The sequence below is a fragment of the Lithobates pipiens genome, unplaced genomic scaffold (assembly GCF_037356315.1).
Source record: "Lithobates pipiens isolate NorthernLeopardFrog02 unplaced genomic scaffold, aLitPip1_a1.2 Scaffold_10, whole genome shotgun sequence".
Taxonomy (NCBI): Eukaryota; Metazoa; Chordata; class Amphibia; order Anura; family Ranidae; genus Lithobates; species Lithobates pipiens.
The window spans coordinates 33188547-33332725 of NW_027507686.1; the positions used below are offsets into that span (position 1 = coordinate 33188547).

Here is a 144179-nt window from a genome sequence, read left to right on the forward strand (position 1 = left end):
GGGCTGTGTCCGAGGGACACACCTCATCCACGATCGCCGTGCTGCGGGCCCCTGGGGGCCTGCTGGAGCGGCGAAATACTGAGGCCGTCATATGACGTCCACCCGGGATGGGAGATCCCATGACCTGGTATTGAAGTGGTTAAGCATTATTAAAATCACGGCTCCCGAAAAAACGGCCGTTTTTAAAACTTTTTTTGCATTGATCCATGTCCCCTGGGGCAGGACCCGGGTCCCCAAACACTTTTTATGACAATAACTTGCATATTAGCCTTTAAAATTTGCACATTCAATTTCTCCCATAGACTTGTATAGGGTGTTCCGGCTTTTCGAATTTGCCGCAAACACCCCAAATTGTTCACTGTTCGCCGAACAGGCAATGTTCAAGTCGAACATGAGTTCAACTCAAACTCCAAGCTCGTCCCTAATGAGGACACTGAACATTGAAGCCCGGGGATAAGGGTGAGGACACTGAACATTGAAGCCTGGGGATAAGGATGAGGACACTGAACATTGAAGCCCGGGAATAGGGATGAGGACACTGAACATTGAAGCCCCGGGGATATGGATGAGGACACTGAACATTGACTGGGGATAGGGATGAGGACACTGAACATCGAAGCCCGGGGATAGGGATGAGGACACTGAACATTGAAGCCCCGGGGATATGGATGAGGACACTGAACATTGAAGCCCGGGGATAGAGATGAGGACACTGAACATTGAAGCCCCGGGGATATGGATGAGGACACTGAACATTGAAGCCCGGGGATAGGAATGAGGACACTGAATATTGAAGCCTGGGGATAGGGATGAAGCGGTTCTGCGTTCTGTTGTGTAAGCAGATACATCGTAGCCCCTCCCACCTACCACACATAGGTCCGCACCCTGCTCATGTAGTAAAAACAGTTTTTACCCAGCGAGTGACAAGAGCTTTGTCCAATCAGATATCTAAGAATTTCACCCGGAAGCGGATGTTGCTATGGAGATCAGATCTTGCCCCGGGAGTACTGGCAGAGTGACCGACCAATAGAGGCTGGGCTCGGTGAGTGGGCGGCGTTCCGGCTGTTGGCGGGGAGAATGATCTGAAGTGACTGGAGGTTGTGCGGGCCGAAGTCTATCCGTGTCTGGGCTGAGGAGAGGTCAGTGAGTGACTGGAGACCCGCTTAGATCCCGGGGGAGGGAAAGTCCTGTACGGATCTTCGATCCCGCTCTATATCACCCCTATTTCATGCAGCAATGGTCTGTCCTGGGATTCAGTAACGGGGCCTGGGCTGTTCTATATGAAAATAATAGGGGGTGCAATTGTGCCCTCTGTTCTGTTATGGAATGTTCGGGACTCCCAGTGATGTGAAATGGGGATGGGATGTACCATGCCCGAAGAGTAGGGGTGCTAGATGTTATCACTGTGTAGAGGTGAGAATAGTGTGTTGGCAGTATGTCCCCCGTTCTGTTATGGAATGTTCGGGGCTCCCAGTGATATGAGATAGGGGTGTACCATGTCCCAAGGCGGGGGTTACCAGTATATCCCCAATCCGGGTACGGAATGTTAGTGATGAGAGGTTTGAATGGGGTGTACCATGTCCGAAGAGTAGGGATGCGAGATGTCATCGCTGTGTGTAGTGGTGAGAATATGTGGGTTACAAGTTTTCCCTGTTATGAAATGACCACACTTTGCAGTGATGAGAGAAAGGGGTGCTAGGTGTTATTGCCATGTGCAGTGATGAGAATAGGGGGTTACCGGTGTGTGTGTGTGTGTGTGTGTGTGTGTGTGTGTGTGTGTGTGTGTGTGTGTCCCCCGTCCTGTTATGGAATGTTCAGAGCCCCCAGTGATGAGAGATGGGGATGGGGTGTACCATGTCCCAGGGTGGGGGTGTCAATATTTCTGTGTGTAGTGATGAGAATAGGAGGGGTTACCAATGTGTCCCCCGTTCTGTTATGGAATGTTCGGGGCTCCCAGTGATGAGAGATGGGGATGGGGTGTACCATGTTTCAGGGGCGGGGATATTATTGATGGCGGATAGGTGATTGGGCTTCCCAGGGAAGGTTGAGGCCCCCCACTAACTAGACTTTGGGGGGAGCTGTCATTTCTTTAGGGACAGTTACTTGGTTTGTTTTCCTGGTATTGTTTCAGGGGTGACCACCTAAAACCCCTTTTCCTGCTTGTACTGTCCATGTTTGGAGACCTATATTGCGGCCTTCAGTATAACCAGCCTGCCCAGATACAGTAAAGGTAGATCAGCAGCTTCTCCTTTAGAAATGGCATAAACATGTTGCCAGTCCAAACCACCCCGGGAATTTTGTAAGTTATGTTGTGTTTGTGTCCCCTAATAAAACATTTTAGTGTGTGGTTTTGTAACATTATCATTCTATTGAATTTGGAGGAGGGACCTGCCAGGTAGGCTTTATGGTTCCCATCACTTCTAAGAGCAGTCCTACTTGTACAGCTAACACCACACACACACACACACACACACACACACACACACCACCATCCTAGCCATTCCACCATGGTGCAGCACACCACCCACCAGGTTCACCCCATAATCCCGCCTGTAAACTCATCCATGACTCCAGCAGTCTCGTATCTGGGGTGACTGGTCAGTAGGCATATGTGAGATATAATGTCTGGATGGAGTGGGAAAGAATTTGCCCCCATGTTAGGTTTTTATTGCTGTCCATGAGAGTCACCCGCTCTGTCCTGGTGGCACTGGAACTGAAGGATATCTTTGAATTGTCACCAGAGTAGTAATAGAGAGGAGATCTTCCAAATCTCATTCTCGTTACAAAGTGCAGAATTCAACGTGCTTTGGAGAGCTTTCTGTGTCTCTGGGACAGTAAGTATAACCCTAAAATGAGACGTGGGAGCTAAAGAACCTGAGAGGAGTTCTAAGCATTCCCTCCTCTACCCAACAAGCAATTTTTTGGAGACACTTTACATCAGTGGTTTTGAACTGTCCCCTGATATCGCCAAATACTAATAATGGTCAGTACATGTAATGCAGAGAGGGCCATCAGACTGCAAATTACTATAGGAAATGATTGTATAGGCCTGGGAACATGCAACAGGTTGTGTTAAAGGCATGCTGCAGCGGGCAGTAAGGGACTGGGGGTTGTGCTGCAGGGGGCAGTAAGGGACGGGGCTGCGGTTCACTGGGCAGTGGGGGGGGGGTACTCTGCTCTGGGCTGTAAGGGACTAGGGGTGGGGGGAGCTGCAGTAGGGGACTGGGGGGTGCGCTGCAGCGGGCAGTAGGGGACTGCGGGGGCACTGCAGGAGGGGACTGCGGGGGGTGCTGCAATGGTCAGTAGGGGACTGGGGGGCGCGCTGCAGCAGACAGTAAGGAACTGGAGGGGGTGCTGCACTGGGCTGTAAAGGACCGGGGGGGGGGGCATGCTGCACTGGGCAGTAAGGGACTGGGGGGGTCGCTGCTCTGGAAAGTCAGGGAATGTGTGCTGTGTGGGGGGGCGAGTTGCTCTGGAAAGTAAGGGACTGCAGGGGGGGGGCCTCTGCTATGGGAAGTAAGGGATTGCAGGGGGGTGGGGATGGCGTGCACTGGGCAGTAATGGACTGCAGGGGGTGGCGTGCACTGGGCAGTAAGGGACTGCAGGGGGGGGGGGGGCGCTGCACTGGGCAGTAAGGGACTGCAGGGGGTGGAGCGCTGCACTGGGCAGTAAGGGACTGCAGGGGGGGGGAGCGCTGCACTGGGCAGTAAGGGACTGCAGGGGGGGGAGCGCTGCACTGGGCAGTAAGATACTGGGGATATGCTATAGAAGACCGTAAGACTGGGGACGCGCTGCAGAAGACAGTTTGGGGACAATGGGGAGCATGCCAAGGTCAGTTGCTACCTGAAGAGGCCTTTTTGTCAGAGGATCTTGGGGATCACAATAACCACTCACTGGCTCTGGGGCAGCTCCTGAAAAGAAGGGTTTGCCTCAATGGGTACCTGAAAGTAACTCGGACTATAACAATGTAATAAGTGGCACCAGACCGAAAAGGATGAGAGTCTGAGATGCTCTAATTGTTCATAATTGTACATCATCCCAGCATTTTTTGGGGGCCAAAACACCCCCTTTTCCTTGTCTTGCAGCCTGGTGGTGGTGCAGTTCTTAGGACCCTGAAACATATTTAATGTTTTAGATCTTCCACCCTTTTTGTCTGATGCCTATATTCTGATGGCTTTAGAGGACCTTGGAGATGTGACATTTGGGCAAGCCGGTCACCTGATGCCAGCATTTCTGAGATCTTCTGGAAGAAATCGCATGACCATTGCCTTGGGTTGCTGTAGTATAGCTAATAATAGTCTTGCACTTGTATGTAGTCTTTTTAACTCACTTGGATGTTCTCTCATTCCAGGCCCAAGAATGTCACATGAGGAAATGGACGTCGACCTGTTTGGTGCGCACGCTCCAGCAGACGACGCAACGTCCAGACAGCTGCCCGGAGGAGACTCCGTATTCATCCTGCCGCCTCCAATGATGTTTGCGGAGCTTGTGAGGGAGCGGATCTCTGCTCCAGAGCTTAACAATGAGGTGATCGTGCTTGAGGGGGGTGAGGACCAGACGACGCATGGTCCATCACCTGTTGAGTCGCATACCTCTAATGCGCTACAGATGCTTCAGGGGGCGCTAGAGCAACTGCGGCAGGCTGCTGAGCTGAACTCTTCAACGCATCAAACACGGACTCGGAGGAGGAACACCAGGAGGCAGCAGAGAGGGGGCTCCCAGCGTACCTCCGGTACCAGGTGAGAAGCCGTTCAATGTTTCCATAATGTCTACTCTGACTGACAGTATGAGACTTCTTTATATTCTGTGTTTTTAGCTCACGGACTGGACTCATGAACTTCTTCCAACTGAGAGGAGGCCAGGGACCCGCAGTGCTGGGGGAGGGGAGCAGAAGTATCAGCCAGGTTGCCTCGGTGCCCACTGAGGAGTCTGAAGAAGACAGTTCTGATGATACGGTGTTGCTAGGGGATGAAGAAGGGGGCAGCTCCACCGAAGTGGAAGAGGAGGACGCCACATCTGCCCAGCCTGCAGAGCCAGGTATGTCTGAGGTCACCGTATGCTCATATGATGAGGAGGTCATGGTTTTAAGTTTATAAACAAGTTGTGTGGGGGAGCTTGTGCAAATAGGATGTCTCTGGGTTTCCCAGAAGGGGTGACACAGGGATATGGGGTATTATTTTATGTGCTACAGCCTATAATAACCCAGTTATTGTGTTTTTAAAAACAAAATTTAATCCATAGAAAAAGATATTCCCTGACACGTTTCGCCCAAATTTGGCTTCTTCATGATCCACTTGAGGTTCACGTAATATTTTAACTGGTATAGTAAACAATACATAGTTATTGTGCAATATACCCTCAGAGCCTTCATCATATATAATAAACATTAAAAACAAAAAACCGCAAAATTACACATCAACATCAGAAGATCAGCACCCGCCAGCAGGAACGGCACAAAAAAAGACTTTTATGTTGATGTATAATTTTTCCCTTTTTATTTTTTATTTTTTTTATATATTATTTATTTTATATGATGAAGTTTATGAATATATATTGTGCAATAACTGTATTGTTTACTTACAAGTTAAAATATTATGTGAACCTCAGGTGGTTCCTGAAGAAGCCCAATTTGGTTGAAACGTGTGGATCCCACCATCACTCTGTAGACTGGCAAATTTGGCAGCACTGTATACATGATTTTAGAATATCTTTTTCTGGTTAATAATGTTTTAAATTTTTTTTTTTTTAAAACCTATTATTTGCTTTACCATATACTGTGGCACGCAAAATAATCCCCCATACCCCTGTTTTGCTCTTTAAACAGTGTTAGGTTTAGTCAGGTGTAAACTGGAATTTCACCATAATGAATGAATCATTCATCAGCTCCTGAGCACTGTAAAGATCATGCAGCAGCAATTACATTTTGAAACCTTGGCTATTAAGGGTTTTTCATTAATGTTGCATGAAGGAGTTATTGTCAGTCAAGCTATCGCAGCACTGAGAAATGGCCTGGACAGTTAGGAAGTATTACAGGTGGCCAAGCAAGTGTAGAAATGCAGTGTCTATTCCATTGCAAATTATATTATTGTATGTAAAGGATGGCCTGTTTCTGCTTTGGGTTCTCATTGGGGACTTTGCAATGTCTCTTGGGAGATGCTGCCAAGGTATCTTTCTCAGCCTTCAGGAGGTCCGGACTTGCTGTGCTGTAGACTTCTCTTCGGTTACTTTCCTCCAGTTGTCACATTGACCTTGTTATGTTTTTGATTTGTAGCTCCAGAGGAACTCCATATAAACCTGGTAGAAGCGGGTACAGAAGCCCCCGTGACCTCAGCGCCAGAGGTTATTGTGGTGGAGGACTTTTCGTCATCGGAACCCCCAGCCAAAATCAAACAGGTGACTGAGAGTCCTCAGTGGGACAGAGATGGCCCCATTCACAAACGTCATACTGCCTGAGGCCTCATTCACACTTGTTTATTGTAACTGATGGGAGAAAATCAGCGTTACAAATTCACCTAAGCTGCATTTTATTTTATTTTTTATTTTTTTAACAAGTTTAGGTGAGTTTAGCAGCGCTTGTTCTTTTGGTGTTTGTTTCATTGGCCAGAATTTTCATTTATTCTGGCCACTGAAATGAATAAAAAAAATGCTGAATGTGCCTAGCGTTTACCCGCTTGTGGCGTTTTTATGCCCGAAAGCTTCTCTAATGAAAGTGATTCTTCTGCATTCAGGAAAAGTATCTTTGACTGTTCTAAACTCTACTGCTCTGTTTATGAAACCAAAATGAGCTGCAATCCTCATTAGAGGTCGACCAATATGGGTTTTTCTCTGGCCGATGCTGATGTTTAGAAATCGCGGCGGCCAATATATGATGCTGATTTCCCCCCCCCCCCCATCTCATAAAATCTAACAGTTAGACACCTCTCCCACTGGGGTGTTTTTCAGGCGCTTTTGGGCTAAAAATGGCACCTGTAAAGTGCCTGAAAAACGGCTCCCCTGCTGTCTGTGAGAAAGCCCGAGTGCTTTTACACTGAGGAGATGCGCTGGCAGGACGTTTAAAAAAAAAAAAAAAAAAAAAAGTCCTGCAAGCAGCACCTTTTGGAGTGGTGTATACCGCTCCTCCACCACTCCTGGGCACCGCTGTCGAAGCGCCTGCAATGTGATTTGGCAGCGGCGCTTCACGGGCGCATTTAACCCCTTCCCCGACCACTAGTTGGGTTATAAGTGCCCCTCTAGCAGCCGAAAAGTGCCACTAAAATGATGGTAAAGCGCCGCTAAAACAAGCAGCGTTTTACTGTCAATGCCTGCCCGCGCTAGTGTGAAAGCAGCCTTAAGCAATAAGTGATACAGGAAATTTCTTACATTTAAACATTTATTAAACAAAACAAACCTCCAATCAGTTCACTTGTATGTATAATTTAGATTTAAAAAAAATAAAAATAAAACTATATATTAATTGCACAGAAACGTGTACTCCAAAACTTTTGGTTGAAAAAAAAAAATGGGCTCACTTTCATGTTTTTAGTTTAGCGACACAATGGGAGATGGATACCGTTGGATGTTTACTTTTAAGCAACAAGTGTCAGAAAAGATTTAGGCCCTTTCACACTGGGGCGGTTTTCAGGAGCTACAGCGCTAAAAATAGCGCCTGAAAAGACCGGCCCCTTTCACTCTAGTGTGAAAGCCCTCCGGCTTTCACACTGGAGCGATGCACTAGCAGGACGGTGAAAAGTCCTGCTAGCTGCATCGTTGGAGTAGTGTATTCACCGCTCCTACACATTGAAATCAATGGGGCAGCACGGCTATACCGCCGGCAAAGCACCGCTGCAGCAGCGCTTTGTTGGTGGTTTTAACCCTTTTTCGTCTGCTAGTGGGGGTGAAAACCGCCCTGCTAGTGGCCGCATACTGCCGCTAAAACGACGGTAAAGCACCGCTAAAAAAATAGTGGCGCGTTACCGCAGACACACGCACTGCCCCAGTGTGGAAGGGGCCTTCGTCTTTAAATTGTTAAACAGAACTCTACCCAGGGAGTTCAGTTCATTGAAGAAGAAACATTGTATCTCTTTGATCTTTTCTTGGCAGACTGCCCAGAGAGGAGACAAGTTGCTCCACAGACTTCAGGCAACTGTCATTGACTTCTATTAAAGAAGTCATTTGCAAGTCGCGCTGAAGATATAATCTGCCTTTTTTATCATCACAATCGGCGATGCTGATTAATTAAAAAACGCTAAATATCGGCCGATATATCGTATTGTATTTTAACAAATGCACATGTATTTAGCAGCCCCCCCACCCCCAAGTCCTGCTGTACCTGAAGCAGGCGATCACCCACTAGGACACATCAGGTCGCCGCTTCATTGGTCCATGGATTTGAAATCTCCTAAACATATCTCGTAAAGATACTTATAGAAGGCATATTCAATGGTCGGTGCCGACCAATCAGAACCTGCGTAGCCCGTCCTGTCAGTGGGGGAGAAGAGAGAAAGCCAGGATTTCAAATCCTTGGACCGATGATGTGGAGACCTGATGTCTCCTAGCGGGTGATCGTAGGCTTCAGATGCAGTGGGACCAGGGTGGTGGGGAGGGGGTCCAGTGTAAGTTCACCTTACAGAATTTCAGTAAAGGTGAACTTACACTTTAATAAATGGACACCTCTGTGTTTCTGTGATTTTTCTGTTTCTGTAATCTTGTGATGTCTCACGAAATTACAGTAATGGGAGGTGTTTTTGTAGATCCATTCACTTCTCAAAAGGAGAAGCTATCTACACCGCTTCATAAACAGGCACTTGGAGCGATCTTCTCTGAGAATGGTGGACACACACACACACACACACGTGTTTTGCATTTTATATGCTTGTTGTTGTTGTGTTGTGTTTTTTTTTTTTTTTAAAGGGAAATGTATTTGTTGGGCAGATTCAAAAATGCACTACATGCGTTTCCGCAGCATGTCTGTTGAAGTCTATTGAACCAAAAACACACCGCGTGGCATTTATAAAAGGTCCCTGACCCTTTTTAAAAATGCGGCAGTTGAAACGCATAGCTGTGAACGTGTCCCATAGGAAACCCTGTTAAATGGACTGTAGTGCGTTTCAGCAAAATGCACTAAAAACGCATAGGTGTCAACCAGGTGTTAAAGGGATCGTAAAGTCTTGTTTAAAAAAAAAAAAAAATAACAAACACATCATACTTGCCTGCTTGGCACAGAGTAGCTCAGATCCTCCTCTTCCGCAACAACCAGCTTGATAGGGGGGCACCCAAGCCGAGCTGCAGCTCAGTGTGTTCATTCAGACACAGAGCTGTGTTTGGCCCCGCCCCCTCTCTCTCCTGATTGGCTAACTGACTTTGACAGCAGCGGGAGCCAGTGGCAGTAGAGTGATGGCGTCACTGCTATGTTTGTAAGGTAATATCTTGGTTTACAGAGGCATTGGTGAATTTTTATCCTTTTTGAATATCCAGGAATATATTTAAGAAGCCAGTTTTGTTTTGTTTTCAAACTAGAAGGCAAGAAATAAAGGTGAGCTGCTTTGAGGCATTGGATTTCCCCTCTTATAAGCCAATAAAGTTCTGGAGTTCTCAGTAGTTCACAGATTAAGTTTGATGCATTTCGGGACCCGTTAATGACAGTTCCTGTCCTCAGTGTTTCCATGATGTTCCCTCAAACAGAAAATTAATGTTCTGTGTCCTCAGCAGCGGACACCTGTAAAGCATACATGGGGCGCTCCAGCAATAGAAGAGGAAGAAGGGGACACTTGCACCATCTGCTTTGAGCCGTGGACCAACGCCGGCCAGCACCGCCTATCTGCGCTGCGATGTGGACATCTCTTTGGCTTTACATGCATCGATCGGTGGCTCAAGGGAGGAGCAAACAAGTGTCCACAGGTAAATGCTCACTATGTGGGCCAGATTTATCCACTGGGGTCCCGTCTCCTTGTTGCTGGAAATGAAATGTCCCTGGCAGCTCTTCAGCTTATCCTGCAACCGCATTGTAACGTCGAACATCATCTAGCCCTTTCTTCCCCAGCCTTACTGTCCATGGCCCCGCTTTTTCTTTTGTTTTCAGTTTTCTATCATTGAGACTCAGCATCACATGTTACTTAGGGGAGTCTGCATGGAAATGCAGCCTGCCTAACAATGCCCACTTCTCCAGACTTACGTCCACCCATCAAGGCTTTTTACATTTGCATAACTCCTCCCAAGAGCCCGCCCACTGCTTACATCAAAGTTTATGGGAGGAGTACTGAGGCAGGGTGTTGTGATGTTTTAAGGAAGGTATGTACCCTGCTGGCCCCTCCCACCAGACGAGACCAGCAACAACACAAGCCTGAATTGCATAGAGAAGCACAGGGACCCAATGATGGCATTGCTGGGCCTAAAATAAGGTCTGAAGTGGAAATGGAAAGGTTTTATTTAACTACTTCATTACTGGACACTTTCACACCCTTCCTGCAAAAGGCATACCCCAATTTTAAGTACACAATGGGGTTAATTTACTAAAGCTGGAGAGTGCAAAATCAGGCTCACTTCTGCATAGAAACCAATCAACTTTTAACCTCAGCTTGTTCAATTAAGCTTTGGTAATAAAACCAGGAAGCGGTTTCTATGCAGAAGTGAGCCTGATTTTTCACTCTCCAGCTTTAGTAAGAGCTTTCTTTCAGTAGTATTTAATCACCACTTTGTTTCTTAAATGAACGGGAAAAAAGGGCAAAAATTTTGAAGAAAAACCCACTTTTTTTCTTTTGTTTCTGTTTATAGCATTTTGCAAATAAATACTTTTTCTTCTTTAATTTTAGTCCAAAATGTATTCTGCTACATTTCTTTGGTGAAAATAACCCAATACAGTGTATATTTAGTCTGTAGAAAAATGATAGAGTCCGCAAACTATGGGATATATCTAAAAATTTAGCAACCCCGATGTACTGATGGCCTATCTCATTTCTTGAGGCCCGAAAACACCAGGACAGTACAAATAGGCCCATTTATTTATTTTCTTTCTTTATATCCGTTTATTATAAATTTTCCAAATAATTCAAAAACGCTTAAAACAAACAAATGACACAATCTGCTTTGCTACATACATATCAAAATGAAAAGTCTATAGTTCTTCATCACTAAATCTTAAATCGGATATTATACAAAGAAACTAAAATCGAATATATAGCGATGCACCAATGTAGAAACCTTTAACGACTCTTAAACAGAACAAAAAACACCCACAAAGCAGAACATAACTAAACAAAACAAAAAAAATATTCAATAAAAAAAAAAAAGGTAAGAATAGGAGTTTTCCCTTCATTATTCGCAAGTTCTGTTAGTGATATTTGAACTTAAGCCTCAATGAAGCTCAGCCAAGAAATCCACTAGCTTTTAAGAGTGTTTAAGTGTTAATCATGTCAACCAAACCCTTTTAAACTTCTCCATAGTATCATTACTTTCAGTTACCAGTTCTTCCATACGCATAACACTGTTTAGAGTCTCAATCTACTCAATAAATGAAGGGATGGTAGGTGATTTCCAATTGCCAGGGATTAATTGTCTTAATGTGTGGTTTGTTTTTTGTTTTTTTGAATGTAGACAGTCCAAGGTACTTAGTAAGAGGCATGGCAAGTTTTTTGAAGTTGTCATTTTTTGGAAAATTAAGAAATGTAAAAAAGTCTTTCACCCTCTTTTTAAATATTTTGTACATACTGTCACCAGTGCGGTACAGCGTCATCATATAACTGGTGTAGCAGTGATCAGGGACACTGGTAAAAAAAATTTGTGTACATACCTTTTCTGTAGGCGATCCGGTCCCGTCTCCAGCGGCAGTATCTCTGCAGAAGACCCAGCCGACAACGGCTGTGAAAATTAATGGGAAGTGACATCACCCATAGAGTTACTATGAGGCTTCCGTTGTCGGATGTGTCCTCTGCACTCGCCCCCACAGCAAAGCTGCAGCTGACTGCTCATGCCAACTTTTTGGCGGGCTTTGCACCTGCAGATTGAAAACACGCCTCAGCTCGTCCTTATTCCCAAGCTACAGAGATGTGAACCTAGACTAAGAAAAGGGGGGGGCTGATGTGAAAGATCCGAGTCATCACACAAACGTGTGATTTGGACATCTGCTGGACGAATTTTACCAACAGGACCTCAATAAATTTTTAATTCAGTACCTCTGGGCTATAAGAAGCCTTAATGTTTGGAAATACCTATACATATGTGACGGGCATATTGCATATGCATTCTCTGCTTCCTGCTAAGTACTGTTCGCCAGCTGCCATCCCTCCTGTAAAACTTTCTGGACCTTCTGTGTCATTGACTGGTTTTATCTCGTTTGTTCTTTCCTTCATTTCCCCCCATTTGTTTTTGTTCCCACTTTCCTCACACTGGGTTCTGCACAATTGGGATACTCACTAATTCAGCAGATCCATCATTGCCCTGCTGAGATCCTGTTCTCTGCAGCAACCACTCTGATCCCACGCCACCCTCATTGTGGGGTTGGGTTGGTTTGCCTGCAGTAAAGCTGTGTGTAGCATTTTTTTTTTTTTTTCTTAATACAGGGCTAGATATGTTTGGTGTTAGAATGCTGGTGGCTATAGATGCAGGGATTTTAGTTTTAGCATGGACTTCACTTGAAGTGGCTAATGACTTTTCCTAGCATAACTTTTTGTTCCCATGTATAGTTTGTATTAATTTACAGTATGCACATGTGTGGAGAGTGATCGTTGTTTATTACAGACTTGGGCACTGCTTCCTTTTTAGTAGCACCATGAACACCCTGTAGTACACTGGATTTTCCTGCGGTGGGTGTCACCTGGTTCACATGCTCTTCTGTGCACCAAACGACCACCGCCATGTATAAATTGTGCACTCACCACAATGCCATGAGCTCTAAATTAAATAAAGGTCATGCTAAGCTGATTAGTCAACCAGATGAGACATCTGTCACGGTCCAAGTGTTTCCCAATAACACTGTTCCTCCTTACTCCACTCAGATTCCCTTCTATAAGGTCCCCAAAATCAAAGAGAATAGCTCATGCATTATTTATTGGTTTACATAAAGCCATAAAAGATATAAATTTGCCACTCACATATTTCTGTGCCCAGAATAGGCACCAATGTGAACAGCGGTAGATGTAAATCCCATCGCTCCACTCCTGGTGTGCGTTCCATGGACCGGATCCTCACCGGGAAATTACGTCATCGGGAACTAGAAATGACAGCATTGAGTTCCGGCAAGTCGGCACCTTCAGGAAGCTGCATAAGCTATATTCGTTATAGGAATGAATTTCAATCACTGCATGATGTATTGAGCGCCTACTTTTGATATTGTTCATTACAATCAGGTGTAGTTTCCACGTTTTAAAGGGGCAGCTTCACAATTTTTAATTTATTTTTGGCTATTTTCATATTGATAAAGTAGGGTAGGAGCTTTTCTATCACCTGTTGTCACTTCTGCTTTTTCTGTTCTGCAGTGCAACAAGAAAGCTAAGCGGTCAGATGTTGTGGTCCTCTACGCCCGGACGCTGAAGGCGCTGGACACCAGCGAGCAGGAACGCATGAAGAGGTAATTCTGTGGGTGTTGGATATGAAATGGACCCACGGGGGGGAGTTTTGCTTGGACTGACAAAGCATGGAAACTGTGTTGCAGTTCTTTAGAGTTGGAGCATTCTCTGCGGAAGAAGGCGGAGCTTGAATCGGCGCAGTGTCGACTTCAGGTCCAGGTATTGACGGACGAATGTGGGAAACTCCGCAAGCAGATCCAGGTGAGGAGCTTTGTGTGAAATATTTGGATGGAGTGGAGGGAAGGGTAACGCCCAAATAAAGGAAGGCCGCCTCATCCAGTGTTTACAGGCTGGCAGGCGCCATGCAGATAAGGGAAGCTTTGTGGTGCTTGTCGTTAGGAAATATTTTCCCTTGTTTTGTGTTCCTTCTGCACTGACTGGTGCCCATGTCACTCACACCAGAGTTTTTTTTTTTTTCTGCATAAGGAATTGAAGAAGTTGATTGCCCAGCATGGTACCAGCTCCTCCCAGATGCCATCCTCTTCCTGGGCAGCATCTAGTTCTTTGTCCTCCAGCCAAGGTCAGCACAAGTACAACTTTGAGAAGGCTATCCTCATCAATCAGCCTGGGAACTGCCGTGTCATGTCTTACTGTGAGTGGTTGGGCTGCCTCGTGGTTTCACAGCCATCCTCCCACGCCACCCTCATCCCTGGTAAGTTATCAAAGTCTGTTTTTAAACATGCCTTCCCCTTCACATACCCTCAAACACTGGGCTGAGGGCTTCCAACCAAGCAATGTAACTAGCAATGCAAATTATTTGGGCTGTAACAGGCATCACTAAAGGACAGACTGCGGTCCGCATCCGGACCCCTGCAGTCCCACCATTTAGGAGCCATTCTCCCTAGTGCCATCGCCTCTGCCATTCTCACAGAGGCAATAGCAGGAGATGGAAAAGCTCTGGATGGGGGCGGGGGATGCCCAAGTTAACAACCAAATGATTGGTTTCTAGGATGGAGGGGCTCTGTCTGTGTAGGGTAGTAAAGGAAGACTTGAAGATCGGGACAGCAATGGGGAGGCTCAGGATAGTTGAAGGGGAGCTTAGACCAATTATGGGGTGGTCAGTAGAATTAAGGGGGAAATCTTGGGACAGTAATGAAGATGGTGGGGGGGGGGGGGTCAGGACTGTAGTGGGCTGTGGAGGAATGGGGGGGGGGGGGGTGTGTGAGGCTGAGGACAGAGTGAAAGGGAGTGACTGAGATAATTGGTGCAAGAAAGGGGTTGTGATATGTGATACTATTCAGGTGTGCATGTTTTATTGCATGCACGTGTCAGTTAGGGCATCCCATTCTTTTTAATGGGCTGCCCTACCCTTGAGAAATGTAGGGAAATAGTCCCAACCATTTTTTTTTTTTTCGCACTGCATCAAGCAGCATGGTGCTGCAGCACCATGTGGTTTGGTGTGCACCAAAATGTGCCGTACGTGCCGATTTGTGGGGGGGGGGGGAGACCATTTGAGAATTGCACCCCCGCACATCTGCTAATGTGCAATGCATTACTCTGTGGGTCAGGAAGGAATTTCAAACATATTCCCCCAGTAAGTATGAGCTCAGGCGTGTTCGCAACCTGCACTTGCAGAGACCACCAGGAAGTCGGCACTGCACATCGCAAATCGCAGGCAGTGAGACATTTCTCGATCTCTGCAGCCACAGATTGGGAAAATGTCTCACTGCTTGCGATTAGCACTGTGCAGTGCCGACTTTCTGGCGGGCTCTGCACCTGCGGATTGCAAACACGCCTGAGCTCATCCCTATTCCCCCAGCCACAGAGATGTGAACTTAGACTAAGAAAAAGGAGGGGCTGATCTGAAAGATCTGAGTCATTGCACAAACGTGTGATTCAGACATCTGGACTAAAATGTTACCAACGGTACATCCAATGAATTTTAATTCAATACCTCTGGGCTATAAGAAGCCTTAATGTTTGGAAATACATATAAATATGTCACAGCCATATTGGCATATTACATATGCATCCTCTGCTACCTGCTAAGTACTATTTGCCAGCTGCCGTCCCTCCTGTAAAGACTTTCTGGACCTTCTGTGTCATTGACTGACTGGTTTATCTCGCTTGTTCTTTCCTTCATTTACCCCCATTTGTTTATTTTTGTTCCCATCTCACGCTGGGTTCTGCACAGTTAGGATACTTATTCATTCAGTAGATCCATCATTGCCCTGCTGAGATCCTCTTCTCTGCAGCAACCACTCAGGTCCCACGCCACCCTCTTTCCATCTGTAATCAGGAGGTTGCACCTCAACCTGAAGAGCTGGAAACCTCCCAATGATGTGCAGCTCCTTGCTCTCATTGATCCCATGTAAATCTCCTGGCTCTCTCTCCAGGGTGTGGTGTGAAGAAGATAAGTGCGGCCAATATGAAGAGCAGCCAATACATTCCCATCCATTCCAAACAGATCCGTGGCCTGGCCTTCAATGCCCGCTCTGATGGCCTCCTCCTCTCCGCTGCTCTGGATAACACTGTGAAATTGACCAGGTAAGTGATGCTGGGACAGCTGTACTGCCCTGCTGCTCTCATTCTTTCCTTCTCCAGCAAAGTTATTGATCTACTTTTTGCTGTTTCCTGTGAGCTCTGGGAATGAAGAGTTTCTGTTCCTCGCATAGGCTCCTTCCTGATTGTTGGATAACGTTGTCTTATCCTGCAGGATGAAGGTTTTCATGCTATTGCTCACATTTTGTGAGCTCATTGCTATGTGTACATGTTCCTGCATGTAAGTGAGCAGACATCCCAGCAGAGTAGAGCCTCTGCTGTCTTTGTTCCAAAGAGTTTAGTAGCCAATTTGTCTCATTGACATTCGTTTACTTTTTATCTTTGATCTGTGACACTTGTTTAAGCTGCTGCTGCTGCTGGTGGTGGATGACCAGGCTGCTGTTAATGAAAGAGCACTTTAAAGTGATTGTAAACCCTCGCTTTTAAAAAACAAAACAAAAAAAAACATGCCTATACTTGCCTGCTCTGCCGTTAGTATCCTATTTACCCCATATTCTTAAAATTGAATGACCCCCCCCCCCCCCCCCCTTTTTTTTTTTATTTTTTTTTTTTCTTTTTTTTCCCCCCAAATAGATCTGTCCGATATTCTAGGATAAACAATCGGTATCTTTTCCAGTCGAATATTCTTAGCCTTGGAACCAAGGAAGCAGTGTACATGCTATAGCTGTAATCGTTGCTTGTCTATACTTAAAGCGGAGTTCCGCCCAAAATTTTTTTTTTAAAAAGTCAGCAGCTACAAATGCTGAGGCTGCTGACTTTTTTAAAATATGGACACTTTCCTGTCTAGGGTGCCCACGATGTCCTCCCTGAAGCCGATCTGGCTCTAGGGTGGAGGTGCCACCATCTTTGGTAAGGAAATCGGGGAGTAAAGCCTTGCTCTGGTCCATGCTGTCTTCTGGGACATGCGTGTCTTGCAGAAGACAGCGGGGGGACAGAGGAGGGGCCAGCTATGGTGTAGACCACCACGGAGTCTTCGGTGTTCTATGCCCAGAAGTGGGAGCAAATATCTGTATTATACAGGTATATGCTAAACCGCCCCCCCCCCCCTTACCTGAGCCCCTTCATCTCTTCGGCAGGGACGCACTGTCCCTCTCTCCGCGGGTTCCCGGCTCCTGATTGGATAGATTGATAGCAGCGCAACCATTGGATCCCGCTGCTGTCAATCAAATCCAATGATGCAGGGGGCGGGCCGAGTCCGGCATTCGTGTCTGTGGATGCAAATGCTGGACTCAGGAGCGCGCCCGCAAGGTAACCACCCTCAGGAAAGTGCTTCTACTAGGGGGTTATCTGATGCAGGGAGGAGCCGCCAGGGGACTCCAGAAGAGGATGTTTGGGGCCACTCTGCAAAAGAGCTACACAGTGGAGGTAGGTATGACTATGACATGGTGTTTGTTATTTAAAAAAAGATCCTTTACAATCACTTTAACAATTACTTAGTGGTAGTAGTGGGGCAAATGTATTGTTTGAGAAGTGAATCCCTGACATTGTCTGTCCCTCTTGCAGCTTGCTAACGAATACTGTGGTGCAGACCTACAATACTGGACGGCCGGTTTGGAGCTGCTGCTGGTGCTCTGATGACACCAACTATGTTTACGCCGGCCTCATTAATGGCTCGGTGCTGGTGTATGACCTGAGGGATACGAGCCAGTATGTAAAGGAACTGACCCCGCAGGCCTCTCGGTGAGTGCATCAAAGAGAACCTGTATTACAGCAGTAGATGTAAGGCAGGAGGAAGATGAACAAGTAGACTGTCATTACTGAAGGAGACATGTATAAGTGCAAAGCGAAACCTGTAACATATGAGATATGTTTATGAAACTCATGTAGACACAATCCATCAGAGGTGGTCATAAGCCATTTAGTCTTCTACCCCAATGTGTAGAACAGGGTTTGCTTGCTTTTCCTCCAATCCATAAATGTTACACGCATCTCTCTAGTTTGAAATAACAATTTAATCATTTTTTTTAACTGTATAAAATTTAAAAAATGTCTTCTCTTAAAGAATTTGACATGAAGATGATCTTGTTCAGAGTCTTGACTTTCCGGTTCTGCCATACCTGTAATCTCATATCTGTCTTGTCTCCCTCTAGCTGTCCCGTAGTTTCTCTCTCCTACGTGCCTCGCGCCGCCTCGGAGGTCTTCCCCTGTGGGGGGGTGCTGGTGGGGACCCTGGAAGGAGCATGTTTTTGGGAGATGAAGGATGCCCACTACAAGCCACACTTGCTGCCCCTGGAGCTTGGGGGTTGTACTGACATCCAGATGGAGAGCAGCACACGGCACTGCCTGGTCACTTACCGGCCAGGTGAGTACATAAATTTCTGAAAAGCCACACCGACTGACATTTCTCTCCCGCTAAAGCTGGGACACTTTGTCAATCACTGAACTAGCTGTCGGTTTCATTCAAAAAATTCATATTGACCTGCAAATCCCGAGTGAGGAATTTCCATATGGCATTTTGTGCCCTAAAGTTGTAATTTCTTCTTCTTTTTTTTTTTTTTTTTTTTATTTTTTTTTTTACTGTACCGCTTATTGAGTGCATATAAACCCATTAAAACGATTAACTGACTTTAACCCTCTTGGCGCCCACGCCTCCCGGCCTGTTAAGGGGTTTCAGATGTTGGGAGGGGAGGCAGAGTTTATGATCATGTGACCGCTGTGATTAGCTGTCATGGCAGCCACATGATTAGAAAGCTTTCCGTTAGCCGCTGGGAACACTGGATTAACACTAATGCACACAAATTTGCAGCCACTTGGCGCCAATGCCCTCCCGCCAAGAGGCCGCATATTTAAGTGCGGCTGGCGCCAAGAGGGTTATATCGATTTTAGGGCCAATTCATGAGCTTAACCTCTTGGTGGTCACATGATCGAAAAGCTCCCAATCACAAGCAGCGATCGGGAGCTTTCTGTTAGCCACCGGTAACCGTACCGGTAGTGAGCAGGGCGCTCACTCTCGGAACAGCTGGTTTTGCGATATTGCACGGAAATATGTAGCTGTTCGGGTGCCAAGGTCCACCAGCCAAGAGACCACATATTTGCATTGCATGCTGTAAGCAAAAACAGGCTAAAGTTGCATAATTTCACTAAGCTCAGTTACTTTTTTTTTTTTTGACTGTCTTATCTTGTGGTCACCTGATGTAACCTCACCCTGATAGTGGGGTGGAGGTTAGGTTTTGCGTGTGATGACGCTCTGAGTCTTTTTGACCCCAGATCTCGCCATAAACAGGACCTGTCCATTTTTTTTTCAATTACTTGCTTATATTCCTTGTAATAGGAATAAGTGTGATTAAAAAAAAAAAATTGAAAGGGACCGTGCAAAAATGTAAAAGTAAAATTAAGTAAAGCGCCCCAATCCATCCGTTCTCTCCTGCAGAAGCGAACGCATACGTGACGTGTAAACGGTTTTCACACCACATGTGTGAGGTATCACCGCAAACGGCGCAAGAGCAATAATTCTAGCGCTAAACATCTATAACTCTAAACTGATAACCTGTAAAGGCTTTTAAAACATTGCCTATGGAGATGTTAGTAAGCTATGCTTGCGCAGTTTTAAAGCGTGACATGTTTGGTATCTATTTTCACATTTACAAGACAAAATTGGGGTAACTATTGTTTTTTGTTTAAAGTGTACTTTTTACACACAAAATTGAGTTTGCAAAACTGATACGCAAATACTGTGTGATCTAAAAAAATTGCAACATTCACCATTTTATTCCCTAGGGCAGTGATGGCGAACCTTGGCACTCCAGATGTTTTGGAACTACATTTCCCATGATGCTCAACTACACTGCAGAGTGCCTGAGCATCATGGGAAATGTAGTTCCAAAACATCTGGAGTGCCAAGGTTCGCCATCACTGCCCTAGGGTCTCTACTAAAAAAATGTTTAAATGATAAGGTTTAGGGGTTAGAAGTAATTTTCTAGCAAAAAATACTGACTTGTAAACCGAAAGTGCTAGAAAAAGCTTGGTTGGCAAGTGGTTAAACTTACCAGATGTATGTAATATGTAGACCTACCAAAACCATGCGCTACATTTCAAGACAATCGGACAGGACTTTGTACAACTTTCTTTAGAGCTACCAACAAGAAATACAATCAGATTGTAGAGTGTGTGGCTAGCTTAGGAAAAGGAGAGTAAATGACGGAGTATGATTGGGAAAAAGGAAAGGTGTGTGGGTTTTTGTTTTTGTTTTTTTTTCTGTTTAAACTTCTTATCCTCCATAACCTGTACATGTTGCATTGACAGGGAAGACCCATAACTACATGCGCTGTGTGATGATGGAACTCACCACTAACCGCCTGGCGGACTCTGCAGATGAGTACAGTTGTTCCTGTTATCCAGTACAGACCTTCAACGCGGGACCTACCTGCAAACTCCTTACCAAGAATGCCATATTCCAGAGTCCAGACCGTGACGGCAGTGTACTTGTGTGTGCTGGAGACGAGTCCTCCAACTCTGCCATGGTAAGAAATGCTGTGTAGTCCTTCTCCTAGTTTCATAATACTAGATATAGGAAACCCCAAAAGGGGCCCCTGAAATTACCAAAGGGCCACAGTTCATATCTGTGTACGTAACAATAGAGAAGACTGTCAGATATTGTGGACATGTTGCGGATGTGCTGTGGGTGTAGGTGGAGGTTGCGGATGTGCTGTGGGTGTAGGTGGAGGCTGCGGATGTGCTGTGGGTGTGGTGCTCGTGGAGGCTGCGGATATGCTGCAGGTGGAGGCTGCGAATGTGGTGCGCGTGTGGGTGGAGGCTGTAAGTAGGGGTTGTAGGTGTGGGTGTAGGCTGCAGATGTGCTGTGGGCGGAGGCTGTAGATGTGTTGCAGATGACTACTAGAGATCACTGCCATTGCACCTCTTTCTAGATCAGTGGCCCCACTTTTGTGCCTCCCTATGGGAAAACCTGTAGCTGTTCTTGTGATGCACATATGGTGCACCAGCAAGCATTTTCTTTGACCTCCCTATTGGTAGAGAACAGGCTGAAGTTTTCAAGGCTTTCATTAAGTCGCCTGATGCAGATCCATAGTCCAGGAACACTTCTCTTTATGCATGCAGTAGGTAGACGTAATACTCAGGGTGGACTCAAACCACCAACTCCACCTGCAGGTGTCAATGCCACAGAGGGGTCCGTCCTTACCAATAAAAAATAAAATTTCTTCATTAATTTAGGTCAATATGTACTCTGCTACAATAAGCCTGGTTTATATAAGCTGATTGCAGTTTTGTCTCTGTCGCTGATGATTGGCGGGTGCTGGCAAATATCGAGTCCATGGTACCCGCTGACCGGCTCCCACTGTGTAATCACAGCTGGAGTAAGCCGTTGGCATATGTGCATTCGCACCCCCTACCTGGAAGTGCAGGATCATGTATGTGTGTGTGTGTGTGTGTAAAATATATATACCGTATTTTTCGGACTATAAGGCGCACCGGATTATAAGGCGCACTAGCAACGACCGGCTGATAAAATGGATATTTCCATATATAAGGCGCATCGGACTATAAGGCGCACCGGATTATAAGGCGCACTAGCAACGACCGGCTGATAAAATGGATATTTCCATATATATAAGGCGCATCGGACTATAAGGCGCACGGTCGATTTTGTGAGAAAATTTAGGCTTTTACGTGCGCCTTATAGTCCGAAGGTTAACGTCAAGAGACTTGATCTGTGACTCCATGCGCGCCCATCTGACAGATACTGTTAACAAAGCACTCCAGCGATGTCAACAGGTCATATATAAGGCGCACCGGATTATAAGGCGCACGGTCGTTTTTGGGAGAAAATTTAGGCTTTTACGTGCGCCTTATAGTCCGAAAAATACGGTATGTGTGTGTATGTAAATGTGTGTATATATATATATATATATATATGTATATGTGTGTGTGTATATGTGTGTGTATATATATATATATATATATATATATATATATGTATATGTATATAACATAATCTGGTGCACAGGGGCCATCCAGTAGCAGTAAAACTGCTATAGAGGATGAACCGGTTAAGCCTGTCTGTGTTGGAGAGGCAGGGACTGGTGGATGAAAATTTTTCTATTGAATGGTTCCCTATGGAATAATGCTTGAGGCAAGCAAGGATTAGGCGGTGGTGTGGCTTCTTTCACTTTGGGTTTGTACAATTCTCTTCATATTATTCAGGTCATATCATGCTCAATTTTGAGTAGACCCCAAGGTGGGGAACACATGGGCATCTGCCTGTTGCGGTGAGAAGGCCACAGGATGGAAACCAGGGGTCAATGCTGTAGAGTTGGGTTAGGCAGACTATGTTCAGAATGACTGATAAATCTGTGAGCTCCACGTGCGTAGAGCAGTCTTAGCCCTTGTACACACGGTCGGAGATTCCGACAACCAAATCCGTTGGAGTAATTCCGACGGATTAATTCCGGAAGAGGTCCGGAAGCGATGTTTCATACACACGGTCGGACAATCCGATTGTACATAACGTGATGACGTTATTTCGTTAGGACGGGACTACGTTCAGACTAGTAGCCAATAGCTTTGGTCTAAGAATTTGATCTGAGCATGCGTGGCACTTTGTCCGTCGGAGTAGGCTACACATGATCGGAGTATGTCCGATAGGAGCATTTTGTCGGAAAATTTTACTGGCAAGTTGGAAAAGTTGGTCCGTTGGATATTCCGACGGAAACAGTCCGATGCAGACCACACACAGTCAGAATATCCGACAAAGCGGTCCGATAGGACACATTCCGTCTGAATCTCTGACCGTGTGTACAAGGGCTTAGGAGATGATCTGTACCAGAGGGTTCTCTGTGTCATATAAAGCAAATATCGGCATTGTGCAAGTCCCATATTTGTTAAACAGTTAGAAATCTCAACCCTTTCTCTTCTCCATTCCAGCTCTGGCACTCCGGGAGCGGTGGCCTCGTCCAGAAGCTACAAGCTGACCAGCCAGTGTTGGACATCTGCCCCATGGAGGTCAACCAGACCAGCCTGCTGGCCACCCTGACAGAGAAGATGGTGAAAATATACAGATGGGAATGAGGAGGAAGATCTGCCATGGAGATGCCTGACCACAATGAGCCATGTTCACTGATCTGAAAATGTTCTCTTTCCTCCCAGGATCCCATTGGATTTCTAGAGGGGGGGGGGATGTAAATATGGCTGCTAAGAGCAACAAGAGCTGTTGTTCTTCAGATAGTTGATGGATAAGGGCTTGGCCTTATTGTAGTTGTCCTTATAGCCACCTTGCCCAAGGCCCAGTTCTGCTCATCTTTTTAGATCTCCTCTACTGTTCTTCTGTCACTGCTGAAAAATACTCCATATTTATGGGTGTGAGGAAGCATGTGACCACCTCCCATGACATGGCGTTTGGACCCCCAAATAGGAGGGGGTAAGCTGCAACACCAGGTCATTTTTCAGCAGATGCAATGGAGGAAGGAGCAGCAAAAGCATGATGTAAATGTGAGTAGAAGGAAGGGGGAGCCTGAATGAGCGAGGTGACAGGTTCTCTTTGAGGAAGGATCACAGAGAACTGAACCCCAAACTCTTCCCATGTTTAGTATGAAGACCCTTCTGTACGCCTGACAGGGCGCCGATTATGACCGCTGCATATGACATGTCGGGTTTGTCCGAGGGGAAGTGGTAGGTATCCCCACACCCTGTCTTCCTCCATGCCACAGAACAGTGTCAGAATCCTTAGGAATGTCACTGCTGCCCCAGAAAAGTTTGTTTGTTGGATGTTTATGTATAGTGTGTATTGTCATTGTAAATATTCTAATTGTATATTGTAACATTCCTCTTTTGTCAATAAAGAAGTACTTGTTTTAGTGCATTGGATGCACAGTAAGTTTTACCCAAGTGGCCGGTCTTCCGTCATTTTTATTTTTATTTGAAAGCAATATTAAAACTAAAAGCAAATGATTATTATGTTGGAGCTTACCAATTCTTAGAGTGATGGCTGCATTCCTTTTCTTTTTCTTCTGTTCTCTTTAGTTACTTTATGTTGATCTGGCCAGTAAGTCTGTTTTTTTTTTTTTTTTTTTTTTTTTTCTTTGTAAGGCTAGGCTCTCTCACATATGAAACAGTTGCAGGGATAAGACAAACCATTTACCACTGACGGGTGCTTACAACGATCAACTTTTTATTTATCTAAAACTTTTATCGCAAAAGAAAAAAAAAAGTGCTTCATGTAACTCTTTATAAAGTGTGATCTGGATTTCAGCTTCAGTTTGTTAGTGTATCTATGCCTCCTGGTTGATAATACTTCTGTTCAAATGTGCTCCTTCATCCAGAGTGGGGGCACTGGAGTACAAGAAATGTTACTTGCCAGATCACCAGGTGAAAACGAGGGGGCCTAAAAAAAAAAAAAAATCTCATGCAGCCGCCACATCTGATTGGTAAGCTGCAATATTTTACATTTTTGGATTTGGGTCTAACCTCTTCACGCCGTGCTATAGCTAAATGGTGGCTACAGTGTGGTTGCACATTTCCAGGCAGATGTCTATTAACGTCCTCCTGTGATCACATGCCTCCCTGCAGTGCGCATCGGCAGTGATCTGTGATCGAGGTAAAGAACCAATCAAAGCGGCTCTTTACCATGTGATCATCTGTGTCCAATCACAGCTGATTAGTGTAATCCAGATTTGCCGTTCATCGGCAGACCTCTCCTCACACGGACAGCTGGTAAGTAGCAATTCACACAGGCGGCATCTACACTGATAATCAGGGCACCAACAGTGCCGCCTCATCAATTTTATAACCGAAACAAAGAAAATCCTTTTTTTTTTATTTTATTTATTTTTTTATACTAAAAAATTCATTGCCAATGACCATCAAAAGAGATAAAAATATCATTGGAGTACAGTGTTTTATGACCGCGCAATTGTCATTCAAGGTGCGACAACGCCGAACGCTGAAAATCATGTTCACGCACAAAAAGTTCAGTTCGTTTTATATCTACAAAAGTGGCGGGTGCTCATGCTCATGCTAGCGTTGCCCCGCTAATCCATGCATCTGCCCCCTAATCTGCATGCTGGAAGAATGGATTCCAATGGGGGTTTTTATTTTTAGAAGCACATGATTACATCCAGAGGGAGCCCACCCAGTTGTGTGACAACTCCCGGCCAATCAGGAAGCAGGTCCTAAGATCCAATTGGCCGTGGGTCCTAAGTCGTCCTAATTTGCGGGGAGGTGAAGCGACCACTGGGGCTCTGAGGGTGTCGGGGGTGGGGGGGGAGCCGCAAAACCTTCAGGGGCAGCTATGAGGTGATTGAGCGGGGGGGGAGCGGCGATTGAGAGCCGAGGGGGTGGTGGGTTGCTGGCTGGCTGGGGAGGCTGTGGGTCGCCCCTCCAAGAAAATTGAGCACCAGCCGCCACTGATCTACAATATTTAGAGTTCTGTAGTTTTGAAGAGGCAACAGCATGCAGCCAAGAAAGCCTGTGCAGACTTGTCGGAAGGAAATGTAGAAAATGAGGGGTACAGATGTGGGGGGGGGGGGGATCTGCAGTCAGGGATTACTCTTAGTCCTGATTTACATCTGCCATGGGTAGAGCAGACAAATAATTTGAGGCTAGGTTTCCACTATTGCAACCTGAAAGTTGTGCAATTTTACTGCAATTTTTTTCTGCGATTTTTGATATAACTTGAAGCAATGCCTGTGTGGTGTGTGGGTTTTTTTTTTTTCTTTCTTTCTCCTTCTTAAGGTCTAGTATGCACCGCATACTAGCTCATTCTTAAATACTTACTTAGAAAGAGGTATCGGTAACTCACCTGGTCCATACCAAGGGAGCTGACATGTTGCCTTGGCGCGTCTTCCAGGTATCAAATCGCTGGAGCCGTGATGTCACTCCCACGCACGCGCGCCAGAGACTTCTTTCCGGCATCTGCCGGGCTTTCAGCAGAGAATCCCCTGTGTGCATGCACCGCTGAAGTCAGTGGCTCATTGCAGGAGGAATAATCTCTTAAACCGTACAGGTTTAGGGGATATTCTTTTTACCTACAGGTAAGCCTTATTATAGGCTTACCTGTAGGTAAAAGTTATACAAGTGACTCTACAACCGCTTTAAGACTAATGATGTGTATAGGGTAAGGTAATGGGGTATATACACTCACAGGCCACTTTATTAGGTACACCTGTTCAATTGCTTGGCAACACAAATGGCTAATCAGCCAATCACATGGCAGCAACTCAATGCATTTGGGCATCTAGATGTGAAGATGACTTGCTGAGGTTCAAACAGAGTTTTAGGATGGGGAAGAAAGGGGCTTTAAGTGACTTTGAACGTGGCATGGTTGTTGGTGGCAGACGGACTGGTCTGAGTATTTCAAAAACTGCTGATCTACTGGGATTTTCTCACACAACCATCTCTCAGGTTTACAGAGAATGGTCCAAAAAAGAGAAAATTATCCAGTGAGCGGCAGTTGTGTGGAGAAAAATGCCTTGTTGATCCCAGAGGAGAATGGGCAGAGGTTTGAAATGATAGAAAGAAGAGTGACTCAAATAACCACAACCAAGGTATGCAGCATACCATCTCTGAATGCACAACACATCAAACTATGAAGCAGATGAGCTACAGCAGCAGGAGACCACACAGGGTGCCACTTATGTGAGCTAAGAAGAGGAAACTGAGGCTACAATTCGCACAGGCTCACCAAAATTGGACAATAGAAGATTGGAAAAACATTGCCTGGTCTGATGAGTCTGAATTTCAGTTGAGACATTCAGATGTTCGGGTCAAAATTTGGTGTAAACAACATGAAAGCATGGATCCATCCTGCCTTGTATCAATGGTTTAGGCTGGTGGTGGTGTAATGGTGTGGGGGATATTTTCTTGGTACGCTTTGGGACCCTTGGTACCGTTTACACCTCACGGCCTACCTGAGTATTGTTGCTGACCCTGGCCATCCCTTTATGACTACAGCAGGGATATGTAATTAGTAGACCTCCAGCTGTTGCAGAACTACAAGTCCCATGAGGCATAGCAAGACTGACAGCCACAAGCATGACACCCAGAGGCATGATGGGATTTGTAGTTTTGCAACAGCTGGAGGTCTGCTAATTGCATATCCCTGGACTACAGTGCACAAAGCTCAAATCATCTCACCACTGGACAATGAGGTCACTGCACTCCAATGGCCTCCACACTCGCCAGACGACAAATCTGGAGCAACTGCGTGAAGCTATCATGTCTCTATGGACCAAAATCTCTGAGGAATGTTTCCAACACCTTGTTGAATCTATGCCATAAAGAAAGTGGTTCTAAAGCCTTACAGTTATTCACCTTAAAGTGGTTGTTAATCCACTCTAATCTGTATAAACATTCAGCACTGCCTCCTATGGTAGTGTCCCCCTCTGTGTGTGTGATTTATAAAATAAATCCTGCAAATAACTAATTTCACTGCCAAGATTACGATCACATGACTGGCCAGCTTTCTCCTTTCCTCCTCTGAGAGATGCAGTGGGTGGGGCTGAGAGTCCTCTGCTGATGTCAGTCTGGAAGGGAGGAGGAGAGCCCTGATTGGTCATGTGATTGCACTCTTGGCTCTTAAATGAGGTATTTACAGCATTTATATCTATAAATCATTCATAGAGGGGGAAACTGCAATAGGAGGCAGTGCTGATGGTGTATACAGGTTAGTGTTATGAGAGCAGCGGGAGGGGAGGAGGGGGCGGCTCACACACAGACAGAGAGGGGAGGGGGGGCGGCTCACACACAGATGGGGGAAGGGGGACACTGAAGAAGAGAGGAGAGAAAATAGCAGGTTGCTGATGACAGAGGCACATAAACTGACCACGATGTCTGGTCTCAGGAGCCATGATAAACCGTGGTCAGTTTACAGAGGGGTGGGGAGAAACTGGCAGGATCAGCCAGGTTTTTTAGGTGTGACAGGGGGCCAAATGACACAGGACAAGCAATGTGTCATATAAAATGCTTTAAAAGAGCAGGATCAATTTTTTTTTTTGGGGTTAAACGCTAGGGATTCTGTGCATTAAGGTGAAAATCCTTCTGTGCTGCAGGCCCCCCCCCCCCCCCATGCACCCCTTTTTACTTACCTGAGCCAGATCCAAGCCAGCGATTAGACATGTGCAAAAGGAAAAAATTTGTTTAGATTCGTTTCGTTTTAATTTGTTAATTAATTAATTTAGTTTAGTTATATTCGTTAAATTCGTTTTCGGATTTCGTTTCGTTTTCTACCGAATTCTAAAAATCGGTCGCATTTGAAAATATTTCAACCAAATTCGAAAATATTTCTACCGGATTCAAAATGATTTCAACATGATTCAAAATTATTTCAACCACATTTGAAACTATTTCAACCGGATTTGAAAATATTTTGCGACCCGACTTTAGGGCCATATATCTCGGGGTCACTTGGTGCTAGAAACCCAAAATGGAGATGTTGTAGTGCTAGGTCTACTGTGTTTGTATACCTAATTTGGGGTTTCTAGCTATAAGGGGCCCTGAGATACGTGGCCCCAAAGTCGGGTCGCAAAATGTCATTCTCTGCTGCAGAAAAGTACTTGGCATATTGCCCATATCTGTGTCACTTGGCGGCAGGTGATGTGGCAAGTGGACAATCCACAACTTGGTCACGTGGCACTCGTGTCAGGTCACGTGGCACTCGTGGCAGGTGACGTGGCAAGTGGACAAATACAATACACAACTTGTGGCAAGTGGACAATGACATACAGCATATGCACTTGCCTTGCGATCGACATCCATGACTTCTTCAATAGTGATGGCCGAACGGTTCGCCCGGCGGTCGTTTCGCGGCGAATTTCCGACATTCGCGGTCCGCACGTTCGAACGCCTTTTTCCGTCGTTCGCCGCGGCGGACTTACGTGTTTAATGTATACAAGAGCTTTAACCTTTGGTGACACGTTTATCATGTGATACAGGACAGCCAATTGAGACATGACAGCACATGGACACTTGTACATTCCCCCTAACCTATAAATACACCCGATCCGGTGGCCATTTTACATTCTTTCTTCTGTTAAGATAGGGACAGGTTCCTGTGTGGAGTAGGGAGAGATAAACCACTAGCTATTTGGTACACAAAAGTTCTTTTCAGGACTGGTATAGGTGTTAGGTGTTGATAGGTTTGCTGTGCTGCTGATTCTTGCAGCAGCCTGAGTGTCTTTTGTTAGTTTAGAGAAAGAGAAAGGACGGTGTATGCTACAGGGACAGCCAGATTAGTCTTTCATCATCATCATCATCATCATCATCATTAGCTGTTACTATCAAGGTCCACAAAAGAGCTGTTCCAGTAACCACTAATCGTTCTCTTTTTTTGCCAATTTGTATAGGGACAGGAAGGAAGCAGTGTTGTCAGGCAGTGAGGGTAATTTTAAAGACTTGCTGTTATTATTAGTTCCACAAAGGTTCTTTTCAGGACTGGTATCAGTGGTACAGTAATAGGCTTGTACATGTATAATATTCTTTCTTCCAAATATAGAAAGGATATTATACTTGACTGCTGCCCTTCTGCTGCAGTCTGCTAAACATTCACAACTCACTTGTTCCACAAAAGTTCTTATAAGGACTGGTAACTTGGTATAGGGTGCTACGGTACATAGGCTTGAGTGCGGTACAGTCTGCTGTTCTGTAAGGACCGCTATCGGTCCACAATAGATAGGGTTGACGTGCACCACTGCTGACCGCTGCCCTATACTGCAGCAGTCCTTCAGCGGTATAGGGACTGACGTACAGTCTGCTAATCACTAACACACAACCTGCTTGTTCCACAAAAGTTCTTATAAGGACTGGTAACTTGGTATAGGGTGCTACGGTACATAGGCTTGAGTGCGGTACAGTCTGCTGTTCTGTAAGGACCGCTATCGGTCCACAATAGATAGGGTTGACGTGCACCACTGCTGACCGCTGCCCTATACTGCAGCAGTCCTTCAGCGGTATAGGGACTGACGTACAGTCTGCTAAACACTAATACACAACCTGCTTGGTCCACAAAAGTTCTTATAAGGACTGGTAACTTGGTATAGGGTGCTACGGTACATAGGCTTGAGTGCGGTACAGTCTGCTGTTCTGTAAGGACCGCTATCGGTCCACAATAGATAGGGTTGACGTGCACCACTGCTGACCGCTGCCCTATACTGCAGCAGTCCTTCAGCGGTATAGGGACTGACGTACAGTCTGCTAAACACTAATACACAACCTGCTTGGTCCACAAAAGTTCTTATAAGGACTAGTAACTTGGTATAGGGTGCTACGGTACATAGGCTTGAGTGCGGTACAGTCTGCTGTTCTGTAAGGACCGCTATCGGTCCACAATAGATAGGGTTGACGTGCACCACTGCTGACCGCTCACCTATACTGCAGCAGTCCTTCAGCGGTATAGGGACTGACGTACAGTCTGCTAATCACTAACACACAACCTGCTTGTTCCACAAAAGTTCTTATAAGGACTGGTAACTTGGTATAGGGTGCTACGGTACATAGGCTTGAGTGCGGTACAGTCTGCTGTTCTGTAAGGACCGCTATCGGTCCACAATAGATAGGGTTGACGTGCACCACTGCTGACCGCTGCCCTATACTGCAGCAGTCCTTCAGCGGTATAGGGACTGACGTACAGTCTGCTAAACACTAATACACAACCTGCTTGGTCCACAAAAGTTCTTATAAGGACTGGTAACTTGGTATAGGGTGCTACGGTACATAGGCTTGAGTGCGGTACAGTCTGCTGTTCTGTAAGGACCGCTATCGGTCCACAATAGATAGGGTTGACGTGCACCACTGCTGACCGCTGCCCTATACTGCAGCAGTCCTTCAGCGGTATAGGGACTGACGTACAGTCTGCTAAACACTAATACACAACCTGCTTGGTCCACAAAAGTTCTTATAAGGACTGGTAACTTGGTATAGGGTGCTACGGTACATAGGCTTGAGTGCGATACAGTCTGCTGTTCTGTAAGGACCGCTATCGGTCCACAATAGATAGGGTTGACGTGCACCACTGCTGACCGCTCACCTATACTGCAGCAGTCCTTCAGCGGTATAGGGACTGACGTACAGTCTGCTAAACACTAATACACAACCTGCTTGGTCCACAAAAGTTCTTATAAGGACTGGTAACTTGGTATAGGGTGCTACGGTACATAGGCTTGAGTGCGGTACAGTCTGCTGTTCTGTAAGGACCGCTATAGGTCCACAATAGATAGGGTTGACGTGCACCACTGCTGACCGCTCACCTATACTGCAGCAGTCCTTCAGCGGTATAGGGACTAAGAGTTTTGTCACAGGGTCATTTAAAAAATGACATGCAGAGGAAGAGGCAGGCCCTTCCGCAGGGGTGGTAGGGGTAGGGCAGGAGCAACAGGCTTGAGCCAAAGTGGGAAGTTGCAGAAGGTGCGTTCAATTACTTTAAAGGATGCACCAGACTTGGTTGAGTGGCTCGCTCAGCCTTACTCTTCTGCACCCTCCTCATCCTCTCGATCTGCACCCTCTTCTTCACTCTCTGCTATGTGCACCCCCAAAGACACTACCACCAACAACACGACCACCACCACCACCACCACATACCTTCCGCTTGAGTCACTGGAATTATATTCCGATCCATATCAAGAGGACATTTCTGATGCGCAGCCACTCTTGGTATTGGATCAGGAAGAGGAGGTAGCAACAAGCGCTACTCAGCAGTCTGACGCCAGTACCCAGATCAGCCCAAGGAGGAGGTTGGTCCCCGGTGTTGCTGCCTACTCCGAGATCTCTACTTATAGCGGTGGGGAAGGTGACGTTGATGATGACGTGTCTAGTGATGTCACGTGGGTGCCCACAAGAGAGGAAGAGGAGGGGAGTTCAGAGGGAGATATGGACCAGCAGATAGGGAGGAGAAGCAGCAATGACTTACATTGCACAGCAGGGACAAAGCAGACTGCAAATGTATCAGGAGCGAGTCATCGACCATGTACGGTCACATCTGGCGCTCCCAGGACACCGGCACATGGCTCCGCAGTGTGGGCTTTTTTTAACGTGTCCGCTGCTGACAATAGCGTTGCCATCTGCAATCTTTGCAGTCAACGCGTTAGTCGCGGTAAGCCCAATACTCACCTAGGGACGACCGCCTTAAGAAGGCACATGAGCAGCCATCACCGAGCCCAGTGGGAGCAACGGAACACACAAAGCCACACTGCAGGCTCTCACCGTCCAGCCTCGTCTTCTACTTCTCCTTCTCCTCTCTCCTCACAATTGTCCTCCACTCCACCTTCCATCACGCCAAGCTCACATTTTTCTGCAAAAAGGCAGGCTTCCGTGGGCCTAATGTTTGAGCGTAAAAAAATGATGATGCCGGATAACCCTCTTGCCCAACGGTTGGCGGCTGGCTTGTCAGAACTCATAGCCCGCCAACTACTGCCATATAAACTGGTGGACTCGGAGGCCTTTCGCAAATTTGTGGCCATTGGAACACCACAATGGAAGGTCCCAGGAAGGAAGTATTTCTCAGAGAAGGGCATCCCAGAGCTATATGGCCATGTTCAGCGGCAAGTGAATGTATCTCTGGCACACAGTGTCGGTGCCAAGATACATCTGACCACAGACACGTGGTCTAGCAAACACGGGCAGGGAAGGTATATCAGTTTTACTGCCCACTGGGTGAACCTTCTGACGGCCGTCAAGCATGTAACCCGTGGCACCCGTGTAGATTTGGTTTTACCGCCACGGATTGCATGCAGGCCTGACTCTTCTTCTCCTCCTCCTACTCCATCCTCCTCCCTCTCCTCCTCAGCTGCCTCCTCCTTTTCCGCTGCTAGCGTCTCTTCCACTGCACCGCCCAAGCTCCCCAGAACCTATTCCACATGCCAGGTGAGACGTTGCCATGCCGTGCTGCGTCTGTTGTGCCTGGAAGCAAAGAGCCACACTGGCCCGGCACTCCTTTCAGCTTTGCGTTCACAGGCAGATGAGTGGCTAACACCGCTCAATTTGACAGTTGGTAAAGTGGTGTGTGACAACGGTGCCAATCTGCTTAGCGCATTGAAACAGGGCAAAATCACGCACGTGCCGTGCATGGCACACGTCTTAAACTTGGTCGTGCAGCGATTCCTTGTCAAATACCCTGGGGTCCAGGACATCTTGCGGCAGGCAAGGAAAATCTCGGCCCATTTCAGAAGATCTTACACGGCCATGGCTCGCCTTGCTGACATTCAGCGGCGACACCATCTGCCGGTCAGACGTCTTATTTGCGATTGCCCGACGCGATGGAACTCAACCTTCTATATGCTTGATAGGCTGCTCCAGCAGAAACGTGCAGTTAACGTCTACCTGTATGAACTCTGCGAAAGAAACGGTTCTGGGGAGCTGGGTTTTTTTTCACCGCGCCAGTGGCTGCTCATGCGCGACACATGCAGACTTCTGCGGCCATTTGAGGAGATCACCAAACTGGTCAGTCGCAGCCATGGCGCCATCAGTGACATGGTACCTTATGCCTTCTTTCTGGAGCGTGCATTGCGTCGTGTCATTGATCAGGCTGTGGAGGAGCAGGAGCGGGAAGATGAGGAAGTCGCAATGCTGGATGAATTCCCAGGGGGGGCTACTCTATCTGAGACAAGTCAACAACAGGAGTCTGATGAGGAGTCAGAGGAGGATGGTGCCGGGGCGGATGAGCAGGAGCAAGAAGAGCATGCTTTAAACCTTTCTGGGATCCCTGTTGTGCGAGGATGGGGAGAGGAGAATGAAGAGGACGACATTATCCTGGATGATGAGCAGGAGCCAGGCCACCACACCGCTTCCACTTTAGTGCAAATGGGGGCCTTCATGCTCCAGTGTTTTAATAGGGACCCCCGTATAAAAAGCATGAGGGTCAAGGACCAGTACTGGGTGGCAACGTACTTAGACCCCCGGTACAAACACAAAATGGCGGAAATGTTACCGCCGTCGCAGAGGGCTGTCAGAATGCAGCACTTCCAGGCCTTGCTTCGAGAAATGCTGCATTCTGCTTTTGCGTGCGCTGGCAGAGGAGCAATTCCCACTCCCAGAGAAGGATTTGCGGGTACCAATCCAACAGCGCCTGCAAGAAGAGGCCGGTTTGAAGATGTGTTGGTGACTTCGGATATGAGGTCATTCTTTCAGCCGACCCATCGACAGGTGTCATCCGGATCCAGCATCAGGGAACGCCTAGACCGTCAGGTGTCCGACTACATTGGGTTAACGGCCGATGTGGACGCTCTGAGGAGTGATGAACCCCTAGACTACTGGGTGGGCAGGCTTGACCTCTGGCCAGAGCTTGCCCAATTTGCAATCGAACTGTTGGCTTGCCCCTCATCCAGTGTCCTGTCCGAAAGGACGTTCAGCGCAGCAGGGGGGATTGTGACCGATAAGCGTACTCGCCTAGCTCACCACAGTGTTAACTACCTCACATTTCTAAAAATGAATGAGGCATGGATCTCGGAGGAATTCAACACATGTGACCAGTAGACCATGTATATGTCTATAAACTATTTTTTTAATCAAGCACACAGACCTTCTTAATTCATTTGGCTCACTTCCTTGACCCAAAAAAGCACACCGTACTATATGCCCCTACCCTCCTCTTTGAAGAGGTTGAGCGGTGTCATATTTCTACTGGGGCTGCTTATGATATCCCTGTGCTGTGCTGACTTCCTCCTGGGGGTTCTTATTATGAAGGGATCACACTATCCCTGTGCTGTGCTGACTTCCTCCTGGGGGTTCTTATTATGAGGGGATCACACCATCCCTGTGCTGTGCTGACTTCCTCCTGGGGCTGCTTACGGTGCTGCTGTCAGTGCTGTATGTCACGGTGCTGCTGTCAGCGCTGTATGTCACGGTGCTGCTGTCAGCGCTGTATGTCACGGTGCTGCTGTCAGCGCTGTATGTCACGGTGCTGCTGTCAGCGCTGTATGTCACGGTGCTGCTGTCAGCGCTGTATGTCACGGTGCTGCTGTCAGCGCTGTATGTCACGGTGCTGCTGTCAGCGCTGTATGTCACGGTGCTGCTGTCAGCGCTGTATGTCACGGTGCTGCTGTCAGCGCTGTATGTCACGGTGCTGCTGTCAGCGCTGTATGTCACGGTGCTGCTGTCAGTGCTCTGTATTACGGTGCTGCTGTCAGATGCCTCTATCACGGTGCATGTGTCATTCCGGTATGTCACGCTGCTGGTGATCATCTCCTGCACCCTCTTCTTTGCCTACCCTGGTCCCTGACCTTCCCTCTCCTCCATTGCCTTCATTAACTCCATAGTCCTGAATTGTTAGAACAATTTCCCAAATAAAATAAAAATGCTTGTAGTTATCGATCCCAAATTCACCTCATACATGTATTATGTCATTGTCCAGATGGTGGGACTACGTTTTACCCCCTAATAATTACCACGTGGCCGCAAATTCGACATGAAGGTTTGCAAAGTTCGCCTCCCATTGAAGTCAATGGGGCCCGCGGCGAACGGTCGGTTTCGCGAACGTTTGGGTCCGTTCGCATTTCGCGTTCGCGAAACGTCCCGTCGGAAGTTCGTCCATCACTATTCTTCAATCAGGCATGCTGGCAACTTCATTGATACCATAAATATAAATGAATTAAGATGTGTGTGGGTTTTTTTTTCCACTGGTACACTGCAAGTATGAAAAGTTGATGTGACAGATATATATAGGTATAAGTAACTAACCATCTTCCAAAATGTCTAATTCAAATGTCGGTTGTCGATCACAAGGCAAGTGCATATGCTGTATGTCGTTGTCCGCTTGCCACAAGTTGTGTGTTGTATTTGTCCACTTGCCACGTCACCTGCCACAAGTTGTGTATTGTCCACTTGCCACGTCACCTGCCACAAGTTGTGTATTGTCCACTTGCCACGTCACCTGTCACAAGTTGTGTATTGTCCACTTGCCACATCACCTGCCACAAGTTGTGTATTGTCCACTTGCCATGACACCTGCCACGAGACCTGCCACGGGTGCCACGTGACCGGCCATAATTGCCACGTGACCTGACACGAGTGCCATGTGACCGGCCACGAGTGCCACGGGACCAAGTTGTGAATTGTCCACTTGCCACGTCACCTGCCACCAAGTGACCCCAGATATGGGCAATATGCCAAGTACTTCAGCAGAGAATGACATTTTGTGACCCGAATTTGGGGCCACGTATCTCGGGGCCACTTATAGCTAGAAACCCCAAATTAGGTATGCAAACACAGTAGACCTAGCACTACAACATCTCCAAATTTGGGGTTTCTAGCACCAAGTGACCCCGAGATATGGACAATATGTCAAGTACTTTTCTGCAGAAGAGAATGACATTTTGCAACCCGACTTTGGGGCCCCATAACTAGAAACCCCAAATGTAGATGTTCTAGTACTAGTTCTACTGTGTTTGCATCCCAAATTTGGGTTTTCTAGCTACAAGTGGCCCCAAATTTGGGTCATTTTTCGAATTTGATTCGAATTTCGTCTGAATTCGGTTGAATTCGTTAGCATTGTAATTCGGATGCATCCGAATGTCCGAATAATGAAAATTCATCCGAATTTCGATTCGGAACGAAACTTAATGCACATGTCTACCAGCAATGTGCTTTTACATTTTGGCATGGGGTTCCCCTTAAAATCTGTACCAGGAAATATAGGTCTGGTATGCATTCGGGGGAACCCCAACGCAGTTTTTACATTTTTATTTTTTTTTCATAATTCTTAATTGCCGGCATGTTTTTTTTTTTTTTTTACATTCAGCTGAGTCATCCGTTGTTAAGGATGCGGTGGACGGCTTCCTGGCCTACTCCTTAGCAACCAGCTATTGGGGGGGCCCAAGCTGTTTCTGACAAATATTGACGGTGATGCCACCAGCACAACCCTGGTGATGAATATTGCATCTTTTTTCACTCTATTCCGTTTGTGAATTGGACTTTTTTTTCTTTACTATAGTTACCTGCACATTTTTCATTTTGCGTTAAATACTACATAATCTTTATATTTTTTTTTTTTTGTGTGAATTGGACTTTATTTACCGCATGCAATCATTTATGCAAATGAGTCACACAAGGGTGTTATCGCATGCAGTAAATGTTAGTGAATTGACCCCAGTGGCAGTTGGCACCGGTATGCATGAAGCCTAATAGATTTATTAAATTAATTTCAATCCAAACAGCGGGAAGAGGCCAGGGCCTGTCCACAGGGGCCGAACACCTCATTTTCTTGTTCTCATGACTCTGGTGACACCTGTCTGAGATTTCCCTCTCACTTCCTATTTCATTTATAGGTCAGGCTGTGTGGTGAAATCACCCTAATGGCACACATTCATGAAATAAAAATAAACTATGGTTAGGACACGCCCCTGCTCTTTACAAAACAATGAAAGCTTTATTCTTCAAAGACATTCTGGCACTGTGTGGGGTGAATTCACACAGGACGCCGCGCCCGCCATGTTGGATGAGGGCAGTGACCGGCCGCCGTCATGGCGTAGTGGGTCGGCGTGGTGACGCGCACGCTCCAGTTTTCCCCGGTGCCGCGCCTGAGCTCCGTGACTGGCTCTCTCCAAGATGGCGGCCTGCGGACGTGTCTGGGTCTTGTGCTGCTTGCTGGCTGGCCTGACCGCTGTGCTATGCGACCCGGGGCCCCGAGCCGAGGATCCCCCCGCTCCCGCCGCCGCTGCTGTAGGCGCCCCCGCCTCTCCGGCCCGCCGACTGCCCGGCATCCGCCTGATCGAGGAGGAGGCCTGCCGGGAGGACATCAGCCGCCTGTGCCCGAAGAGCGCCTGGACCAACAACCTGGCCGTGCTGGAGTGTCTGCAGGATGTCCGGGAGGTAATACAGCCCATAATGTGTCCTATAATACACATCCTATATACTGTGCATCCCATAATACAAACCCTATATACTGTGCATCCCATAATGCACACCCTATATACTGTGCATCCCATAATGCACACCCTCTATACTTGTGCATCCCATAATGCACACCCTCTATACTTGTGCATCCCATAATGCACACCCTCTATACTTGTGCATCGCATAGTGCACACCCTCTATACTTGTGCATCGCATAGTGCACACCCTCTATACTTGTGCATCGCATAGTGCACACCCTCTATACTTGTGCATCGCATAGTGCTCACCCTGTGTACCTCATAATATCCACGCTATGCATCCCATAATATGCACTTGCACATAATTTACACACTCCAACGATCAGTGGGGTAACTGAAGCGGTCCTGTCACCTCATATGTGGCGCAGAGAGGCGGAGCCAGTAGCAGAGTAGGTGGGCCTATGCAGGCGTGTATTAATTCCACCCATGACTCTTCACGCCATTGGCTGTGAGAAGTACAGGAGGGCGGTGGCGGGACCAGTCCCTGCACAGATAAGGATCGGGCAGACATGACTGGTCCCTGGGACAGGAAGTGTCAGTGCCGTGCCTTGTAGCGGGGGATGTCACCAGAATGCACACAGGGATAAGGCACAACGCTGACAATACGCTGATAGAGTTGGCTGTTCTTATTTTTATGAAGAATGAACTTAGTAGAATATTTGGGAATTTTGTGCTGCTTGTGGTTCATGTCTGATGGAGCTGGCCGGATTTCCCTGCCCACTCTGATAATTCGGTGGTGCCATCCACAGTGCATACCATTCCGCCTGCAGGGAAGACTTCCTGCGACTATTGTGTACATTGGTGTTGCTGGCGTTCACACAGGTCATGGCACCTTTGCTGTGTTAGTCCTGCTTTGTCTTCAGCACAACCACGTCTCACTATGCTGTGTGCAGAGCCTCATCCACACTGCACCATTGAGACCAATGGAAAACCTGGCCTGTCTACGCAACACAACGCTGACATTGGTGAGCTGAGACATTGGATTAGCAGTCCGTCTCTTGTATTCGGAGGAAATAGACTTCCTATGAGGTGTCGTCATCCCCCTCCCCCTCTGCTGCCCCAACCCCCCCCCCCCCCCCCCCCCCCCCCGGGTATTGTTGGTCGGCATCTGGTTAAAGTTTTATTTTCTAAACTGAGGAGTCTGCAGGCCAGTCATGGCACAGACAGTCTGATATGGTGTGCGAGGAGGAAGTCAGCTTTATGTAATCATTGTTGGCTTTATAAACAGACCTATTAATGTGCAACTTCACCTTATTTATATTGGATTTATTATAGAAGCTCTGCTCTGGGAAATGTTCTCTCCTTATTTCCTTATGGCTCTGTTTACAATATGTGGGTAATGTGTTTGTTACTGGATATAAAGAGGTGATGACTCCCAGAAATCTGTAGAGGCGCTCTGCTCTGTATATCTGTGGATTGGTAATGTAGAGTTCTGTACAGGGTTATATCTGTGGATTGTATAATTCTCTTCATGTACGGAATGAGTATGGAGGTTTCCACTTCTCTGGCTGCATTGTTCCTGGGTAGTGACTCTGTATTGAATCAACGATCAAGATGACCCCGGAGTCTGCACATTTAAAGCCCAACTCCAGGATAATGGAATGGAGGGTTGGGGAGTAATGGAGAGGTGTGGGGGGACTGGGTTGGGACGGGGGGACGGGGGGTGGAGGGACTAGAAGCTCCTCCTACTTATGTTTCCCTGCAGACAGGCTGGGAGAGAGCGGAGTCGTGACAGCTGTAAATCAATTACGATAAAGGTACTTGGACATTTGTTTTTAACCCCTTCCCACCTGGCCTATAGCAGATTGACAGCCAGACAGGGGCTTTATCGTTCAAACTGGACATCATATGACGTCCTTTAGAATAAGCCACTCCTGCGCACCCCCAGGGGCATGTAGCGTGGTGCAGTGTGGCTACACCGCAGTGCCGATCGTGGTAAACAGCTGGTGACTTAGGCATTTTACTATGTAATCAGCTGTGTCCAATCACAGCTGATCAGTGTGTAAATAGGAAATGCTGCTTATTGGCATTCCTCTCCTCACACTGACGGCAAGTAAGGAGAGACGACTTATAAAATTTTACAACAAACTTAAACTTTTTCAACTTTTTTTTTTTTTTTTTTTTTTGCAATAAGCAAGCCCAGTGGTGATTTCAATAACGCCAAAAGAAGCTCTGTATGTCTCAAATTGATAAAAATTTTAGTGCATTGTTGCATGACTGCGCAATTTATCATTCAAAGTGCAACAGCGCTGAATGCTGAAAATTGGCCTGTGCAGGAAGGGCCTGCTGTTGAAATGGTTAAAATGGTGCCATCATCCATATACTGAAAGAAGAGACATGGTAAATTTTAAGTGTGTGTTTTAGTATCACTTTGTTTGCGTCCTGCAGTTATGGTGGAACACGCAGTACACTATTGTCGTCATAAATCCTTGGCCTTGGAGGACTTTCACCTTACTGAATGTAGAAGCAGCAGTTCTCAATCGCATACATTGATTATCAGTAGCTAGTCTGATCAATGAATTTCCTTCCAGCAGTGTTAGAGCTTCAGAGTCTACTAAATGTTTAGCACAGGAAGTGATGGGCATCTGATAGTCATTCTGTCCCATCATTCTTGGTGAGATGAGTAGGTTCTCCTGGGGTTGTGATTTGCTTTCTGATACGTCTGGAACTCGGGGTGTCTGTTTTTTTTTTTTTTTTGTCCCACGATCTTGAAACTTGCACAGTTGGTCGTCCATATATCTGGACATTTCTACAATGATTTCTGATGATCTCTGGCTGTTCTGATGTCCCCACATCTAAGCACCATCTGTGACCAGTGTCTGAATGAGGAAAACTCCTCTACATGGTTTATGGTAGTTTGTGTCTTGACCGGCGAGGATCGCCCCAGGGGCTGAGGGAATTGCTCATTTTCCAGAAGCAGCATCCTCCTGTGACATTCCTGACACCAGGAATGATGAGTGTTCTGGTATTAATGGATGGAGTTGCTTGTCTCAGATTGTTTCTGCTTAAAACACGACCCACTTCTGATAGAACAAGCTTTGCAATTCTTCTGATCCATGATCTGATCAAGAATATTGCTTGATTCTGATATAAAACCCTACCACACATCATGAAGTGATCTTTTGAGCCTATAGTGTAGGTGGCTTTGCCCAGTGAAGGTCTGTGTATTGTGCATCAGGGAAGAATATTTATTGGACAAATAATATCAAATGCAGTCACCATGGTTTGGTGGATTATAGTAGATGTAACCCCCATCAGTGGAATATCAATCTTTTTAAAGCTGTAACATTATTATAAAATATCTCTGATCCTGCCATGAAGGTCCTTTTTCAGGCTCTTCCTGTTATAGGATGACAGCGCTCTGCCCCTGTCTTCCAATTGTGCTTCCGAGTTGTCACCCTCTCACATGAGCTTCCGATGAAGACTACAAGTTTCAACACACACCACGGTTGTCACGATCAGGAAACCCACCCTGAGAAATGTCATGCAGTTGTTGCGGGGGGTGTATGTGGACAGGAATTGGAGGCTGCAGGAGATCAGCAACACTGAGCTGTCACAAGGGATGAAGAAAGGTGACCCAAGATTTTATAAGTAAATAAATCGGGGCTTGACAAATTTTCTATCATTTTTTTTTTTTTTTTTTTTTTTTTTTTTCACACAAATAGTGTTTTCTTGGTGCCATTTGATCACCTCCTGGGGCTTTTTATTTTTTTGGCTACAAATAAAAACAACTTTGTTACAAAACTTTGTAAATAAGTATTTTTTTCTCCTTCGCTGATGAGCACTGATCAGGAGGCACTGGCAGGCACCATTGATTGGCATCCCTTGTGATCCTGGGTGGGCACCCTTGGGGGAACTACACTGATAATCGGCACATATCAACCCCCTGCCCCCCCCCCCCCCCTCCCCAAATTGCAGTTGTCAGAGATACGGTACAGGAAAATGTCCTGTTCAGATTTATTGCCTACTTTTAAACAAAACTGTTGACTTAAAATTGTCAGCATAACGGAGGCAATACATGCTGGCATTTGTAGTTCCTCATTCCAGAAGTTGCCCGACATGCCCCATATTATTGATACTCCGGGGGCTACAGTCCCTTGTCAAACCCGTGTGTCCCCTCTGGGATCTCCACCATCTTCTGGGAAATGAGACTTTTATGACTTAAGGGAAATGTTGTCATCATACGGCTTTTATGTCCTGTTCTAACCTGCATTCTGCCTACTCATCTGTGCTGCCTCCAGCCGTGTGGGGGTCAGAGGCACCCTGTTGTCCCACGTTACATGTCTGAGTTATGTAATATCTGCATGTCGTGGCAGAGGAAATCTGGTGTGCAAGGAACCACGTAGATGCAGGTTTACTTCAGTGTGTGTCTCAGGTTATCATCTAACATTGACCTGACATTTGTGTAATAAAACTGAAGTTGCACTCTAAGGCCGCGTACACACGGGCGGATTGTCTGCCCAACTTAGTCCGCTGAACCGTGTTTCAGCGGACAATCCGCTCGTGTGTGGGCTTCAGCGGACAGTCTGACGGACTAAGTCTTTCGGAATTTCCATAATTTTGTCCGTCCAAACTTGGTTTCAGCGGACAGTCCGCTCGTGTGTAGGCAAGTTGGACGGACTAAGTATGGCGCATGCTCAGGATTTACACGGCCAAAGGTTGCATTGCAGTGTATTGGACGTCGTATTTCTAGTCCCGTTGTACGTGCTGTATACGTAATCGCGCAAGCTTTCAGCGGACTGTCTGTTCATCGTGTGTGGTCAAGTCTGTTCATTCAAAAGTTGAATGGACTGTCTGTCGGATTGTCTGACGAACTTAGTTGGGCAGACAATCTGCCCGTGTGTACGCGGCCTTAGGGTTGTCCCAATACCACTTTTTTAAGTACAAGTACCGATACTTTATTTTTATTTTATTTTTTTACTACAATGCGACTGCTTTTTTGTTTATTGCAATACTTTATATATATATATATATATATATATATATATATATATATATATATATATATATATATATATATATATATATATATATAAATTATTAGCCCTGTTGGGCTTTGGTGAGAGATCAGGGGTCTTAACAGACCCCTGATATCTCCCCTTTAAACGGAGACCGAGGATAGAGATTTCCCAGTCCCTTTCTCTGCAGCCTCAGCTGCACTGAAAATGAATGGACAGAAGACAGCGGCTCCTCTCCATTGAAAGCTGCGGGGGGAGAAGCGTGTAACTCCCCCACGCCCCGATCACTGCTGACTGTCCAGGTATCGGGTGGAGCATTTGCCCGAGTACAAGTACTTGGGCAAATGATTGGTATTGGTGCCGATACTAGTATTGTTATCAGGACAACCCTAGTATATATCACACAGAAAGGGCCATAATGGAAATGAACACTATGAATACAAACTTGAATGAATTACAAAGCCAGTGGTGCAGGTAGTAAAGGTAAATGAGCCCAGAACAGTCAATAGTGCTGGTAATGAAGGAAAATGAACCTGGAACAGTCAGTAGCAATAATATTCAGCATGATAATAATGCTGCAACACCCTGTGATGAATATTCATAAATCGGAAAGCAATGTGAATCCACCACCTGAAGGAATGCAGGCCTACCAGATCTGACTGCAAAGGCTCGTCACTCACTACAGGGCGGCACAGGACCCCCTGCTGCTGGAAGCGGCTGCTATAAGCGATCCGCAGGCCCGGAACGTCCCGAAGCTCAAACCCAGACAGTCCAAAAAAAATTCTGATATGTTGCTCTCAGCTGATACTAGTCATTTCCCCTGCGTAGTCGTGGTCCGGAGTCACACCAATTATCTTCATCAATAAACATGTGAAAAAGTTTAGCTAGCTGGAGTTTGGCTTCAATTTGTTAGCTGGATTAGCAGATTTAAATACATTAACACTTTAGAAGCCGTTTCAGGAAGTGTGTTTTTTTTTTTTTTTTTGTTAGGATAGATACATTTTTTTTTTTCATAAAAGCTGATCATTGTAAGCACCCCCTGCCAGTTGTAAGTAGTTTGTCTGAAACCTCTAACTGCTACATCTGCATGACTGCTTGTTCTGTGGAAAGACAGTTACTGGTAGGATTACCGGATTAAAATAAAAGAAAAAAACAAAACAAATGCAGCTACCACATCTAAGAATTGGAAAGCTGCTTTTTTTTTTTTCCCTAACAGATTCTAGTAGGGAAAATGGTGCATATTTTGAGCATATGTTCATACGCGGAGTCCTAATACTTTCCAATACTCAGCGGAGGTTTGCTGTGTATTCCCCTGTGAACCGTTTCAGCCTTTTAATACAAATCCCATATGGTGCTGTGTGTGATTGTTCTGTCCGTCTGTCCTGTATTTGTGTGTTGTGTCGTTTTGTCTTCAGGGAGAGATCACACACCTGCCCGGGGCTTCTGTGACAAGCGGTGGAAGGTTTCAGTGTATCCAAATGTAAACATGGAAAGCAAATATGTTTCACGTGTTCCTGTGAAGGATTAGGGCCTCTCACACAAGGGGAATCTGTAAAAGCCCTTTGAACACCAGAACTCCTGGCAAGATAATGCTGCATATTGCACATGTCTTTAGGTCCAGCCAGTATTTTGAGTGTTGTTGCATTCTATTGGCCAGAATATTGGGTTATTCTGGCCATTGGAATGCATTGCTGCCCAGCGCTAGATGCATGTTTAGCCGCATTCTGAATTTTTCTGCTCTTCGGTGCCTCTCCAGAACGCACTTTTGTGCTCCTTCTTTTTTTTTTTTTTTTTTTTTTTTTCTTCTGCTGATCTAGTATGCCTGTCAAGGCCTGTGCGCGCATGGACACAGGATTACATAGAGGTGCTTTTACAGGCTATAAAAGAAAAAGATTAATGCTTTTATAAGCAGCATTTTTGTTAAAGTGGAGTTCTAGTTGTTGTGTTTATTAAGTCAGCAGCTACAAGTGTATCTGCTGACTTTTTATAAACGCACTCACCTGTCCCATGATCCAGAGATGAAGCTGCCCGGGCCGTCAGTTCTCGCGTCTTCTCGGCATTACAAGTGTGGGCACCCGGTTGTGACAGCTTCACAGCCACAGCCACAGCCACGTGCGCAAGTCATGCTGCACCTTCTCAGTGGCCGGCAATCTTCTGGGACTTGTGACTTGTCCCTTGTCCCAGTGTATTGCAGGGTGGGGTGGAGGCAGGGGAACATCTGTTTGAGTCGCATAGGTGGCCCAAGTGGAGGTGGGAGTCAAAACTAGGTACCTGCTCCCCCTCCTCCCCCACCACCAGGCAGCTGTCCACCAGGTTTAGGAGTGTGTCTATGGGAATGTTTGCTCTGTGTGTCTCAGGACTCTGTGCAGGCCAGTCAAGTTCCTCCACCCTAAACTCGCTCATCCATGTCTTTTATGGACCTTGCTTTGTACACTGGTCCAAATCATTTGGGGGGGGGATTGTGTGGAGTTGTTTTCCATGGGTGGGCTTGGCCCCTTTGTTCCAGTGAAGGGAACTCTTCAGGCATCGGCATACCAAGACATTTTGGACAATTTCATGCTCCCAACTTTGTTGGAACAGTTTGGAGATGGCCCCTTCCTGTGCCAACATGACTGCACACCAGTGCACAAAGCAAGGTCCATAAAGACATGGATGAGCGAGTTTGGGGTGGAGGAACTTGACTGGTCTCCTCAACCCAATAGAACACCTTTTTGGGATGAATTCCATAGGAGACTGTGAGCCAGGCCTTCTCGTCCAACATCAGTGCCTGACCTCACAAATGCTCTTCTGGAAGAATGGTCAAACATTCCCATAGACACACTCCTAAACCTTGTGGACAGCCTTCCCAGAAGAGTTGAAGCTGTTATAGCTGCAAAGGGTGGGCCAACTCAATATTGAACCCTACGGACTAAGACTGGGATGCCATTAAAATTAGTGTGTGTATATAAAGGCAGGTGTCCCAATACTTTTGAAAATATAGTGTACTTGCCTACCTGTTGCTGTGTCAGTGTGATGTTGCAGCCGCCCCCCACAAGGTCTAAGCCAGAGAACTGAGCAATCGCATGACAGATCACTCGGTTCTCAGGTCTGCTTTGAGCAGAGAGAGGTGACTGTCGGTGACCGCACTCTGCACCTCCAGCCCGTGTGCTGTGTGACGTGCCTTCAGTTTGGCCTTCTAGAGTATGAAGTATTGGAGGATGTTTAATTTCTTCTCGTCTCTTCATACTGTCCGGAGTGCGGTCTCCTCTGTCTGCATCTCGTCTGGGAATAGCCCAGCTGTATAATTATCTGCTCCGTGTCCTTTTCCTGTGTCTGACATTTCAACCTGCTGCCACGTCTGGCCTGCTCTGAATCTGATCAGTTTCAGTGTTGGGTGGATACTGGAGCAATAGACACATAATGATTTCGGGGGGATTTGGTGGGGTGTGTATTATCAGCTCTGCCATGGCCTTTGTGAGAGATTGGCTAGATGTAAGTTGGGTGGGGCAGAAGCAGATTGCTGTGATCTCACCACTGGATTACCCGAGAGATAAGAAATCCGTGTATGTCACGGCCCAACCAATCCACCTACTACTGGTGTGCCTGGCAATACAGGTTTTTTTTTTTTTGTAACAGTGGCTGAGGTTTGTCACCCCTGTGTGTGATCCCTTGTCTAGCATGATTGTTACTGCTAGCTGTGCCAGACTGAACTTCCCTAATGTTAAATCTGGCCTGCGGTCTTCCCTTCAGTCTTGCACAGTTGTACCGGCTCCTCTCCTGTACTGAAATTTCTTACTTTGATTTTTAATGCACACTGTGAGCTGCTTCTAATGCGCATTAGAAGCGGCAGCAAGGCAGAGAGAACCCGCCTCATTTCCTGGCTGAAGGATCTCCAGCATCCTCTAGCCCAGTGATGGCAAACCTTGGCACCCCAGATGTTTTGGAACTACATTTCCCGCCATGCTCAGGCACTCTGCAGTGTAGTGGAACATCATGGGAAATGTAGCTTCAAAACATCTGGGGTGCCAAGGTTCACCATCACTGTTCTAGCCCTTTTCTCCTCCAGCCTGACTGACCCTGGCCGGTGTCTTGTCTAATAACATCCTCCATCGGATAGTGTCCGCTGTGTACTGCGCATGCGCAGTACACAGCAACACAGATTCCGAAAATTGCCGAGGATGAACGGCGCCTGCGCCGTGAGTCCAGGTTCTATCCCCACTATCCAAGTGGACATATAGAGTAGGAATAAAAAAGAGCCCAGCGCAGCGAGGCCGAGCCCAAAGCGTGGCGAGGGGCCCTTTAATACTCACAACCCTATGTCCGCTTGGATGGTGGGGCTACCACCTCCACTCACGGTGCAGGCGCCGTTCAGCTTCGGAAATTTTTCAAAGCTTCGGCTGCTCCGTACTGCTCATGCGCAGTACGGGGCGGACGCTATATGATGACCGGACACTATACGGCAGAACACCGGCTCTTTTCATTAGATTTCTGTTTTCAATCGTGGAGGGTCAGTAAGCAGCACAGTAGTGTGGAACAAAAAAAGTGTAGCGCTAAAAGAGTGAATACAAACACACTAGATACAATTTATGAACAAATGTAAACAACCTGTGTTAAACCACAGAGGAGTTGCACGCTTGTTGTGAGATCAGTGTAGGCAACCCTGTGTGTACTCTATAGTCCTCACTGGAATATACATACAACTTTTATGTGAAAAAATGTGATGGCAATAAAATAACGTGATATAAATCCCCAAAAAATTGGGTAGTATTCAATATATCAGTCTAGACAGAAGTCCTCATATACTATTTAAGCAAAGTCAGCCAATTTTCTCTTTGAAACGTTGAGTTAAGATGGCAAAAAAAATCAACGACAGAGATCTGCTTGTCTGTGGTGATATCTGAAGACGCCGCACTCAATAGAAATAAGGTGGACACTCTTACCAGAAATGTTGGACCCACCTGTCGTTCGACAGTGGGTCTAAAATGCGTATCGTCCCAAGCGGACTGTGCTCCAACTCCTCATGGAATGGGTCCCAGCATCCAGTCCTCCCATAGACGTCCTCAATCTTAAGTAGAGGTAGATGATCCAAGCTGTCGCCAACCGATGTTTTCCACAATCAAGCGCGATAATATTTCCAGGGCCAGATGTATCCAAGCTTTAGTTTCGGATAGGAACTCAAACAGATGGCATAAAAACTGAAAAAAGAAAGGGGGAGGCTCGAACGGTAGGTCAGAATAAACAAGTTGGTTTTATTAAAATTATACGTATTTGACAAATATAAAAAGTGATCACAATAGAGGAAATCAAATATAAAAAAGCAATGTGGGGTGCAAGTAATGCTGCCCGACGCGTTTTGACACAAGCGGTTATCAACAGGGCCATAGAACAGTAGTGACATCACCAAATCTCCAGGGCATTGGAAGAAAACCATGGTGGAAGACTCATTCTGGTGGCGGGAGTGGCCCGGGTACGCAAAGTATCCCAGCTAGTTTTCAGAAGCTGGTATGTGGTGTATCTTTATAACGTGGGCTCTCGATGTGCATTGCGATTACTGTTTGTGTGCACAGAGCTGTCATTTGTTGTCTGACAACCCGAGGAGAGGGCAGACAGTTTGACTTAAAAATACAGAGCGTGCGATTCTCCTTTCTGCTGGAGAGGAGTGACATCTCGGAGTACCTCTTCCATCACATGAAAGTCTCTGCCCTTCAGCTGGTCCAGAGCCACATCCGTCTTCCCACGTTGGTACTTATGCCTGGTTTTTATAGACGTTTCTTCTTCTTGAACTGGCCACAGAATTTATCTCGGCAGTTTCCAAACCAACTTTTTTATTTTAAATAGGAAAATCAGTTTAGGCTGCTTTCACACTGGGGCGTCGGTGGTAAAGCACCTTAGCGGCACTTTACCGTCGTTTTTGCAGACGTTTTCCGCAGCTGAAAAAGGGTTAAAACAACCCGCAAAGTGCCGCTGCAGCAGCGGTTTGGCAGCATTTCGGCAGTGCTACCCATCCATTTCAGTGGGCAGGAGCTCCAAAGATGCTGCTTGCAGGAGTTTAACGTCCTGCCAGCGCATCCCTCCTCTCTCCCACACTGTGTGCGCCCCCCCTCTCTCCCACACTGTGTGCGCCCCCCCCCTCCTCTCTCCCACACTGTGTGCGCCTCCTCTCTCCCACACTGTGTGCGCCCCCCCCCTCCTCTCTCCCACACTGTGCGCGCCCCCCCCTCCTCTCTCCCACACTGTGCGCGCCCCCCCTCCTCCTCTCTCCCACACTGTGCGCGCCCCCCCTCCTCCTCTCTCCCACACTGTGCGCGCCCCCCCTCCTCCTCTCTCCCACACTGTGCGCGCCCCCCTCCTCCTCTCTCCCACACTGTGCGCGCCCCCCCTCCTCCTCTCTCCCACACTGTGCGCGCCCCCCCTCCTCCTCTCTCCCACACTGTGCGCGCCCCCCCTCCTCCTCTCTCCCACACTGTGCGCGCCCCCCCTCCTCCTCTCTCCCACACTGTGCGCGCCCCCCCTCCTCCTCGTTCCCACACTGTGCGCCTCCTCTCCCCCCCCCCCCCCCTCCTCGTTCCCACACTGTGGCCACCTCCCGCACTGCTCCCTGACCCTTGTCCTCTTCTGCCATGTTTTGGGTTGGGTGAGATATAGATGAATGTGTATATAATACGCTAATTGTATTTACAGCTCACTGCAGTTCTGTCGATTTAGATTAATTCCCCCGCTACCACTCAGTGATAGTCGGGTGCGTTTTGGTACAATTGGCTCACACGGTCGGTTCTGGGGATTGTCTGCCTCCAGCCTCCTATTGATGACATCTTCTGGTCTCTGCGCCTCCATCCTCACTACAGACTTCTGTTTTCTATATGGTTTTATCTTGACCTTTCCCATTCTAATGATGTCCACACACTTATAATTACCATGTAATAATATGGGATCGCTGTGTCTGGGAGGGGATGGGAGTTTTTTCTCCTTTTTGTTGTCGTAGAATAAAAATCGCATAACTTGCAAAGTTCCCCGGTCCCGAATGTCTAACAGCTGTTAGGAGAGTCGTTATCTCTGCTTGCTTGGGGAAATCCTGACTGCATGCCTGGGAGAACGTGTCGTAGTCCGTATGAAAGGGGGCGATGGAACGCAGGAGCTGACTGTGTGTTCAATTCCCAGCTGTGCCGAGACATTGGGATCTGCTCCAACATGTCCCTCTGCGTTGGCGTATCGGCTCGCTGAATAAAGGAATAGTCAGTGCGCCACGTTTTTATAGTTTTGGATAGAGTGAGAAAGTGTAAATAAATGCCGTCTAGTTTTAGCTGAAGTTCTCTTCTGGGTATCAGTCATCTGGACAGAAAGTGAAGGTAAACCCCGAGTTCCAGAGATGCCATTAACCTCTTGACCACCGGGCACTTTCTTCCTAACCACACCAATTTTCAGCTTTTTGTGCTCTCTCACTTTGACAATTAGTCATGCAACACTGTACCCATATGAAATGTTTGTCAGTTTTTTTTTTTTGCGCCAAAAATGCTGAATTCGGTAAAAAAAAAAATTTCTTTGTTAAATGTATTGGTAGAGTATTGGCACTGAGCAGCGTCAGATTTTTCCGGGAGCCCAGGGGGCTGTGGTCCAGTCGGCAAGTGGTTAAAAGAATAGAGGGGAAATCTTCAATAGGGGTACATTTTCTGTTGCCAGGAAGTGAAGGAAAATCCCACCCAAAGGCTAATGAGTCCATACTCTGTGCAAAGCCAAAGTTTAACCACTTGACCTCCGTAAGGTTTCCCCCCCCCTTATGACCAGGCCATTTTTTGCGATGCAGCACTGCATTACACTGACAAGTGCGCCATGTCGTGCGGTGCTGTACCCAAATAACTTCTGTCCTGTCCATTTTTTTTTTTATTCTTTGTAAGGGGGGGGGGGGGGGTGGGAGAGTGGCCGCCATCTTTGTAAGGGGGTGGGGGAAATCGGCCGCCATCTTTGTAAGGGGGTGGCTGAAATCGGCCGCCATCTTTGTAAGGGGGTGGGGGAAATCGGCCGCCATCTTTGTAGGAATCCTTTTTTGTGCGTGTTTTTTTTTTTTTTTTTTTTTTTTTTTTTTTTATGCCTGGATTGTCGTGACTTTCTGGTAATTTTGGAGGTTTCTGTATGCAGGAGGCTCAGATCACCATGAAATCCCATTGACAATACTCGGTCTGAGCTGCGGTTCTAAAACAATGAAAACTTTTTTCCTTTTTTAATGAATTGCGTTTCCCTCTCTATGTATCCAGGGAAACCACCTCTCCGGAATCTTCTCATTCTCCGGCACTATAAATATCGGATAATGTTCCTGAGACCTTTTGTATGATTCTCTTTATCTGAGAAGAGGTCTGACCCAACAAAGAGATGGGCAATGAGGGGCCTCATCAGACTACTGCATGCTAAATCCTATAGACCTGTCAGGAGTACAGGACTGCCATGGCCAGAAATTCCAATTGCCTGGCATAATCGGACTTCAGCATTGACCCCGGAACAAGCATGCTGCAAATGAGTGTCGGGGAAGCATTGTAATTCCATCTCAACTTTGATCTGAGTCAGTGATGAAGATGGTACTTCCACTTGTTAGCCAGGCAGCTGGTATTTTCAGGAGTAGGGCCTTCTATGGCAATCTTCCTAATTTTATTTAGTGACACAAAACCATATCCTTATTCTCCAACATTACTCATACATTTCCACTACTTAATGACCCTGTAATCTATTTTTCGTGACATTTTCTGCCTGCTTGTAATGTCCTCTGTGAGCTCCTGAACCTCCCCCCCCCCCCCCCTTCTCTTCCATTTGTTTGGAAGAAGCAGCGCACGCGGTGGTCATGTATACTGACATACAGTGGGACCAGTACAATGAACGTAGCCGCCCTATTAAAGGAAGTCAGGTCATGGCAGCGAAAGTTGGCGTTCAGAATACATATTTAAGCAACAAAAAAAATTGTATTCCAAACCAGAGTTTAGTGTCACTTTAATGACTTTAAAGTGGAACTCTGTAAAAAAAAAAAAAAAAAAAAAAAAAAATTACATATGTTAATATTGCATCTGAAAATGGCTGGGATTCGTTAGGCAGCAAGCGAACATGTTGTCTTTGAAGTCGATGTGTGTGGAGAGCAGAAAATGGGCGAGTGTAAGCATTTAAGGAATTTTTTGACAAGGACCAAATTGAAACGGCTAGAAGACTGGGTGAGAGCAGCTCCAAAACTGCAGCGGTTGTGGGGCGTTCCCAGTCTGCAGTGGTCAGGACCGACCAAAAGTGGTCCAAGGAAGGAAAACCGGTGGGAGGGTCATGAGCAGGCAAGGCAGGTTGAAGCACGTGGGTAGTAAAGGCCGGCCAGCGTAGTCCCATCCAATAGAAGAGCTACTGTAGCACAAATTGCTGAAAAAGTTAATGCTGGTTCTGATAGGTGTCAGAGCACACAGTGGATCAGTTTGTTGTCTATGGGACTGTGTAGCCACAGACCAGTCAGGGTGCCCATGCTGACCCGTGTCCTCAGTCAAAAGTGCCCTCAATGGGCACATGAGCATCAGACCTGGACCACAGAGCAATGGAATAAAGGGGCCTGATCTGATGTTCTTTTTTTTTTTTCTTACACCATGTGGATGGCGGGTGTGTGCATTGCTCACCTAGGAAAGAGATATGGCATCGGGATGCAATAGAAGTGATGCTCGCGGAGGCAGTGTGATTTTATTTTTTATTTTTTTGGGGGGAAATTTTCTGCTGGGAAACATTGTGCCCTGCCATCCATTGGATGGTACTTTGACATGGACTGTACCACCTACCTAATCATTGATTACCAAGTCCCACCCCTTCATGGAAACCGTTTTCTCTGATGGCAGTGGCCTTTTTAGGCACGATTAATGTGCCCTGCCACACTGCAGACATGGTTAAGAATAGTTTGAGGAACACAAGAGTTGGCAGTGTTGACTTGGCTTCCAGATTCCGCAGATCTCAATCCATTGAGCATCTGTGGGATGTGCTGGAAAAATAAGTCTAATCCATGGAGACCCCACAACTTACAGGACTTGATGGATCTGCTAATGAGGGTTTGGTGCCAGATACCACCACGTACCTTCAGAGCTCTAGTGGTGTCCATGCCTTGAGGGGCAAGGGCTGTTTAGGGGGCAAAAGGGGGGCCTACACAATAATAGTTGGGTGATCATAAAGGTATAACTGATCTGTGTGCATATAATAAATATTTGTATAGATATTAGAATTGGATAACAAGTAATATATAGGTATGTTTTGTTTTGCACAAGATATTAGTTATGGTGGCAGTCATATTATTGAGAGGAAAGTCCACTTTAATGCTTTGAGCAATTTGAGACTGAGCAATGTGATTGGCTGCATGTACAGGTCTGAGCGAATGAGACTGAGCAATGTGATTGGCTGCATGTGTGGACTGGAGAGATTGGGACGGAGCCTCTTCATTGCCCCAAGTGATCTCCATTGTATGCCTTTTCCTCTAGATTTGTACATAGTCTGGCTGGGTAAGATTGTCGGCTTGCTCTGGGTCGCACCCTCTTCCATTGTTTTATTGCCGTGTACACAAGGCGGATGTGAAGACTTAACATGGTTTGCTGTGCAATTTTACATTTCATATGAATATTGGAGTTGTGTGCTTTTATGTTTTATACCAGCTCTGTTAATGATATAATGGCCACAAACCTTTCTGGCTGATTATTCACCCAGTTAGGGCAAAGCTCATGGTGTAGTGTGAATAGAAGGCTTCAGTCCTATGATCTATACACAGAATTAGGAGGGGGCAAGCACGCCGTTCCTCCACAGGGACCTCCAAGCTAAGGCCTCCCAGCTGTTGCAGAACTACACGTCCCATGAGGCATTGTAAAACTGACATTCACAGACATGACTAGGCATGATGGGAATTGTAGTTCCTGAACAACTGGAGGGCCTATAATTTGAAGACCCCTGCTCTATAACTTCTATAGTCTCCATTATCTTGTACTGTTAGTAGGGAGTTTACATCTAAACTCCAGGATAACAATCCGCTCATTGTGTGTTTTCTTAAATGGTTACTAAACCCTCTTGTTGGTTAAAAAAAAGTCATTCTTTCCTCCACTGTGCAGTTCGTTTTGCAGAGTGACCCCGATACAATTTTTTTTTTCTGGGGTCCCTCAGCGGTGCTGGTAGCGCCTCCCCACATCGAGTGCCCGCATCCAGTGCCCACATCAGAGAAGTGCTCTCCTTCGGTGGACACCCGTGCGGGCGAGCTGCTTCTGCATCCATTCACACAGAAAGCAGGGCTCTCCCCTGCCCCCACATCATTGGATTTAATTCACAGCAGTGGGAGCCAATGGCTGCGCTGCTATCAAGCTATCCATGAGACACCAGCTAGAGCTGGTGTGCCCGTCCCCGGGGAGAAGAAAACTGGGTTCAGGTAAGTAAAACGGGGGCACTGGGGGGGGGGAGCTGCAGCACTACAAAAGGTTTTGAGCGTTTACAACCCCTTTAAATGTCGGTGTGCTTTGTGTATTTCTTGCAGATCTGTGCCGTAATCCAGTGAGAGACTTTGTGCAGGAACTTCCTGTAATAAAGACAGCCGCTCGCTGCTGTGCTCTCCTTTGTCTTGTCTCCGCCCCCTTCCGTCATTTTCTGCAGTCAACTTGTAATGGGTGGAGCCCGCTGGGCCCATTCCACAGCTCTGCTCTCTGCGTAGGCTATGTGTAGCCCAGTGATGTCACTTCAACTTTTATATTTTAATATCTGCATTCTTAAAGACCCTTTGGTGCTCGCAAAGTAGATTTGCATTTTTTCTCGCTATTGAGAAATTTACATACAAGCTTTTCTGCTTTCACAACGAACATGTCATTTGCTTCCTTTATGGAGATTTTTCCAGTAAGCTTACTTTGCCTTAACTGTTATAATTGTTTGTGTTGTTACAATGCGGGGGGGGTGGTGGGGGGTTTGGTTATGACGACTAAAATACCCAATACAGGCATGATAAATGTCTGCACAGTGTCCTGTATGTCTGGCCATCCAAAGGATGAACCCTAGCCATGATCTGGGTCTGTACATATGTGTGGTCATTTCAGAACAAGGAAGAAAGGTGACTTGCCGGATCAACCATGTTCAGATGGAGGAAGTGAATATAAAGACTGATTTTCCTAAAATATGTCGTCTTCCAATGCTGCTTGCTGCAATGGCCGGTTATAAGTTTGGACAGTGGCTTTCTTTTTTGTAACATACATTTAAGCTTCCAGTGTATTTGGAGTGATGAAAAGGAGGAATTGTGATCGGTTACTGTAATGTAGTGGGGATTTTTATCAAAAAAATTAATTAAAAAATTCCAGATGACATCAACTTGGATTACCTCTCATGATGGAAAGTTTCCATCGTTGTCATTTTGCATCAACGGTGTTCTGACACTGGTCTGTAGAGTATCGGATATGACCAGCATTTACAGGCTTTTATCTTCCAGTTAAAGAGCCCCCCCTTCTGGGGGTCTTGCAATGCTGATCGCATATCTCGGTAGCTGTGATAGGTGAATACAGCTTTGGTGAGCAATCCTATTACTGTCTGTACTCGCGCTTCCAAACTGGAGCCAAAGAAAGCTGTTAATGGTTTAGGAAAGAGGCCTGGAGGATTTGTAAATGGTTGTTGAATTGTGTGCTCCTTAAACCAGAGTATACAAGCTATATATCTGGACTGGATTGCCTGGGCCCGACTCTGGGCTACATGTATTTTGGGGACTGGAACACCCAGACCTAACACTGGGATCAATGTATATCCGGACTGGAGCGCCCGCACTTGACTCTGGGCTCTGTACATTGGGACTGTAGCGCCGGCACCTGACTCTGGGCTCTGTACATTGGGACTGTAGCGCCGGCACCTGACTCTGGGCTCTGTACATTGGGACTGTAGCGCCGGCACCTGACTCTGGGCTCTGTACATTGGGACTGTAGCGCCGGCACCTGACTCTGGGCTCTGTACATTGGGACTGTAGCACCGGCACCTGACTCTGGGCTCTGTACATTGGGACTGTAGCGCCGGCACCTGACTCTGGGCTCTGTACATTGGGGCTGGAGCGCCCGCACCTGACTCTGGGCCCTGTACATTGGGACTGGAGCGCCCGCACCTGACTCTGGGCCCTGTACATTGGGGCTGGAGCGCCCGCACCTGACTCTGGGCCCTGTACATTGGGACTGGAGCGCCCGCACCTGACTCTGGGCCCTGTACATTGGGACTGGAGCGCCCGCACCTGACTCTGGGCCCTGTACATTGGGACTGGAGCGCCCGCACCTGACTCTGGGCCCTGTACATTGGGACTGGAGCGCCTGCACCTGACTCTGGGCCCTGTACATTGGGACTGGAGCGCCCGCACCTGACTCTGGGCCCTGTACATTGGGACTGGAGCGCCCGCACCTGACTCTGGGCCCTGTACATTGGGACTGGAGCGCCCGCACCTGACTCTGGGCCCTGTACATTGGGACTGGAGCGCCCGCACCTGACTCTGGGCCCTGTACATTGGGACTGGAGCGCCCGCACCTGACTCTGGGCCCTGTACATTGGGACTGGAGCGCCCGCACCTGACTCTGGGCCCTGTACATTGGGACTGGAGCGCCCGCACCTGACTCTGGGCCCTGTACATTGGGACTGGAGCGCCCGCACCTGACTCTGGGCCCTGTACATTGGGACTGGAGCGCCCGCACCTGACTCTGGGCCCTGTACATTGGGACTGGAGCGCCCGCACCTGACTCTGGGCCCTGTACATTGGGACTGGAGCGCCTGCACCTGACTCTGGGCCCTGTACATTGGGACTGGAGCGCCCGCACCTGACTCTGGGCTGTGTGTACATGGGGACCGGAGCGCCGGTGTTCTGCCATATAGTGTCCGCCACATACTGCGCAGCACGGAGCAGAAGGAGATTCGGAAAATCTCAGAAGATGAACGGCGTCTGCGCTGTGAGTTGAGGTGCTAGCCCCACCATCCAAGTGGACATGGGGCTGCACATTTTAGAGGGTCGCTTGCCATGCTTCGGGCACGGCCTCGCTGCGCTCGGCTCTTTTTTATTTTAACTATGTCCACTTGGATGATGGGGCTAGAACCTGGACTCACGACGCAGGCGCCATTCATCTTCGGCTATTTTCGGAATCTGTGTGTCCTGTGTACGGCGCATGCGCAGTACACAGCGGACACTATCCGATGGGGGACACTATGCGATAGTACACCGGCACCTGACCCTGGGCTCGGTGTACATGGGGACCAGAGCTCGAACTGTACTCTTGGCTCAGTGTATGAGGATCTGAGCCTTCTTGGGTGAAATACTTGTCCTTCCATACATGTGGCTACATCGCCAGCTTGGCGAGAGGTGGGCAATGCCTTGTTCCCAGACACATGGTCAGCAGAGATCTCTATCAGTGAAATAACAGCACTTCCTGTTCTCTCCCAAGCCGCCCACACATTTGTCCGCAGTCATTGTCTGTGCTGCTGCTGTAAGGAATCACATGATTTCATAAACTCCACTTTGCATTGCTAGAATGGTGACATAAGATAACCTTATTATCTCTTCTAGCTACAACTATATGGTGTCACAAGTACAAAATAAGAATATATCACTGCTAGGTGTGAATTATTTCAAGAGTTCAGCTTCTGTGGGGGAGGGGCTGCATGTGCAATTATTCATGACACAGCACAAGATATGAGCACGGGTACAATGTTTTTGAGGACATCCCAATCTTGTAAGTGCTCATGCACACGGACGTTTTAAAAAACTGTCTGCAAAGCTAGCTCCGACGCCTGGAAAAATCGTCATTAAAAACGTGATTTTTACCGTGTTTTGCATTGGCGTTTTTGCGCGTTTTGTAGCGTTAGCGTTAAGTAGCTTTTTTTAAGAAACACATCTCTTGGCTATAGGACTCAGAAAACAAAGAAAATATGTTGCGCGTTTATGCGCGTTTGCGCGTTTTCCCGCGATTCGCGTTTTTACAGCTCTAGCTCCACACCACGGAACGCACTGGTCCTGGGTTTTTTTTACAGCTTAAAAACGCCTATGCCATTTGCAGCTCAAAAACGCCTAGGTGGGCATGAAGCCATAGACTAACATGGACAGGCCTTTTTAAGCTGCAAAAAAAGCTCAAAAAAGCGGCTGTAAAAACGTCCGTGTGCATGAGGCCTAATATATATTGGATGGGGGGTTTGGAATGTATGTGGTTTATTTCTATCCTTTCTAATCACAAGTGTCTGTTAGATACATTTGCTTCTGTTGTGGTCCCTATGATGCAGTGACGGTCTATCTAGTCTTTGATCCTCGGGGCCCCTCCGCTGGGCCCAGGTGCTTCCTGACCTTGTCACATCCGGCGGCCTCTCTCGGGACTGCGCTATACGAGGACCCTGGAAAAGCTCGCAGCATTTGCGGGTTATTTTTAGAGTCTGAAATTGGGCTGCAGCCTAGAAATAGCTGTGACTGTCGGTAATAACTTCTTCTGAAGCTGGAAGAGATATGTGAGCTGTGACTGCAAGACGTACCGCTCCTTTCCCCGAGCAACTGTATCCATCTTTGTGGTCACTGTCCTTGTGTATACAGCTGTGTTATGAAGGGTCCTTCTACCCAAAACTGATATTTCAGTGTTTGGCAGATGGAATCATGTCTCCCAATGGTCTCTTGCTGGAATTTTGTTGACATCCTTGTGCTGAGTCCCTGGACCTGCAAACCTGCTCTGCCCATTGAGGGGTTCCCACCATCCCTGTGATGAGTTCCCGGCTCTGTACACCTGCACACCCTTTATGAGGGGTTCCCACCGTCCCTGTGCCCCGTGTTCCCAGGTCTGTACACCTGCTGCGCCCTTTATGAGGGGTTCCCACCGTCCCTGTGCCCCGTGTTCCCAGGTCTGTACACCTGCTGCGCCCTTTATGAGGGGTTCCCACCGTCCCTGTGCCCCGTGTTCCCAGGTCTGTACACCTGCTGCGCCCCTTATGAGGGGTTTCCACCGTCCCTGTGCTGAGATCTCTGGTCTGTACACCTGCTGTGCTCGTTTATAAGATTTCCTTCTATCCCTGCTTGGTGGTGTTTTTTTTTTTTTTTTTTTTTTTTTTTTTTTTTTTATTCTGGATAATTCAATATGGCAAGAAAATGTTGAGTATTTGCGGGGGAGGCAGGAATAAAGGAAGGCAAGCCTTAAACTTTAAAGGGGTTGTAAAGGTTTGTTGTTAAAAAAAAAAAAAAAAAAAAAACCCCCCGTCATTCCCGCCACTATGCAAGGGTTTTCCAGTGGCCCCACTCCTCCTTTTCTGGGGTCCCTCAGTGGCGCTCCTTCTCCTTTCGAGTGCCCCTACAGCCGCTTCCCATGAGGGCACTCGTGTAGGCACGCTCCTGAGTCCTGCTGCTGCATCCATTGACAGCTGGACTTGGCCTTTCCCCCGCTCCCACGTCACTGGATTTGATTGACAGTGACGGGAGCCAATGGCTGCTGCTATCCAATGAGGACCCGAGACAGTGGCTGGAGCTGCTGTGCTTGTCCCAGTCGCTGGAAAGATCGGGTTCAGGTAAGTAAAAAGGAGGGCATTAAGGTGAAAAACCTTTGAGGGTTTACAACAAGCCCATGTGTACAAGCACAAAGGTTCTATTGCACACATTTTTATGCCTCGAATGTTAGACCTGTTCCTGGGCATATTTTACCGCTGATTCCAAAAATGCACCGATATTTCCCTATCGGCTCTAGTTTTTGAGATGCAACATAAATGACATGCATCACTCTGGTCACCCATCAAAAATCAGGATATAAATGTAGAAAAATACATGGAGATGATTCAGGCAGCGCCGTCATGAAGTGGCCATAATCTCTACTGTACTCAAATAAATGAAACAATATGAACTTACAATGAGTAGGGCTGAAACAACTCGACATAATAATGAAAATTATTAACTATTTTTATAATCAAGTAGTCAGCCAATTAGTTGGTCTGCATACAGAATGCATTATTTTTTTACATGTCAGAAAATATAGTGCAACACATACAGCTCATTCCTCCCGTCCATGTGTCAGTATACACAGTGCAGCGCACACATAGCTCATTCCCCCCCGTCCATATGTCAGTATACACAGTGCAGCTCACATACAGCTCATTCCTCCCGTCCATGTGCCAGTATACACAGTGCAGCACACATACAGCTCATTCCCCCCCCCCCCCCCTTCCATATGTCAGTATACACAGTGCAGCACACATACAGCTCATTCCCCCTGTCCATATGTCAGTATACACAGCACACATACAGCTCAGGACCAATGTGACAATCCATGCATGTCAGTAAGTGTCTGTTTTTAAAGACAGTAGTGTTTTAATACTATGCGGTCCAAAGACCACATTTTTTTTCCTTTGTTTTTATACATTTGTGTGTGTATATATATATATATATGTGTGTGTGTGTGTATATGTGTGTGTGTGTATATATATATAAATTATTTTCTCTCTATATCAGATTCAACCTCCTAAGGCCTCAAGTACACTGCAACTGATAAACGGATTGCATTTTTATTTATTTTTTGCTGCCCCTGAACTCTCCTGTTATCTTATCAGTACTCTGAGTCATTTCCGGACAGTTGGGGTTGGAAGCATGCATTCAGATTGGATGTTCAGAGGAATTTGAAACGCAAATGTAGCAGACCGTGTTTTATAAGCTCTTTTGGTTATAGGCGTTTTTAATGAAGAATTCATTTCTGACCATTTGTAATGGCAAAAAAATAGACTGAGTGAGAGCGGGGCATGTAAAAGTGTCAAGACGCACGTTTTTAAACGTTGGTTACTAGCTGTTCCAGCGTTCTGTAAAGGTTTTAAAACATCCTGTGTACATGAAGCCTACCTATAGTAGTATGCATATCTCTTCTGTCTGTTCTCGGGGATTAGATATTTTGTTCCCCAACATTATAGCTGATTTGTTTACATTTGGCATTTTGTGTGCAGCCCTACACTTTGCAATCCAATGTTTCCGATTTGTAAAATGTCAGTTGGAAATACATACACGCTCCCAATATATCTGCTTTCTTGTACGCAAAAACACAAATTTGGAAACGGGAAGAACAAGTTGATCAGCAAGATCTTTTCAAAAACAGTTATGGTCAAATAAAAAAAATAAAATAAAAAAAATTCTCAAACCAGAGCTGATGCAGTTTAGCCAATGTGTTTTTCTGAAATCCGTACCCTGTGAACAGGTCTAAAAAAAAAAAAAGCAAGGCAGGAGAGAGGGAGAGATGGATGCACTACTTTGGCCTCTTTTATATAAAAACTGTTGCAACCTTTTTCAAGTGTTATCCCCTAGAAGAGAATCGGAGTCTAAAGCCGGCTATACACTAGACTAGCAGATGTTCTAGTAAACATTAGGAGAATTTTCATATCCATTTTTCTGCTAAGTGCATTCAATGATTTGAACATAATTTGTAAAGCATTTGCTTTTAACGTTTAGGCTAGGTTCACATTGCTGCGATGCGGGAACGCCGCGAATCCGCGGCGTTTTCCCGCATCGCATACCTCCCGCCGGCAGTTCACACTGCCCTATGCGGACGGCTGGGGGTGTCAATGTTATGTTAATGACACCCCCAGATCCGTCGGCATATCGCAGTGCGATCTGCCGACTCGCACAGGAATCGGATCGCATGGTGTGAACCCCCATGCGATCCGATTCCGTTGCGGACCCAAAAAAGGGTCCCGTGCGAGTTTGCTGCGGGACCGCTGCGAGTTCAGCCATACTATCTGTATGGCTGAACTCGCAGCGCTACAGAGATCGGATGTGATTTGCTGTGCGAATCACATCCGGTTCTCCCCCCGCAGCGGTGTGAACCCAGCCTTAATTTTGGAGTGAATGGACTTTCTCAAACAACAAACCATTCGCATTTTCCATCCTGCTCCTTCAGATTTTCTCATTGGCTAGAAATGACTGCCACTTTGACCCCATTAATAACTTAGAGAATTGCATTAACCTTAAGGCTACGTTCACATTGCTGCGATGCGGGAACGCCGCGAATCCGCGTTTTCCCGCATCGCATACCTCCCGCCGGCAGTTCACACTGCCCTATGCGGACGGCTGGGGGTGTCAATGTTATGTTAATGACACCCCCAGATCCGTCGGCATATCGCAGTGCGATCTGCCGACTCGCACAGGAATCGGATCGCATGGTGTGAACCCCCATGCGATCCGATTCCGTTGCGGACCCAAAAAAGGGTCCCGTGCGAGTTTGCTGCGGGACCGCTGCGAGTTCAGCCATACTATCTGTATGGCTGAACTCGCAGCGCTACAGAGATCGGATGTGATTTGCTGTGCGAATCACATCCGGTTCTCCCCCCGCAGCGGTGTGAACCCAGCCTTAATTTTGGAGTGAATGGACTTTCTCAAACAACAAACCATTCGCATTTTCCATCCTGCTCCTTCAGATTTTCTCATTGGCTAGAAATGACTGCCACTTTGACCCCATTAATAACTTAGAGAATTGCATTAACCTTAAGGCTACGTTCACATTGCTGCGATGTGGGAACGCCGCGAATCCGCGTTTTCCCGCATCGCATACCTCCCGCCGGCAGTTCACACTGCCCTATGCGGACGGCTGGGGGTGTCAATGTTATGTTAATGACACCCCCAGATCCGTCGGCATATCGCAGTGCGATCTGCCGACTCGCACAGGAATCGGATCGCATGGTGTGAACCCCCATCCGATCCGATTCCGTTGCGGACCCAAAAAAGGGTCCCGTGCGAGTTTGCTGCGAGACCGCTGCGAGTTCAGCCATACTATCTGTATGGCTGAACTCGCAGCGCTACGGAGATCGGATGTGATTTGCTGTGCGAATCACATCCGGTTCTCCCCCCCGCAGCGGTGTGAACCCAGCGCTGGGTTCACACCGCTGCGGGGGGAGAACCGGATGTGATTCGCACAGCAAATCACATCCGATCTCCGTAGCGCTGCGAGTTCAGCCATACAGATAGTATGGCTGAACTCGCAGCGGTCCCGCAGCAAACTCGCACGGGACCCTTTTTTGGGTCCGCAACGGAATCGGATCGGATGGGGGTTCACACCATGCGATCCGATTCCTGTGCGAGTCGGCAGATCGCACTGCGATATGCCGACGGATCTGGGGGTGTCATTAACATAACATTGACACCCCCAGCCGTCCGCATAGGGCAGTGTGAACTGCCGGCGGGAGGTATGCGATGCGGGAAAACGCCGCGGATTCGCGGCGTTCCCGCATCGCAGCAATGTGAACCTAGCCTTAATCTCTAAAAATTTTAATGCTGCAAAAAAAACCTTCTGTACTGATTACTTTTGCATAGCTTGTACATCTGTATCCTAACAAAGTGGGTATTTTGATGCATAGAAAACCTTCTAAATATCCTCAGTGTGTCCATGAGGTCCGTGTCATGTGTTTGCGCCCGGAGATATTAAACTGGATTCTTGTGTAGTTTCACAATTTCTCTTTGGTATGAATGTGCTCCTTGTATGCCCTGAAACACTGATTATCTCCATGTTTGTTTTTTCAGGCGGACAATGAAATCTCATCGGACTGTAACCATGTAAGTACTCTGACTACACAAGCCTGGCCTGCCAGAATTCCCGAACAATGCTCCGTATTCTTCATACTTGTCAGACCTGCTGTATATTGTCCTATACAAATAAACTTTAATAGGTTAAGGATATATGTACATACACCCAATGTGTGCTGTGAGAGAAGGTTCACTGGAAGAACATGTAGCGTGAATACATGAGTATAGAGTTCCAGAGCCAGTCAGTCCTTTCCAGTAGAGCCAGGTTCCTGTGTCTATGGTTTTGGCTCCCTTGTGCCCATCCTGCAGCTCTTGGACCCCAACAGTTTGTAAAATAGAAAAAGCACTCACAATGTCTGTATGCATCAAGGGGAACATAGGGGAAGGATACCAAGTAGGAACCCACAGGTCGGACTTTTAAGGCATGGAAACAATTAGAAGTTAACAAAAAATCTTTATTGAAAAAAATGCATGGTATAAAAACAATAAAAAAATCATATAGAATGATACAATATGTACATAGGCTCAAGATCACTTTTATCTGTGCCCTCCGCTGCCGGCAGAGGCAAGCGGATCCTTCTCTGTGTGTGGTGTGGAGCGAGGAGATGGCCCCCACCCAGCTCCATACCATTGCAGAGCGTAAGCGGTGTCAAAATGCCACTTCTGTCCATGGTTCTTAAAGGGACTTATTTTTTATTTATTTTTTTAATTGCATTTTAGTGTAAATGTGAGATCTGTTGTCTTTTTGACCCCAGATCTCATTTGAGAGGCCCTGTCATGCTTTTTTTTTTTTTCTATTACAAGGGATGTTTACATTCCTTGTAATGGGAATAAAAGTGACACATTTTATTTTAAAAGAACAGTGTAAAAATAAAAATAAGAAATAAAAAAAAAAAAATTAACGTGCTCTGTCCTGCCGAGCTTGTGCACAGAAGTGAGCGCATACACGAGCAGCGCCGGCATATGTAACTGGTGTTAAAACCACACACACGAGGTATCGCCGCAAACGGTAGACCGAAGGCAATAATTCTAGCCCTAGACCTCCTCTAACTCACAACATGCAACCTGTAGATTTTTTTTTTCAAACGTCGCCAATGGAGATTTTTAAGGGTAAAAGATTGTTGCCATTTCACGAGCAGGCACACAATTTAAAAAACAATTGGGCTAATTTTACTGGTTTTTATTTTTTTAATTTTAAAGTGTATTTTTTCCTAAAAAAGTGCGTTTGTAAGACCGCTGCACAAATAGTGTGATAAAGTATTTCAACGACCACCATTTTATTCTTTAGTGTGACAGATATATAGATATTTTATGTTTGGGGGTTCTAAGTAATTTTCTAGCCAAAAAACGTTTAACTTGTAAATAACAAATCTCAGAGGTCCCTTACAAACCACTTTGACCTACAGGTAAGCCTAGATTAGATTAAGGCTTGCCTGTAGGTCCAAGAAATATCTCCTAATCTACATGGTTTGGGAGATATTTACAGAAAGACCGGCACCGCTGTCTACAGCGCATGCCTCGTAGATAGCGGCGCACTGGGCATGCTGCTGCTAACGGCGATATGCCATTAGTGGCGGCTCCCGTGCACATGTGTGACGCCATCGCTGCTCCACAGCTGTGAGCGGCCGGAGCAGCGATACCCGGAAGAAGATGGATGCTCCTGTGTCAGGTAAGTGACACATAATGGGCTACTATGTGATGCATAGTAGTCCATTATGCTTTACCTTTTGCAGGGAGACTAAGAGGAAGTAAAGCCATTAGGGGTTACTTCCTCTTTCAGTGCTTAACCCTTTCATGACTAAGCCTATTTTTGGCATTTGGTGTTTACAAGTTAAAATCCATATTTTTTGCTAGAAAATTACTTGGAACCCCCAAACATTTATATATATTTTTTTAACAGACTCTAGAGACTAAAACGGCGAGTGTTGCAATATTTTATGTCACACGGTATTTGCTCAGCGGTGTTTTAAATGCAACTTTTTGGGAAAAGGGACACTTTCATGAATAAAAAAAAAAATAAAAACAGTAAAATTATCCCATTTTTTTGCATAATGTGAAAGATAATGTTGCGCCGAGTAAATAGATACCAAACATGTCACACTTTATAATTGCACGCACTTGTGGATTGACGACAAAGTACGGTACCTAAAAATCTCAATAGGCGACGCTTTAAACATTTTTTACGGTTACCAGGTTAGCGTTACAGAGGAGGTCTAGTGCTAGAATTATTGCTCTCGCTCTGACGATCGCGGAGATACCTCACATGTGTGATTTGAACACAGTTTACATACGCGGGCGCGACTTCCGTATGCGTTTTCTTTGCTTCGCGAGCTCGCGGGGACGGCGGGCGCTTTAAAAATTTTTTTTATTTATTTTAAAATGACTAAATTGTTTTAAAGAAAATAAATAATAATTTGATCACTTTTATTGCTGTCACAAGGAATGTAAACATCCCTTGTGACAGTAATAGGTGGTGACAGGTACTCTTTATGGAGGGATCGGGAGTCTAAAAGACCTCCAACCCCTCCTTTACACTTCAATGTATTCAGATCGCCGAAAACGGCGATTCTGAATACCGGATATTTTTTTTAAAACCGGCGCCATTGGCAGCCGAGTAAACGGGAAGTGACGTCATGACGTCGCTTCCGTGTTTACTATGAGGAGACTGGAACGAAGCCGATTACGGCTTTGTTCCAGTTCCTCCCCAGCGGCCGGAGGCATCGCACCAGGAATCAATGCTCCCGATAGAGGGGGGCACCGGTAACAGCGGCGGGAGGGGGGGACATCCCCTCCCGCTCCTCCGGCATAACAGCCGAGCGGCTTTTAGCCGCATCGATTGTTATGGCTGGATAGCCAATCGCCTGCTGAAAAAAACGGTACCAGGATGATACCCCCCGGAAGCCAAGTAGGCACATCTGCGTACGCTCCGGGAAGGGGTTAAACCTACCATTAAAATTATAGACTGATCATTTTTGTCAGTGGGCAAATGTACAAAATCAGCAGGGGATCAAATACTTTTTCCCCCTCACTGTAGCATGTCTGTAGTCTCTGACCATCATTATTCTAATTCAGGATTTATATAGCGCCAACAGTTTGTGCAACACTTTACAATATAAAGTGAGACAATACAACATTTAGCAAGTCTGCAGTTTCTGACCGTCCATTCTAGCATTGCATGCACTGAATTCAATATTCACTATTAAGCGTATCACCCAGTTTATATTATCCAATATCTTTACCAACTAGTTTTAGCGCCATATCTACATCTTTCCATTCATGCACTGAACGTTTGCGGCCTTTATGTGATCTCAGGGGCCCCATTTAAAGCCCCTATACTTTTTTTTTTTTTTTTTTGACAGTCACTGGTAGCCTGGCTCCTTGGGTTTATCCAAACCTAAATGTGTCTGCACTCACTTCCTACTATTCTGATGCAGAGGCCCATACAGCATGCAAGAGGTGTTTAGGTATGCATCCGGATCATTTTGAAGCTGCGTGCAGACAGCCTGTTGGTCAAAAGAGGAGCAGAGGGTGCAAGAACTCGCCTGCACATCTGAGTTGGACAGGTGTACGGCCATGAACGTAGACCATGTGCCTTTGGGGCCACACACCAGTCCCTGCACGCCTGTCAAACTACGGATGAAACTGTCCCCGTTGACTAACGAAGGCTGCCTGCACACAGCGTCGCACTGTTCCAGATGCGTACGGCTCATTCCCTGTTAGGCCTTTGTGTGAATGATCTCTAATAAATTAAACCCTTTTGTGCAAAGTCCTTTTTATATGTGTGGTTTACTTCTATTTATCCAAGTATTATATGGACTTGTGGACAGCCAGGATAGCTGACCCCTGACATTGGCTTCAGAGAAAGATGAGCGCGGCTAATTGCTTCTCTCCTATTGCATTACACGCTGCCTGCATTCCCTGTCTAAACTGTCATTGCGAGTGGTGACTGCACCCGGGCCATTGCTGGTTAATTGCTGCTTGATGGAAGTGGCGTAGCTGCACATCGTTAGATGTCTCCTCTGTCCTGCGCAGTGATGGTGTGCGCGCAATGATCCCCCGCCCCTCCCCCAAAAACAGAACTTATTAGTGTGTCAGCTCAGTGACAACCCCCCCCCCCCCCCCCCCCCCCCATACATGCTATGTTTTCTGTCCTTGTCTTCCATCACCATGGCGTTTTAATTGGCCTTGTTGAATCGCAATTACTCCAGGTAATTATCTGTTTCTTTATTTGTGTAATGATCTCCAGGGATGTTTTTCCCATCACCTGATGTGTTCTAGAGCAGATATACGGGTGTGTGGGCTTACCTGGTTTTCCTGGAGAAGATCTATCCAGGGGATCTGTGAAAATTTAGCAGTCAGGTCCTTGGACTGGTCTAATTTACCTTTTCTCTAAGGGATCATGCACACTGCAGCTCAAAGCGGCTCCCACAGGCCTTTTGAGTGCTTTATTTTTTTCTTCCTTCTCCTGCCTATAAACTCCCCTCCATGTACATTATGGCATTTTCAGGCCGATGCTCTTAGACAGGCTCATTATACAGTGGTTAAAGTGGTTGTAAACCCTTACAAACAACTTTGACCTACAGGTAAGCCTAGATTAAGGCTTACCTGTAGGTCCAAGAAATATCTCCTAAACCTATACGGTTTAGGAGATATTTACCTGAAGACAGCCACCGCTGTCTACAGCGCATGCGCCGTAGACAGCGGCGTGCAGGCGCACTGGGTAAGCCGCAGATCGCGGTGATATGCCGCGAGTGTCGGCTCCCGTGCGCATGCACGGGAGTGACGTCATCGCTGCTCTGGCAAATCACAGCGCCGGAGCAGCGAGACCCACCAAGAAGATGGACGCTTGGAACTACAGGGGACAGCGGTGACTTCGCTGGCTCCTGTGTCAGGTAAGTGGCACATAATGGGCTACTATGCGATGCATAGTAGTCCATTATGCTTTACCTTTTGCAGGGAATCAGAGGAAGTAAACCCATCAGGGTTTACTTCCCCTTTAAGAAAATTACTATCTAGGAGGGTTTGTGGGAAAAAAAAAAAAACTTATGCTCAAGGGAGCTCTGAAGAGCTCAAAAGAGCTTGAAGAAGCTCAATAAAAACATGCATAAAGGGCTCAAAGTTCTTCACGCTGAAATAAGAGCCCTTTCACACCAAGGGCGTTTTGCAGGCGCTATAGTGTTCAAAATGGCGCCTGCAATCCGCCTTCAAACTGATGCACCATTTATTCCAGTGTGAAAGCCCCGAGGGCTTTCACACAAGTGGTGCGCTGGCAGGACATCAGGAAAAGTCCTGCCAGCAGCTTTTTTGGAGCAGTGCGTTTACCACTGCTCCCCATTGAAATCAATGGGGCAGCACTGCAATAACGCCGATATTGCGGTCGGTTTTAACCCTTTCTCGGCCGCTAGCGGGATGTAAAAGCGCCCCGCTAGCAGCCGAAATGCGCTGCAGATCCGACGGTAAAATGCCGCTAAAAATAGCGGCGTTTTACCGCCGACGCTATGGGCTCGGCAGTGTGAAAGGGGTCTAAAAGTTGAAATGTCTATTTTAGAGCTGCAGTGTACATTCAATTTATTTTTTTTATTTTTTTGAGCTGGCCATACTTGGTTAAAAAAATAAGTTTCTTTCAAAAATCTTATCTGAGAATTGTCGTTCAAATTTCGCACCATTAGAGGGCCGCAGCAACCGCCAATTTTCGTGAATCGAATTTGAGTGATCAGACATGTTGGTAAGTTCTTGAAAAACAAATGATTTTCTTATCCATGATGGGAGAATCGTGTGAGAAAAAAAAGAAATGCACTTTAGCACAAGGAAAGAGAATTCCTGGAAAGAAAAGATTCCCGGCCACAAAAATTATTTTCTGTAGCAACATGAAATTGAAGGGTTGGTGGAATTTTAAAATCAATGCTTGCATCATTGGCTCACGAAAGGCAGAAAATTTTCTTGGGAATTTGACCCATGTATAGGCTGGCATTAGATATACCACGTAATATGCGGTCAAACACGTTCACTTTTATGCTATCAGGTGGGCCCTTGCACTACATAGTTGAAGGTAATTCCAAAGCCTGGTACTGTGTGTGCTTCTGTTAAACAAAGATCTGCACACACGGGCCAAAGATCAGCCTGTTTCTATGTACTGGCTGATTTCCGCAAATATGGATCTAAGACATTTGAATAGGCAAATGGTACCCTGCATGGCCAGCTTCAGCGTTAAAGGGATCCTGTGGTGAACTCCAGGCAAGCAACTAATGACATAACATAGAAAATACATATACAGTGAGGGAAGAAAGTGATCTGCTGATTTTGTACGTTTGCCAAACGATCCGTCTATAATTTTAATGGTAGGTTTATTTTAATTGTGAGAGACAGAATAACAAAAATATCCAGAAAAATACATTTCAAAAAGTTATAAATTGGTTTGCATTTTAATGAGTGAAATATTTGATCCCCTATCATTCAGCAAGATTTCTGGCTTCCAGGTGTCTTCTATACAGGTATCAAGCTGAGATTAGTAGCACTGTCGAAGGGAGTGCTCCTAATCTCAGCTTTTTACCTGTATAAAATACACCTGTCTACAGAAGCAATCAGATTCCAATCTCTCCACCATGGCCTGGACCCAAGAGCTGTCCAAGGATGTCATTAACAAGATTGTAGATCTGCACAAGGCTGGAATGGGCTAAAAAAAAAGACCATCACCAAGCAGCTTGGTGAGAGGGTGACAACAGTTGGTGTGATTATTCACAAATGGAAGAAACACAAAATAACCGTCAATCTCCCTCGGTCTGGGGCTCCATACAGGATCTCATCTGGTGGAGTTTCAATGATCGTGAGGAATCAGCCCAGAACTACACGGGAGAATCTTGTCAATGATCTCAAGGCAGCTGGGACCATAGTCGCCAAGAAAACAATTGGTAACATACTACGCTGTGAAGGACTGAAATCCTGCAGCACACCCGCAAGATCCCCCTGCTCAAGAAAGCACATGTAAAGGCCAGGGCCGGATTAACATAGGGGCATTTGGAGCTGAAGCTCCAGGCCCCCATCATATTATAGGCCCAAGCACTTAAGTACATACAAAAAAGCCAATCACCACGGCCCGGCCGTCGGCCGTCGGCCGCCGGCCGCTATATATCTTCATTGCCAGGCAGCTGCATTATTATAGGCCCACAGATATATGACAGACATTTCAACCAGCTAATGTAATTGCAGCGCCAGCGCGGCCGGATGATATAATTTTGCAGTTGCAGACACTGCGGTGCACTGCCGAGGCTGAGCGTGCTCAGCTGCTCGGCAGCATCCGGCTGTAGGCGGAGCTTGACGTCCCGGCTGGCGTGACGTCATCCGGAGGCCTTCCCCAGCGTCCCGAGGCTTGCCTTGGAAAGGTGGACTGGACGGACACTTCTGTGTGGGCGGCGGGCGGTACTGTGAGCGGCGAGGCGAGCCACAATAATATCTTCATTAAGGACAGCCTGGACAGCACAATTAAGTTAAAGTAAGCCACGGGGCTAGACTCAGGCTGAAGTGGTTAACTTACATGGGGGGGGGGCGGAGTCTATTAACTGCAACTCCATAGTGACTGTGCAAGTGTGCAGGCAACCCATCCGTGCCTATTTAGTGCATCTCATCAGTGCCAGTGCTCTCTATTAGTGCCACCTATCAGTACCACCAGTGCCCTCTATCAGCGCCACCTATCAGTGCCAGTGTCCTCTATCAGTGCCACCAATCAGTACCAGTGCCCTCCATCAGTGCCACCAATCAGTACCAGTACCCTCTATCAGTGCCACCTATCAGTGCCAGTGTCCTCTATCAGTGCCACCTATCAGTGCCAGTGTCCTCTATCAGTGCCAGTGTCCTCTATCAGTGCCAGTGTCCTCTATCAGTGCCAGTGTCCTCTATCAGTGCCAGTGTCCTCTATCAGTGCCAGTGTCCTCTATCAGTGCCAGTGTCCTCTATCAGTGCCAGTGTCCTCTATCAGTGCCAGTGTCCTCTATCAGTGCCAGTGTCCTCTATCAGTGCCAGTGTCCTCTATCAGTGCCAGTGTCCTCTATCAGTGCCAGTGTCGCCTATCAGTGCCGCCTATCAGTGCCGCCTATCAGTGCCGCCTATCAGTGCCGCCTATCAGTGCCGCCTATCAGTGCCGCCTATCAGTGCCGCCTATCAGTGCCGCCTATCAGTGCCGCCTATCAGTGCCGCCTATCAGTGCTGCCTATCAATGCAGCTCATCAGTGCCATCCAATCAATGCTAGTGCCACCTATCAGTGTAGCTCATCAGTGCCACCTATCAGTGTAGCTCATCAGTGCCACCTATCAGTGCCCATTATTGCAGCTCAGCAGTGCCAGTGCCACCTATCAGTGCAGCTGATCAGCGCCGCCTATCAGTGCCACCTTGTCAGTGCCCATTAGTCCTGCTTGTCAGTGCCGCCTATCAGAGCCCATCAGTGCCCATTAGTGCAGCTCATCACTGCAACTTATCATTGACTATCAGTGCCGCCTATCAAAGCCCTGTCAGTGCCTATTAGTGCATTTAATCAGTGCCCATTACTGCAGTTTATCAGTGCCACCTATAATTGACCATCAGTGCTGCCTATCACTGCAGATCATCAGTGCCACCTATTAGTGTCAGTGTCACACATCAGTGCTGCCTATAAGTGCCCATCAGTGCCGCATAATAGTGCTGTCTCACCAGTGGCACCTTATCAGTGCCCAGTAGTCCAGCTCATCAGTGCCACCTATCGGAGCCCTATCGGTGCTGCCCATCAGTGCCCATTAGTGCAGTTTATCAGTGCCACCAATCATTGACTATCACTGCCACCTATCATTGACCATCAGTGCTGCCTGTTAGTGCAGATCATCAGTGCCACCTATCATTTACCATCGGGGCTGCCTATCAGTGCAGATTATCAGTGCCACCTATCAGTGTCAGTGCCACCCATAAGTGCCCATCATTGCCGAATAATAGTGCTGCCTCACCAGTGCCACTTTATCAGTGCCCATAAGTGCTATCTGTCAGTGACCCCTATCAGAGCCCATCAGTGCCCATTAGTTCAGCTCATCAGTGCCCACCAGTGCTGCCTATCATTGCTGCCTATCAGTGCAGCTCATCATAGCCCATCGCTGATGATCTGCATATCAGTGCAGATTATCAGTGCCCCATATCAGTACAGCCTCATCAGCACCCCCTTATCAATGCCCATCAGTGCTGCCTCATTTATGCCCATCAGTAAAGAATAAAAATTACTTATGGAAAAATATTATCACAAACTAAGAAAAACATTTTTTTTTTAAACGTGTCTTTTTTTCACGTTTAGCAAAAAATAAAAACCCTAGTGGTGTTTAAATACCACCAATAAAAAGGTCTATTTGTGTAAAAAAATGACAAAAATCAAAACACATTAAATATTTAATTTGTTTTAACAAAAAATGTTTGCGTCTTCATTTTATTTATTTCCATAAAAAGGCCCACCGAAATCCTCAGCCCCAGGCCCATGTTGTCCTTAATCTGGCCCTGGTAAAGGCACATCCAAAGCTTTCTAATGAACATCTGAATGATTCAGAGGAGAACTGGGTGAAATGTTGTGGTCAGACGAAACCAAAATCAAGCTCTTTGGCCTCAAATCGTCTTTGGAAGAGGAGGAATGCTGCCTATGACCCCAAGAATACTATCCCCACCATCAAATGTGGAGGTGGAAACATTATGCTTTGGGGATGTTTTCCTGCTAAGGGGACAGGACAGTTTCACTGTATCGATGGGACAATGAACGAGGCCTTGTACCATCAAATCTTGGGTGAGAACCTCCTTCCCTCAGCCATTGCATTTAAAATGGGTTGCAGATGGGTATTATAGCATAATGACCCAAAACACGCGGCCAAGGCAACAAAGTGGCTCAAGAAGCATATTAAGGTCCTTGAGTGGCCTAGCCAGTCTCCAGACCTTAATCCCATAGAAAATATGTGGAGGGAGCTTAAGGTTTGAGTTACCAAACGTTGGCCTCGAAACCTTAATGACTTGGAGAGGATCTGCAAAGAGGAGTGGGACAAAATCCCTCCTGAGATGTGTGCAAACCTGGTGGCCAACTACAAGAAACGTCTGACGTCTCATTTGCTAACAAGGGTTTTTCCACTAAGGCTGGCTGGCCACACATGGTTGAATTTCAAATAAGAATTTTCTTTTGAAAATCATACTTGATGTGATTGTAGCCGTATTGGTGCAATTGTGACAGAGAAAATTGAGTACTGTCCATGATACTTTTTTTTTTCTTTGCACTAACATACAATTTTTCAGGACAAGCTTTTGGGGTATGTCCCCCTCTTCAAGAGTACTGCTTGGACTTTGAAGAAGGGGACATACCCCAAAAGCTTGTCCTGAAAAATTGTATGTTAGCGCAAATAAAAAAAAAGTATCACGGACAGTACTCAATTTTCTTTTGAAAATCAGAAATTGTGTGTTTTGTGATCCGATGATGCCCGCCATTGATTTTCAAATTCGATCAAGCATTTAATTTCACCACCTGTTGCTACAGAAAATAATTTTCATGGCTGGGAATCTTGTTTTCTTTCCGGTAATTTTCTTTTCTTGCACATGCGCATTTATTTTTCGATTACATTTCTTAAACTATTTTCCCATCATTGATTAGAAAATAGTTTTTAAAAAAAAAATTCCAACATGCCGGATTTCTCTAATTGGATGGCCGCACGAAAATGGGCTGTTGCTGCAGCCCACTAATGTTGCGAGATTTGAATGAAAATTCTTGGATAAGATTTTCGAAAGAAAAATGATTTAGAAATTTGACCCATGTATGGCCCGCCCCAGTCTATTACTTATTTCACTCATTAAAATGCAAATCAATTTATAACTTTTTTTGAAATGCGTGTTTCTGGATTTTTTTATTTTTTTATTTTTTTTTTGTTCTTTCTCTCACTTTTAAAATGGACCCATTAAAATTATAAATTTTATAGACTGATCATTTCTTAGTCAGTGGGAAAACGTAAAATCAGCAGGAGATCAAATACTTTTTACTCCTCCCTGTATGAGAGCTGCTGGGGGACAATTTATTTCTATCAATCCAGTCCAGAGACTTGCACAGCTCTGTCACATTTCTCATCCCTATATGGCAGGGCAGGAGGTCCTTTTTTTTTTTTTTTTTTTTTTTTAACTACTGCAGTTCGTGAAATCTAGTCTTAAAATTGCTGGTTTATAGGTTTGTATTGCAGAAGAGAGTATACATGTCTACAATAAAAGCTGCTCTGACTGACCACACGTCTGCTAAATGTACATCGAGCCGTGCTTGCGCAACACTGCAAATTTTCAGCATGACTTTGGTGTCGGGGTTAATTACCTTTCATGCGTATGCAATGGAGTTGCATCATCCCAGCCAATCAAGATGGCCTTAAAAGCTGAATGTGAAAGAATGTCTGTTAACGGGACAAGGAAAATCACACCTGTCCATCCCATGTGGGGAGAGCTTTGATAGGCAAGTCTGCCAGAATGTCCAAATATGCTACAAATACTGGACAAAATTATGGAAAGAGACCTGCGCACTGGTCTAGTGGATCCTAAATTTAGACTTGGAGGTTTTTCTTTCTAGTCTGTGATTGGAAAGCGCAAAAAGAATTGACCTCTATGTAACTGCTCTCTCCTCCTATCAGCATGCTCTGTTGGCACATGAGCACCGCAACGCTACTAGTTGACTCCTGTTACTGCTTTCCTTCCCCTGGTCTAAGCTATGCTTTACAGGACTGCAAGCGGCTGATGTAGTGTCACACTCGGGTACTTCTTGTATAAAAATACCTGATCTGTATTTCATGAGCTGAATTTCTTTTACATCAGCTTGGAGTTCAGCTTTAAGGCCTCATGCACACTGGACGTTATAATGTTATAGAAACGCCAGTAGCTTTTTATTTTATTTTTTTCAATGTTTTTGCAATAGCGTTAATGTTTTTCTGCATTAACCTTTTTTAGCTTTTTTTTTTTTTTTATTATTTTTTTTTTCTCCAATGAATCAAAAACGTTAGACGCTGGTGAGTGATGTTTTTGAGCGTTTATCAGCATTAGAGCGTTTTTACAGCTGAGAAACGTCTCTCAGAACCCACTATTTTTTTTTTTTTTTTTTTTCCTGCTCAAAAACGCCACTGCCCAAAACTGCTGCTAACAGCCTATCTGTGCATGGACACATAGGATAACATGATGGAGAGTTTAATGACTTGAAAAAGTCTGCAGCCCAAAACAGCTGCTGTAAAACAATATGCATGAGGCCTAAGAGCCAAGCCCTCTGTTTAAATGTATTTCCTCCAGCTTCAGTTCTCTGGGCTGTCCAGCTGTCTACATTAGCTATTCAATATTATCGGGTACATTCAGTACTGTTCTTACAGCCATAATTTAAAAGGCATTGCGATATCCAGAAAGACTGGCGAGCCGCAAACCAAGTCCGGTCACGCCCCTGCACGGTGCATTATATAAGTAGGATAATCAATGTGTTGGGACTCCAGTCATTAAAAGAAATCCTAATTGAATTTTAAAGCCCAACTCCGGGCAAAATTCCTGCTCACTTATGATGGCGAATGTGTTTTTTTTTTTTTTTTTTAACAGCTGCTCTGGAACTTTAAACTAAACCTGACAAAGGACATAAAGTTTGAGTCTGTGGCGAAGGAGATCTGCAAGTCCACCCTGTCCGTGGTGAGTGTCCATTTTAGAATGCCTTTCATGGGGTGTGAATGGGCGGAGGGGGGTGGGGGGTGTAAGGGGTTCTGAGGTCTGGAAGGGACAGATGGGTTACCACACTTTTTGTCTTCACAGCTGAGAGAATGTGCAGAAGAGACACCTGGGAAAGGTTATGTAGTTTCTTGTCTGGTGGATCACCGAGCAAATATCACCGAGTATCAGTGCCACCAATATATTACAAAGATGACTGCCATTATCTATAGTGACTACCGACTCATCTGCGGCTTCATGGAGGATTGCAAGGCCGAGATCAACAATCTGAAATGCGGCAGCATTCGCCCCGGAGAGAAGGTGAGGGCGGACACCATCACAGGCAGCCATGTTTGTTAGGATCAAAGTATGTCTCCTGTATGGTAGAGGACCATGTAGCGGTAAACTTTTAGAATCCATCCCAAAAAAGGTTAAAGCGGTTCTTCACCCTAAAGGGGAAGTTCAGCTAATCTCATCCCTCCCCCCCTCCGGTGCCACAATCGGCACCTTTCAGGGGGGAGGGGGGTGCAGTTACCTGGATAATCCAGGTAACTGCACCCACTTCCGGCCAGACCGCCGCAGACCCCCGCAGACGCTCCGCCCCCCCCCCCCTTTGTGTTCTGGGAAACGCACAGTTCCCAGAGACACAGCGGGGGACCATAAGTGACGCGCAGCGCAACTCGCGCATGCGCAGTAGGGAACCGGGCAGTGAAGCCGTCATGCTTCACTTCCTGATTCCCTGACAGAGGATGGCGGCGGTGGCAGCAGCGAGACGAGCGATCGCTCGTCATCTGCCGCCGACATCGCTGGAATCTGGGACGGGTAAGTGTGATATTATTAAAAGTCAGCAGCTGCAATATTAGTAGCTGCTGGCTTTTAATATTTTTTTTTTGGTGCAGCTCCTCTTTAACACTTCATAGTAAAAGCAGTGCAAAGCATAAAATTTTGCAACTTTGGCATGTGTTGGTAAAACTGTACATATCATCGCAACCACTTTGTGTATCTGTCTGGGTGAAGGGTGAAGTATACTGCATCTTTTTCAGGACGTATTGGGCTTTTATTAGGTGGTAAATCATAATGGATTGTTTTTTTAATAAGAGGAAAACTGGCACACAATAGTAAAAAAAAAAATATATATATATAAATATTATTCACTATCACAGTAGTGCATGTATGCGACCCCGTGGATAATGACCTACTTCGGTGAGGCTGCATATAATGTGTACGTTTGTTGGAAAGGAGTTACTAAAGACCTGAGATAGTGTGAAATCCAAAGAGCATCATTGGTTGTAAGACTCTGAGGTACTCTCATAAGAGTGATAGGTCACTGGTAGCCAAACATCATTCTTCCCAAATTCAATTTTCTTTATCTGTTTAGTAAGAAGTTCATGAACACCAAGGGAAAAAAAAAAGTACACCGTGCAGAAAATGCCCAGGAGGTTGTTTTTATGACCCCCTGATATTTCTAGCTACTGGGAAGGACACCTTTTCTTGGAAGTTTGCAGTCTCTTGAGCCTGATCATGAGGGATTATGGGTCACCAATGTCTCAGTATAGCGCCAAGTCCATTATTTTTGTGGCGCTTTCCCACCAGTTGTGTCCTTGTACTAATACGTTATCTGTCTTTGCTCAGGACCCTCATTCTCAGGGTGAAGTGGTGGCCTGCCTGGAGAAGGCCATGGTAAAGGAGGCGGAGGAGACTGATGTTCAGTCACGAGCTTCTGATAAGTGCAAACAGGCAATCTTGCGTGTGGCCGAGCTGTCATCCGATGACTTCCACCTAGACCGACACCTCTACTTTGCCTGCCGTGATGACCGCGAGCGATTCTGTGATACAGTAAGTGACGTTGCCTTGTTTACCTTATTTAGTTTGTACCCATCTGTAGATAACATGAAGTTTATTACAGCACCTCTTCTCCATGCCTGTTATGTCCTCACTGCTTTCATTCTTTGTGCAGGTCCAGGCAGGAGAAGGCAGAGTCTACAAGTGTCTCTTCAACCATAAGTTTGAGGAATCCATGAGTGAGCGTGTAAGTCCAGAAGGCCATAAGCTCTTGCATACTGTGTGTGTGTAAAAAAAAAAAAAAAAAAAAAATTTTTTTGTTTGTGTGTGTATAAATAATCTTTTTCACATTCATCGCTGTTCATCCTAAAAAGTGCGGGATTCTTTAAAAAATAAAAATAAAATCCAACTTGCCTATGTAGATGTGGCATCGATCCCCTGCTGGCTCTAAATGGAGAACTGAGTAATCAAAGACCGCTGATCGCTCAGTTCTTGGGTCCGCTCTGAGCACAAAGTGGTTACTGTCAGCCACCGCTCTGTGACCTGCCCTTCCTGTGTTCACTGGGGCGCTGAGCTGGCAAAGAGGTGGGAGCAGTTGGCTTAGGCTGAGCCTGCTGATGGTCAGGTATGTCGGAATCCCTGCAGAGCCTGTAAGGGCTCTGTGATGTCAGCCATCAGCAGCCTTTAGCCTGATGTCAGCTGAATCTGGGTCCCAGAACCAAGTACTTTAGCCATACTTCTCCTTTTAAAAACTACTTCGGGACTGCCCATTGAGGTATATACAGATAGCTGCCATTATCCCCGGTATATTTTTAAAAGGTGGGCGGTCCGCTTTAACATAAGTGCTCCCAGCAGTGGATTCGCCATGGAATCCCTTTTTATGGCTGGCTGTCCTTCCACTGCTTACCGGAGCCAACAGTAGTGGGGGAAACGACCCAATCGCCTGAAGGACAAAATAACCCCCACTCAACTCTATGCCCTTGGAGGACCAGAGCCACGTCAATTGTCACTTCTGCTTTCCGTTCTTAAAGGGCCCATCTTTATTTATTTTAAGTGTAAATTTAAGATTTAAGATCTTTTTGACCCCAGATCTCACATTAGAGGCCCCGTCACGCTTATTTCTATTACAAGGGATGATCAAAACACTTTTTTTTTTAAAAGGGACAGTGAAAAAACAAACTTTAAAGCACCCCGTCCCTCCGAGCGCAAACACAAGGCAAGCCCACATATGTAAACGGGGTTCAAACCACACACTTGAGGGATCGCCACGATCACTAAAGCAAGAGCAATAATTCTAGCAGTAGATCTCCTCTGTAACTCTAAACGGGTAACCTGTAAACCTTTTTAACGTGTCATGTTGGGTGTCCATTTACTCAGTGTAAAATTATCTTTCACAGTAAAGAAAAAAATTGTGCTAACTTTACTGTTATTTTTTTGTGTGTTTTTAAAGGTTTTTTTTCCCCCAAAAAAATTGCGTTTTGTAGGACCTCTGCGCATATAAGGTGTGACATAAAGAATTGCAACGATCTCCATTTTATTCTCTAGGGTCTCTGCTAAGAGAGAAAAAATTGTTTGGGGGTGCGGAGTCATTTTCTAGCAAAAAATTGATTTTAACTTGTAAACAAGTGTCAGAAATAGTCTTGGTCCTTCAGTGGTTAAACATGGACTTGAAACTAAAGCTGAACACTCTTACTTTGCTTCTATTATATAATCCTTTCATTTTCTGACTACTTTGCTGTACAATTTTAACCGTTTAAAAAAAAAAAAATAAAAAAAATCCCCTTCCTCTTTTGTTCATCTTGTTGGAAATACATTGTTCTAGAGAAGGAAGTGGAGGAGCCACGTGGTTACATGGTCTAAATTGCACAGAAAATACTGATGGAAAACCAACACGGCAAAAACTTGTATTTGACATTGATTATTTTCTGAGAGCTTCTGTTGGCGGATGTAGCAGATCTCTAGAGTGTTATTCCTGCCCTTCGAAGGATAGACTCTAGAGCTGCACGATTAAAGTGGTTGTTAACCCACTTCTATGAAATCATCTTATCTCCTCTGTACCTTAATAAGATGTGTCCCTGTGCTGTAAAAAATCTGTTGATCTGTACTGATATAAGCGCTCCTCCGGGCGCACAGCTGATTCCTCTCCTCCTCACTCTGGCTCACAGCTACAGTGGGCGAAGCTTGTACAAGCAGGGAGGGGGCGACAGAGGACACACACTCATGGTGAGTTGCTGATGGAATCATGCAAACAGACCATGGTATCGGGCTCGGCAGCCATGATTATCGTGGTCTGTTTACAGAGAGGACAGTGTAGTCAGGCAGGATCAGCCAGGTTTTTTAGGGTATACAGGAGGCCAAATTACACAGCACAAGCACTGCTGTATAACATGCTTAAAAGGAACAGTATTTGTTTTTTTTTGTGGGGGTGGGGTGGTTAACAAAGGCTTCAAAGGGTTTGTAAATAACAAACATGTCATACTTGCCTCCACTGTGCAGTTTGTTTTGCACAGTGTGGCCCTCGATCACCGTCTTCTGGGGTCGCCCGGCAGCTCTTGCGGCTCCTCCCCACATCGATAATCCCCCTGGGAGAAGCGCTTTCCTGGTGGGTTACCTTGTGGCCCAGAGTCGGCATCTGCAACTATTGACACAGAATGCCTGACTCGGCCCGGCGCCCGGGTCATTGGATTTGATAGCAGCGGGAGCCAATGGCTGAGCTATCTAATCAAGAGCCAAGAACCCCAGGCAGAGAGATACAGCCTGTCTCTGCCGAGGGATCGAAGGGCTCAGGTGAGTAAAACGGGGGGGGGGCGGGAGCGTTCACTATCAGAAGTTTTCATCTTAATGCATAGGCTGCATTAAGGTGGGAAAAAAAAAGAGGGTTTACAACCCCTTTTTAATAGATTATGAACAAAATTCAATCCCCCCACACGCTCTTAATCCAGCATTTCCCAGATTCATGTTAAACAAGTGCAGAACCATTCTCTGGTCAGAGCTGTCAAAAGGAGAAAAAAAAAAATCTCAGACTAATGTTTATCAACAGTGATAAAGAGAAACCATGCATCTCTCGGTTCTTTTAGATCAAAAGAATGAATGTTGGTCTGTAAATGAGGTTAGTTTAACCACGTCAAGACTAAACCTTTTCTGACACTTGTCGCTTACAAGTTAATAATATTTTTTGCTAGAAAATTACTTGAAACCCCAAACATTTCATTTTATAAAAGAATAAAATGGAGATTGTTGCAATATTTTGTCGCACTGTATTTGCGCAGCGGTCTTTCAAAAGCAATTTTTCTTAGCGAAAAAATACACTTAATTAAAAAAAAAAACGAAACCATAAAGTTATCCCATTTTTGTTTAGCATAAAGAGCACGATTCTCGCGGCGCAACATCTTTCACATTATACAAACAAAAAAAAGTGTTTCTGGTTTTATCCCGAATTGTGCAGCGCTAATAGACACTAGACACAAAAAAGGCATTGCTCCCCTCCTGTTGCCAAGTTGGCCATGTTACCATCGGTGTTGTGCAGTAAGACATTTTACAAGCAGGAAAGTAAAGTGAGGGACAACTGAGATATAGCCATAATTAAAAAGATGTGAAAATCCATGAGATGACTGAGCTCACCAGAAGTCACAGAAAAGCGATAAGACCTGTCGAGGCTCTTTAACCTGTATGTGCCTGTCTACTTTGGTTTGCTATAGTACTTTATTTGCAAAAAATTGTGATTTTTATTTTTTGTATTTCTTTTTATTATTTTTTATTTGGTTTTACTTTTTTCCCCTCCCCCTTCAGTGTCGAGATGCTCTCACTACACGTCAAAAGTTGATTGCTCAGGACTACAAGGTGAGTTATTCGCTGGCAAAGTCCTGCAAGGCCGACCTGAAGAAATATCGCTGCAATGTGGAGAATCACCCTCGTTCCAGGGAAGCGCGTCTTTCATACCTCCTCCTGTGTCTGGAATCTGCGGTGCACAGAGGTGAGTGGAAGAGAGGGCGGCTCTGGGGGGGACTGACATATTGGTAACTTTTGCATGTATGCTCAATTTCTTGGGTTTGCACCCATGCTCCTTTTAACTGCCACTAGTGACACTGCTGCACACTGGTGTGTAATAGAGGGGGGGGGCTTTGGGGGGTGGACATATTAAACGTTCATATTTTATATAACAATGAAGTAGGCAGTTTTGCATGCCCTGCCGCTTGGGTTTGCACGCACATTTAACTGCCACTAAACTTGTTAAGCCAACACAGACTATGGCAGCTGCCCGCAGTAGATAATTACCACATAGTTATGTTTATGATTACATTTGTGTGGTAAAATTTTCAGCAACTGAGTCTCATATTTTGTGGAGGTCTTTGGCTAACATTCCTGGAACTCAGTATGTCTGCTTTTGTCTTCATAGGCCGCCAGGTGAGCAGCGAGTGTCAGGGAGAGATGCTGGACTACAGGCGCATGCTGATGGAAGACTTCTCTCTGAGCCCAGAGATTATCCTCAGCTGCCGAGGTGAAATTGAACACCACTGCTCGGGGCTGCACCGGAAAGGGCGCACACTGCACTGTCTGATGAAGGTGGTACGCGGAGAGAAGGGAAACGTAGCAGAGAAGTGCCAGCAGGCGGTGAGTTCTTGCTTTTTGTACTGCTGTTCCAGTTTCTAGAATTTTCCCCACATGTCTGTCAGCTGGGCCTCTTGGTATCTATCAATCCTATTATCTTGTATTACAGCTTCAAACACTAGTACAAGAGACGGACCCGGCCGCAGATTACCGTATAGATCGTGCCCTTAATGAAGCCTGTGAATCCGTCATCCAAACCGCCTGCAAACACATCCGATCAGGAGATCCTATGTGAGTGTCCACACAACCTAATAAAAGCTCAACTCCAGCTACCACAAAACTAAAGTTTTCCTCCCAAGCAGTGTTGGGAGCCTTTTGAGAGAATCAAAGGTATTGAAATACATGTTGTGCCCTCTTGTAGGATACTTTCATGTCTCATGGAACACCTGTATACTGAGAAGATGGTGGAGGACTGTGAGCACCGGCTGCTGGAGCTGCAGTATTTCATTTCCCGGGACTGGAAGTAAGACCATAACTTTATCAAATGTATTTTTATTTGGAGTCTAGAAGTTTGTTACAACATTGACCTTTAACTTCTCCATCAGGCTGGATCCCATCTTGTTCCGGAAATGCCAGGGTGATGCCTCGCGCCTCTGCTATGCACATGGATGGAATGAAACTAGTGAGAACATGCCGGCAGGTGCCATCTTTTCCTGTCTCTACCGCCATGCTTACCGCACAGAGGAGCAAGGCAGGAGGGTGAGTGCTGCGCAAAAAAGCATGCATTCTGTAGATTCTTTGTGGATAAATGGAGCTTTTAGTGCTGATCTTGTTACAGGAGAAAGTATCCCCCCTAGAATTCTAATCAGCTTTCATTTATTTGGGGCTCCCAGTATCTGCGATTCTGCTTCTACATGTATTATATCTGACATTCTTGGGACCCCTGAAGTTTGGTTTGGTCTCTCAAAGCTCAGGCTATGTCATTTATTAGTACTGAATCTGCAAACCATTTACGAAAGCTGACAACAGAAATATTTTAGACTATAACTTCCTCTTCTGTTTTTACTCAGTTATCTCGTGAGTGTCGAGCTGAAGTTCTGCGAATACTTCATCAGAGGGCGCTGGATGTGAAGCTGGATCCTGCCTTGCAGGCCAAATGTATGACAGAGCTGGGGAAATGGTGCAACGAGAAAACTGAGACTGGACAGGTAATGTCATCTTGTTTTCCCAAATTTTTAGGTCTTTTTATTTTTTTTATTTTTTTTGGCTTTATACCTAGCTGGAACTGGTTATATGGTATGGGTAACAGATGGTTTCCTGTGTAGAGTTGAGCCCACAGGTGTTTGACCGATAAAAAAGCTTCTTTCAATGCTAAAATGCAACAAATCCTGTGTCATAAATATCTACTGTCTAAATAAACCAAAATGTGTAAAATTGTTTAAGTGATAAAGGAAAAAAATAAAAGGTGCTCTATTGTACATTCCCGCTTGTTTGTAATCCACTGTGTGTGTATATGGTGCTACCTGTTCATATATCTATTACGAGTCTATTATAAGTCCATATAATATCCACAGCTTATGGACATGTATACTAATACCATTTCATATATTATATGTGCACAACAGTGGATTACTAACCAGCAGAAAGCACTTTTTTTATTAAAAAAAAAAGTTCTTTCCTTCACTTATACAATTTTACACATTTTGGTTTATTTATTGCATTTTAGCATTGAAAGACACGCAGCACACTGTATGACGTCACTTCATTTGTAGGAACACAAATTAGTGTTTGCATTTTTTGGATATATGTTGTGTCGCAAATTATCACACTATTGATTAGTCACATAGTACACAAGAGATTTGTTATTGCAGGAGTACTCACACTAGTATAACTCTAGATAAAGGGCTTCAACTATGCTAATTAAGGCTGGCTTCACATAAATGCAGAGCCTGTTTCTGTGCAGAGTCCGGTGCGGTTTCCATTCGGTGGTTCAGTTGCATATTTTGACACTTAAATGGCACCTGAACCTGACTGAAAAACACACAGGACCCTTTGTTTAACCACTTCAATACAGGGCACTTCCCCCCCCCTTCCTTCCCAGCCCAATTTTCAGCTTTCATCGCTCTAGCGCTTTCAGTGACAATTGCGCGGTCATGCTACACTGTACCCAAATTAAATTTTTATCATTTTGTTCGCACAAATAGAGCTTTATTTTGGTGGTATTTATTCACGACTCCGTTTTTTATTTTTAGCGATAGAAGTGCAAAAAAGCGGAAATTTGGAAAAAAAATAATTATTTTTTCTATTTTAAAAGAAATCCAATAAAATCTAATTTTGTCATAAATTTAAGCCAAAATGTATTCTGCTACATGTTTTTGGTAAAAAAAAATTCCGTTAAGTGTATAATAATTGGTTTGTGTGATCACGGACATATGTACGCAAATGATCATGTACATATGTGTGCAGGTGATCACGTATATATGTGTGCAGATAATCATTGGAACATGTGATTTTAGTGGGACATATGTGGGGGACATGTGTTTTTATTAGGGACATGTGTTTTTATTAGGGACATGTGTTTTTATTAGGGACATGTGTTTTTATTAGGGACATGTGTTTTTATTAGGGACATGTGTTTTTATTAGGGACATGTGTTTTTATTAGGGACATGTGTTTTTATTAGGGACATGTGTTTTTATTGGGGACATGTGTTTTTATTGGGGACATGTGTTTTTATTTGGGGACATGTATGTTTTGGGGACACATGTGGGGACTGTGTTTATACTGTGTGGTGTGTTGTGTATTACACTAGACTGGTGATCAGTGAGTAAAAAGCTGTAAAAAACAGCTCATACTCACTGATCATCAGCCGGCTGCAGCGATCTGCTCTCCTCTCCTCAGCGATGACTTCTGTGTGAGGAGAGGAGGAGCCGATTGCCTAGCAACCGGCTGTTTGTTTACATCACATGACGGCCGTGATGTGATCAGGACGACCAATCAGAGAGCCCTCCTGCCGTTCTGAGATGCGCCCCGTGTCCGGGTGACGGGCGCATCGGGATCGCGCCGCTGCGCACGTGCGCGATCCCGCTCCTTCTGATGGACGTTCCTGAACGTCCAATCAGAAGTAGACGGCTCCCACCCGGCTGTATATGTGCATTGGCCAGGTGGGAAGTAGTTAATTCGCACCACAACAGACCCGCATATGTCAACTGGCATCCTTGAATTACGGTCTGGTTCGCATAACGCAATTACAATGGCCTGTAGATCGTACAAATAACAAGCTTCTCCTATGCTGATCAGGGTCCCCCTGTGTTCTGTGGACGATAATAACCTACAGAAGTATGCATAACTGGTTTCTTCTATGCTGAGCACGGCACAGTGGAATAAAATGACCTATAGATATAGCCCATTGCATCCCCTGTGTTCATTGGTGACAGTGTGTGTTCTCTCTCATAGGAGTTGGAGTGTTTGCAGGATCACATGGAAGAGCTGATCCCAGACTGCCGGGAGATTGTGGGAAATCTGACAGAGCTGGAGTCTGAGGTTTGTGTCTTATTCAGATTAACATTCATACAAAGGTAGTGTTTCCCAAGGTAATCTTTCCTGTCCATGAAACTGCCTTAAAATGAGTGTCATTTCTCCCTTATTGCATAAAATGTTATTAGAAACTAAGGTTTAAAGTGCCCCTGCAGGGTTATCCTGCCTGTGAGTAGGACAGAATTCTTTATGGTCAATGTTTGTGTCTTGCAGGACATTCAGATAGAAGCTCTTCTCATGAGAGCGTGTGAGCCCATCATCCAGGGATACTGCCATGTACGTACTTTGTATTTTCCATCTCTGTCAGTATATATTTCATGGTCTAACGATATTTAATAGAGTATTTCTTGCATTTGTCTGCAGGAGGTGGCCGACAATCAGATAGACTCTGGCGACCTGATGGAATGCTTAATCCAGAACAAACACCAGAAGGAGATGAATGAAAAGTGCATGGTGGGGGTCACCCACTTCCAACTGGTAATAATTCGGTCATATCTGATGGGACAGGCAGGGGGAGAGCACCATGTGTCACTTGGGTGTACAGAGTTCAATGTGTTTCAGTCCCTTGATTTCTGTCTATCCGTCTTTTGTGTTTATAATTCAGATCCAGATGAAAGACTTCCGCTTCTCTTACAAGTTTAAGATGGCCTGTAAGGAGGATGTGCTGAAGCTGTGCCCCAACATCAAACAGAAGTGAGTATATGTATAATATCCCCCTGCAGCTTACACCTTACACCCCTACCTACAGGTGTATAATCAGTTCATCCAATTAGGACTTTGTAGCAAGGCCCTCATAGTTTTCCAAGATGGTGTCTGGGATACCATCAGCAAATTCTATTGCGGTTGTTGGGTTTGTATTTACACATTGAATCCTAAAAAGTTACATTGTGGTGTGAAAAGCTTTTTCTATCTGCTTTACACAGTTTACACAGCAGGTTTCACGCTTTGAGAATTGAGTTTTAATCTTTGCTTTCCCTTCTGTTCTAGTCAAGCGAAGCAATGCCAAGACTTCTAAAACCAGAAGGTTTACATATGTCATCACTTCTATTTGGATTTGTGCTTGAAGTGATGACATGCAAATACATTCTGGTTTAGGAAGGCTTTGCAGTGCTATCGGGTAATAGTCTCATTCTGCTCAGGAAGTGATCTTTCTCTGATCTTTGGATTCTTTTACTTTCAGGGTGGATGTTGTCATCTGCCTCAGCACCACAGTCCGAAATGATACTCTGCAGGACCTGAAGGAGCAGAGAGTGTCCCTGAAGTGCCGAAAGCAGCTGAGGGTGGAGGAGCTGGAGATGGTAAAATCCTTGCGTGATATATATTTATATTATTTTTTTTTCTTCATTGGGGTCTGGCTATATGCTACAGAGACTTGGATACTTACATAATGAGGACATGGTCTTGCTGTCCGTGTCCATTATCACAGCATAGGGGGATTGTTTAAAAAAAAAAAAATGCATATACTGCTCACCTTCCCCAATTCATGCACCCTGTACACCTCTATTGCCTAAACCTGAAACTATGCCCTTGGAGGACCGGAGCGACATCTGACGTCCCATCCTGTTCTCAGGCAGGCTTTTTTTTACCTTTTTTTTTTTAAAGAAGCTAAAGCGAACGCATACATGGGTCACGCCCGCATATGTAATTGGTGTTCAAACCACACATGCGCAGTATCGCCCTGATTGTTGGAGCAAGAGCAATAATTCTAGTATAGACCTAGCTCTAAGCAGCTAACCTGTAAAAAAAAATAAAAAATTTAAAGCATCGCCTATGGAGATTTTTAAGTACCGTCGTTTGTTGCCATTTCATGTGTGTGCAGTTTTAAAAGATGACATGCTGGGTATCTATTTACTCGGCATAACATCATCTTTCACATTCTTAAAAAAAAAAAAAGAGCATTCCGTTTGAAAGACCGCTGCACAAATGCAGTGTGACGTAAAATATTTAAACAACCGCCATTTTATGCTCTGCTAAAATGTGTGTATGTATATAGATATAGTGTGTGTTCTAAGTAATTTTGTAGCAAGAAATGCTGATTTTACTTGTGAACAAATGTCAGAAAAAGGCTGAGTCAGCCAGTGGTTAAGATGGGCACATTCACATGTACACTGTAAAGACTATTCACTATGATGATTCTCACTATGGGACAGCAGATTTCCTACAGAAAGTGAGCACGGAGTTCTGCTGTTCTCAGATTTCTATGCTGGGTCTTTGTGTGGCCTTTCTTCTGCCTCTCTCTGATGGTAAACCATAGTGCACTTGCTGTAAAAGTATTCCCTAACCTGTGGAGAAATTACAGAAATTGCAAGAACTTTTTACTCATAGCAGAATTCTGGACTCTACCTAATCTTAATGCTATCTCGCCCCTCCTAACATCTATTCTGACCAACTTCTTTTCAGGCCAGTCCGGTCAAGTGATCTCACCTATGTCAGCCAGCACCAGCTGTAATGAGAAGAGAGAGCATTCGATAACAGCTGGTTATGCCTGGCCCATGACATAACCCATAGGCTTCCTATGGCACATCCATTGTCATCGCCGCTCTTCCTTGTAACAGCTGCTGGATGACGGGGGCAAGCCGAGTCACACAACCAGAGCAGCTTGAAAATAGATCTTTCTTACACAGATTAGTATAGGTGTTAAGGGAAGAAGGGTTTTTAAGGCTAGGTAAATTCTGGAATTCTAAGTGTTAACCCATAGATGGATTGTAGCCAGGGAGGCTGTAATATGTCACATCTCTATGTACACCTGTGCATGAACTCGGGTTGAAGCAGGTGGATACAGCTTATTCGCTGCAAATTCTTGTACGAGTCCCTGGACAGAAATGTTAAGTAGTGACCCTGTGTGGAATGTAGATGCTGAACTCTGGGATTTTCCTTTCAGTCAGAGGACATCCGCCTAGAGCCCAAACTGTATGAGGCTTGTAAGAATGACATCACCTCCATCTGCCCTAATGTACCCTTCGGTAATGCTCAGGTGAGCCTGCCCTCTATTGGTCAATTTTCCTCCTTTTTTACCCTGTATCAGTTTATATTAACCTTTCTGTATTGTCTCAGATCATTGAGTGCCTGAAGGAAAGTAAGAAGCAGCTGAGTGCGACCTGCCATCAGAAGATCTTCAAACTACAGGAGACTGAGATGATGGACCCTGAGTTGGATTACACACTAATGAGGGTCTGCAAACAGATGATTAAGGTTAGCGCTGCTCTCTGTACCTGTGTCTGTGAATAACCCCGAGTAGCCCCCAACCTCAAACCTTTGCCCCTCTGCTCTCTCCACAGAGGTTCTGCAGTGACACTGACCCAAAGAACATCCTGCTGTGTCTGAAACAGAACAAGAATACAGAGACTATGGACCCCAAATGCAAACAAATGATTACAAAGCGACAGATTACCCAGAACACAGGTATGTCCCATGTGACCACAGAATACAGATGTGCCCCTCCCAGAGTGCAGGTGTGTGCCCCCCACAGAGCAAGTAGATTCACTGCTGTCCACATTTCGTTAACCACCTTAAGATTTACCCCCCTTCCTGAACAGGCCATATATTGCGATACGGCACTGACTGTGCAGTCTTGCCACACTGTACCCAAATAAAATGTCCTTTTTTTTTTTTTTTTTTTTTTTTCCCTGGTCTTTGATCACCCGTCTTTTGTTTATAAAAAAAGAAAAAAAAACGGACCAATATTTTTTTTTTTCTGCTTATAAAACAAAACATATCCTATTAAAAAAGTTAAAAAATAAGTTTAGGTTAATATATATTTCTCTTATATTCACCGACCGACACAGCTCCTCTCTGTAACTAAATGGGTTGTTAGCTGGAGATACTAGGCAAGTTGTAATACAACACTTCAGAACTTTTAGTTCCGCCCATGGGGCGGTCCCTAGGGAAAAACCCCACAGCCTGCTCAAGCAGAACTGTTTTTTTTTTTTTTTTTCTTGCCTAGTGAAGGAGATAGACCTAGGAACCTGCAGGCCCATAGGTCCGTGTTTTTTGATGCAGAAGCTTGGTGATCTTCTATCAACAGCCGGCTGGGTGACAGGCTGGTTCCCTTATCCTTGTAGTCTCCCCAGTCCAGCCAGCGAGCATGGGCAGGTCGCAGCTAAGGCTCGGCAGGCCACGACATACCTCAGCTCCAGAGGTGGTCGGTGAGCTTTATGCCTTTGGGGCATACATATGACCGGGCTACTGAAGTCTGCGTCACAGTATGCAGAGGCCAGTAGTCTTCCCTGTACTGATCAGGAGCTGAGTACTGTGGAATGTCTCCCAGCTTCAGGACTGGTAAGTACTGCTCTCCCTGCCTGGCAGGGTGGAGCAGCTGGGCATTCCCTGGAAGGTCGATTCAGGGGGGGCCTCCCTCACACCCCTCTCTTCTCTCCCTGGTCCCTAACTCCCTCCCCCCTCACGGGGGGGCCTGTACATGTGCTGAGCGGTGTGTGTGTGTGTGTGTGTCTGGGCTCTCACCTGGGGGTTTTAGCTGTGCTGGGTGGCTTGGTCCTGAAGCTTGGTCCCGCTGGATGCCTGTGTAGTCAGGCCCCTGTGTTGGTGCAGCGCTGTGCCTGCCACATGTTCTTTCTAGTCCCTCAGAGCGCTGTTAGTCATCCATTTTCCTGGTGATTCCCTATTGAGAACACCGGCGCCCATTTTCTTGTAACCAGACACGTTTTTGTGTTCTAGCAGCTGCCCCTGGACCCTCTACTTCCTGTTTGGTCATCACATGGCGCTGGGAAGGTTATCCTGTGTTCTGAATGTGTGTTTGATCGTCCATCCATTGTCCACCTGGTGCTTCAACAAAACGTCCCCAGCCCGACAGGACGCCCATGGACAGTCAAAAATGTCCCTGGAACCGCAAGCCTGCGAACAAAAGTGCTACCGCAAGAAGGTTTGCCCCCACCCATGTCTCGGGTGGGGTGGTCGCCTTCGGGAGTTTGCAGCCCGGTGGACCTCCCGGTTATCCGACCAATGGGTCTGTGACCTGGCTTCCACAGGCTACAAGATAGTTTCTCTCTTGGCCGCCAAACAGATTCTTCCCCTCCAGCATAACCATATCCCCGGTTCGCCGGGAGGCCCTGTTGGGGGAGGTGAGGGACTTGCTGAATCAGGGGGTGATTGTACCAGTTCCAGAATCTAACACTTCCAGGGATTCTACTCAAATCTGTTTGGTGGTTCCCAAGAAGGAAGGGTTACATCTGATCTTTGACTTAAAAGCCCTCAATCACTTTGATTCCATTCTGAACCTCTGCACTTTTACAGTTTGCTAAGTAGTCGCTGCACTCCATCAAGGGGACTCCCTTAGTCCTTAGACATCCAGGATGCGTACCTGCACATACCCATATGCCTTCAGCATCAAAAATTTCTCCGTTTGGCAGTCGGAAGCCCACTAACAATTTGTGGCTCTTCCCTTTGGCCTGGCATCAGCCCCCTAAGTCTTTACCAAAGTACTGGCTCCAGTATTGGCGTTGCTGCGACAAAGCGGGATCGCGATCATGGGCTACCTGGACAGTCTCCTACCGAGAGCATCTTCCGCCTCAGAATTAGAGGAGGATGTGGCGATCACCATGCAGACCCTGCAAGAATTTGGGTGGCTGTTGAACCTAAAGAAGTCTGTGATTGTGCCGACCCAGCGTCTAGAGTACCTAGGTTTGCTATTGGACTCCAGGGAAGCGAGAGTTTTTCTCCCTTCAGACGAATTGCAGACTCTCAGATCTGCTGTCAAGTTACTGATGAACCACAAGTGATCGTCGCTCCGCTTTTGCATGCAAATACTGGGACTCTTGGTAGCCTCCTTCGAGGCAGTACATTATGCCCAGTTCCACACCAGAGTACTGCAGAAGGAGATCTTGTTGAAATGGGACAAATCTCAGTTGTTCCTGGATCAACAGATCCGGGTGAGCCAACCAGTCAGGGACTCTCTGATCTGGTGGTTGAGGTCCCTAGTGATTCAGTCCGGAAAATCGTTCCTTCCTCTGAAATGGACGGTGATCACTACGGACGCCAGTCTATCCGGCTGGGATGGAGTGATGGGGATTCAGTCGGCTCAGGGCCTCTGGTCAACGGAAGAATCCGAGTTGCCGATCAATCTGCTCGAATTGAGAGCGATCAGGCTGTGCCTCCACACATGGTCGATGAGTCTTCAAGGGCGTCCGGTCAAGGATGCAGTCGGACAACGCCACGGCTGTGGTGTACATAAATCACTAAGTGGGAACAAGAAGCTCAGCCGCTGCTCGGGAGGTCGCTCACATACTTCGGTGGAGCGTACCGGCCCTGTTGGCCATTTACATCCCGGGGGTGGAAAATTTGCCAGGCGTGTTATCTGAGTCGATAGATGCTGGACCCAGGAGAATGGGCATTGCATCCGGAGATATTCAGGCTGCTGTGCCTGAAGTGGGGCACACCAGATGTGGATCTATTGGCCTCCCGTCTCAATCGGAAGGTGCCAAGATTCGTGTCCAGGACAAAAGATCCGTGGGCAGACGTGTCAGATGCGCTGGTGGCTCAGTTGGATCAGTACCAGCTGATCTACGCCTTTCCTTCACTGAAACTGTTGCCAAGTCTGCTTTGTAGAGTGGAACCTGAGGGGGATTCCAGTAATCCTGGCTGTCCCAGATTGGCCTCAGGGGCCCTGGTACGCAGACCTGGTGTGTCTGGTGGCAGACGCTCCCTGGCGACTGCCGTTGCGAGAGGACCTCCTATCTCAAGGTCCAATCTTTCATCCTGCTTTACCATCGCTGGCTTTAACGGCATGGCTATTGAGAGCCAGGTGCTGAGGAACCGGGGTCTGTCGGACTTGGTGATTCCAACTATGTTGAGGGTGCGGAAATCTTCACGGAAGATATACCATCGTACCTGGAAGGCCTACATCTCCATGTGTGTGGAGAAGGGATGGCATCCGCACTCCTTTTCTTTATCCAGGATCCTGCTGTTTCTTCAGCAAGGAGTAGACCAGAAATTGGCGTTAAGCACTATTAAGGGGCAAATTTCAGCCTTGGCTGTTCTTTTTCAGCGACCCCCCTGGCATCTCACTCATTAGTGAGTACCTTCGTTCAGGGGGTACGACATGTAGTCCCTCCGGTTCGTCCTCCGTTACCCCCATGGGATTTGAACCTGGTGTTGGCGCTTCAAAAGCCGCCATTTGAAAATATCAGGGAGATTACCCTGTTGACTCTTTCACAGAAAGTGGTCTTTCTAGTGGCCATCACATCGGCCAGGAGGGTATCAGAATTGGCAGCCTTGTCCTGCAAGTCGCCTTATCTGGTCATCCACAGGGATAAGGTGGTGTTGCCTCTGCAACCGTCCTTTCTACCGAAGGTGGTCTCGGCTTTTCATATCAATGAGGACATTGTATTACAATTGTTGTGTCCTAAGCTGAAGCACCCCAAAGAGGTTGACTTTCACGCTCTCGACGTGGTTAGGGCTCTGAAGGTGTATATGTCTGCCACTGCACCCTTTCGGAAGTCAGACTTACGGTTTGTTTCGGCTGGCCCAAAGAAGGGTATGGCGGTCTTGTCGGCCACCATTTCCAGGTGGATCAGACAGATTGTAGTACAAGCCTACGCCTTAAGGGGACAGGTGCCCCCCTTTCCTGACACGGCCCACTCTACAAGGGCAATCGGAACGTCTTGGGCCTTCTGACACCAAGCGTCGGTTGCTCAGGTGTGTAAGGTGGCGACCTGGTCATCTATCCATACGTTTATCAAGTTCTACAAGGTAGACGTCAGTTTATCGGCTAATGCCTGTTTTGGCCGCAAAGTTTTGCAGGCGGCCGTGTAGTTGCAATTATATATGCAATTGAGATTTTCTCCTGGTTTTTCAATAAAAATGCAGTACTGTTTTGTTATTGCACTGTTGCATTACTTCCGCAAATGGTTGCGGTTTTGGGGATCTCTCCTGTTGAGAATACCCGGTTATGTGGTAGTGTTTTTTCCATACACTGCTGTCTTTTTGGGGGTTTAGTTTCACTAGTTCCCACATGCCATGGTGGATGAAGTTTTAATGCTGTTTTTCCCACCCCTCGTTTGGCACTGCTTGGGGACGTCCCATTTAGTTAGAGATGAGCTGTGTCGGTCGGTGAATATAAGAGAAAATAGGATTTTTGTACTCGCCGTAAAATCCTTTTCTCTGTAATTCACCGACCGACACAGCACCCGCCCCTCCTTTTTTCTCTTTACGTTTTACTGCTTGTTGACGTACTGAGTTCTGCCTGAGCAGGCTGTGGGGTTGTGCCCTAGGGACCGCCCCATGGGCGGAACTAAAAGTTCTGAAGTGTTTGTATTACAACTTGCCTAGTATCTCCAGTGATGGGGCTAACAACCCATTTAGTTAGAGAGGAGCTGTGTCGGTCGGTGAATTACAGAGAAAAGGATTTTACGGTGAGTACAAAAATCATATTTTTGCTACATATTTTTGCTAACAAAAATCCCAATAAGCATCTATTGATTGGCGTGTGCAAAAGTTATCGCATCTACAAAGGTTATGGGATATTGCTTACTTTTTTTTCTTTTTTATGGCAGCCATTGGCGACCTATCGTGAGACTGCAATTATTGTGGTGGACGTTCTGACAATTTTGACACTTTTTGGGGACCAGTAACACTAATAGTGGCCAGTGCTAAAAATATGCACTTTCATAATGACACTGGCTGGGAATGGGTTAACACCCAGGGCGATCAAAGGGTTACCTGTGTACCTGACCAGTGTTTTTATAAACTGTGGGAGGTCCTCTTTTATTAGGGGAAGACCTGGTTCCTGCTTTGCAGAGAAAAAGGGATCCACGCCTTCCCTCCTGTCAGAACGGCAGTCTGCCTTGTTTACATATGTCGCGGGTGACAGCTGACATTGAGTCCACAGTACCCGCTGAACGGCTCCTGCTGTGTGTAATCACAGTGAGAGCGAGGCACTAGCAGCGTACATTCGCACCCCCTAGCCAGAAGTTCAGGATCATGTGTGTTTCTGTGCAGTGGCCACCCTGTAGCTTTAAAACTGCTGCTATAGGTCGGTCGGCAAGTGGTTAATATTGGGGATTTGACCTGCAAACTTGTTTTGGAGTTGATGGCGTAAAATTCAGCTACTGTTTCTTCTCTCAGATTATCGGCTAAACCCCATACTCCGCAAATCCTGCAAAGCTGACATTCCCAAATTCTGCCAAACCATCATAAACAATGCCAGAGATGACACAGAACTGGAAGGACTTGTCATCTCCTGCCTCAAGCTTAAGTATGCAGACCAGGTAGGTCACAGACAATTGTGCATTGTTCTCAGTCACTCCCTTTTAGCCCCATAGATCCTCTTCACCCTCTGTCCGGGTCACTCCCTCTGTCCTAGTAGATCATGTTGACCTGTGTGTTTTTTGTTTGTTTTTTTCCCCCTGCCATGACACTTGGCAGAAGTTTTTTTTTTCCTGTAATCAAATATTTTATTGGGCCAAGACTTCCTTGACAATTTGCTTTGTACACAGCGTCTGTCGCCAGACTGTGAGGACCAGATCCGCGTCATCATTCAGGAGACTGCACTAGATTACCGGCTCGATCCTCAGCTGCAGATGCAGTGTTCTGAAGAGGTAATGGTGTTTTGTGTTATGGTCTTCACCTGCTGGTGAGAATTTTAATGTTTCCTGGAAATATGGTGATGGCTTTCCTAGAACAGTGTATAGCATGTTCTCTCCTTCTCACATCAATACATTTATAAACCAGAAAGTAATGGTCAACAGGCATGGAAGATTGGGGGGGGGGGGGGCGACTTGGGAGAGTTTATGGCGAGCAGTGCACATATTTGCCAGCACACCATGGATCTTCAAATGCAGTGTAAAGCTTTTACTGCAGAGATCATATCACAGAACAAGTGCAATGTAGGGTGTAGAGCAAATAAGGAGGAGCCTATCAAGAGTGACTGAGGTACCACGTTCTGGTTATCGGTGTGGCTAATTTCTTTAAAAGAGAAGTGTGTGTGTTACACAAAAACATACACATGTGATATCGCTGAAATAGCCAGGAGCAGAAGAATTTTGGCTTGTTTTTTGGTGGTAAATTATGATCATAAGAAAAAAAAAAAAATCAGGAGATATACAACCATTTGTCCAGAAAAAAGATATAATCCACCGGGATGTACAAAGTAGTTGTGGTGATTTGTACAGTTTTACTAGCACATGTCAAAGTGGCAAAATTGTGCTTAGATATTTAGATTTGTTTTAGCCTTAGGTGTGAAGGGGTTTGTTTCTGTGGAGGTTGACTAGTGAGAATGTTGAGCTCCAAGTTTTACTGAATTCTCTCTGTGCCACAGATTAACAGCCTGTGTGGCGAGGAGGCTGCTGCCCAGGAACCCACCGGCCAGGTGGAGGAATGTCTGAAGATGAACCTACTGAAGATAAAGTCCCCTGGCTGTAAGAAGGTGAGATGTGACTGCATTATCCCGCAAAAGCATTTGGACCATAGATAGATCTATCGATCGGCCATCAATGCACCATACACATGTGCATTATGCCTTGCTTGTAGTCCTGGTCAGTTGACTGGTTGACCATGCAACCAGTCCTTCCTCTGATCACTTCCCTCCACAATAAGCAAAGAGAATTTCTTTGGACATTTGCAGGCTTTTGTAGAAAATACAGGCCCTAGTGTATAGCAGTGTCTGCTATCCACTATACTTGGCCTCCTCTATATTTTAATGCTTACTAATTTCACTTCAAAGTCCCTATTAGGATAGAAATACAGGAACAGTTTTTGTTGACTTTATTTTTAATTTTTTTTAAGAAGGTGTAAATTCTGGGATGCCATCCTCATCCTATGCTATTTGGTGAGTTATGGCAGAATAAGCATGTAGCAAGTGAAGTGTCCACACCTGACATGCACATGCTTATTTAGGTCAGTGACATTCTGACATGTAGGGAAGCCAGGAATATAATTCAGTAAAAGCAGCTTTTTTACTTGCTGCCTGCTTTGTTTAAATGGTATAATACAGGGTTTTTTGAGAGGTGGAGGTCTACCTGGACAACATGGAACGGATCAAAGATTACATCTTATTAAAAAAAGGGCGCCATACCCTGGTAAAGATGACATGAAGCAAAATTTTGTAAAACTGTCACTGTAGAAATATAAACTTGGTATACCCCCCCCCCCCTTTTTTTTTCTCCAGTGAAAAACGCGCCATTCGCTTTCATGTACAATTATTTTTTTTATTTTTATTTTTTTTTAATCTTTGGGAAGTAATTGGTTACCCCCACAACGTTGAAGCTGCAGTTCATTGTAAAAGTAAAACTTCTGGTACTGCAGGCTGATCTACCTGCTTACATACTTTGAAAAAAAGATACAAGTCCACTGTTCAACAGGTTTGGCTTTCTGCCCTTATTTCTGGCCAGTGTAGGTAGTAGGTGGGGCAGTGCACAAAAATCATTAGTAGGTGGGGTCGTGTACAGGGGGGTCAGCTGCATGAAGAGCAGTGTATTCTAGAGATCGGTAGGTGAGAGGTTGGGAGGGCCCAGACGTTCTTCTCTAATGCAGAGTGGCGCAGGGAAGCTGCCGTGCCAGACCTGCATGTTCAGGCACTGATCCCCCACCAGCCCTCCTCTCGCATGATCTCTCTCGCAAGCGCCTTGGATTTCAGTGGGATCATGGCCCACAGGGAAAAATAGGCCCCCAAAGTCATTGTCATTGAAATGGACACCCCAGGGAAGATCCGCCCCCTGCAGATGAAGACTGATTAACCCTGCATACTGCCCGCCAATGCCTTTTGTGAATTTTTCCATGTGCAGGTGCAACACCATCTGAACATTTTAAATTTGTTCTTCAAAATTGAGTACCCTTTTTTTCGGTAACGTAGCAGGCTGTGGCCCAGTGGGGGATCTGTTGTTGATCCAGTGCAAACATTTTGATAGCAGTAGCTGTCTAAGCAAACATGGATCTATGGCCCAGTAGATGGAAAGTCCAGCTTGGTGGTTGAAAACCATTGGTGTAGAGCATGTAAAAAATTGCTTAATGCCCCATCCAACTTTGTGTGAATGCCAAAACCCAGGCCACATATGGGAACATGTATTTTATTTTAGGTGACATCTGATGCTTCTATATTCTCTGCCACCTGGTGTAATGCTGATCCTTCCTTCCTCTTTTTGCAACAGGAGGTTCTGAACATGCTGAAGGAAAGTAAGGCAGACATATTTGTGGATCCAGTGTTGCACACGGCTTGTGCACTAGACATAAAACATCACTGTGCTGCCATCCCGCCAGGAAAAGGACGCCGTAAGTAACACCCCCAAGCTGCTCCCATGTTAAACCTATATGGGCCAGCAGTTCATATCTGAATAAGTAATGTTTTTTTCCCATTGCAGAAATGTCCTGTTTAATAGAAGCATTACAAGACAAGATGGTACGACTGCAGCCCGAGTGCAAGAAGAGACTGCAGGACCGCCTGGACATGTGGAGCTATGCAGCCAAGGTGAGCAAGACTGCCTGCACGCCATTCATAGAGCAGCCAATTTTTAGTGTGTGACCGAGGCTGGGGAAAGACTTTGAGGCAGATCTACTGGGAGAAAAGATTAAGTATATCTGCAATGCTGGGATGCTTTGTGTAGTACAAAGCAAGAGGGAAATGGCTTGGCAATCAGATATCCACTTTAAAGTTGTTGTAAACCCTTACAGACCACTTTAACCTACAGGTAAGCCTAGATTAAGGCTTACCTGTAGGTGCAAGAAATATCATCTTAACCTACACGATTGAGGAGATACTGTCCAAAAAACAGGGCACCGATTGTCTACGGCACTTGCGCGCCGTAGACAACCGCAGAGGCTCACTGAGCGCCGTAGACAACGGCACAGGCTCACTGAGCGCGCCATTAGTGAAGGCGATCATGCTGTCACTGCCGCGATACCTGGAAGTCACTCTGGGAGATATGGCGACGGAGGAGGTGAACGAGGGTCACTTCCGGGGGCTTCGATCTCGGGTTAGTAATTCATAATGAGCTAGTATGCTATGCATACAAGCTCATTATGCCTTTTGTCCTGCAGGGTGTTTTTTTTATTTTTTTTTATTTTTTTTAAGAGGGTTACTTCCTCTTTAAAGCTGAGCTGCTTGTTTTACAGGCAGTCAAAATACCAATACCAGCTTTTAGCAGACCTCAGGGGTGGGGGGACTAGTGGCACAAAGAGCCAATCAAGTGTGCTGCAGTGCAATGAGCATGGTAGGAGATGAGAACAGAGAGATGAGCTAATCAGTCTGCTCCATCTTTCTCTGTCCAGTGACAGTATAGAGTTGGAGACCTGTATGGATAAGTAAACTGCAAAGAAAAATCTGATCCTCTATCATACAGGACTATGTTGCATGGCAGAGCTATGTATATTTCAGGACCAGATGGACTGATTGGCTGGCACACAGTGGCCTCAGGTTTGGATAGACTGATTAGCTGTCAGTGATCGTGTGATTATTGCTTTGGGATCAGTGGCTTTCAGTGACAGCATGGTCATAGTGCTTGGGAAATACAATTTCAGCGCACAGCAGCTACACAGGTCCTAAAAGTATATATGCAACAGCTTAGCATAAAGCCCACCTCTGTGCTGTGACGTATTCAACTGGCATGGAGTTTTCCAGGTTTAATTCGGTATATACAGTTGATTAACCACTTGCCGCCAAATCGCATACCTGGTACGTCATTTGGCGTCAAGTGGCTGTGCCGGGATGATGCAGCTGCAGGCATCACCCCCGGTACCTCTTTTAAAAGCCAGTGGTCTGCTCTTGTAATAGCAATGAGTGGCTAGCCACTGGATTGCTATTACAAGCTGCTTGAGGTGAATTGCGTTTGTATAACCGCTACGCAAATACTGTGACATAAAAAAATTCCAAATCCCACCAATTTTCTAGGGTCTTTGCTTTAAAAAACTATATATGTTTGGGGGTTTGAAGTAATTTTCTAGCAAAAAAATAGATTGTTGCATGTAAATGAAAAGTACCAGAAAAAGCCTGGTCTTCAAGTGGTTACATTATTTATTTTTTTCCTTCCAGGTGGCCCCGGCTGACGGATTTTCTGATTTGGCAATGCAAGTGATGAGTTCCCCATCCAAGAATTACATCTTGTCGGTCATCATGGTTAGCGTGTGCGTGCTTTTCTTTGGAGGCCTGCTGTGTGGTCGCATCACCAAGAAGGTGACAAGAGAAATGAAGGACAGGTAGAGAACCGGACCCCCTCCTACACCTCTCAGCAAGAGCTCTGAGAAGCAGGGGGCTTCTGGGGAGGGAGGGCAGGCCTGTTGCCACATGTACAGCTCTCCCATGCAGTCCTATCCCATCTTCCTCTTCCTCCCAGCTCCCTCCAGCGCTGTGGAACCTGGATGGAGCAATGGAAGAAAAAATAAACTGGCTCCCATCTCCTCTGCTTCATCTGCTCGTTCTGTCCCCCAATCCAGAGACTTCAGGCCTCCTGTTGCTGCACAGCTCCCTACTCTCCTAGTGCCGTGTTGCTTTATGTGGACTTTTTTTGGGGGGTGGTGGGTGGGAGAAGGGATTATTATTTTAACGGTATGCCTCCCAGAGTTGGAAGCTGTGCCTCAGCCACTTTGCATAACCCCACGGCAAGATGTGGAAGGGATGTGGAGATTGAGCACTTTGTGATGCTGTCTGAGCCCGGATGTCTGCAGAGATGGATCAGTGCAAACCGCCCGGCTCCCAACCTGCCAAAACTCTACGAACTCTTCTGTCCTTTCTCTTCCTGAGCAGTGCGGACTTTTCTTAATGATTTCCAGCAACGGACATAGAGCATTTTTAATAGTGCAATCCCGTGGCTCTCTCTTCTCCGGTTCCACAAAAAAGTATTACTGTCCTGGGTGGAAGGGGCCGCTGCAGTGGTGGTGGTGTCTTTCTGTGCCGATAACTTTTAATTCTCAATCTCTGGCGGTTTCCTCACACTTGGGGGGGGGTTGTGCCCTTTAAGCTCCTCCTTTTGCTTAACTTTTTTGTCCTTAAATTGTGTTTTTACTTCTCTGCTCACCCATTGTGAAACGTCTAATATTTATCTATTTTGCTTAAACCGATAGTCTGGACTCCCGATTTTCATGCTGATCATTTCATGATACCCTCTAGCTGCTAGCCACTCGGGTTCCCTGCTGGACAGACTTGGCTATAAGGTTACCCCCCTGAGTGGAAATGTCACGTGGCCAAGAGCAGAGGTTGACGCTCATGGTCTTCATTTTGCACTACTGTACCCAGCAGCCAGTCGTTGCGACTGGACGCTGAGCAATATTTTCTGCAAGTTCAGCGTGTGCCACGGTTGATGCTGCCCGGAGACCGGGGCACTTGCTGTATGCTCTACAGCTCCATTAGGCTTATATCTGTGAACATGGCCAGGTCCTTGGTGTGCTGTTAGGTGGAGCAGGTACATCTAGCTGGGGGTTAGAAGTGAACAGAGCTGGATTCTGAACATTAAACCATTACACTCCGTGCATTAATTTCCTGACAAGTGCGCTTTCCACCTCCAAACACAAGCCCCGCATTATTTAAACCTTTGTCTTCCACTATTGTCCTACATCCCTCCCCAGCACAGGGTCTGCAAGCTGACGACCCTGTGTCTATTACTGGGGACAAATGCCAACAACATTCCGTATCTTCTGTTAATAGAACTCATTCATAGCATTAAAGTCCTGCTGCTATTGGTGGCCCTGTCCACCCAGCTCTTTACCTGTGTGTTCGTGATGACTGTAAGGAGATGGTACCCACTGTCAGTGACTGGTGGTGTAGGCAGCTGGTACTGGTCCTGAAAAATGTCCCAATATATCATTTAATCACCAGATCTTTAAATTTTAATACCCTGTGGCCCCAGTGCATTGTGGATTTTGTGGGACCTCCGTAAATTGATGTGATTGATCCTGGCTGATCCGATACGGATTTCCAAAAAAATTCTGCTTTGTGTGTGGGTAGCACTGTCATCCTGGGCTGAAGAACTTACAATTGCTTGCTTCATTTCACCCACTCAAAACCTGCTAATGTCAAAACCCTTCACCAACTTTTTTTTTTTTTTTTCTCCTCTCTTTTATCAGCTACAAGATATTTTGCCGCTAACAAGAATGCGGAGAACTACTATAGAACATAATCAACCATCTCACTCCTCTCCCCCTCACCTGCACTCTACAGCCTGGACTGCAGCCACTCCCCTCCCTTTCCCTCTTCTTGTCCCTGACATTGCAGGCCCAGTATGGTCGTGCATTATACACTGGAGCAGAGCCCCGCCCACACACAATGAATAACGGTTGTAGACTTCCATGTCCTCCCAATTGTCACACTCGAGTACTTTTTTTCTTTTTGTACATTGTTTTTGCTCTGTGTATAGACCCGGTCATCATGTCCTTGCTGTGTCAGAATGAAATGTTACCCAATGTTTCCGGCATAATGTGCATTTTTTTTTTTTTTTTTCTGTACAGAGAAATGGGAAGATTTAATAAAAAATAAAAATGCTACCTAAACACGGGTGTGTTCCTGAATCCCTAAAACAAGGTTCAACAGATAAAGCTGACATTTTATTCTGTCCATGGTGCCTTCCTCCGCCTTAACATGCTAAAGAAGTTTTTAAATAGTTCCTTTCCTTTTTCATTACATTCCTTATGTAACCTTGATATCATCCCTGGGTCTCTCTGCTTTTCTATGCCATGCAGACAGATCATGGCTGGTGGGAGGGGCTGGCAGCGTGCTAAGATGTTTTCCATGAGATTTTTTTTATTTTATTCTGCACCCTGCCAACCCCTCCCACCAACTATGATTGGTCTCCTTCAGTACGACTCTTAATGTGGTTGTAAACATAAGTGATATTGGCAATCTTAAACGTCACATATACGTTTAATCCATGCTTGGATTATTGAAAAATGTGCCTGATCTACTTTGTTTTACCTGCTAATAAGCAGGTTACTTGATTGCTGTTGCTTCCTTGGTGATTCACGAACCTGCTAGTGGGCGTGTATCTAGTGCAGACTGCGGCTTCCCCTCTAGCAGCTCCTCCTATGTGATGTCTGCCCCGCTCTATACAGGTCTGTGAATCGCTCAGGATCACATGACCTGCTGGTGGGCGTGTATGGGTGGAGCATACACGGCTGACATGTCAGGGAGGCAGTGACTGGGTAGGAAGCCGCTGTCGGTCAAGTTCAGAGAGGTGGTCAGGGCTTACACTGTCACACTAGTTATGATTCTGTACTACATTGGTGTAAACAAATGTTTAAATCGTGAAAACTTTTTTTTTTTTTTTATTCATTTTCCAAAAAATAACAAATTACAACTTCAAAAAACTCGCCATGCCTCTTACTAAATACCTTGGACTGTCTACTTTCCAAAAAGGGGTCATTTGGGGGCTAATCGTACTGTCCTGACATTTTCAGGCCTCAAGAAATGAGAGGCCAGCAGTACATCAGGATTGATCAATTTTCAGATGGAGTAATACCTTGGATTGCGAGCATAATTCGTTCCAGAAACATACTTGTAATCCAAAGCACTCGTATGTCCAAGCGAATTTCCCTATAGGAAATAATGGAAATGCAGATGATTCGTTCCACAACCATTTATTCATATACAGTAAAAATGATTACGGCAATAAAAAATGCAGTACAGTATAGAGGTCGGGGGGGGTAGGTATGGTCTGCAATACGAGCAGTAGAAGGATCAGTTTTGTTGTAAAAAAAAAAAAAATTGGAATTGGACTCTGTTTATCCAGCGTTAAGGAGTCTGGTGCTCATCCATGTAAAGCTGCTGGTGTATACAGTACTGTATGTGGCCAGAAGTCCGGGGGTGATGATGGCTTCCTTGAGAACTCGAACGCTCTGGAACTGAGTTATTCAAGTGCTCCGACCGCGCATTATGCCAGCCCCACCCAGCTGGGAGTGTCTGAGTTCTTCAGGAAGCTTTGGGAGCCCCCAGCACTCCTGGACCTCTGGCCACATAGAGTACTGTACACACCAGCAGCTTTATATGGATGAGCGCCAGACTTAACGCGGGATATACTTTGTTTAATTCCCCCTTTATTTTTTTTACATTAAAACAAACTGTGACCCTACTGCTCGTCTTGCAAGACGGCGCTCGCATATCAAGCTATAATTTGAAAAGAAAATGTTGCTCGTCTTGCAAAAAGCTTGTTTACCAAGTTAGTCACAAACTAAGGTATTGCTGTATATACCACAGTTTGTGGACTCTTCCTACAGATTAAATAAAATGATACAGGCAGTCCTCGAGTTGCGAACGGATTAGGGACTGCCGGTTTGTTAAGCCGGATTTGTTTGTCGGGAGCGCATGCGCACAACGGCAGAGACTGTTTTCCGATGTTCTGTCAAGTAGCCACGCATGTGCAAACCTTCTCCAATGTGCCCGCCGCCGTTTGCAAGTCGGAGGTTTGTAACTTGGGGGACTCCCTGTATACATTCGTTTCACCAAACTACATTTTGGCCTAATTTTTTTTTTTTTTAAGAAATATTTGTTTGCAAAATTTTATAGCTGAAGCAAAAAGTTATTTTTTCCCAAAATTCGGTCTTTATCGTTAAACTAAACCGTTCCATTAAATTAAACAGCTGGGATTAAATACCCCCAATAGAAAGCTCCTGTTCATGGTAAAAAATGTAATATATTTCATATATATATAGTGTTACATGACCGTGCAATTGGCAAGTCCTATTGTAATTGAATGTTCTTAAAAATGACTTTTCCTTTTCAATCTGCAGCTCTGTTATCTGAAAATGCAATATGGCTACCTGGAGGTGTTCTGTACACAGAATGTATACAGAACGCACCCCAGAAACCTTTCCTGCTCGTGTGATTGGCTCACCAATTTTCCCAGAAGTCTGCGCTAAAATTTAATTTTAGATGAGATACTCCCAATAGGAAATCGGGCTAAAGGGATGCAGGTTCAGTAGCTTTCCTCATTATAGCCCTGCAGGTGCAGAACTGAGTGATGATCATGAAACCACTCCCATTAGATTCACTTTCCACATAGACAAACACACAGGGATTTCTTCAGCATAACAAAAGTTAGGAATCTGCAACAGTTTGTTAAAATCCTTGCAATGTACATAGTTCACCCAGAGGGGAATGTTTTTTTTATCAACAAAAGTGGAGTTACTCTTTAACCACTTCAGCCCTGGACTATTTGGCTGACCAAAGACCAGAGCTTTCTTTTCCGATTTGGCACTGCATTGCTTTAACTGAGAATTGTGCGTTTGTGCGACGTGGCTCTCAAACAAAATTGACGTGGTTTTTTTTTCCCCACAAATAGAGCTTCCTTTTGGTGGTATTTGATCACCTCCTGCGGCTTTTATTTTTTGTGCTATAAACAAAAAAGTGACAATTTTGAGAAAAAATGCAATGTTTTTTACTTTTTGATATAATATCCCCAAAAAAAAAAATTTTTTTTCCTCAGTTTAGGTCGATACGTATTCTATATATTTTTGGTAAAAAAAAAAAAATCTTCGCTTTTACAAAATAGGGGATAGTTTTATGGCGTTTTTATAAAAAATTGTGGCGATCTGCGATTTTTATCGTGACTGACATTATAGTGGACAGATCGGGCAGTTTGTACTATTTTGGGACCATTCACATTTATACAGCGATCAGTGCGATGAAAAATGCACTGATTACTGTGTAAATGTGACTGGCAGTGAAGGGGTTAACCAGTAGGGGGTGCTGCAGGGGTTAAGTGTGTCCTAGGGTGGGATTCTAACTGTAGGGGGAGGGGCTACGTCTGACACGTCACTGTTCACCGCTGCCGACCGCAGGGAGCTGTGATCAGTATCCTGTCACTAGGAAGAAGGGGGAAATGCTTGTTTACATCAGCATTTCCCCATTCTACCTCTCAGTGAGACAATCGCGGGTATGTTCGTGGGATCCGCAATCACACTCACGGAGCTCGCGGTGGGCGCGCACACCCACAATGCCGCGTCTTAAAGAGCAACATACAAGTACGTTAATATGCCTGTATGTGCCATTTTGCTGACTTACATTGACGTGAGGGGTTTAACCACTTGGGATCCGCGCTATTGCCAAATGACGGCATTAGCGCGGACCTACATTTCCGGGACTACGTCTATTGACGTCATCCCGTGTACGAGCGGCCTGCGCGCCCCCTGAGGGGCGCGCGCGGCGCGCTCTGTGATCGGCGAGTCTATGAGACTCGCCTGATCACCGATCCGTGCAAGGGGTCGATCCCGACCCCTTATCACGTGATCAGCTGTCAGCCAATGACAGCTGATCATGTGATAGAACGGAGCCGGTAATCGGCTATTATTCCTCCTCACGCTGACAGCGCGAGGAGAAAAAAAAAAAGCCGATCACCGGCGGCCGTGATCGGGACATCAGTCCCGATCACGGCCAGCAATACAAGGGACCACCTGCCAGTGCCCACCTGCCTCCCGCAGTGCCATCCTGAATAAAAGTGCCCCCCGTCAGTGCCCATAGTGCCCACAGTGCCACCCACAGTGCCCACAATCTGCCTCAAAGGTGCTGCACCCCAGTGCCGCCCATCAGTGCCCAGCAGTGCCACCTATCAGTGCCCATCAGTCCCATCTATCTGTGGTACCTATCGGTGCCCATCCGTGCCACCCATCCGTGCCATCTTATCTGTGCCCATCTTTGCCCATCAGTGCCGCCTTATCTGTGCCCATCGGTGCCGCCTTATCTGTGCCCATCAGTGCCCACCAGTGCAGCCCATCAGTGCCCACCAATGCAGCCTATCAGTGCCGCCTAATCAGCGCACTTCAATGAAGGAGAAAAATGACCCGTTTGCAAAATTTTATAACAAACTATTAAAACATGATTTTTTTTTTTTTTTTTTGCATCTTTTTTTGTTTGTTTAGCAAAAAATAAAACTCCAAGCTGTAACTAAATACCACCAAAAAGCTCCATTTGTGGGAAAAAAATGATAAAAATTTCATTTGGGTACAGTGTTGTATGCCCGCGCAATTGTCATTCAAAGTGCATCAGCGCTGAAAGCTGAAAATTGGTCTGGGACTGAGGGGGGTTTAAGTGCCCAGTAAGCAAGTGGTTAAAGATGCAGTTCAATGATTTTTTTTCTTTTGGGTTTACAAACTCTCTGGGATTGATTTACTAAAGGCAAATAGAATGTGCACTTTGCGGTTGCTTCAGAGCTTGGTAAATGAGCTAAAGCTTTACTTTGCAAAGAATACCCAATCATGTACAGGGGGGGATGAATTTTTCTTACATATGATTGGATGATGGAAGGCAGCAGAGCTAAGCTGTGAAGCAACTGCTCTTGCAGAGTGCACAGTCTATTTGCCTTTAGTAAATCAACCCCTTTGAGTCTTCTGTTGGCTGGCTCTTGGAATCTCAAAAATTCCTTGATGGGTGGGTGTCAGTCTGGAGGAATTCCATTCCTAGGCAGGCTACAGGTAAGGACATCGCGAAAATTTTAAGATGTGGGCTCAGTTTCTAATGCACATTATGAGAAGCTCACAGTGCAGGGAAATCGGTAATTTCAGTACGGGAGACGACAAGCCTGTACAGCTGTGCCAAGACTAAAGGGAAGGTCAGGATTGCAGTATAAATGAAGGCAAGACTGAATCATAACCATGTAGGACACAAAGTAGGAGATTAACTAAAACTGGGCCACACAATCTGGTGCAGCTGTGTGTAGTAACCAATCGGCTTCTATCTATAGTTGTAGAGAATGAGTTATATGCCCCTAACTTCAGGTGACTGGGCACTGGAAAAAGCTTTGCACCCTCATAACTGTGCCCACTTTGGATAGTGCAGAGGGATTTCAACCCCTTTCAGTTTTGTATTGCTGTCTGTGCCCCTTCTCTATTTGTCCTGTTTACTGTTATGGAGAGTGAAAGAAAATCCCAAAATGGGTCTTCACCAGAACAGGAATAGAGGGGAAATCTTTCAATGGGGACACAAGTTCTGATGAGAGCCAGAGATTGCCTTACTTCCTGTTTTTTTTTTTTTTTGTTTTGTTTTTTGCTATAGAACATGAAGTTACTGGAAATATCCCCAATGATGGGAAAATAAAACTGACAGGGGTTGTAACCATCCTTTTTTTTTATTTTATTTTTTTTCTACCAAAAATAAAGTTTCTCTGTTCATTGAAGGACACTGCTGTACATCATGAGGGATGGGGTTTGATGTCACCACCTACAGGAACAAGATGCTAGGTGCAATTAAACTAAAAGCACATCCAGGAAGTGGCCAAACCCCCTGTATCTGCAGAAAGTTTTTCCCTAGAGTCCCAGAAGTTGGGCTTTCTAAGTACCTAGTTTTTGCAATTTTTTTTTTTTTTTTTTTTTGCCCATTTAGTTCTACTTTTGTGAGACTGAAGAGCACAGATTGTGTGCAGCCCAGTTCTTCTCCCATCCCTATTTACCTGAGTGAAGTGCACTGAGATCCTTACAGACGTCATCACTATATAATTATGAGATGACATTGCAGCTTCACAATGTAAAGTGCACCTGTCACGTCTGCAATATTGAATTATTGACATGTCGCAAAATGCAACAACTGTCACTTTCAGAAACTTCCCCTTGTAAACCTGAACAATGCAATTCTTATTGTCTTTTTTGGTCTGTAAATATCCCTCTGAAGACATTTTATGTCCGAGTGCAAAAAAATCCATCATACGTTCATAGTTTATTTAGACCTCATTCTTTTCTTGGACTACAGATTTATTAGTTTTTTTTTTTTGTAAAAATCTAAGTGGGAGTGATTTAGCAAAAAACACTGGGCAGGGCTGTCGCCCCTCCTGCCACCAAAGGGCAGTATGTTGTCGGCTCACACAAGGACTTGGAAGCGGATTGCATTTCTAGCAGATCCTCAGGTAGGTTTCTGTACTTGCACTGGCTTTAAAAGGGTCAAACATGGGGAAATGTGTATGAATTGCTGAGATGTATGGCTTATGCAGTTTTTATTTTGCCTTGCCAGACACTTTAATAAAGCGGGGTTCCACCCTAAAGTGGAACTTCTGCTCATCGGAACCCTCCCCCCCCCCCCCCCCCCTCCGGTGTCAGTTGGCACCTTTCAGGGGGGAGGGGGGGTGCAGATACCTGTCAAAGACAGGTATTTACACCCACTTCTGGGCATGAACTCCCACGGGAGTCTATGCCTCTTCCTGTCCCTGCGCACTGTCTGCTGGGACACACGTGGGTCCCAGAGACAGCACGGACAATTCCTATTGCGCTGCGCGACTCGCGCAGTAGGGAAACGGGAAGTGAAGCCGCAGCGCTTCACTTCCTGATTCCCTCACCTAGAATGGTGGCGGCAGCAGCCGAGAGCCGAGCGATCGATCGGCCTCGGCTGCCGACATTGCTGGATCCTGGGACAGGTGAGTGTCCATTTATTAAAAGTCAGCAGCTGCAGTATTTGTAGCTGCTGGCTTTTAATATTTTTTTTTTTCCACGGTGAAATCCCTCTTTAAGCTTCAGACAGTGAGATGTCGTCAGTCTGCTGCAGGCAGGAGGAAGCATTTCCTCAGTCTGCCCTGCTCCACCCTACTGATCAGACTGTACATTGTAACTTTGTATCAAGTCACAAGTTGAGAGGGTGCAGCTAGGAGCTGATCTGTTGGATGTTTGTGAACACAGCCAAGAACTGCATAGACACCAGGATTTACAGCAGGGGTCTCCAAAGTGTGGGCCTTTGCTTGCCTCTATCTGGTCCCTGGGGGGCACTATTACTTCCACTGACACCAAATGTAGGAGACTAAATCCAATGATGGGGCACGATTCCTCCTACTGACACCACTGATATATATATTTTTTTTAACTCTTTGACTACCAAGTCTATGGCATTGTTTACTCTCACTGGCCACACTCTGGTCCCTCTAGCGTTTGAATGGCAGTCAGCTGCCCCTTTGTTTCAAAAGTTTGGATAGTCCTGATTTACACGATTTGTGCCATCTCTGAATCCAAGAAGTAGATGGTGACCCTGGATGACGGCTGAACAAAGATGGTGCTGCTCTTCTGGAGAGAAAAGGAGATCAAGTAAGTGGGGGGGAGGGGGTAGTGTAGTCTCAGAGAGGTAATAAATATCAGGAAGGGTTACACTGAAGCATTACTTGCCATACATGCTCTGAAATATGTGATGACAGGTCCACCTAAAATCTACAGATCAGTTCTATTATTTAAAGTGTCTGGATGTTGAACAGTCATTGGCTTGTTATGAAGATTTGACTTTCTTGGTAGTGAAGGAAGGATAATCTCCCCAAGGGATGCACCATTCTTGTTTCTAACACGATAGAACTACATTCATCTGCCTGGAGCCAGCCACAAATGATTTGTATATCTATAGGTTTCGCCTTCGTTCTGGGTGGGGTAGGGTTGGCAGTGGCTGGGCTTTGGCAGAACACACAGGGAAGATTCATCAGGTTTCACAATGAAGGTGACAGAGATCTGCTCATGAATTGCCCCCCCCCTTTACTGAGCCCATATGATAATCACATGACTACATAACTGCCAATCTGTGCATCCGTCCAGCATTGCCTGAGAATGCAGAAACTACAAATATACAAAATGCTTCCTGCAAATCCTTCACTAAAAAATCTTAATAACTTGCTTCTTGGTAAATCTGGTGCTATAGACCAGTTGTCTCCAAACTGTGGCCCGAGGGCCGGATGCAGCCCTTTGCGTGCCTTTATCTGGCCCTTGTGGCACTATTCCTCCCAATGACTCCAATGGTGGGGCAATATTCCTCCCATTAAGACCAATTATGAGGTATTTACTCCCATTGATGGCAGGGCATTTTTTACACTCATCACCCGCAGCACAGTACAGCCCCCCCTAAAGGACAGAAGTCTGGCCCTTTGTTTAGAACATTTGGAGAACCCTGCTATAGACTAATATGCTCCTAGCTGTTTCAACCACTTTAAAGGGGTTGTAAAGGTTCGTTTTTTATTTTCTAAATGGGTTCCTATAAGCTAGTGCATTGTTTGTTCACTTACCTTTTCCTTCGATTTCCCTTATAAATGTTTTTTTTCTTTGTTTTCTTTCTCTGAATTTCTCACTTCCTGTTCCTCCTCAGTAAGCTGTTCAGTAAGCTGTTCTGGCTGACTAACCACCACTCGGATGATGGTGAGAAGTTTACTGAGGAGAAACAGGAAGTGAGATATTCAGACAAAGAAAAAAAACATTTAGAAGGCAAATCGAAGGAAAAGGTAAGTGAACCAACAATGCACTAGCTTAGAGGAACCTATGTAGAAAATAAAAAACTAACCTTTACAAAGGACTAACCTCGTTATGAGATTTTGGTGTTTACAAGTTAAAAACTTTTTATTGCTAGAAAATTACTTAAAACCCCCAAAAACCCCTAGAGAAGAAAAATGGCAGTCATTGCAATACTTTTTTTCATACCGTATTTGCGTAGCGGTCTTACAAGTGCTTTTTTTTGGGGAAAATAAACACTTTTGAATAAAAAAAAAAAAAAGACAACAGTAAAGTTAGCCCAATTTTTGTTTTATATTGTGCAAGATATGTTATGCTAAGTAAATTGATACCCAACATGTCAAGTTTCAAAATTGCACCCGCTTGTGGAATGGCGTCAAACTTTTCCCTCAAAAAAATCTCCATAGGCGACATTTAAAAAATTCTACAGGTTACATGTTTTGAGTTACAGAGGAGGTCTAGGGCTGGAATTATTGCTCTCGCTCTAACAATCGCGGAGATACCTCACATGTGAGGTTTGACCACCGTTTTGCTTATGCGGGCGCTACTCACGTATGCGTGAGCTCGTCGGGACAGAGCGCTTTAAAAAAAAAAAAAAGTTTTTATTTTACTTTTTTTTTTTTTTCACGGTTTAAAAAAAAAAAATGGGTCACTTTTTTTCCTTTTACAAGGAATGGAAACATCCCTTGTAATAGAAAAAAAGCATGACAGGTCCTCTCAAATATGAGATCTGGGGTGAAAGTTCTCAGATCTCATATTTGGACTAAAATGCAATTAAAAAAATAAAGTTTGGACATTTGAAAAAAAATGTGCCTTTAAGAGCTGTGGGCAGAAGTGACGTTTTGATGTAGTTTCCGCCCTGCTATGGTATGGAGATGGGTGGTGGCCATCTCAGCCTCACTCGTCTCCATACCCAGGCACAGACAGGACCCGATCGCCACAGACGCCTCCGGTGCGCGGCGGAGGGCCCCTCTCCCGCCACTGATAATGGTGATCTCGCAGTGAATCCGCCGCAGAGACGACCATTATTGTAAATGTGAACGGCTCCTGAAAAGGTGGATATCTCAGTTGTGGCAGCAGCTGCTGCCATTACCAAGATATCAATCTTCAAAGTACATAATCTGAAAGATTAAGTTATGCCGAGTAAATAGATACCTAACATCAAGTCGCAAGCCGATTGGCCGAACATCAAGTCGCAAGCCGATTGGCCCATTTTTTTTCCGAATAATATGAAAGATGAAGTTATGCCGAGTAAATATATACCTAATATGTCACGTCGCGAACCGATTGGCCGAACATCAAATCGCAAGCCGATTGGCCAAACATCAAGTCGCAAGCAGATTGTCCGAACATCAAGTCGCAAGCCGATTGGCCCATTTTTTTTGAATAATGTGAAAGATGAAGTTATGCCGAGTAAATAGATACCTAACATGTCACGTCGCAAGCCGACTGGCCGAACATCAAGTTGCAAGCCGATTGGCCGAACTTGAAGTTGCAAGCCGATTGGCCGAACTTGAAGTTGCAAGCCGATTGGCCGATTTTCAAGTTGCAAGCCGATTGGCCGATTTTCAAGTTGCAAGCCGATTGGCCGATTTTCAAGTTGCAAGCCGATTGGCCGATTTTCAAGTTGCAAGCCGATTGGCCGATTTTTAAGTTGCAAGCCGATTGGCCGATTTTCAAGTTGCAAGCCGATTGGCCGATTTTCAAGTTGCAAGCCGATTGGCCGATTTTCAAGTTGCAAGCCGATTGGCCGATTTTCAAGTTGCAAGCCGATTGGCCGATTTTCAAGTTGCAAGCCGATTGGCCGATTTTCAAGTTGCAAGCCGATTGGCCGATTTTCAAGTTGCAAGCCGATTGGCCGATTTTCAAGTTGCAAGCCGATTGGCCGATTTTCAAGTTGCAAGCCGATTGGCCGATTTTCAAGTTGCAAGCCGATTGGCCGAACTTGAAGTTGCAAGCCGATTGGCCGAACTTGAAGTTGCAAGCCGATTGGCCGAACTTGAAGTTGCAAGCCGATTGGCCGAACTTGAAGTTGCAAGCCGATTGGCCGAACTTGAAGTTGCAAGCCGATTGGCCGAACTTGAAGTTGCAAGCCGATTGGCCGAACTTGAAGTTGCAAGCCGATTGGCCGAACTTGAAGTTGCAAGCCGATTGGCCGATTTTCAAGTTGCAAGCCGATTGGCCGATTTTCAAGTTGCAAGCCGATTGGCCGATTTTCAAGTTGCAAGCCGATTGGCCGATTTTCAAGTTGCAAGCCGATTGGCCGATTTTCAAGTTGCAAGCCGATTGGCCGATTTTCAAGTTGCAAGCCGATTGGCCGATTTTCAAGTTGCAAGCCGATTGGCCGATTTTCAAGTTGCAAGCCGATTGGCCGATTTTCAAGTCGCAAGCCGATTGGCCCATTTTTTTTTGAATAATGTGAAAGATGAAGTTATGCCGAGTAAATAGATACCTAACATGTCACGTCGCAAGCCGACTGGCCGAACATCAAGTTGCAAGCCGATTGGCCGAACTTGAAGTTGCAAGCCGATTGGCCGATTTTCAAGTCGCAAGCCCATTGGCCGATTTTCAAGTCGCAAGCCGATTGGCCGATTTTCAAGTCGCAAGCCGATTGGCCCATTTTTTTTTGAATAATGTGAAAGATGAAGTTATGCCGAGTAAATAGATACCTAACATGTCACGTCGCAAGCCGACTGGCCGAACATCAAGTTGCAAGCCGATTGGCCGAACTTGAAGTTGCAAGCCGCTTGGCCGATTTTCAAGTCGCAAGCCCATTGGCCGATTTTCAAGTCGCAAGCCGATTGGCCGATTTTCAAGTTGCAAGCCGATTGGCCGAACTTGAAGTTGCAAGCCGATTGGCCGAACTTGAAGTTGCAAGCCGATTGGCCGAACTTGAAGTTGCAAGCCGATTGGCCGAACTTGAAGTTGCAAGCCGATTGGCCGATTTTCAAGTTCCAAGCCGATTGGCCGATTTTCAAGTTGCAAGCCGATTGGCCAATTTTCAAGTTGCAAGCCGATTGGCCGAACTTGAAGTTGCAAGCCGATTTTCAAGTCGCAAGCCGATTGGCCGAACTTGAAGTTGCAAGCCGCTTGGCCGATTTTCAAGTCGCAAGCCCATTGGCCGATTTTCAAGTCGCAAGCCGATTGGCCGATTTTCAAGTCGCAAGCCGATTGGCCGAACTTGAAGTTGCAAGCCGATTGGCCGAACTTGAAGTTGCAAGCCGATTGGCCGAACTTGAAGTTGCAAGCCGATTGGCCGAACTTGAAGTTGCAAGCCGATTGGCCGATTTTCAAGTTCCAAGCCGATTGGCCGATTTTCAAGTTGCAAGCCGATTGGCCAATTTTCAAGTTGCAAGCCGATTGGCCGAACTTGAAGTTGCAAGCCGATTTTCAAGTCGCAAGCCGATTGGCCGAACTTGAAGTTGCAAGCCGATTGGCCGATTTTCAAGTTGCAAGCCGATTGGCCAATTTTCAAGTTGCAAGCCGATTGGCCGAACTTGAAGTTGCAAGCCGATTGGCCGAACTTGAAGTTGCAAGCCGATTGGCCGATTTTCAAGTCGCAAGCCGATTGGCCGATTTTCAAGTCGCAAGCCGATTGGCCGATTTTCAAGTCGCATGCCGATTGGCCGATTTCCAAGTCGCATGCCGATTGGCCGATTTTCAAGTCGCAAGCCGATTGGCTGAATTTCAAGTCGCATGCCGATTGGCCGATTTTCAAGTCGCAAGCCGATTGGCCGATTTTCAAGTCGCATGCCGATTGGCCGATTTTCAAGTCGCATGCCGATTGGCCGATTTTCAAGTCGCATGCCGATTGGCCGATTTTCAAGTCGCAAGCCGATTGGCCGATTTTCAAGTCGCAAGCCGATTGGCCGAACTTCAAGTCGCAAGCCGATTGGCCGAACTTCAAGTCGCAAGCCGATTGGCCCATTTTTTAAAATAATGTGAAAGATGAAGTTATGCCGAGTAAATAGATACCTAACATGTCACGTCGCAAGCCGACTGGCCGAACATCAAGTTGCAAGCCGATTGGCCGAAGTTGAAGTTGCAAGCCGATTGGCCGAAGTTGAAGTTGCAAGCCGATTGGCCGAAGTTGAAGTTGCAAGCCGATTGGCCGAAGTTGAAGTTGCAAGCCGATTGGCCGAAGTTGAAGTTGCAAGCCGATTGGCCGAAGTTGAAGTTGCAAGCCGATTGGCCGAAGTTGAAGTTGCAAGCCGATTGGCCGAAGTTGAAGTTGCAAGCCGATTGGCCGAACTTGAAGTTGCAAGCCGATTGGCCGAACTTGAAGTTGCAAGCCGATTGGCCGATTTTCAAGTCGCATGCCGATTGGCCGATTTTCAAGTTGCAAGCCGATTGGCCGATTTTCAAGTCGCATGCCGATTGGCCGATTTTCAAGTTGCAAGCCGATTGGCCGATTTTCAAGTTGCAAGCCGATTGGCCGATTTTCAAGTTGCAAGCCGATTGGCCGATTTTCAAGTTGCAAGCCGATTGGCCGAACTTGAAGTTGCAAGCCGATTGGCCGAACTTGAAGTTGCAAGCCGATTGGCCGAACTTGAAGTTGCAAGCCGATTGGCCGAACTTGAAGTTGCAAGCCGATTGGCCGAACTTGAAGTTGCAAGCCGATTGGCCGAACTTGAAGTTGCAAGCCGATTGGCCGAACTTGAAGTTGCAAGCCGATTGGCCGAACTTGAAGTTGCAAGCCGATTGGCCGATTTTCAAGTTGCAAGCCGATTGGCCGATTTTCAAGTTGCAAGCCGATTGGCCGATTTTCAAGTTGCAAGCCGATTGGCCGATTTTCAAGTTGCAAGCCGATTGGCCGATTTTCAAGTTGCAAGCCGATTGGCCGATTTTCAAGTTGCAAGCCGATTGGCCGATTTTCAAGTTGCAAGCCGATTGGCCGATTTTCAAGTTGCAAGCCGATTGGCCGATTTTCAAGTCGCAAGCCGATTGGCCCATTTTTTTTTGAATAATGTGAAAGATGAAGTTATGCCGAGTAAATAGATACCTAACATGTCACGTCGCAAGCCGACTGGCCGAACATCAAGTTGCAAGCCGATTGGCCGAACTTGAAGTTGCAAGCCGATTGGCCGATTTTCAAGTCGCAAGCCCATTGGCCGATTTTCAAGTCGCAAGCCGATTGGCCGATTTTCAAGTCGCAAGCCGATTGGCCCATTTTTTTTTGAATAATGTGAAAGATGAAGTTATGCCGAGTAAATAGATACCTAACATGTCACGTCGCAAGCCGACTGGCCGAACATCAAGTTGCAAGCCGATTGGCCGAACTTGAAGTTGCAAGCCGCTTGGCCGATTTTCAAGTCGCAAGCCCATTGGCCGATTTTCAAGTCGCAAGCCGATTGGCCGATTTTCAAGTTGCAAGCCGATTGGCCGAACTTGAAGTTGCAAGCCGATTGGCCGAACTTGAAGTTGCAAGCCGATTGGCCGAACTTGAAGTTGCAAGCCGATTGGCCGAACTTGAAGTTGCAAGCCGATTGGCCGATTTTCAAGTTCCAAGCCGATTGGCCGATTTTCAAGTTGCAAGCCGATTGGCCAATTTTCAAGTTGCAAGCCGATTGGCCGAACTTGAAGTTGCAAGCCGATTTTCAAGTCGCAAGCCGATTGGCCGAACTTGAAGTTGCAAGCCGCTTGGCCGATTTTCAAGTCGCAAGCCCATTGGCCGATTTTCAAGTCGCAAGCCGATTGGCCGATTTTCAAGTCGCAAGCCGATTGGCCGAACTTGAAGTTGCAAGCCGATTGGCCGAACTTGAAGTTGCAAGCCGATTGGCCGAACTTGAAGTTGCAAGCCGATTGGCCGAACTTGAAGTTGCAAGCCGATTGGCCGAACTTGAAGTTGCAAGCCGATTGGCCGATTTTCAAGTTCCAAGCCGATTGGCCGATTTTCAAGTTGCAAGCCGATTGGCCAATTTTCAAGTTGCAAGCCGATTGGCCGAACTTGAAGTTGCAAGCCGATTTTCAAGTCGCAAGCCGATTGGCCGAACTTGAAGTTGCAAGCCGATTGGCCGATTTTCAAGTTGCAAGCCGATTGGCCAATTTTCAAGTTGCAAGCCGATTGGCCGAACTTGAAGTTGCAAGCCGATTGGCCGAACTTGAAGTTGCAAGCCGATTGGCCGAACTTGAAGTTGCAAGCCGATTGGCCGATTTTCAAGTCGCAAGCCGATTGGCCGATTTTCAAGTCGCAAGCCGATTGGCCGATTTTCAAGTCGCATGCCGATTGGCCGATTTCCAAGTCGCATGCCGATTGGCCGATTTTCAAGTCGCAAGCCGATTGGCTGAATTTCAAGTCGCATGCCGATTGGCCGATTTTCAAGTCGCAAGCCGATTGGCCGATTTTCAAGTCGCATGCCGATTGGCCGATTTTCAAGTCGCATGCCGATTGGCCGATTTTCAAGTCGCATGCCGATTGGCCGATTTTCAAGTCGCAAGCCGATTGGCCGATTTTCAAGTCGCAAGCCGATTGGCCGAACTTCAAGTCGCAAGCCGATTGGCCGAACTTCAAGTCGCAAGCCGATTGGCCCATTTTTTAAAATAATGTGAAAGATGAAGTTATGCCGAGTAAATAGATACCTAACATGTCACGTCGCAAGCCGACTGGCCGAACATCAAGTTGCAAGCCGATTGGCCGAAGTTGAAGTTGCAAGCCGATTGGCCGAAGTTGAAGTTGCAAGCCGATTGGCCGAAGTTGAAGTTGCAAGCCGATTGGCCGAAGTTGAAGTTGCAAGCCGATTGGCCGAAGTTGAAGTTGCAAGCCGATTGGCCGAAGTTGAAGTTGCAAGCCGATTGGCCGAAGTTGAAGTTGCAAGCCGATTGGCCGAACTTGAAGTTGCAAGCCGATTGGCCGAACTTGAAGTTGCAAGCCGATTGGCCGAACTTGAAGTTGCAAGCCGATTGGCCGATTTTCAAGTCGCATGCCGATTGGCCGATTTTCAAGTTGCAAGCCGATTGGCCGATTTTCAAGTCGCATGCCGATTGGCCGATTTTCAAGTTGCAAGCCGATTGGCCGATTTTCAAGTTGCAAGCCGATTGGCCGATCGGCTTTTCTTTTTTAAACAGTTTTGTGCTAAAAAAAACAAAAAAACAGTAAAGTTAGCCCATTTATTTGCATAATGTGAAAGATGAAGTTAGGCCGAGCAAATAGATAACTAGCATGTCACGTCGCAAGCTGATTGGCCGAAACTTCAAGCCGCAAGCCAACTGGCCGAAACTAGAAGCCGCAAGCCGATTGGCTGAAACTTTAAGCCGCAAGCCGATTGGCCGAAACTTCAAGTCGCAAGCCCATTGGCCAAAACTTCAAGCTGATTGGCTGAAACTTCAAGCCACAAGCTGATTGGCCAAAACTTCAAGCCGCCATTGGCTGATCAAGTCGCCAAACATATGTGTTTTTAGCAAAGACCCTAGAGAATACAATGGCGGTCGTTGCAACTTTGTATCTCGTGCGGTATTTGCGCATCAATTTTTCAAACAACTTTTCTTTTTTAAACAGTTTTGTGCTAAAAAAAAAAAACAGTAAAGTTAGCCCATTTTGTCGCATAATGTGAAAGATGAAGTTATGCCGAGCAAATAGATAACTAGCATGTCACGTCGCAAGCTGATTGGCCGAACAAGTCGCAAGCTGATTGGCCGAACAAGTCGCAAGCCGATACGCCAAAACTTCAAGCCGCAAGCCGATTGGCCGAAACTTCAAGCCGATTGGCCGAAACTTCAAGCCGATTGGCTGAAACTTCAAGCCGCAAGCCGATTGGCCGAAACTTCAAGCCGCGAGCCGATTACCCGAAACTTCAAGGCGCAAGCCGATTGGCCGAAACTCCAAGCCTCAAGCCGATTGGCCGAAACTTCAAGTCTCAAGCCGATTGGCCGAAACTTCAAGCCGCAAGCCGATTGGCCGAAACTTCAAGCCGCAAGCCGATTGGCCAAAACTTCAAGCCGCAAGCCGATTGGCCGAAAACTTCAAGTCGCAAGCCGATTGGCCGAAACTTCAAGCCGATTGGCCGAAACTTTAAGCAGCAAGCCGATTGGCCGAAACTCCAAGCCTCAAGCCGATTGGCCGAAACTTCAAGCCGCAAGCCGATTGGTCGAAACTTCAAGCCGCAAGCCGATTGGCCGAAACTTTAAGCCGCAAGCCGATTGGCTGAAACTTTAAGCCGCAAGCCGATTGGCCGAAACTTGAAGTCGCAAGCCGATTGGCCAAAACTTCAAGCCGCCATTGGCTGATCAAGTCGCCAAACATATGTGTTTTTAGCAAAGACCCTAGAGAATACAATGGCGGTCGTTGCAACTTTGTATCTCGTGCGGTATTTGCGCATCAATTTTTCAAACAAGTTTTCTTTTTTAAACAGTTTTGTGCTAACAAAAAACAAACAGTAAAGTTAGCCCATTTTTTCGCATAATGTGAAAGATGAAGTTATGCTGAGCAAATAGATAACTAGCATGTCACGTCACAAGCTGATTGGCCGAACAAGTCGCAAGCCGATTGGCCAAAACTTCAAGCCGCAAGCCGATTGGCCGAAAACTTCAAGCCGCAAGCCGATTGGCCGAAACTTCAAGCCGATTAGCTGAAACTTCAAGCCGCAAGCCGATTGGCCGAAAACTATAAGCCGCAAGCCGATTGGCCGAAAACTTCAAGCCGCAAGCCGATTGGCCGAAACTTCAAGCCGTAAGCCGATTGGCCGAAACTTCAAGTCGCAAGCCGATTGGCCGAAACTTCAAGTCGCAAGCCGACTGACCGAAACTTCAAGCCGATTGGCCGAAACTTCAAGTCTCAAGCCGATTGGCCGAGACTTTAAGCCGCAAGCCGATTGGCCGAAACTTCAAGTCGCAAGCCGATTGGCCGAAACTTCAAGCCGATTGGCCGAAACTTTAAGCAGCAAGCCGATTGGCCGAAACTCCAAGCCTCAAGCCGATTGGCCGAAACTTCAAGTCTCAAGCCGATTGGCCGAAACTTCAAGCCGCAAGCCGATTGGCTGAAACTTTAAGCCGCAAGCCGATTGGCCGAAACTTCAAGTCGCAAGCCGATTGGCCAAAACTTCAAGCTGATTGGCTGAAACTTCAAGCCGCAAGCTGATTGGCCAAAACTTCAAGCCGCCATTGGCTGATCAAGTCGCCAAACATATGTGTTTTTAGAAAAGACCCTAGAGAATACAATGGCGGTCGTTGCAACTTTGTATCTCGTGCGGTATTTGCGCATCAATTTTTCAAACAAGTTTTCTTTTTTAAACAGTTTTGTGCTAAAAAAAAAAAAAACAGTAAAGTTAGCCCATTTTTTTGCATAATGTGAAAGATGAAGTTATGCCGAGCAAATAGATAACTAGCATGTCACGTCACAAGCTGATTGGCCAAACAAGTCGCAAGCCGATTGGCCAAAACTTCAAGCCGCAAGCCGATTGGCCGAAAACTTCAAGCCTCAAGCCGATTGGCCGAAACTTCAAGTCGCAAGCCGATTGGCCGAAACTTTAAGCTGCAAGCCGATTTGCCGAAACTTCAAGTCGCAAGCCGATTGGCCGAAACTTTAAGCTGTAAGCCGATTGGCCGAAACTTCAAGTCGTCCGAAACATTAAGCCACAAGCCGATTGGCCGAAACTTCAAGCCGCAAGCTGATTGGCCGAAAACTTCAAGCCGCAAGCCGATTGGCCGAAAACTTCAAGCCGCAAGCCGATTGGCCGAAACTTTAAGCCGCAAGCCGATTGGCCGAAACTTCAAGCCGCAAGCCGATTGGCTGAAACTTCAAGCCGTAAGCCGATTGGCTGAAACTCCAAGCCTCAAGCCGATTGGCCGAAACTTCAAGTCGCAAGCCGATTGGCCGAAACTTCAAGCCGATTGGCCGAAACTTTAAGCAGCAAGCCGATTGGCCGAAACTCCAAGCCTCAAGCCGATTGGCCAAAACTTCAAGTCTCAAGCCGATTGGCCGAAACTTCAAGCCGCAAGCCGATTGGCCGAAAACTGCAAGCCGATTGGCCGAAACTTCAAGTCGCAAGCCGATTGGCCGAAACTTCAAGCCGATTGGCCGAAACTTTAAGCAGCAAGCCGATTGGCCGAAACTCCAAGCCTCAAGCCGATTGGCCGAAACTTCAAGTCTCAAGCCGATTGGCCGAAACTTCAAGCCGCAAGCCGATTGGCCGAAACCTCAAGCCGCAAGCCGATTGGCCAAAACTTCAAGCTGATTGGCTGAAACTTCAAGCCGCAAGCTGATTGGCCAAAACTTCAAGCCGCCATTGGCTGATCAAGTCGCCAAACATATGTGTTTTTAGCAAAGACCCTAGAGAATACAATGGCGGTCGTTGCAACTTTGTATCTCGTGCGGTATTTGCGCATCAATTTTTCAAACAAGTTTTCTTTTTTAAACAGTTTTGTGCTAAAAAAAAAAAAACAGTAAAGTTAGCCCATTTTTTTGCATAATGTGAAAGATGAAGTTATGCCGAGCAAATAGATAACTAGCATGTCACGTCGCAAGCTGATTGGCCGAACAAGTCGCAAGCCGATTGGCCAAAACTTCAAGCCGCAAGCCGATTGGCCGAAAACTTCAAGCCGCAAGCCGATTGGCCGAAACTTCAAGCCGATTAGCTGAAACTTCAAGCCGCAAGCTGATTGGCCGAAAACTTCAAGCCGCAAGCCGATTGGCCGAAACTTCAAGCCGTAAGCCGATTGGCTGAAACTCCAAGCCTCAAGCCGATTGCCCAAAACTTCAAGCCGTAAGCCGATTGGCCGAAACTTCAAGTCGCAAGCCGATTGGCCGAAACTTCAAGCCGCAAGCCGATTGGCCGAAAACTTCAAGCCGCAAGCCGATTGGCCGAAAACTTCAAGTCTCAAGCTGATTGGCCAAAACTTTAAGCCGCAAGCCGATTGGCCGAAACTTCAAGCCGCAAGCCGATTGGCCGAAACTTCAAGCCGTAAGCCGATTGGCTGAAACTCCAAGCCTCAAGCCGATTGGCCGAAACTTCAAGCCGTAAGCCGATTGGCCGAAACTTCAAGTCGCAAGCCGATTGGCCGAAACTTCAAGCCGTAAGCCGATTGGCTGAAACTCCAAGCCTCAAGCCGATTGCCCAAAACTTCAAGCCACAAGCCGATTGGCTGAAACTTTAAGCCGCAAGCCGATTGGCCGAAACTTCAAGTCGCAAGCCGATTGGCCAAAACTTCAAGCTGATTGGCTGAAACTTCAAGCCGCAAGCTGATTGGCCAAAACTTCAAGCCGCCATTGGCTGATCAAGTCGCCAAACATATGTGTTTTTAGCAAAGACCCTAGAGAATACAATGGCGGTCGTTGCAACTTTGTATCTCGTGCGGTATTTGCGCATCAATTTTTCAAACAACTTTTCTTTTTTAAACAGTTTTGTGCTAAAAAAAAAAAACAGTAAAGTTAGCCCATTTTTTCGCATAATGTGAAAGATGAAGTTATGCCGAGCAAATAGATAACTAGCATGTCACGTCACAAGCTGATTGGCCGAACAAGTCGCATGCCGATTGGCCGAAACTTCAAGCCGATTAGCTGAAACTTCAAGCCGCAAGCCGATTGGCCGAAACTTCAAGCCGTAAGCCGATTGGCTGAAACTCCAAGCCTCAAGCCGATTGGCCGAAACTTCAAGTCGCAAGCCGATTGGCCGAAACTTCAAGTCGCAAGCCGATTGGCCGAAACTTCAAGTCGCAAGCCGACTGACCGAAACTTCAAGCCGATTGGCCGAAACTTTAAGCAGCAAGCCGATTGGCCGAAACTCCAAGCCTCAAGCCCATTGGCCGAAACTTCAAGTCTCAAGTCGATTGGCCGAAACTTCAAGCCGCAAGCCGATTGGCCGAAAACTTCAAGCCGCAAGCCCATTGGCCGAACATCAAGTCGCAAGCCCATTGGCTGAATATCAAGTCGCAAGCCCATTGGCCGAAACTTCAAGTCGCAATTGGCTGATCAAGTCGCCAAACAAATTTTTTTTAACAAAGACCCTAGAGAATACAATGGCGGTAGTTGCAACTTTGTATCTCGTGCGGTATTTGCGCATCAATTTTTCAAACAAATTTTCTTTTTTAAACAGTTTTGTGCTAAAAAAAACAAAAAACAGTAAAGTTAGCCCATTTTTTCACATAATGTGAAAGATGAAGTTATGCCGAGTAAATAGATAACTAGCATGTCACGTCACAAGCTGATTGGCCGAAAACTTCATGCCGCAAGCCGATTGGCCGAAAACTTCAAGCCGCAAGCCGATTGGCCGAAACTTTAAGCCGCAAGCCGATTGGCCGAAACTTCAAGCCGATTGGCTGAAACTTCAAGCCGCAAGCCGATTGGCCGAAACTTCAAGCCGCGAGCCGATTACCTGAAACTTCAAGGCGCAAGCCGATTGGCCGAAACTCCAAGCCTCAAGCCGATTGGCCGAAACTTCAAGTCTCAAGCCGATTGGCCGAAACTTCAAGCCGCAAGCCGATTGGCCGAAACTTTAAGCCGCAAGCCGATTTCAGATTTGGCATGGTATAAGGTCAATTGGGCTATCTGCGCTGCATAATAGTAGTTTCTGAAGCATGGAATACCCAGTCCCCCGCGGAGTTTATGTCGAAAAAGGACAGCCTTAGAGACCCTAGGTCTAACATTACCCCAAATATATTTAAAGGTTCGACTTTGAATAGCCTTATGGAAGTATAGAGGGACCATAACTGGAAGGGTTCTATATAAGTACAACAACTTAGGTAACAAAGACATTTTGACAGCCGCAATGCGACCGAGCCAAGAAACACATAAGGGTTGCCAAGAATTAAGGAGGGATGTTAGGCTGCGAAGCATGGGCAAGTAGTTAGTTTGGTATAGATGGGCAGGGTTACTAGTTAATTTCACTCCTAAATAGGGAATATAGGAGGTGGACCATTGAAATGGATAGTTCGTGCGTAAAATTTGAAGTGTGTCTGTAGGAAGGGATACTGCTAAAGCCTTAGACTTAGCCTGGTTAACCTCAAGGCCTGAGATTAGCGCAAACAAGTCAAGGAGTTTGAACAAGTTAGGTAGAGTTGTATGAGGTGAGGTTATAAATAATAGGGCATCGTCTGCAAAGAGACATAATTTGTGCATCGTGGAGGCTATTTCTAATCCCCTAATGTCAGGATTAGACCTGATCAAAGCTGCAAGGGGCTCAATAGCAAGGGCAAAGAGCAGGGGCGAGAGAGGGCACCCCTGCCTAGTGCCACGCTGGATAGGAAATCTAACAGAGTTAAAGCCGGAGTATCTAACGAATGCTTGGGGATTAGCATATAACGCCTCAATCCAACGAAGGAAGTGAGGGCCAAAACCCCATTTGGACAATATATATGTAAAATAAGGCCAAGAGACGGTATCGAACGCCTTCCGAATGTCGAGGGACAAGAGGTGCATAGGGATACCCCGAGTTCTCGCCAAGTGCTGTAATAGAATGACCCGGCGTACGTTATCGCTAGCTTGACGTTTAGGAATAAATCCCACCTGATCTCTATGAATCAATCCTCCAATATGTGGGTTTAATCGTGTGGACAGAATTTTTGCTAAAAGTTTTACGTCTAGGTTCAAGAGTGATATGGGTCTGTAATTTGACCATACAGAGTGGTCAGCATCAGGTTTGGGTATCATAGAGACCGAAGCCGTAAGCGTCTCGGCACCGAAGATGCCCCCTTTCAACAGAGCATCAAAGGAATTCGCCAAGAGAGGGGACAGAACTTCCGCAAACTTTTTATAGTACAGCCCAGTGAAACCATCAGGGCCGGGTTGCTTATTGGGTTTAAGTAATTTGATAGCTTGAGTTACCTCAGATGGCGAGATCTCTTCCTCAAAGGCGCTGCGGACAGGGATAGGGAGGGAGGGAATCTGTAAGTTACGAAATAAAGCCTCAGCTTTATCAAGAGGAAAGGAGGCAGGGGATTCATATAGTTTGGCGAGGCGTTTAGAAAATTCATTCACTATTCTGGCTGGGTTGCTAGTGTGGGTCCCATTGTGGAGTTTGAGTCTGATTGGTTTGTGGATACGCTCCGGTTGTCTAAGGCGGAGAGCCAAAAATGTATCAGGCTTGTTAGATTTCGTGTAGATAGAGTGATAGGCCCTACGCAAAGATTTGTCAGCAGCTTCAGAAAAGAGCAAGTCCAATTCAAGACGGATGTTATCTAACTTAGACTTGTTCGACTCTGAGGGAGTAGTTTGAAATAGCAGAAACTGGCGTTGGTATTCGGATTCTAAATAGTGTATATGATCAAGTCTATCTTTTTTGAGGAAAGAGGCCGTAGAAATGCATTTACCCCGTATGACAGGTTTATGGGCTTCCCATAGAAGAACGGGGGAAGTGCCTGGGACGGCATTGTGCATGAGATAATCACGTAATGCTACTTCGATGTCAAGTCGAAAAGATTCGTTCGTGAGATATTTGTCGTTCATGCGCCAAAATCTTTCGCTGGACTGTGGCACAAGTGAAGAGATAGTGGTAATCACTGCACAATGGTCGGACCAGGTGATTGGGTGAATGAGAGATTGGAGCAGGACGGGAGAGGATGCTACTGGTATAAATATGTGGTCAATTCTGGAAAATGAATTGTGAGGATTAGAGAAAAAGGAGTAATTTTTCTTTGCGGGATTACATTCCCTCCACGTGTCCAATAGATAGTATTGTTGGAGCAATGATCGAAATTTAGCCGATAGCGAATGATGGTCTGGCATATAGGGAGACTTATCAATAGAAGGGTGAATGACTAAGTTTGAGTCCCCACACATAATCAATGTGCCTTTTAAGATGAGACTTAATGACTTGAAAAAGATGAGAAAAGAAGGGAATGGGATTGGAATTAGGGGCATAGTAGGAAACTAAAGTTACTTCAGATTCTTGTAAAAAGCCAGACAAGATAATATAGCGTCCCTCAGGATCTCGGATGGCTGAGGCAAACGTAAACGGAAGGGAACGATGGAGCGCCAGGAGGACCCCCCGCTGTTTTGTAGCCGCAGAGGCTGTATACACCAAGGGGTAACTGCTACTGAAGAACTTAGGAGTATTATTTGTAGAAAAGTGCGTTTCTTGTAACGCTACTATACCCGCTTTTAAGGATACGAAAGAACGAAATGCTTTAACCCTTTTATTAGGAGAGTTGAGACCTTTGGCATTAAGTGATAATATATTTAAGGGAGCCATGGGCTAAGACATGGGAAAATACTATAGCATGACCCGGGGTCCCCCCAGGCCCACCGACCAGAAATAGGAAAAAGGGTTTGGAGAGAGAGTGAGTTAGGAGATAAACGAGTGAACAGGAAGAAAGATAGAGAGGCATCAGAGTAGATATGTAAGGCGAAAATTAGGTAGACTAGTGCGAGTCGGAAAAGTCTGAATCGCCCGACTCTAACGTGCGTGGTCCCGACAGCAGAGGAGTCCGCCATGGGGAGAGCGCACCTAGGTGGGGGGAAGCAGTGACTGTCCCCCGCAACACACCGGGACAGGGAGAAGCATTGCAAATAATATAATATAAAACATACCAAAACAACCGAGAGCCGTACAAATTAGGTCAAAAAGTATACTCTAACTATAACCTTCATGGAACATAGAGTGGTGTAAAAATAAAGAAAAAACAATATCAATGTCAGATCCTAAGGGGGGGGGGGAGGAGGAGGGGTGGGGGGGGAAGAGGGAGGGATAGGGAGGGGGGGGAAGAGGGGGAAGGGAAGGGATGGAGAGGGGTAGGGGTAGATCAACTATAAGGGGGACATTGAGGAGAAACAGTAAATTAAGCAGGTGCATTCTCCATGGCTAACTAAGGTTCAGATTACATGGACCCCCATGATAAGTAAAAAAAAAAAAAATAATTTTTTTAACATAGCTCACAAGGGGGTCCATGGGTGTAATACAGTGGAAGGAGAAGGGACCTGCAATACCACGTAAAAGTATCTCGAAAATCAAAAGCAAATAATCTAGAATCAGAAAACAATAAGTCAAAGATCAAAAGTCAAAAATCAAAAAGCAAAACCAAAAAACAAGGTCAAAAATGCACCAAGTATACAGGTGACCAGTAACCATAACAGGTAAATTGAACCACCGGGCTAAGGCTCAGAGCGCCCGAAATGTGGGTAAAAACAAAATGACAAGCAGAAGGGCGGTAGAGTCCGGTCAGCGAGGTACGAACACTCTAGGGCTGTAGAGATTTGTTGCAGAGGCCCTCGCCGGTGTACCCTTCCGGATGGATCTTGGAGAGCGTATATCCCTGGGGTCTCGTTTAGGGGTCATCGCGTGGGGATATGGGGTGAGACGAGCAGGGGTGCGTGGGAGTGAGATCTCAGTTGATTGTTCTTGCGGTGTTAGATGCAGAGACTCAAGGAGGCGCTGGAGAGCTTCCGGAGAGGTACAGGTATATTGTTGACCGTTATAGGTAAAGTGAAGAGCGAAAGGAAAACGCCACATATATTTGATTTGATGGTGAATAAGTACTTGTAGTTGCGGCTTCATGGCTCTCCGCTTTGCAATTGTAAGAGGGGCCAAATCAGTAAATAGCTGGTATGCATGCCCTTGGAATGTGAGGGTGTCTTCTTTGCTGCGGGCAGCAGCGAGAAGTTGTTCCTTGGACCTGAAAAAGTGAAGTTTCACAATGATATCCCGTGGGGGGCCATCAGGTTGCCGGCGTGTCAGGGCCCTGTGTATCCGGTCAAATTCCAGACGCTCGATCGGTATCGATGGAGAAAGCTCTTGGAATAAGGCTGTAGTGAAAGATTGTATATCTTGCACCGTTTCCGGAATGCCACGGAGGCGCAAATTTGCCCTCCTTGAGCGATTCTCGGCATCTTCTAGCCGGGAAAGGAGCATTGCGTTTTCCTCACGAAGAGCTAGATGTTCTTGCTCGTGCTCTTTAAGGGTCAGTTCCATGTCGTCTGCACGGGTCTCAAGGTCAGCAGTGCGCTGACCTAATTCACGTATCTCGTGAGTCAGTTTGGTGGTTATTTGCTCTGAGGTCACTTTCAGGGCCTTATGCGGCATTTTTTCAAAGTGAGCAAGGAGGTCAGTTTGTGGCATACCTGGCTTAGGAAGTGCAGGGAAGTCCTCTTTGTTGCGCCCACCTTCCTCATCGGAATCTTCGCTGTGAGGATCCGCCGTGTCATCGGGAGAGCTGGAACGCTGCGAGGGAGCCAGAGCTTGTGCTTTCGCGGCCATCTTGGACGAGGCCCGCGCGAGTGCCTCTTTGATCGGCTTCGGCTTTGATTTACCCCGATGGCCTGTCAGGACCATCCCGGGGGGTGCACGGCGGTATCGGCGAGCCGTACCGACGGGTTGCCTGGGTGTGAAGATAGCGATAGCCTCAGAAAGTCCCGGGATCGTTGCGGGGAGTGCGGAGCTCTAGTGGCAGACGTCCATCACGTCGAGCTGCGCGCATGCGCCCCTCCTGGCTGAAACTTTAAGCCGCAAGCCGATTGGCCGAAACTTTAAGCCGCAAGCCGATTGGCCGAAACTTTAAGCCGCAAGCCGATTGGCCGAAACTTCAAGTCGCAAGCCGATTGGCCAAAACTTCAAGCCGATTGGCTGAAACTTCAAGCCGCAAGCCCATTGGCCAAACAATTTGCAAGCCCATTGGCCGAACATCAAGTTGCAAGCCCATTGGCTGAATATCAAGTCGCAAGCCCATTGGCCAAAACTTCAAGTCGCAATTGGCTGATCAAGTCGCCAAACATATTTTTTTTAGCAAAGATCCTAGAGAATACAATGGCGGTCGTTGCAACTTTGTATCTCGTGCGGTATTTGCGCATCAATTTTTCAAACAACTTTTCTTTTTTAAACAGTTTTGTGCTAAAAAAAACAAAAAAACAGTAAAGTTAGCCCATTTTTTCGCATAATGTGAAAGATGAAGTTATGCCGAGTAAATAGATAACTAGCATGTCACGTCGCAAGCTGATTGGCCGAAACTTCAAGCCGCAAGCCGACTGACCGAAACTTCAAGCCGATTGGCCGAAACTTCAAGCCGCAAGCCGATTGGCCGAAAACCTCAAGCCGCAAGCCGATTGGCCGAAACTTTAAGCAGCAAGCCGATTGGCCGAAACTTCAAGCCACAAGGCGATTGGCCGAAACTTCAAGCCGCAAGCCGATTGGCAGAAAACTTCAAGCCGCAAGCCGATTGGCCGAAACTTGAAGCCGCGAGCCGATTACCTGAAACTTCAAGCCGCGAGCCGATTGGCCAAAACTTCAAGTCGCAAGTCGATTGGCCGAAACTTCAAGTCGCAAGCCGATTGGCCAAAACTTCAAGCCGCGAGCAGATTACCCGAAACTTCAAGCCGCAAGCCAATTGGCCAAAACTTCAAGCCGCGGGCCAATTGGCCGAAACTTCAAGCCGCGAACCGATTACCCGAAACTTCAAGGCGCAAGCCGATTGGCCGAAACTTCAAGTCTCAAGCCGATTGGCCGAAACTTCAAGCCGCAAGCCGATTGGCCGAAACTTTAAGCCGCAAGCCGATTGGCCGAAAGTTCAAGTCGCAAGCCGATTGGCCAAAACTTCAAGCTGATTGGCTGAAACTTCAAGCCGCAAGCCGATTGGCCAAAACTTCAAGCCGATTGGCTGAAACTTCAAGCCGCAAGCCGATTGCCCGAAACTTCAAGCCGCAAGCCGATTGGCCGAAACTTCAAGCCGCAAGCCCATTGGCCAAACAATTCGCAAGCCCATTGGCCGAACATCAAGTCGCAAGCCCATTGGCTGAATATCAAGTCGCAAGCCCATTGGCCGAAACTTCAAGTCGCAATTGGCTGATCAAGTCGCCAAACATATGTTTTTTTTAGCAAAGACCCTAGAGAATACAATGGCGGTCGTTGCAACTTTGTATCTCGTGCGGTATTTGCGCATCAATTTTTCAAACAACTTTTCTTTTTTTTTTTTTTTTGAAAATTATTTTTATTAATTTGCAAGTAAAACAATAAAACAACCTACAGCCTATTGGGCATACCCAGGCTGATTATTACAAAACCCCCCCTGAGTCAAACAATCAGGGAACAACCAATGAACCCTCCCCCTCCCCCCACCCGATACACCGCCACCTGCGTGTGCATCCAACAGAAAAAAGAAAAACCCCCCCTCCCCCTGTACGCTCCAGCACCACTGCACATTACTCAGGACAGTTACTTAATTCGCCCATGCTCCACCACAGTCCACACTCAGACCCAGGATAAAATATGCATACATCACCCTTCACCTACCAATCCCCTATTGCCCACGTAAAGAATGACCCAAGGTTACATGAATAGCACACCACTTAGAACTCTTCCCCTAGTCACTAATGAAACTCCATCAGTCCGGATTCAAGTCAGCGTTGGTGTCGCGCGACTCCGTCCAAATGCCCCATACTTTATGAAATTTAGTGCCACACCCTCGCGAAAGGTAGGTGGCCCTGTAAAGAGGGAGAGCCGTATTCACTAAGTTCTTCCAAAAATTAATAGAGGGGGCTACCGGGGCCTTCCATTTGAGAACAATCGACTTACGGGCATAGTACAGCAATAAGCCCAGGAGTGTTCTGAGCGCTCGGCGTGTAGCCAGCGGCTCGACCAGTCCTAAGAGGCATATCTCGACCGATAAAGGTACGTTAACGGTGGTAACCGCCAGAATAAAATTAGTCACCTCCACCCAGAACCCAGCTATCTGAGGACAGCTCCAGAACATGTGTATGAAATCCGCCGAAAGTGAGTTGCATCTCCAACAAGAATCAGGGACAGATGGATAGATTCTGTGAAGACGTTGCGGAGTGTAATATACCCTATGCACTATTTTGAATTGCACCAATCTATCTCTGGCTGACACTAACTGTAGGAAAGGGTACTCCCATACATCTTCCCAGTCCTCCGTGTCCAAGGAGGGAAAATCAGCTTCCCACCTTGCCCTTTGGAGTTCCAGACCGGTATGGACACCTGGGAGTAATACCTTGTAGATAGCAGACAACGGTTTGGACAGATCAACATCTCTGAGCAGAGATTCCAACCTTGAGGTGTAGAATGCGACGGGGGCATTTCCAAACTGCGATCGAAAGGCGTGATTAAGTTGTAAGTATCTGAATAAGTGTGAGTTGGGCAGTGTATACTGTTGTTTCAGCCTGTCAAAGGTCTGAATTTTGCCCTCAACACAGAGTTGATCAATATATTTAATACCCCTGCTTGCCCATACACTAGGGTCAGGAATAGAGCCAAATTCCGGTAAATTCGGGTTGAGCCAAAGAGGACTATGCGGGGAGATGTGTCCCGCGGGTACGGGGCGCATCAGATTGGCAGCCTTCCATGCCCTTATAACCGCCCTCATTGCAGCAGTAAGAGGAAAAGGGGCTCGCAGACCGCGATACACCAAGTGTCTTAGTGCCTCATACGACCCCAACCACGCCGCTTCCAGGACCACCGCCGCATTGGACTCGTCTGAAACCAGCCAATTATGAGCATGGGTCAGAAGAGCCGCCACATAGTAGGAGTACAAATCCGGGCAAGCTAGTCCACCCTCCCCCCAAGGCCTCTGCAATACCGTGAGCTTAAACCGTGGCTGACCAGCGCCCCAGAGAAAGGACACCAAAAGAGAATTTATCGTGCGAAATATTTTTTTAGGAATCCAGACTGGAGCATGTCTAAGAACATAGAGAAAAGCAGGCAAAAGCTTCATCTTAAATAAATTAATTCTCCCAATCAAGGTGAGAGGGAGATGCGACCATGCCTTCAGTCTAGTCCTCATCCGCCGCACCAGTGGATCCAGATTGAGGGAACAAAAATCAGAGGAAGAGGGGGAAATGTAAATCCCCAAATATTTCATAGTATCTGTCCACATGAGTGGCAGGTTGGGATCCGCAGCTGCCTTGGCTTCCCTATCTATTGACATAATTTGAGATTTATCCCAGTTTACCTTGAGCCCTGAACAGTCAGTGAAGTGAGAAAGAATAAGTAGCGTCTCCCTGAGAGACTGGGCCGGGTCACTTAAAAAGAGTATGAGGTCATCTGCATATAAGGCTACTTTCTCCTGTATGGAACCCACCTGTATCCCTCTAACTCCCTCCGCCTTCCTGAGGGCCGACGCGAGTGGCTCCATTGCCAGGGCAAACAGAGCCGGTGACAATGGACAACCCTGCCGCGTTCCTCTCCTAACAGCAAAAGGCTCTGACAAGGCGCCACCCATCTTAATCTGCGCCAGGGGCTCCTTATATAAAATATGTATCCAATTACAAAATCCAACTCCAAAACCCATGGCCTCCAAAACTAAGGACATAAACTGCCAGGCCACAGAGTCAAAAGCTTTTTCAATATCTAGTGTAACTATGACCCTCGTAGAAGACTCAGTGGCCGGCAACTGCAAATGTGTAAACACCCGTCGTAGATTTATATCAGTGGACTTCCCTGGCATAAATCCAGTTTGGTCCATCTCAATCAGGGATGACAGGACCGTCCGTAACCTGGTGGCCAGAATCTTCGTCAAAATTTTCAGATCATAATTTAGCAGGGAGATCGGTCTATAGGAAGCACACAGGGAGATATCCTTGCCAGGCTTAGGGATAAGCACTATATGTGCTTGATACATGGATGGGGGAAGCCCCATCCGAAGTTTGCTATCGGAGAACACTTTTAACAACTTGGGAGCAATCAGTGGGGCATACATCCTGTACCAGTCGCCAGGTAGACCATCAGGTCCAGGAGTCTTCCCACCAGGGAGTGAGCGAATTGCCTCCTCCACTTCCTCCAAGGTAAAATCCTTATCAAGGAATTCCCGGTCCTCCTGTGATAGAGAGGGCAAATTTAGGGAGGAAAGAAATTCCCTCTGCGCTTCCACCGACCCCCCTGGAACCTCAGCATACAGTTGTTCATAGAAGGCCCTGAACTCAGAAAGTATCATGTCAGGCGCGGACACCAACTGACCATCCGATCCATAGATCTCCGAGACAACTGTCTGCATTTTAGAATCAGCTACTAAATTTGCCAGAAGCTTACCATTTTTGTCCCCGGATTCAAAGATTTTCCCTGCCAGAGACTTCAGATCTAAGTGTGTGGCCTCCGCAAGATGAAGGGATAGGGCCCGCCTTGAATCAGCCAGCCGAGTAAAGCGCTCCGGGGTCGGCGAGGCGGAAAAAGCCTCAGCCGCCTCGGTCTCGCTCCCCTCAAGCTGCCGCGTCTGAGATGACATCTCAGAGCGGACCGCCTTGATAGCCGAAATATATTCCCCCCTGGTATTGGCCTTAAAAGCATCCCAGACCATCTGTACCGAGGCAGAACCCTCATTCAGATCCCAATATTGTTTCAGCTTAGGAGCGACCTCCTCCCCCACCCGCAAGTCCTGTACCCATTTGGACGCCAGACGCCAACAACCTGTACCCCTGGTGTCCGACAACTGCAAGGTGACCTCCAAAGGTGCGTGGTCAGAGAGGCCTGCAGGCAGGTACAGGGCCCCCCTCACCGACGTCAGGGCCCCAGAGTTGCCGAAGACCAAATCAATCCGAGAGCCCGACCTATGTGTGGAGGAGTGGAAAGAATAGGCCCGTACGCCCACATTCCTCCATCTCCAGATCTCAGTGTAGTTAAACGTTTGGGCCCACTGCAGTAGATCTGGCGAATAAGCCCTGTTCGGGTTGGATGAGTCCAGGGACGGGTCTAAAATAGAGTTAAAATCCCCAGCTATGTACAATCTGGAGAACTGTAGGGGAGCCAGCAGTTCAGCAATCTTATACAGAATCTGTGGATTGAAAGGAGGGGGCACATATACGTTGACCAAAGCGTAAACCACCTGGCCGATCTCTAACAGTAGGACAATAAATCTACCCCCTTGGTCAGTATGCAGGTGAACAACTTTGTAAGCTAGTGATTTGTTTAGCAAGATGGCCACTCCCCTCGCATAGCTAGAGTATGCGGCATGAAATGCCTGTCTCACCCAGGGCCTGCGCAGGGCAAGGATTTTATTCCCCAGGAGATGAGTCTCCTGAAGAAAAAGTACATGGGGTCTGTGATTATTCAGGTATTTAAACATCAACGCCCTTTTTACCTTATCATTAAGGCCCCGCACGTTCCAAGACACTAGTCTTAACGCCATGGAAACAATTAATAATTATGATAGTACAGTAATACACATACAATATCCCAGTATCCTGCCAGCGAGCATGGAGCAAGGCAGCACAACATGCAAAACATTCAAAACAAGTGCATTTATCAGTGGAGACAGAGCGCACAGTGAAAAAAAGAAAAAAGAACAAGGAAACAGCAACATAATTAAAACAACAAAAAAGAAGAAAAAAAGAAAACCCACAACTCCCTACCAGCCAAGAGTGCCCCAATTGGTGTAAAACAAAAAACAATCGGGCACTAAAAAACATGACCAGTTTGATACCCAAAAACCTAACCAAAACTTAAACCTCCAGACTTTAGTCACAAAAAAAAGTTCCGAAGCAGCGGCCGCTCAAAGCCGCTTAGTCTTGTCAGGGCAAAAAACCTGAAATGAGGGAAAAAACTAATAAGTCCTTCAGTGTCCCACGTCCGGGGAGCTCCGAGCTAAAGGAGGCAGTTAAAGAACCCATAAGAGGAAAATAAAAAAAACAAAACAAAGCAGAGTCAGGCAGGATCAACTGGAGAGATGGCAAGGCATCGCAGCAGCCCTAGGAGAGGCGGAGATCCATACGCCGTCCGCCGGCAGGAAGGATGAAACAAAGGCGTCCACCCATCCGTTGGGAAGTAGCATCCCGTGAGTTTCGCAGCTGCCGTGACAGCAACCCGCCAGGAAAAAACAAAAAAAAAAAAAAAAAAAAAAAAAACAAAAAACAAAAACCAAAAAAAAAGGCCAGGAGCCCACAGCAGGATAACAATGCAGGCAAGTAGTAGTACCCCCCATTAACGTAGGGAAAGCTGTAGAAGATTAACGTAGAGTGATCAGCCAGTCATTTGCTTCCTCCGGGGTGTCGAAGAACTTCACTGATCCGTTATAAGGCACCCGAAGGCGGCTGGGGTATAACATGCTGTATTTAATATCCTTGTCCCGTAGGCGCCTGCGGATATCATTAAAGGACCTTCTCTTGCGCTGCAAATCTGCCGAAAAGTCCGGGAACAGTAGGATTGAGGAGTTGCCGTATGGTAGAGAAGGGAGCCTACGGGCTGCGGAGAGGATCCTATCCCGGTCCCTGAGATTCAAAAAGCGGACCAGGAAGGGTCGGGGAGTCGCCCCTGGGATGTAACGTCCTGTAGGAACCCGATGAGCACGCTCGACCACATATGTCGGGGAGACTTCCGGGAGGCTCAACAGCTTCTTGAAAAAATCTTCAGCAAACTCCGCTGGCCGATCACCCTCCTCCCCCTCCGGCAGACCTATGACACGGATATTGTTGCGTCTTGCTCTATTCTCCGCATCATCAGCCTTAGCGACAAGCAGTCGCACCGTGCGTTGCAGGTCCGCTATGTTGTTGGTATGGGTAGCCGTGAGGTCCTCAGCTGCAGAAATTCGTGATTCTGATTCAGTCAGCCTACCCCTGATCTTGTCCAGGTCATTCCTAATAAAGGTACATTCTTCTGCAAGGCGGTCAATGCGTACCAGCATAGAGGCTTTACTCTGCTCAATGGCGGCCAGTATCACCGCAGTGCTGTCCTGGGAGGGAGGGGTAGGCAATGCTGCCCCAGAGGGGGAACCGGACTCCATGGCTAATTCCGCAAGCAGCGACTGCACCCTCCCAATAAGAGAGGGATCTGGTTGAGCAGGCGGATCAGGAGCAGGACAGCTCGACGCAGAAGAGCTCTTGGGCCGATGTTTAGGGCCCATGAAGGGGTGCGGGCCGCAGGCGCCCGTGAGCCTCCGCTCCTCACAGCTGCAGTCCCTAGGTAGCGAGGCTCAGGCAGTGACTCAAAATGGCAGGGCCCAGGGAGCTGGATGGATGGATGCAATGTCCGTCAGCAAGGGAGGACAGTCAGGGCCCTCAGTCAATGCACCAGAACAGCCCCCCCTGCAAGGAGAATCAGTGTCCAGAACCAAATAAAAGGAGCAGCTACTAAAGCACAGAGGCCAGGCCGACCACAGCACATCCCCCCCAGCCACTGGGTGCAGGCTGCAACTGAGGCCCAGGCTACGTTAGGCCGGACCAGGCCGGGGCAGTCTCTTTAAGGCTCCACAGCTTCCCCACCAACTCCTGCCAGGCCTGTAATGTCAGCTTCAGCCCCCCACCGACCGACAGCCGCCTCCGCCGCTCCGCTGGCCGATCGCGGTGCTCGTTCGCCGGCCGGCCGGCCAGGAAAGTCCGGTCCGCGGCAGGCTTCACTAGGCCGCGCTAGGCCTCAGGCCCGAAAATCACTCTAGCGGCCCGCGGAAGGACGGGACAGCCCAGGGGGACAAGGGGGGGCAACGGATGGATGAAGAGGAGCCCCTTACCTCTCCCACAGGCCCCGGATTAGCTCCGTTTGCTCCTCACAGGCTGGGAAGATGGCGGCCGGCACGAGGAGGATGAGCGGTCGTATCTCCGACTCCACGGTCCCCCACTCCACAATAGCCTCTCCGGACACCTCACGGCAGGGCAGCGGATCTTCTGGGCAAAAAAACACTCCTTTTGGGCCAAGGACTTAGCAGGATGGCACAGGATTCATATGCGGATGGCCGGAGCTCCCCAGACACACGTCCGCTCCGCTTCACATCCGGACACGCCCCCCAACTTTTCTTTTTTAAACAGTTTTGTGCTAAAAAACCAAAAAAAACAGTAAAGTTAGCCCATTTTTTCGCATAATGTGAAAGATGAAGTTATGCCGAGTAAATAGATAACTAGCATGTCACGTCACAAGCTGATTGGCCGAAAACTTCATGCTGCAAGCCGATTGGCCGAAAACTTCAAGCCGCAAGCCGATTGGCCGAAACTTTAAGCCGCAAGCCGATTGGCCGAAACTTCAAGCCGATTGGCTGAAACATCAAGCCGCAAGCCGATTGGCCGAAACTTCAAGCCGCGAGCCGATTACCCGAAACTTCAAGGCGCAAGCCGATTGGCCGAAACTCCAAGCCTCAAGCCGATTGGCCGAAACTTCAAGTCTCAAGCCGATTGGCCGAAACTTCAAGTCGCAAGCCGATTGGCCGAAACTTTAAGCTGCAAGCCAATTGGCCGAAACTTCAAGCCGCAAGCCGATTGGCTGAAACTTCAAGCCGCAAGCCCATTGGCCAAACAATTTGCAAGCCCATTGGCCGAACATCAAGTTGCAAGCCCATTGGCTGAATATCAAGTCGCAAGCCCATTGGCCAAAACTTCAAGTCGCAATTGGCTGATCAAGTCGCCAAACATATTTTTTTTAGCAAAGATCCTAGAGAATACAATGGCGGTCATTGCAACTTTGTATCTCGTGCGGTATTTGCGCATCAATTTTTCAAACAACTTTTCTTTTTTAAACAGTTTTGTGCTAAAAAAAACAAAAAAACAGTAAAGTTAGCCCATTTTTTCGCATAATGTGAAAGATGAAGTTATGCCGAGTAAATAGATAACTAGCATGTCACGTCGCAAGCTGATTGGCCGAAACTTCAAGCCGCAAGCCGACTGACCGAAACTTCAAGCCGATTGGCCGAAACTTCAAGCCGCAAGCCGATTGGCCGAAACTTCAAGTCGCAAGCCGATTGGCCAAAACTTCAAGCTGATTGGCTGAAACTTCAAGCCGCAAGCTGATTGGCCAAAACTTCAAGCCGCCATTGGCTGATCAAGTCGCCAAACATATGTGTTTTTAGCAAAGACCCTAGAGAATACAATGGCGGTCGTTGCAACTTTGTATCTCGTGCGGTATTTGCGCATCAATTTTTCAAACAAGTTTTCTTTTTTAAACAGTTTTGTGCTAAAAAAAAAAACAGTAAAGTTAGCCAATTTTTTCGCATAATGTGAAAGATGAAGTTATGCCGAGCAAATAGATAACTAGCATGTCACGTCACAAGCTGATTGGCCGAACAAGCCGCAAGCCGATTGGCCGAAACTTTAAGCTGCAAGCCGATTGGCCAAAACTTTAAGTCGCAAGCCGATTTGCCGAAATTTCAATCTGCATGCTGATTGGCTGAAACTTCAAGCCGTTAGCCGATAGGCCGAAACTTCAAGTCGCAAGCCGTCTGGCCGAAACTTCAAGCCGATTGGCTGAAACTTCAAGCCGCAAGCCAATTGGCCGAAACTTAAAGCCGCAAGCCGATTGGCCGAAACTTCAAGCCGTAAGCCGATTGGCCGAAACTTCATGTCGCAAGCCGATTGGCCGAAACTTCAAGCCGATTGGCCGAATCTTTAAGCAGCAAGCCGATTGGCTGAAACTCCAAGCCTCAAGCCGATTGGCCGAAACTTTAAGTCGCAAGCCGACTGACCGAAACTTCAAGCCGATTGGCCGAAACTTCAAGTCTCAAGCCGATTGGCCGAAACTTCAAGCCGCAAGCCGATTGGCCGAAACTTTAAGCCGCAAGCCGATTGGCCGAAACTTTAAGCCGCAAGCCGATTGGCCGAAACTTCAAGCCGATTGGCCGAAACTTTAACCACTTCAGATCCGCGCTATTGCCAAATGACGGCATTAGCGCGGACCTACATTTTCAGGACTACGTCTATTGACGTCGTCCTGGTTACGAGCGGCCTGCGCGCCCCCTGAGGGGCGCGCGCGGCGCGCTCTGTGATCGGCGAGTCCGTGAGACTCGCCTGATCACCGATCCGTGTAAGGGGTCGATCCCGACCCCTTATCACGTGATCAGCTGTCAGCCAATGACAGCTGATCATGTGATAGAACGGAGCCGGTAATCGGCTATTATTCCTCCTCGCGCTGACAGCGCGAGGAGAGAAAAAAAAAGCCGATCACCGGCGGCCGTGATCGGGACATCAGTCCCGATCACGGCCATCAATCCAAGGGACCACCTGCCACCTGCCTGTGCCCACCTGCCTCCCGCAGTGCCATCCTGAAAAAAAATAAAAGAAAAAGTAAGTGCCCCCCGTCAGTGCCCCCTGTCAGTGCCCATAGTGCCACCCACAGTGCCACCCACAGTGCCACCCCACAGTGCCACCCACAGTGCCACCCAATCTGCCTCAAAGGTGCTGCACCCCAGTGCCGCCCATCAGTGCCCAGCAGTGCCGCCCATCAGTGCCCAGCAGTGCCGCCCATCAGTGCCCAGCAGTGCCACCTATCAGAGCCACCTATCAGTGCCACCTATCAGTGCCCATCAGTCCCATCTATCTGTGGTACCTATCAGTGCCCATCCGTGCCACCCATCCGTGCCACTTATCCGTGCCACCCATCCGTGCCATCTTATCTGTGCCCATCTTTGCCCATCAGTGCCGCCTTATCTGTGCCCATCGGTGCCGCCTTAACTATGCCTATCAGTGCCCACCAGTGCAGCCCATCAGTGCCCACCAATGCAGCCCATCAGTGCCCACCAATGCAGCCCATCAGTGCCCACCAATGCAGCCTATCAGTGCCGCCTAATCAGCGCACTTCAATGAAGGAGAAAAATGACCCGTTTGCAAAATTTTATAACAAACTATTAAAACATGATTTTTTTTTTTTTTTTTTTTGCATCTTTTTTTGTTTGTTTAGCAAAAAATAAAACTCCGAGCTGTAACTAAATACCACCAAAAGAAAGCTCTATTTGTGGGAAAAAAATGATAAAAATTTCATTTGGGTACAGTGTTGTATGCCCGCGCAATTGTCACTCAAAGTGCATCAGCGCTGAAAGCTGAAAATTGGTCTGGGACTGAGGGGGGTTTAAGTGCCCAGTAAGCAAGTGGTTAAGCAGCAAGCCGATTGGCCAAAACTTCAAGCCGCAAGCCGATTGGCCGAAAACTTCAAGCCGCAAGCCGATTGGCCGAAAACTTCAAGTCTCAAGCCGATTGGCTGAAACTTTAAGCCGCAAGCCGATTGGCCGAAACTTCAAGTCGCAAGCCGATTGGCCAAAACTTCAAGCTGATTGGCTGAAACTTCAAGCCGCAAGCTGATTGGCCAAAACTTCAAGCCGCCATTGGCTGATCAAGTCGCCAAACATATGTGTTTTTAGCAAAGACCCTAGAGAATACAATGGCGGTCGTTGCAACTTTGTATCTCGTGCGGTATTTGCGCATCAATTTTTCAAACAAGTTTTCTTTATTAAACAGTTTTGTGCTAAAAAAAAAAAAACAGTAAAGTTAGCCCATTTTTTCGCATAATGTGAAAGATGAAGTTATGCCGAGCAAATAGATAACTAGCATGTCACGTTACAAGCTGATTGGCCGAACAAGTCGCAAGCCGATTGGCCGAAAACTTCAAGCCGCAAGCCGATTGGCCGAAAACTTCAAGCCGCAAGCCGATTGGCCGAAACTTCAAGCCGATTAGCTGAAACTTCAAGCCGCAAGCCGATTGGCTGAAACTTCAAGCCGTAAGCCGATTGGCTGAAACTCCAAGCCTCAAGCCGATTGGCCGAAACTTCAAGTCGCAAGCCGATTGGCCGAAACTTCAAGTCGCAAGCCGACTGACCGAAACTTCAAGCCAATTGGCCGAAACTTCAAGTCTCAAGCCGATTGGCCGAAACTTCAAGCCGCAAGCCGATTGGCTGAAACTTTAAGCCGCAAGCCGATTGGCCGAAACTCCAAGCCTCAAGCCGATTGGCCGAAACTTCAAGTCGCAAGCCGATTGGCCGAAACTTCAAGTCGCAAGCCGACTGACCGAAACTTCAAGCCAATTGGCCGAAACTTCAAGTCTCAAGCCGATTGGCCGAAACTTCAAGCCGCAAGCCGATTGGCTGAAACTCCAAGCCTCAAGCCGATTGGCCGAAACTTCAAGCCGTAAGCCGATTGGCCGAAACTTTAAGCCGCAAGCCGATTGGCCGAAACTTTAAGCCGCAAGCCGATTGGCCGAAACTTCAAGTCGCAAGCCGATTGGCCGAAACTTCAAGCCGATTGGCCGAACAAGTCGCAAGCTGATTGGCCGAACAAGTCGCAAGCCGATTGGCCAAAACTTCAAGCCGCAAGCCGATTGGCCAAAACTTCAAGTCGCAAGCCGATTGGCCGAAACTTCAAGCCAATTGGCTGAAACTTCAAGCCACAAGCCGATTGGCCGATACTCCAAGCCTCAAGCCGATTGGCCGAAACTTCAAGTCTCAAGCCGATTGGCCGAAACTTCAAGCCGCAAGCCGATTGGCCGAAACTTTAAGCCGCAAGCCGATTGGCTGAAACTTTAAGCCGCAAGCCGATTGGCTGAAACTTCAAGTCGCAAGCCGATTGGCCAAAACTTCAAGCCGCAAGCCGATTGGCCGAAAACTTCAAGCCGCAAGCCGATTGGCCGAAACTTCAAGCCGATTAGCTGAAACTTCAAGCCGCAAGCCGATTGGCCGAAACTTTAAGCCGCAAGCCGATTGGCCGAAACTTCAAGCCGATTGGCTGAAACTCCAAGCCTCAAGCCGATTGGCCGAAACTCCAAGCCTCAAGCCGATTGGCCGAAACTTCAAGTCGTAAGCCGATTGGCTGAAACTCCAAGCCTCAAGCCGATTGGCCGAAACTTCAAGCCGTAAGCCGATTGGCCGAAACTTCAAGTCGCAAGCCGATTGGCCGAAACTTCAAGTCGCAAGCCGACTGACCGAAACTTCAAGCCGCAAGCCGATTGGCCGAAAACTTCAAGTCTCAAGCCGATTGGCCAAAACTTTAAGCCGCAAGCCGATTGGCCGAAACTTCAAGCCGCAAGCCGATTGGCTGAAACTCCAAGCCTCAAGCCGATTGGCCGAAACTTCAAGCCGTAAGCCGATTGGCCGAAACTTCAAGTCGCAAGCCGATTGGCCGAAACTTCAAGTCGCAAGCCGACTGACCGAAACTTCAAGCCGATTGGCCGAAACTTCAAGTCTCAAGCCGATTGGCCGAAACTTCAAGCCGCAAGCCGATTGGCCGAAACTTCAAGGCGCAAGCCGATTGGCCGAAACTCCAAGCCTCAAGCCGATTGGCCGAAACTTCAAGTCTCAAGCCGATTGGCCGAAACTTCAAGCCGCAAGCCGATTGGCTGAAACTTTAAGCCGCAAGCCGATTGGCCGAAACTTCAAGTCGCAAGCCGATTGGCCAAAACTTCTAGCTGATTGGCTGAAACTTCAAGCCGCAAGATGATTGGCCAAAACTTCAAGCCGCCATTGGCTGATCAAGTCGCCAAACATATGTGTTTTTAGCAAAGACCCTAGAGAATACAATGGCGGTCGTTGCAACTTTGTATCTCGTGCGGTATTTGCGCATCAATTTTTCAAACAAGTTTTCTTTTTTAAACAGTTTTGTGCTAAAAAAGAAAACAGTAAAGTTAGCCCATTTTTTCGCACAATGTGAAAGATGAAGTTATGCCGAGCAAATAGATAACTAGCATGTCACGTCGCAAGCTGATTGGCCGAACAAGTCGCAAGCCGATTGGCCAAAACTTCAAGCCGCAAGCCGATTGGCCGAAAATTTCAAGCCGCAAGCCGATTGGCCGAAAACTTCAAGTCTCAAGCCGATTGGCCGAAACTTCAAGTCGCAAGCCGATTGGCCGAAACTTTAAGCTGCAAGCCGATTGGCCGAAACTTCAAGTCGCATGCCGATTGGTCGAAACTTTAAGCTGTAAGCCGATTGGCCGAAACTTCAAGTCGTCCGAAACTTTAAGCCGCAAGCCGATTGGCCGAAACTTCAAGCCGCAAGCCGATTTGCCGAAACTTCAAGCCGCAAGCCGATTGGCCGAAACTTTAAGCCGCAAGCCGATTGGCCGAAACTTTAAGCCGCAAGCCGATTGGCCGAAACTTCAAGTCGCAAGCCGATTGGCCAAAACTTCAAGCCGAATGGCCGAAACTTTAAGCAGCAAGCCGATTGGCCGAAACTCCAAGCCTCAAGCCGATTGGCCGAAACTTCAAGTCTCAAGCCGATTGGCCGAAACTTCAAGTCTCAAGCCGATTGGCCGAAACTTTAAGCTGCAAGCCGATTGGCCGAAACTTCAAGTCGCAAGCCGATTGGCCAAAACTTCAAGCCGCAAGCCGATTGGCCGAAAACTTCAAGTCTCAAGCCGATTGGCCGAAACTTCAAGTCGCAAGCCGATTGGCCGAAACTTTAAGCTGCAAGCCGATTTGCCGAAACTTCAAGTCGCAAGCCGATTGGCCGAAACTTTAAGCTGTAAGCCGATTGGCCGAAACTTCAAGATGTCCGAAACATTAAGCCGCAAGCCGATTGGCCGAAACTTCAAGCCGCAAGCCGATTGGCCGAAAACTTCAAGCCGATTAGCTGAAACTTCAAGCCGCAAGCCGATTGGCCGAAAACTTCAAGCCGCAAGCTGATTGGCCGAAACTTTAAGCCGCAAGCCGATTGGCCGAAACTTCAAGCCGCAAGCCGATTGGCCGAAACTTCAAGCCGTAAGCCGATTGGCTGAAACTCCAAGCCTCAAGCCGATTGGCCGAAACTTCAAGTCGCAAGCCGATTGGCCGAAACTTCAAGTCGCAAGCCGATTGGCCGAAACTTCAAGCCGATTGGCCGAAACTTTAAGCAGCAAGCCGATTGGCCGAAACTTCAAGTCGCAAGCCGATTGGCCGAAACTTCAAGTCGCAAGCCGATTGGCCGAAACTTCAAGCCGCAAGCCGATTGGCCGAAACTTCAAGCTGCAAGCCGATTGGCCGAAACTTTAAGCCGCAAGCCGATTGGCTGGAAACTTTAAGCCGCAAGCCGATTGGCCAAAACTTCAAGCTGATTGGCTGAAACTTCAAGCCGCAAGCTGATTGGCCAAAACTTCAAGCCGCCATTGGCTGATCAAGTCGCCAAACATATGTGTTTTTAGCAAAGACCCTAGAGAATACAATGGCGGTCGTTGCAACTTTGTATCTCGTGCGGTATTTGCGCATCAATTTTTCAAACAAGTTTTCTTTTTTAAACAGTTTTGTGCTAAAAAAAAAAAACAGTAAAGTTAGCCCATTTTTTCGCATAATGTGAAAGATGAAGTTATGCCGAGCAAATAGATAACTAGCATGTCACGTCGCAAGCTGATTGGCCGAACAAGTCGCAAGCCGATTGGCCAAAACTTCAAGCCGCAAGCCGATTGGCCAAAACTTCAAGCCGCAAGCCGATTGGCCGAAAACTTCAAGTCTCAAGCCAATTGGCCGAAACTTCAAGTCGCAAGCCGATTGGCCGAAACTTTAAGCTGCAAGCCGATTGGCCGAATCTTCAAGTCGCAAGCCGATTGGCCGAAACTTTAAGCTGTAAGCCGATTGGCCGAAACTTCAAGTCGTCCGAAACTTTAAGCCGCAAGCCGATTGGCCGAAACTTCAAGCCCTAACCTGATTGGCCGAAAACTTCAAGCCGCAAGCCGATTGGCCGAAACTTCAAGCCGTAAGCCGATTGGCCAAAACTTCAAGTCGCAAGCCGATTGGCCGAAACTTCAAGTCGCA

At 46.6% G+C, this 144179-nt stretch overlaps 2 protein-coding genes across 2 annotated transcripts; both read left to right on the plus strand.

The window, feature by feature from the left end:
* Positions 1–971: 971 nt before the first annotated feature.
* On the plus strand, positions 972–23874 carry LOC143929420 (E3 ubiquitin-protein ligase rfwd3.L-like). Its single transcript, XM_077453415.1, is given in 14 exon segments — positions 972–998; positions 1000–1042; positions 4352–4739; positions 4817–5037; positions 6272–6393; positions 9688–9876; positions 13449–13540; positions 13625–13739; positions 13965–14190; positions 15875–16025; positions 17544–17720; positions 18131–18342; positions 20283–20500; positions 22920–23874. Coding segments are annotated over 14 exon segments (2325 nt in total). The 3' UTR covers positions 23064–23874.
* A 13611-nt stretch (positions 23875–37485) lies between these two features.
* On the plus strand, positions 37486–102248 carry GLG1 (golgi glycoprotein 1). The gene is made up of 27 exons (XM_077453416.1): positions 37486–37784; positions 63269–63301; positions 75855–75941; positions 76062–76277; positions 77589–77792; positions 77914–77985; positions 81528–81711; positions 82135–82349; positions 82456–82577; positions 82708–82809; positions 82892–83045; positions 83357–83494; positions 85743–85829; positions 86037–86099; positions 86187–86300; positions 86428–86516; positions 87004–87121; positions 88705–88797; positions 88878–89015; positions 89102–89225; positions 94902–95044; positions 95273–95374; positions 96094–96201; positions 97922–98042; positions 98132–98238; positions 99799–99962; positions 101826–102248. Exons 1-27 carry the CDS (start codon positions 37521–37523, stop codon positions 101845–101847), a joined length of 3384 nt encoding a protein of 1127 aa, XP_077309542.1. The 5' UTR covers positions 37486–37520; the 3' UTR covers positions 101848–102248.
* The last annotated feature ends 41931 nt before the right edge of the window (positions 102249–144179 follow it).

Coding starts and splice junctions, on each gene's coding strand:
- GLG1 (XM_077453416.1), top strand. CDS start 37,521: ATGGCGGCCTGCGGACGTGTCTGGGTCTTGTGCTGCTTGCTGGCTGGC. Junction 86,301..86,427: donor GGGTCACCCACTTCCAACTG/GTAATAATTCGG, acceptor TTTATAATTCAG/ATCCAGATGAAAGACTTCCG. Junction 96,202..97,921: donor AGTCCCCTGGCTGTAAGAAG/GTGAGATGTGAC, acceptor TTTTTGCAACAG/GAGGTTCTGAACATGCTGAA.